Consider the following 144,179-nt stretch of genomic DNA (forward strand, 5'->3'; position numbering starts at 1 on the left):
GTGAGGTCAATTTAAAGGAATGCTGAAAGAGTACTTAGAGAGGTAGGAGTGTTGTTGTTGATATCATTATATATTCTGTCTTTAAAGTTGATACTACGCTAAAACATAATAATAGGTATGTACAATGTACATTAGACTGTCCCGTTTTTGGGTTAATTTATTTATCCCATTGCACAAAGATCTTTTCTGCTGGAGACAATAATAAAATGGAATTTTGTAAAGTTAAAAGCTTGTCAGGGGCTAGTTGTAATTCGGTGAAAAATTATTTGCAGCTTCTTTGTTTTATCAAACACTAGCGGTAGTAACTGGCATCGCCCGGAGTAATTAGGTTTCGGATAAAAGAAAAAAATGCCTATAATAATATAGATGATTACTCCCGAAGATTTTTTCAGTCTTACTTTTCATTTTTTCATGAGTAAAATTACAACGTAGCTACTTTATACTTATACAAATTCATATATATATTTATATTTAATTCAAATCTTAACGTATATTGAAAATGCACATTAATTATGATATACATAAGGGATCAGTAACAAAGAAAAACAGAAACAGTGCTATGTTAAATGATATCTTTTTTTTGTATTTATTATTTTGGTACTGCGTATTAAAAAAATGAAGAGAAACATCCAAATACATGTGCGTAATACGCGGTACCAAAAAAGAATCATATCATGAGACAAATTTGAGAAAAATTATGTAAATTTTGTTGTAAAATATATGTTTCATCTATAATACTTAATAAGCTAAAAATTATGTAACTCGATTCAAATCGATAATTTTACTGAAACAACAGTCAAATTTCTTATTTTTTTCGAAATTTTACCGATTTTCAAATCATAACACGTCCATGAAGGATCAGTTTTTTGGATGTATAATGGTTATTTTCTTGTTTAGAGGGGAAAATGTAAAATAAATAATATCTGGCAATACCAAATTCCCAACTTTTGTCATTTGGGTAGAAACAGAGAGAAAAAAACATTACTTTATTAATGTAAATAACAAGATAATGTTCCTCCTTTTTGTTCAACAGCTATCAATTCAACTTGGGTTAAATTTTGATTTGTTATATTTGAAAAAACAGGGTGGTACTACACTTTAAGCCCCTTAAATGATTGATGACAAGTTGTATATTATTTTGAACCCAAAAATCTGAATACTAAAATATAAAACAAACAAATTTTTACTCATAGCATAATATTTGAGGCGGTACAACATATATAAAAATGCCCAATTTTGACCCAAAAATGGTACAAGAGCCCTAAATCTTTACCAAACTCAATTTTTTTAATGAATCTAGCACATTTTGTTTAAAGGAGAGGGACAAAAAGATTTCCCTCCAAAACGGGACAGTCTAATTTACAAACATAACAGGTAAAATAACATAATATACAAAAAAAAAGAACACTTACCTACCTGATAAGTAAATTTTTCAAGTATAACATAAAAATTCTATATTATATGATGCTTTATAAGCTTAAACAAGTATTTGTTTAAAGTCCTGCTTGAATATGTATGTATGTAAAGGAAGACAACGGAAGAGTTTCATTCTTGAAGGAAATTTTCCTCGTGTATTTTTGTCATAATTATGTAGATGAATAGTTCATTAAAATGAATCATTATTGTAGGATCAGGGTCATTCCATATAAAATTGCCCCCCACCAAAGGCAATTTTTCACTCAACTACCACAGAATTTAATAAAATTTAGTCTACATTAAGGTTGTTCTTATTGTGTATTTCAAAAATCAATGTTTATTTTCTTTCTCATCCTCTTAATCGGTAAATTCATATGACGTGCTATATCCTCTAAAATGAAAGTAATAATAAGAGTTTGAGAAAAAAATAATAATATGTTGGTGTGAGTGATGAATACTTTAGTCTTTAGAGCGTTCACTAATAAAACAAACAAAATTCATTTTAACATATCAGAGTGTATATTTATTAATTTAAATAATAACATATACTGTAAATACATATTAATTATTATATATAGGGGGATCCAGATTAAATTGGAAAAATCTTGGAAGTCTTATAACGAACGAATTAGATCCGGTAAAACCATAAATTTTTCATTATTTGAAGGCTATATTTTATAAAATTCAATTATTTATCATGAGATCCACCTTTCTTGATAACCTCGGGCACACGGCTGCGGAAGCTTTGAAAGGCCGGGAGACCTTGTGCGGATTCAGCTTTGCCATTATACTGGTTCTGGTTTTTCATTATTAATTTACTTTCCCTTGATGGATGGAGTTACCCAGGGAACAAACTACACCTTCCAACAAGACTGTACACCAGCCCACAAGGCCAAACAACTTGCCCACAAAATGTCCTGAATTTAACCCATGCAATTTCTATCTCCTGGTGAGGGTCGAGCTTGAGGCCTGTGACAAGTAAAATTTACCCGTGGAGGCCCTGATGAAGTACAATGCCAAAGCTGGATCTACAAAAGGTCGCCCTGCCCTGTCAAAGTCTCCTGTGCCGTGTGACCGAGGTTATCAAGAGATCATTATAAATAATTGAAAAAAAATAATGTTTTACCCCAGGGTTAATAGAAATAAAAGGTTAGACCATCATGTAATCGTGCTTGCTAGAATTTTCAATCATATACAAACTGCTGGGTAAGATATGCAGATTTTGGCAAAAAACACTACCACTCATAGTCTATGACGTCACTGCAGCTATAATTTTCAATTTGATATATAGTACCGACTGCTGGGGAAGAAGAACGGATTTTGACCAAACACGCAACCACTCATCTACTATGACGTCAATATGAAAAGCGTGGTGGAAGTCAAACATAAGTCATACACGCGTTATGGTATAACGTTGTATTTCTATTAACCTAGGTTTCACCCCATCTAGTTAGTTCGTTATAAGTCATTGAATATTTTCCTAATTTATCAGGACAACCCTGTACATCAGAGAGAAATAACAAAAACAAAACAGAAACAATTCTTCATGTATATATGCACATTACACACGCCTGCAATATTTCATCATTACGACTACATTTCTATGTTTTATATGATATACAGCAGGGAGTATTATATACAGTGCACCCTGTATACACGTTCGCTGCTATATGTATACGCCTGCAATATTTCATTAATACGACCACATTGTGAATTCTTCGATTAAAATATGTATATGATATACATCATAGAGCACTATATAAAGTGCATTCCGTGGCTCGGTTTCAAACAGGCAGAAATACAAACATTGTTTTATAAATACATATATTCAATTTTGTAATTGGTATTTAAAAAAATTGAACATTGAAACTACGAAAACTACTGAAACAGAAAAGGATTTGTATAAAATATATTTATGCTCACAAAAAAAGTTGGTATTGTAATTTTATGTCATTCAAAAGAAAAAAAAATTAGAGATATCGAATGTTTGAATATAGAGCAAAATATTAAGAAGCGAGCTGTGAGGGCCGCTAGTAAATATTAATTAAAGTCAAGAGTAGTTTGCACAGATTTTGAGATTTGAGTGAGACAAAACATTCAACGTTTTCGTCTCGTAATCATCATGTAAATACATTGGCTGACGAATAAATTTTGTCTAGTCAAAACTGACAAAATTAACATTAGTGTATATACAATACTAAATATTTAAATCTTTTGAACCTGTTGTTCCATTTCAACAAACAAACCCATTCTTAAAATTAAAAATAAATAAATAAAGACCTAAAAATGAATTTCATTTGATCTAAATAAAGTTTATTTCACGAGATCAAAGTTTGTTTCCTTCAAAACGAGCTAATATAAAAATAAGCTCGGGAAAAAATATTTCAAACATTTATATTTTTCAGTTATATTTGGTTTGTTGAAATTTAATCACAGATACAGAAGATATAACTATTTTAAATTTAGTGTACAACACAATTGATTGAATGAACTCTTATATAAAAACTCTGCTTATAATGAGTGTGGAATTAGCCCAAAAACAATTAGAAATAAAAATCAATATATTCAGTGTGCGTCACCGAAATCCGAACAAATGTTTGTACAACAATATTTGTTCACATATTTCAAGAACAATAAGAGATAGAAACTTGAAATTCTATTTAATAAATCATCATGTAATTAAGTTCTAATTTGTTCAATATGATTACCATTAGCTGCCACAACAGCCCCTAAACGGATCCTAACGACAAAGAAAATCTTCTTGATGTAGTCCTCATCCATTTGGTCTCATGCTGTAATGATGGAACCCTTCGGTTCATTCACATCCCTGTGGGAGTTTATATAGGTACCTTCACATAGATGTAGGCCAAAAATCCCATAAATTGGAATCAAGCCAAACTTTGGACTTTAAGCCTTCAAGTTGACCCAGATACCTCAAATATGTTCCTAACTGCGTGCACAGGGGCAACTTAACTTGTTGACAATGTTCCTGGGTTTTATTTCCGCGGGGAGCAAAATCAGGATGTACTTTTTTCTTTTTTCTTGTTCCATGATTTAAATCAAAACAAAATATTAATAAAGTTACTTGCAAATTTCCTTCTTAAAATCATAATCATAGAGATTTCAACCATGTTAACTCTACTTTTTACTCTCCATTTTAAGCCTTTTATGTTTTTTCACATACGCACAATGTACAGTGTACAATGCACATACTACTAAATATTGTGTAAAGATATTTTGCCCAACAATAGGCTCTGTATTCAAACTTTTGACATGAGTTGATATAGCCAAGAATGTTAAATATAGCTTAAGACCTTTATTTGATTTATGAGACATTCTTTGAGCCTAAATATGTCTTTTTAAATAGAATTTACCATATTACTTTCTTCATTATAGAAGGGAATTTTTGTATACTGTAGAATGGCCTATTAATAATGGACCATCATCAATTATTTATTGTATTGATTGGGACATAATTCAAGTATATATATAAATGAGGTATTTATAATAATAAACCTTATTATTGAAATAAAACATAGGTAAATAAAATTATTTTATGGGAAAAAAAATCCCTTGTAGATCTATTTTCAACTAACTGACATTTAAAGTTTCCTAATATATGAGTACGTACAAACTCAACCTTATGAACTAATTGTTCGTTCCATCATGCTCTCCATTTACATACATCCATGAACTCAATATCTATTTTTGTTCATTCGGATATATGATACCAAAATTTATACAGAGGAGTTGGTGCATGCTGTGAAAATACATCCCTGGCTTATGCAGGTTCAAGGTTGAATGTATGGGAGTGAGCTAGTTCTTTCTACAACAGTTTTGAATTATTATCATTGCTCGCAATTACGTATGTAATATATTGATTTATTGAATGAACTCTTTTGTTTGAAAAATCATTCTTAAAATATGTGGTGGGTTAGGGCGAAAATAATTTCGAAAAAAGAACAAAAGAAAAGTCTTGGACTCGAGACTTGTAACTGCACTTGGATTTGAGTCCATACTTTGAAGACTTACAGCGTGACTTAATCCTATTTTCAAAGACATACCACTAAAAGGGTGGTTTTATTGAATTTCAGACCCTTTTTCAACAAATTTTCTCACAGTCGTTTCAATTGTTTCTAAAAGTTATGCACAAAGTACTCTTCAATTTTCAATCCACCCTATACAGTGGAAATTTTAATACTTGGAATATATATTACCCATAGGAAAATTATCTCACCATGATTTCAATTTTTTCATTGGATATTATTGGAGGGCTCGAACTTAAATTGATAAAAAAATTCAATAAATTTAAGTAGACTCAATAAAAATAATCCAAGACTCGAACTAGACTGTATATATATATCAAAGGACTTGACTTGAGCTTGTGTGCATAGACTTGAAACTTAACTAGCACCTCCAGTATATGGATTTGACATTCTACAATCTCTGCATCATACTTTTTTGAGTTCTACACCTTTCATTGAGAGATGAATATAAAATTTGGTGTTCATTTTATGCAAATATATGACCAAAAGTCCATATTAAGCTTGTAAAGCTCAAAGTAGCTTGTAAGTCATAAAAGTAGTACTAAGTAACTCAAGAAGTACTTAGTACTACTTGAAGTACTCATTCTTCAAATGTTTTAGAATTAAAATCTGTGTTTAGTGTTTGGTGACATGAAAGTTCGATAAGTGATTCTTCCATATCAAACAACAGAAGATTAGCTGTGGCACTAAAAGGGGGCTATCCATTTATAAAGAACTATCTCCTGGGAAATACTTTTTTTTTCAGAAGATACTCATAAAAAATATGTAAATTCATCATTATTTAAGTTTTGATGCTACTCAAAGTATGTCAATTTAAACTACATTCTTCTTTTTTGAAATCATCTAGCAACCACTCCACAGGGGTTGCAACCTTTACTTTAGGGACCACTGATATATTGATCTATGCCACCTGCACCAGAATACGTTTGTAAACTTCTTTTTTTAAGTTTTAGAGTTAAAATTTTTGGTCAGAGACTAAAATTGAAGTGCTAAGCATTTTTCGAATTTTTTTATTGTAATCTCAATAAAATCCCTTGGCCACTATGGTTCTGGTGTAATATATGTACTCATAACCCAATAAACAAATTTCGTTCCACTATAGACTCTGTATTCAAATTTTTGGGAAGAGTTGAGATACCCAAGAATGTACCCCTGGGACGAATATTTTATACATGGTGCAAAAGTTAAGATAGAATTTTTTTGTTGAAACAAGAGTCTAAATGTATTTCTAAAAAATAAATATAACTAGGTGTGTCAAAATATTTATAGAATAAGAAGAATTGAAAGGAGATCTGATATAAATTTTCTGAAAAAAATAATCCGAAATTCCCTTAACCCATTACAGACGAGAAGTTAATTAATTGAGCACTCCATATTAATATATATATATATGAATTTTTCAATCTACATACAACATTTATTAAATAATTTTTTTTTATCTGCCGTCTGGAGTACTTTACCTAATATTATATCAAGGAAATAGTAAAAATTATTACTCAAGGGTCTAGCTCAAATTAAGAGTTTTCTTCAATTCAAAATTATCGTTCCAGGAAAAGGCGAATTTCTTGTAAAGTATAAGGTCTACATATTAAATTTCAATTATAAAGGCTTTTGTGATCCTTGTTGTAGCTCAAGATCAATTTTATAATCATTTCCTACCATTTTTAGCATTATTATTTCATTTTGAAATTAAAGGGTTAAATAATTAACCTCTCGCCAGTAGAGTAAGCATAATGATTTATAAGAACATATTGTTTTCATAAGAAATATCTTACTCTTAACGACACTTCTAAAAATATATTCCATTTTCTTGGTGAAGAGGCTAGCTTAGAGTTCAAAACAAATATGTGAACTTGACATTTCCTGATAGTGTTTCTAAATATTGAAAGGTATAGGAGGAGTTGATATCTTGGATGCAATAAAGCTGTCTTTTGAAGAAGAATTAGATGAAGGAAAGGGTGGTGGCATAGCCTGTTGACTCATGAAAGTTAGAACAAATGTAAATCTACCATGTTTAAAATGTATCCATCATATTGACCCGGTCTCCATCTATTTTTGAGAGGAAAACTAACAAAAGCTTGAGAGGTGACGATGGCTTCCCTTTATTAGATATATCCTCAATTAAGACGTTGCAAAGGTCCATTGTGTAAGGGAAACACGAAATTTGGAGGTTCCAGATGTAATTTGGGCAAAGTCTACATTGCGTATATAATTGTTCTAAATAATAGCCATTATACTAGTATGTAATTATGATATTTTTTCTTAAAATTTTGTTCATTTAAATATATGTTGTTTATATAATTTTCAAATTTGAATCCTACATATTTGTAACAAATATGTAGGATTCAAATCATATATCTCTTAAAACATCAAAATGCTACTGATACTGGCGATAGGTTAATTAATTAACAAGGTCCTATGATGATCCTAAGGAACTGTTAATATTTTTTAATACATATAATTATCTTATAGGTGTCCTAGATAGATCAATTGTATCCCCGAATTATCCCAAATTGTCATATAATTATCGCTGTAATGAGTTAATTTAAAAATTAATAAACTAACTTTTATTAATATGTCACGTTGGGTGCTAAAATTTACAGAAGGTCCACCCTGTGAAAGTCCTACTATTCTTATGCTGGGTGAGATAAGAATAGAAACTTACCTCAATAAGTGAAGTTTCAATTATATACCAGAATCTATGCCTTTATAAGAAATTATTATAAGGAATTTGACCCACAGGTCCTACAGCAAACTTTGTCCATGGCACCAACCCTGCCTGACTTTGTAAGGGTCAAGTAAGTTAAAAGTGTTTGATCTTGTGATTCCTATATAATGATAGGTATTTAATATTCATTATTTAAATAAATGTTAGACTGTAACTAATTATCCTCAAAATTCATATTGTCGCCTGTGTAGTCCTAATAAATACAAAGATTCATGAATACAAATTATAATTTCTTGCATTTGGCATTAATAACAATTTGGGGATTAAGGATTAGGGAAGTATTAAATATCTACGTCGTAATTTTTACACAATATATAATAACTATATTTTAGTCTACAAAAAACAGGAAATATCTGGGTATTAATTTGTTCTAAGCTCCATAATTATTTGACAAAAAAGAACAACAGATTGAATTCTTTAAAAGTGCTATTAATTCTTCATACATTTTTTATAAAGAAAATTTGGTTTCTTCATAATCATCACCCCTGTTTGGTATTTGTAGGTACTTAGCAAGACAAAATAATTTACATTCACTTTCCAAACGATCAATTAGTTTAATAGAAGACCTCCCAAAAGCTACAAAGTCAAGACTTTAATTACTTTTTCCTCTTCTCCTTACAAAGAGCTATTAAAAAATCATATTAGAAGATTTTTTAGTAATTTATCTTTTTAACCATAATTGAATCTCAGAATTATATTAAATCGGTTCAGATTTTTTAAAGATTATTTATGTATTATGTATTTCGAGTGTCGCAAGGCATACATAAAAAAATTCTTCTAAATCGCACATACATATTGCATATTTGATCTCAGCTACACAAATATATTTTTTATTCTCTAGAACAAGGATAACAGATGTCAATTTGAGATTAAACTTTAACTACTTTAGCGACGTAGCTGAGTGGGCAACGCGTGGTAGAAATTATTTTCCTGTACTTAATGTGTGTATGTCCAGTTCACGGTTGCTCCTATTGAAAAAAAAAAAAAAATACATGACTAGTAATGAAATTGAGTGTATTTTTTAGCTTGCCCGTTTTTTGAAGTTGGCAAACCAAATAAGAAATTTTCTTTTTTTAAGCTGTTGTCATCATTATTTAAATCCTTAGGAGTGAACTTCCTTTTCTGCTACAATCAATTACATTGAAAACCAGGTAGAGGACTTGTGTGTGTTCATAAATGACGGAAACTAACCTTGAGGATTTGTTGCAGTGTCATTCTTGCCTATGTCCTTGTTTATTTCCTTTTTTCCTCCACCTTGTTACAGGTGGTTGTAGCTAATCTAATGAAATTTCATGACAACTAAGCTTCTCTCCTCCAAAAATGATTTTCGGTTTCTTTTTTTAATACGTCCAAAATGTTACCGATTAACGTCACTATACATGATGTACATTTGATGGATAATTCCTAGGTCAGATAGAGTAATTGTAATCCTTAAGCGAGTTGAAAATTGTCTAAATCCTTCTGAGTGTAAAAATAAAACAAAAGTATATGTTGGCAACTTTAATAGACGATATATCTGCTAACAGAGATTATTATAACTACAATAGTCTCCCATGCGATGGAATTTTTAAAATAAGAAGAAATATTTTATAAGAGCACTAATTTCTTGCAAGTTACCGCCATATGTATATATATATTTTTTAAATGTATGTATGCCAACGAAGATTTTGACAATTTTCACATCACCAGTAATACTATAATGTTTCCCTATATACTTAATCAGTGCAACTCTGACCAATTAAGGGAACATTAAAAAAACACTAACTTTGACTTACTTTTACTAAGTGTCATTTAATTACTTTACTTTTTAGTAAATGCATATATATACAGGGTAGGTATTTTAAATCCTGAACAAGTTTAGAGCCTAATATCTTGGCAACCCTGAGATTTATGTTTATAAAAATGTGTCCATTAGATATAACTGACAAAACTGTATAAGAATAAATACAAAATCCTTGAAATTTCCTCCGAATACAATCGTCGTGTGTCATTTATTGTGTGCCTCCGTGCTGTGTGGACGCCCCAGGGCATTATTGAGTTTACAAAGCTGTCCAAATTAACTGCTTACGATGTTCCCATTGTTTTCAAGGAGTCGATGGGTCAGAAACACCTGCAAGGAACACTCATTATTGTTTTGGGCTAATAACTGCTAATAAATTAATGTAATATTCGATTAAAAGGAATGGACATCTGGCCTCCTAGCTCATCGGATCTGAACCCCTTTAAATTTGGTGTGACTTGTAGAAAGAGTCCATAAAAGCCCACATAAAACTGTTGAGTCATTGGGGGCTTCCATTCTGGAGGCAGTGGTAAATATGGACTCAAAGTTCTTCATCGAGGCCTGTGTAAGGCTTAAGGTCAAGTTGGAGGTTGTGTTTGAAGCTGGAAGTGGTTGTTTTGAGTGCGTTACTTCTTTATGAACCCCTACGTGTAAGAGCAAAAAAAATATTTAATTGCTGAGTTAATTGTGGGAAATAATTTGTAATATACATTTTTCTTAAATTTTCCAGATTTAAAATCCTCACCTTGTAAATGTGTTGTATAAAAATTTGGTATGCTTTCTTGGAATTCTCTAAAACGTAATTGAACAGAACGTGAAGAAGTGTAACTGTTCATGTCTCCCCTACTGTATAATTGTATTAAAAACGATATTGAGTTTATTTTTTTCTACCTATTTGATAGTATCCAAAAAGACTTCCATTTTAGGAAAGGCTCAAATACAAGACAAGTAATATGAGTCTATTTTAATTGACATTGATGTTGTATCAATGGCGGAATTTCGGAATTAATTGTTCTTTGTTTGATTTTATTTCCAAAACACTTTTACATTGTATAATTATTACTTATTACTTACATGGGAGTAATTTCCACGGAATATAGGCCATTACAGACTTGTTCATCTTTTAAATGTGATGAGGGTAAATACTCCACAAAAGAGGTAATTATAAACTATTGTTGATTATAATTTACATCCATGCATTATACATAAATATAATACCAAAGTCAGAATAATATTTATGATTCAATATAACATGTCACTCTGCTGAAGTATGTATTGCCAAATAACAAAGATAATACTCGTATGTTTGATATACTCAGCACTTTTTCATGGCCATCATCTCTGTTTCGAAAAAAATAAAAATAAATTCTTTGTCACATCTAATACAATAATATAATTCAATAGAAAATAAATCCATTAAGAAAAAAATATATGTTTGAATCATATTTTATACTTGTGTTATTTATATATAATGTAAGTATTTCCTTGACATATTTTTTTTCTCCATTTTGTAGTGCTATGTATTTTTTACAAAAAAAGTGTCACATTGATAGATCAAAAATTGCACAACAAGAGCCCATTCTTTAGTACAAAAAGTTTATAAACTGACATACTAAATAAAGGAAAAACTTTGAGTATCAAGGATTTTGAACACCAAACATATTAATGGTGTGTACAAGTTGTAACTTGTACACTCTGATTGTACAAGTTACGTCTTATAGTGCCGGATTTAATAAAAATGAATCATTTTAATTGTCAATGCTCCTGTTTGTACAGGTTTATGGAGTAAAACGTGGATTGTTAATTAATGTGTGAGAAAAAAGCCAAAAGACAGTGTATTTCAGATCGCATAGATGCTGAAGTTGAAGTGGTGAGGGTTGTTGTGAAGTGCTCTAGAAGCCTAGTTTCCAAGGTGGCTAAGATGAAGAATGATGAAGAAGGCATCTCCGGAAAAGCAGGAAGTGGAGAGCACAATTTTAAGAAGGATCTTAATTTCCTGTCCAGCTTGGAGATGAAGATCAAGGAGGACCCCACCAACGACTTTTCCGAGGTACCTAGGACCAAAATTGCCGCAAAAACAAATTTTTCTTCCTCAGAAAAACAAAATGAATTAGATCATTTTATATATATATTAAAGTCACCAAAATTCTGAGCCATGCAAGTTAAATTTTTTGGACACAAATTTCAAAAATTAAATTTCTAATATTAAATTAGAAAAAAAATTCAAATAATAAATTTCAATTGTTAATTTTTAGGGGAAAAATTTCAAGAATTAAATTTTTTGAAAAAAAGTTCCGAAAATTAAATTTCAAATATCAAATTTTTTGAAAAAAAATATCAAAAATTAAATTTCGAATATTAAATTTTTTAGAAAAAAATTGAAAAATTCAAAACGATTCACTGAAAATAAAAAAAAATTCAAAAAATGTTCAAAAATTAATAGCTATTTATAACAAAATTTCAAAACTGAATGGCTATTCAATAAAAAATTTCAGAATTAAATTTTTTGCTCTGCTGTATAATTTGCCTGAATGACGTTTTCTTTAAAGAAAAAAATCTTTTTAGCCCTATATTCGTGTAAAATTATTTTGTGCTGACCAAAAAAAATTAAAGCAAAAAGAAAAAAATTTTAAATTTGGGTGTGAGTCGCAGCCCTCCACCTCCCCCACTGCAGACGCCTTTGATTTGAATTGCTTTAAGTTATCTTTTTATCTTATAATTTTTATCAAAATGTACCAAATAGTGATTTTGACTTTTGGTACAGAAGCCGGTACAAAAATATTGGTATCATGAGAACATAAAAAATAGTTTTCATGGACATTTTTCTAACCTATAAAAAGTATCTAAAAAGTTTTACTTTCTAAAATTGTGTTATTGAACAAAAATAGCCAAAAAAATTAGGAAAAATTTCATGATGTGTGTATAGCGCTTATCCTTTTCTTTACATTTTCAGAAAGGAGATATCAAAATTTTCTAATGCTATTCTCTCTTTTTGCTCTATATGATTTTAGAAGGAAAATTTATTAATATTTTTATAGCTTAAGATAATGTATATCGTAACTAATTTATACCAAAAAAAAAGAAATGCTGTATTTTAATCCTTATTGGCAAATAAAGAACTTGTGTCTCCTCTCAAACTTTGGACATGATGTGCTACCTAAAGATAACAATGTAGAAAAAAGAAATTTTGCAATTGTCTTTTTCATACCAAATGACAACTATTCCACACTACCCATAATCGAAATTCGAAAAACAATGTAATTCAAACCGCTCAATTATATAATGTGCTTATATGTACATTATACAACCTGTATAAAATAGAAACTTGTACATATACAAATAAACATGACCCTGTTAAACATTGTAGAATGACTGAGATATATTTAATTTTACTATTTTGACCATTTTCAAAAGCATTCAGGAAAATATTTTTAGACATTTTACTCTATATTTTGCAAAGAATTTAAATGTAGTAAGGACAAAAAAAAAAAAAATGACCACTCAAGCTCATTGATTAACATGAGAAAAAGTATAACTATATTTTAATTGTTTACAATTTTTAATGCAATTTTGCATTTAGTATATCCAGAGAAAATTGTACAGCTAAAACATTATCATTTAAGTAAAAAATAGATGACTTTGAGTAGTGTTGAGAATTGTAGCATTTCTGGTATCTAAAAAAAAAAAAAATTGAAAATCAACATGTTAGCCTAGACAATTTGAAGAATTTATTAGAGTAGAGGAGCTTAGCTATCCTGACGTTCACTAAATTAGAGCAGTTTTCTCCGTATCCAGCAAGAAAGTAAGCAGGAATTAAACCGTTTTAGATCCTCAATTCTACTCAAAGTCGAACAATGACTTATAACTCCTCAGCTTTAATCTCCGTAATTCATGAACACAGACAGTCGTGCCTACTCTTAATACGTAGATGTTCTCTCCTCAAGAATGAAAGAATAATAATGATAACAGCTTTGAAAAATAAAAAATAAACATAGTTTGATTGCCTACAAAAAAAACGCGCGCCCAAAAAAGTGCTTGGGTTTTACAACTCCAACTATGAGCTTTATCGTCAGTGTCTGATTTAGGGGGGGAGGCATTTGCCTGGCTCCGTGCAGGGTATAAACAAGTGCTTATCACAAATTAAATTAGTGTAAATAAAAACTGACTTTGACAAAGTTTGAGGACTCTCAAGCCATTTTTGGCATAATGAAGACAATTGTAGTTTGGAAAAAAGGGTATTTTAGAGTTAAAATCCGTATTTTGTAGGATTCTTGTACCAACGTTTCAAAATATGATGCTATGAGTAAAAAATTGTATTTTTCATATTGTTTTAGTATTAGGTTTATTAGTTAAAAATATTCCAACAAAAATTATTACAGCCCACACCAGTTTAGGTTTTTTTAGTACGAAACCCAAGACTACATAGCATTTATGACATCCCTCCTTTGTTAAACTGGAGCCACTGTTCATGAAGTGTCATCGTTTGAAATTGATATTCAATAACTTCAAAGTACAAGTTTTATATTTGCTAAATGCTTAGTATAGTAATTACTGTAAATTGATATTCATCCTGTAGACTACGTATAAAGTTAATTTTGGTGATAAGGATTTGATTACAAGGGGAATGAAGCCTTGTAGAATTTAAAAGATATGCTATTGTAGTTAACCGATATTTTGTCTTTTTTATTTGTTTAATAGAATGGGTAATCGATCCATCCAGATCAAAAGAGCAATATCAAATTTGAATCAAATTAAAGTTTCTGTTAGTTGGTTGACATTTTTATTATTATTATCAAAGATTTCAATAGTGTTGTGTCCACTGAAACAATTATCGACCCGGTTCAACTCGACTTGAGTCGATGATATTTTGACTCGACTCAAATAGTGAGTCGATTTTCAAATTCGAAAAAATCATCGTCAAGTTGATATTTTAATGTGACGGTTTGATTTTTATCTGTAAACCTCATATTTTTTTTAAATTTTGAGGTGCAATCCCTATGTCCCGTTTTCTGACCAATCCCCAATTCTAATGCTGTTTTTCTAATATCTGAGGACTTGACGTATAGCACAATTTTACCTTCTTTAAGGACCGACAAGAAGGATTGGACTGAACTGAATGGTACTAGACTGTACTTGACCGTGGCCCTCAGTCCTAAATAGGAACCGAAACAACCTTGCCCCTAGCCAGGTATGAGGTCATCGATGTCTGTACCACACTTTTTGTTTTCGAGATTTTTGTAACGCCATATATCCCCAACTGAATACAACATAAAAAAATATATGAAATGTTCTTAGCTACAGCATTACTATAACTTGTGCTTTTTTGAGTCACTTAACTCTTGTGATAATCAAACTACAGTTACTTTCCTCCTTAAAAAATAACAAAATGTTTTTTTTAAACTAATAAATAAATGTGTAGCATCTTCCACCCCAAGGTAAAATATAAACTTACCCCAATTTGAAGATTTGTGCATGTGCACATCAAAGATCTCTCCTATTTCAAAATCCTGATTTCACCATCACCTGCTTAATAAAAAATATTAACTCATTAGATATCAAGAAACAAAAGTGTACCAGCTTAATTAGACCATTTTTTCCTTTTTTATTTATCTACTTAAGTTTATTCTTTACTACTCAGTTCGACACAAGTCGACCCAACACTAAATGAAATTTAAACCGTTTGATATATTTGAAAATTTATGTATTTTAATTTTCTAATGCATTATGGGTTGTTGCATACCTTTGTTAATGTACATAGTAATTGTTAGATTGAAATAAGATATGTACATTAGACTGTCTCGCGTTCGGCTTTTATATTTCTCCCTCTGCACAAAGAGCTTTTCTGATGGGCAAGGTCAAAAATCTCACTTTGTCAAAGTTTGAGATCCCTCAAACCATTTTTGAATAGTACAAAGGATTTTAATTTGGAAAAATGATATTTTTGGGATAAAATTGACCATTTTTAGACCTTGTGTTCCAACGTGACAGGTATGATGATATGAGTAAAAAATGGTGTGTTTTTTTAAATATTTTTAGTATTATTTAAAAATATTGTGCACCCTGTATTTATGATTTAATTTTTATTGATATGTTTTTATCTACAATTATTACTTCAACTAGAGGATATAATATATTATCTATTTTAATAAAGCAAAGTTTATCATTATAAAGTAATGAATCTATGGACCAAATGAAGGTGTTTTTGATCTAAGATAAAGAATGTAGTGGAAGTAAATCTTGCACTTGTTTATCATGTAGCATCGAGCGTGTTTTCAGGCTGGACTGTATATAGTCCAGCCTGATGTAAATCATATTCATATTTTGGATCTAAGAAATAGCAATCTAGTCATATTAAAGAAATCTTGCTGAAGTTTTGTATATAGCATTGAGCATGTATACACAGCGTACTGTATACAGTGCTCCTTGGTGTATATTATATATATACATTTTTGATCTACGAGATAATAATGTTGTTCTATTAATAAAATATCGCAGGCGTGTTTAATGTAGCCTCGAGCGTTTATACAGGGAGAACGGTTTTCGTAGGTGAGCAAAGTACTCTTCAGTCATCACATGACATTAAAAAAAATTATCAAACTTTAGTTATTATTCCTTATTTCCTTAAAAAACTACACATCATATGAATTGATATAAGTATTGAGTAGTTACATGTGAGTTTGATCATGAACAACAGAGAGTAACGCAAAGTATTTCTTGGGGAATTATATTCTATATTTTTAAAGCAAAATTTGTCTGGTAGCCAACACCTCATTACTACGGAAAAGTCTGGTATTACCCCTAGTATTCAATAAAATAGGGAAATCGCAAATCATTGAGACCCTTTCAATTATTAAAAACGAAGAGTAATTTCTTTCTTAACCGATTACTAAAATAATTTAAGGAACACAATAGTTTACTCATATTTAACCCTTTGGTACAAGTGGTCTAAAAATGGCCGATGTTCACTCAAAATTATCCTTTTTCCAAACTAAAATTGCCTGTACCCCTCAAAAATGGTCTAAGAGCCCTCATACTTTAGCAAAGTAAGTATTTTGATTGTCCCCAACGAAAACGGTCTTTTTGGAGAGAGAGAAATATTAGCCCAAAAACGGGACAGTATAATGTACATGCATGAATAAAGTGTTTTCTATTTCAAAACGGTATGCCTATTGCCTACATTTGTAACTCCCACTTATTTGAAGTACGCTCCTTTAACCACTAACAAAACATAAAATTAGAAACTGTTTATATCTCAATTTTATGTTCTACATACTTTATCAGGAATGAGTAATCATAAGTATGCATTACTCATATCTTAAAGCCAACTCGGCTTTAAATCAATTCTTTTAAATTTACTAGTAATAGTGAGGTAGGCGGGGTTGCTACAATGTCATATGTATTTTTTATGCTTCAAAATAATACACAATAGACCCTTACATATTTTTATATATACCTAGGTATATAAGTAACTAAAGACAGCGCCCGTAAACCACCCAAAGAGAGAAATTTCACAATCTTAATAGAATTATAAACCATGGAAGGAATAAAAAAGAGATTTTACAGAAACTAAAATCTATGAAAGTATACAATAGGTATGTACTATCGATAAATATAATTGCGTCTCGTCAATATTAAAGAAAATAATCCAGTTTTCAGGTATAATTACATTGTGGGATGGTTTAATAATACCATATTTTGTGATGAGATTTTGGTTGAGAAAAACATAGTTTAGTGATGAGAAAAGAAAAAAACTGTTGATGTCTGACCTCTTTTTTTCTTTTTCGTCCATTCTTTAATAAATCATCCTTGTGTTAACATCTCCCTCTGAAACAAACCTTTTGTTGTGTGTTTGTGTGTAAATTGTTTTAAAAAAACATAATAAATTTAATATGAATATATTTTATTATAAGCATAACATTTTCCACGCTCGAATGCTATTTTAAACACATAGAAGGTTCTCCTAAAATAACACACATAAACGAGAGTGTCTGTAAGATTTTTTTTTTTTTTTTTTTTGGGTGGGAGTAAGAGAATAAATTACTGGCTTAATTTTTGGATCGAGCTTAAATTTTAACGAATGATCTTTTTTTTTTAAAGAAAAGTTGGAAATTTTTTTTTATCTGTTTTGCAATTTTTAAAACAATTCAATCATTTTTGGATGATAATGACAAAAGTACCATTATTTGGGGGACTCTAGACCCTCTATTCTACCCCCAGAGGACACCCCTTGATAAGAATAAGCTGAAGTTAACAAGGGTCTTAATTCCATAAGTTTCGCTACTGCCTTTCCCTCGTACTTAACAAAAATCCCATTGTGGTATCGGGATACTCATTAGAGATGTTAAATTATCAAAAAAACGATATCATCAATTTTCAAGATATATCGAACGTTAATCAAATAATTTTCGAATAAAAGTGGGCTCTTAAATTTTTCAAATGTTTTTTATTTATTTAAGAAACACAATAATCAAATGATGTTTTTTTTTTTTTTTACAAATTCCCTTTTTATTTGATTACTTTTTTCTCAATTTTTTTATATATTTTTTATTAGAATATTTAGAAGGAGCAGTATCTGAATAATGGTAGTTTGATTAATATATCAAGTATGTACTACTACATTTCAAATAGTACTATGCTAAATTGGTACTAGACTCTTTATTTGCAGAATGATTACGTCATGAAAAATTGGCAAGCGACGATGCAATCTGCTAAATTTATGAGCAAGTACCAGCTCTCAGCAAAACAAATTGTCATTTAACAAAAAAACAAGAATTGACACTTTAAAAAGATCAAATTTTTGAGCCATCCTCAAACCCATCCTAAACAAAAATCCAACTGTAAGTAGATAGGAATTACTTTTAACGAACCTTTTTTATACTTACTTTATTTTGAAAAAGTATTGGAAATATATATATCAATATTTGATTACCGGAACTGATTCAAAAATATCGGTATTGGGACAGCACTAATCCATTGATAACATGGAATTTTACTCTATAACAGAATAAAATATATATTAATTCATTCATTCCTAATTATGATAGTATTTATAGTCCTATAATGGGAATTATTTTTTTGACAATAAAAAATAAAATAAATAAATTGTGAATAAAAGTATGATTTTTGACTAATTAAAGAATAATATTATAAAACCCTTTCTTCATCCTTTAATATTTGTTCATGTAACGGTTATTAATTATAATCTTTATATTGAAACTTTAAAATGAAATAACTTACAATAGGTAAAAATTGTAGATAACAATTAAATAAATTTACCAGGCCGTTACTTTTATTGTATCTTGCAAACTTTTGAACAAAAAGAAACAGAAAATAGGTCTGAATCATAAAAAATACTTTGAATGATTAAGCACTTCTCAGTGAGTGTTTCAGTCAGCTGTCGGAGGTAGTATATATACAACAACACTTTATTAGTATGATCTATGCTATTGAGGGATGAGAAGACCATGGCTTTAAAAGGGAAATATCCAATATATTCGATTTATTTTACGACACATGTGTCATTAACAAAATACCATTTTTGTTAATGACAGCTGTTGTTTCCCAAAGACGGTGCAACAAAAATTATCTCATGAAGTATATGTATAATTCGACTACGTACCAAAATAATTTGGCAGTAATTAAAATTATTATTTAATAATTGTTGGGAATTATATATAGCTTAAAAAGGGATCATTCAAACTCAACCAACCAACGATTAAAACACTGATAAAAAATTATTCGTTTATAAATCAGCTCCCATAATCCCTGATCAGACAAAAAAGAATACGTGTAAACGCCAAATGCTTCGCCCATAAATCCATTACTCTGTTATTTTTTACATGACGTCGTAAAAGAGATTCTGGCTTAGGTTTGCTTTATTTCACACAGTTACTTTCATTCTATCTTGCAACCTTTCCTTCCAAAAAAAGAACAGAAAAAAATAGCCAAATCAGTTGGTAATTAGAATAAATGAAGCAAAAATGTCGAGAGTTGATAACAAAATACAGTGTTAACTTCTATGTTAGTGTGTTAGCGCTTTGTTAAAAGTCAAAAATTTGCATTTGCTGAGAGTAATTTTTTGGATCCATTAGAAACTTTTATCAACTATCCGAATTATAAATCCTTTAATTCTACAATTATTGTGTTTAGATGAAAAAAAAATCATTTCTGAATTTAAATTTTCAGTATAGTTTTTATAAGTTTGTTGCTATTTATGAAGTGGATTATTTAGTGTATGTAAAATTTTAAATTGGATCTGGTTAAAGAAAAAATATGTTTTCGAAATGCACCACTTTTTTTTAGCCTTGTTCCATAATTAAGTTAAAACAGACTACATTATTATAAAAATATTGCTCTATCTAAAAGTTAATTTTCCCCTAAAAATCAGTCCTAATATCAAAAAATATTCACAAAAAAAGTTGAAAATATGTCTGATTGATTGTTTTTTTTTTTTTTTTTTTTTTTTTGCAATAATCGATATAATGATACTGTTGTAAGCAATATGTATTTTTTGTGATTATAACTTTTTGATGCTTTAGAACAAGGGCTTGTTGCAACTACGGTCGGTTTTAGGGAGGTTTGCCCCAGGCTTCGCTCCAGACTGGGCTCCAAACTCGATATAACTTTGAAAGAAAAATTATATTATCTAAATATATTTGAATTTTTAAAAATAGAAAAAAAAGAACATCTTTATAAAAAAATTCATTTTCAAGATATTGTTTCTGAAAAAAAAACTTATTTGCTCGAAATTTTTTTTTTTTTTTCTAAAAGAATCATTTGAAAGGCCCAAGCATTTTATTTTAAATAAAAAAATGAGAAAATATTTCTTAAAAAAATCAAATGAAAAAAGGACCGGATGACGCATAAACAGACGCTGATTAAAATTAGTCCCGGTCTTCCCTTTTATAATATAAAATGCAAACTTATTTTCTTGTAATTTAGAAGTTGTTTTGATATATCATGTGAGCATCGGGAGGCATATTTTATAACTTTATGACTATACTATGTGGTGTCATTATCTAATTACATGTAAGTGTTTTATAAATGTATTTCAACGCGTTGTTATATGTACATCTACGAAGGCGATCCCAGAAGTAATCGATCTAACAAAGAAAACATTAAAAAAACGCGGGAATAAATATTTTTTTTTCTGTTCCATACCCTTTTGTTTAAATAAAAAAAATATTTCAAAATATATAAAAAGTAGGGAGGTGTACCGATACCAAATTTTTCAACTGATTACAGTTCCGATTTCGATACGATCTTTATGGACAATTCCGATTCCTGATTATATATAAAGGAATTTCATAAACAAATAACAAAATCGTTTAATTTTTTAATTCTTAACTTTTTATTTATTACGGATAGGAGAAAAAATAAATAACTTTTTTATAACAAGGTTATGGATTGTTTTCATTACTTCAAAAATTTAACAGATTACACCTTTGTATTTTTTTTTTTTTGACTAAAACATGACAAAAAGTACCGAAGTTGTAGCTAACAAGCTACATCACTATATATTGTCTTCTTTTTCTTTATTTTCTTTTTTAAACGTCTTAATTCTTTTTTTATATATAAAGTACTGTATATATAATAAAAATTACTATAAAGGGTCGTGTGGAATTGAATAAGAGAATATAAATAAATATATTCGCAAACTTACAACATTTTAGCATCTATTGGTTTATTTACTCGTCTACACCCGGTCTACAAAGTTAATAGCCTCTTCAGAAGGTTCTATGATATTGATAATCAGAACCTCTTAGAGTTCAAGTTTATGACACAGAGATCAAACAACATTTCCGTCTAAGGTGGTAGATTCATCATCACAAATACAAAATAAAAATAGAATTCAATTTTCTTAGGAGGAATCACTTTCTCATCTTTTATCTACTATTTGTGAGGATCGTTTTGAGAATTATTTTCTGTCTCGGAGTTGTCATTTCCCAGAACGAAATGAGAGAATTAAAACTGAAATCTGAAACCTAAATAAAATAAAAATATATATAAAAGGATAAATTGAGCTTTTGGCTACGAGATTTTTATTTTCAACTAAATTTCCTTTCAGCTCTGTACAATTTCAATCTCCTATTTTCATATTTACCATTGCGGTAAATAAATAATATAAACGTAACTGATAGGATCATTGATTGTAACCTCGAAAGTGAACTTTAAAATATGTTAATAACTCATAAAATAAGAAAGAACTATTTTTTTTAAAATGTCTTAATAAAGTAGGTATATGATAAATGGGCATAAAAAAACTAAAGATATGTATTCTCCGCAAGGTGGTGTGACAGTATGTAGTTTGTTGGCACAATATAAATAAATTTATAAAGGTATTCCTTTTTAATTTATTTTTCTTGCCTTCCAAATACAATTTTGAATTTGAATTTACAAATAAAAAAGAATATTATACTTCAGGGAGTGGTATTATTTTGCTGCAAGACGGTGCAACGCACTATCATTTTATAAGCAAACTAATATATGTAAAAACAAAAATTGACTATTTTTAGTCTCATTTACCGTCCCAAATATGATGCTCTAAGTTAAACATTGTACTTTTTAATTTTTTTTTTGGTAAATGTTTTAAAAAGTATGATTATCGAAGACTAAAAAATATATTTAGTACAATTTTTTACACATAGCCAAAGTTAGGAGAAATGCAAGGGTATACCGTAACGCTTTTCTGACTGATGATTGAGTTCCACAATGATTTTTAATAGTGACGTCAAAGAGGATAACTGTTACGAACCATAATTATCTATCGCCTTACTGTTACTGTTAGAGTACCACAGTTATACTCTACGACGTCAAAATTTGTCTGTCTTCCCCAAGCGTCGTTACAGTACATCAAATTGAAAATTATAGCAAGCCTGATTACATGATGGCATAACTTTGTATTTCTATGAATCTTGCTCACAGCATAATATTTGGGACGGTACTAAAAGCTAAAAATGCACGACATTGAACCCAAACATACCAATTTTCCATACTAAATATGGTTTTTACCTCCCAAAAAATGTCCTGATAGATCTCAAACTTTGCCGAATTCATTATTTGGATATTACTTGGGAGAAAAGGTCTTTGTGTAGGAGGAGAAAAATGTTGGCCCAAAAACAGAACGGTCTAATGTACTCACATTTATACATAAAATAAACAACCACAATCTAGCAAAGATAGTTGAAAATTGTTTGTGCAACAAGTAGCTTGGTTGGTCTTGTCGTGTCTAAAGAGTTTTTGACACTAATATAATAAAGAAGTTATATTGCCTTTTGCAACTTCGTATACCATAGTTATTACTCATGGTTGTAAATCCTATTCTATATATTAACTCTATAAACTAGGTAATGTAGGTGAATAATTAAAAATAGTTGCTGTTAATTCAAATTAGGAATTGGAATTTAAAATGGTTTTAATTGTCATTTAGGGTAACTCATAAACCACTTGACTATTTTTTTTTACTTAATTATAATATCCCCCCCCCCCTTGTTAACATATGTGGTATTTATTTTGGGATTTACCGATACTAAATTTTCCGCCGGTTCTGATTCGGAGACCATCTTTGTGGACAACAACGATTCTGATTTCTTATTATGTATAAATGAATTTCATAAACAAATAACAAAATTGTTTACTTCTTTTAATGTTTAACTTTTTATTAATTACGGATTGGAAAAAAATAGATAAATTTATCAATCATAATTAGTTGTTAATAAATTTAAGTTTAAAAAATTTAATTACTCTCCATACTCAGGAGTCAATAAATTTTTGGTTGACAGATACTGATCATTCAAACTTGACGCAGAAAATATGGGCTTGGCTTCAGTTCTGTTATAAATAATATTCAACAAGCATTCAAACAAGAAATATTTAGTAAAAAGTTATTTAATGGTTTCAGAGTAAACCGCTCAACCCAACTCCTACCTTTATGGACATTTTGAACGACTCATGATACAATTCAATGGGGGCACTAAAAATCAGGTTATTTATAAATTGTCACTTTCAAGTAAATTTCCTGTACAAACCTGCAAATTTGTATAATATTTCTATCTATTTACCTTCCCCCTTCTTTTTTTTTTTTGAGTTTGCTTGAACAACATTGCCAAGTTAAGCTATTTATTTGATTAGGAAGAGTAATTCTGTCTCCAAAAAGGAGCTCAAATAATTCATATTATCCATATAAATAGTTATGCATAGATATCGGTGGAATCATCCTTATAGAGCCGATTCCAATACTTTAAAAAAATGCCAATTCTTGCCGCTTCCGATGCATCGGAACATACATAATTATATTTCTTTAAAGTTTTGTCCCATATTCCCTGTGACGTCATTTATGTCACCTTGTTATGTTATTCACGTCTTTGGGTTTTTTAGAGTTGACCATCCTCCCTCTTCAATGAGGATATGCGTGTTTTTTAGGGCAGATCCCTCCCCTCCCCCTCTGAGTGAACAGTGGTTTGTGAATGCCCTCTTTGATCAAATAAAAATCTCAAAATTATCCGAATTTAAACTAAAATACCTTTCCTTTGCAAGGAGAAAAAAAGGTCATTCGATCGATTAGTTTGATATTATGTATTACTTATCTAAAATAGTTTTCTGATTATTAATAACATTTTCTTATTTTATTTGCCTAGGACATCAGACATCTGCAGAGAGTACTGTGATAATATTTTAATATTTCTAAAAAATAATAAAATTAAAAATAAAATTATGGGGGGGAGGATTTGATAATCGCGTTATTTTTAATTTAAAAACTTATTTTCTACATTAGTTATCTTTATCCATTTTTTAATGAATATACAATAGAAGGAATGACTATTCAGATACATTAGCTCTATTATTCATTTAAGAAATCTATTAGAATATGAATCCACGCGTTATGTTTATTTTACCGGGTGTTCCATCGAAATCTGAACACTTACTAATTAAATAATTAATGAAGTTTGATTGATATAAATTAATTCATATTCCGATATATTAAAGCATTAATAATTAGTTACAAAACATAACTAACTTATGGTCCATAACTTATGTACAATAAGAGAAAATTACACTTGAAAGTGATCTACGAATTTCCATTAGCGCACTCCAAACTCGAAAATACACCGTCACCAAGTCCAAAACATGGGAGAGGAAGAAGGATTCTATCAAAACCAGACTGTCCAGAAAGCTATCAAAAAAGTGGGTGGAAAGAGCCTTGTGAGGGTGGAGAGGCCACTTTTGACGCCAAAAATGAAAGAACCCCATCTCTTCCGTTGCAAGACCTTTTGAATGAGTCTTTTGAACTCTTCTTTGACACTTTTGGGCTCCCTACAGCCCTGATGCCAAACCTCTCAACTACAACTTTTGGTTGTATGTCGAGGGGAAGACCTGTAGTTATCCTGCATCCAAACATCGAGTCCCTCAAAGCCACTTTCAGCCAGTACTAGCACAGATTGACAGAAGACTAATCCGCTACCTGGAAGCCATCATTGCTGCTAAGGGCCGCTATATTAATAATTAAGGGAACTCGGACACACATCTATTTATAGTATTAATTTTTCTCAAATTCTATAGTTAATTAATATTTTGTATCTTGTTGAAGTTTAAAATTCAAAGTGTTTAGATTTTAATGTACCACTCCGTACCACTTAATATTTTTTTCAAAAAGAGAAAGAAAAAAGGTCAAAAATTGATTGGTAGTTAGTTGTAGAATTAATGTTCAATAATAAAAGTTGGGGACTGTTCACAGCTTAACAAAAATATATTTACGTCAATAACAATAATAACAAACAAATCAACAGTACACTAAGAAAAACAGTAAATATTTTGATGTTAGTTGGAAAAAGCTGTAGAATATGAAAAATATTATCAATAAATTGAATTCACTATTTCTAATAAGCAAAGTGATTGGATAAACATGGTATTAGATCGAATCAAAATATTTGTAATCTAGTTTTTGAGTTCTGCGTCAAGTCCAGTTCGCCTAAGAAGAGTATAAAAAAATTCACTTTTGGTAGAATTCGAGCATATGTGAGAATTTGATCATATGTACTGTGAGTTCTTCTTTTTAATACATTAACTCGTCTTTTAATATGAATGGATCCGCGCCCATAGTTTTTACTGTCCTTTTAAGTGATCCACCTAGAAAATTTGACTAAACATTACACGAATGTTTCGATTTTTGATTATAAATTGAGTTTAATTAAAGTTAAATTTAAAAGAATATATTTTATACGAGTTCGAATAATGTTGATAAAATAGTCGGCCTGTATAAAGAGGAGTTTTTTTTTTTTCGAGTTTGAGTAACTCATGTAAACAAATGCTATAGATTATAATTTTTGGAATACTTAAATACATATACAACTGCAATGTACGTATTGTCATAGAACATTAATGCTAATCGGGAGTATTTTGAGCATGTTGAAAAAAGAAACCGAAAATCAACAATGTAAACCATGACAACTATAAGAATTTTTTGGAGGAGAGTAGCTTAGCTGTCATGGCGCTTCATTAGATCAGCAACAAGCAGCTGTGACGAGGAGTGTGGGCATACAGAAATAAACAAGGACATAGGCAATAATGACTTTCCGTCTTTTATAAGCAAACACAAATGTTTCATCCCGTTTATTATACATCAATGACTAGCAGTTGTACCCGATATTTCCCGGAGTAATTAGACATCGGCTAAAAGACAAACTTTGCTATTATAATATAAAGGATAATCCTCAGTTTTACTCTCTGTTTTTCATGAACACACTCGCACGTAACTACTCAACACGTATATCAATTCATATTAACGTGTTCTGTCCTCAAGAATAAAAAAATAAGAATACAACTTTGGGGGAATATGATGGGATGACTGATGAGTACTTTATTCTCTAGAGCGCTCACTAATAAAAACAAAAAAAAAACAGTACTCCCAGTACAATAAATACAAAATGCATGTGATAGTTAGTTCATTTTTATATACCAGGAAAGGCGAATAAAAAAACACAGGTTGGACCATCATATAATCAGGCTTACTAGAATTTTCAATTTGATGTATCGTACCGACTGCTGGGCAAGACAGAGAGATTTTGACAAAACATGCAATAAATTATAGCCCATAACGTCACTATTGCTAAAAAAAATTCAATTTGATGTATCATACTGACTAAGGGGCAAGAATTTTGACAGATTTTGACAAAAAACACGCAATCACTCCTTCACTATGACGTCAATATAGTAAAAATGTGTGGTGTAAGTCAAACATCAGTAGTACACGCGTTATGGTATAACCTTCTATTTCTATTAACCTTGATACCAGCGAATATATTTTATTCGAATCTTGAGATATACAAAAAAATGGATACTCAAGAGAGCAATAACAAAAACAAACAGAAACAGTGCTACATAAATTACAGGAATTAAATAATAATAACAAGAGCTTAGGAAAAAAAGATTTACTCTTTAGTTTGTCTACTCCTTGAAAACTGCAATTTTCATCTCTAATCGGGAAACCATATAGCTGTACCAATAGTTGCCTTAAATACATTTCCACTGATTACTTTTTCCACCCTTCTAGAAAAGCTTAGATGAGTGAGGATAGAATGCATTTATATTTGGTTTATCAAATATAAATGTGTTTTTTAATCGTATGTACTTCATTTGCCGGATAAAAGCTTTTATTACTCAAAAATGATGTGTCTTATATTTTCCCTGTTATTCTTTTTATATTTTTTTTTTTTTTGTCCTTTAAAGGAAAAAAGACTACATACAGAAAGAAAGCTCTAGCCACACGGCTATTCCAAAAAAATAATAGGATATTATATATGTAGGAAGTAGTAGTACATAGTCTTGTGTGTGTAACATTGTATACCTGTTCTCCCCTCCTTTTGTCAGTTTTTTCCTGTTTAAAAAATACATACGACACCAAGAGAGATTTTCTCTCCTCTGGAAAGGTCATTTGCAACGACGGCAATGACTTTCTTTGAAGGGTTTTAAACAGCAAGAGGTTCTTCTCTTCACTCACCTCCCTCCCTTTTCCTTCTCTCTAGGCTGTCTTTCCTCTGTTTTCTTATAAGAACTTAATTATACTTTAGTAGCTCCTAAGAGAGAGTGAAGACAACTTATACCTTTCTATAAATATCTCTCTCTGAGTGCATTTTACTTACAAGTGATAACAATGTTCTGATTAAAATTAAAGGTTATGATTAATGAAAGGTAATAGTCATTAATATAATATATATTTTGTACAATAAAAATGAATTAAAAATCATCATACAGGATTAATTATAAAGTTCTTTTGTATAACTGTTGATAAACATTATTAAAAAAAAAGTATTCTTTTTCCCATCGAACCTGCAGTTGAGCGTAAATCCCAGCAAGGTTGTAAGCTATGAAGCAGCATGTTTTCACAGCGTTTTTCCAGCTACAACGTAGTGTTTTTGATTCATTAGTTATTTCTTATGAATACTATGTATTATTTTTTTAAGTTCGGCGTTTAATTGTTTGCACAAATGTGGAGTGTCAACATAAAAACAATCTCGAACAAAATTCAAGAAAAGGCAAAAATTCCATTTTTGTTTACTTGATATAAATGTACATAAAGCCCATTATTTAATATGGATATTCGAGTCAGTTATAGGCATTGTATTCAAATTTGTGAGATCCAACAGGATACCCAATAATTTTAACTAGAGTTTAGTACTTTTATTTTTTAGTACTTAAATTGATTTCCATTTAGCACCTCTTTTTGAATTATTTACCAAGGACAATCAATTTTGGCTACTTTAAGTGCAATTTCTTACATAGCCAAAGGGTTAATCAGAATCAATTGTTGAGTGAAAAGGACGATCATTTCTCGAAGAATACACATGTAAACCCATATTCTATTTTAAGAAGAATCATCATACTTGTTTGCTTTTGTGTTGACAGACTATATATTTAGTTAGTAGCCTTTTATCAGCGTTGTAACACTAAGAAGTAAATATTAAGCTCCGAATACTCAATCTAAAGTTGAGCATTACTCAAAATCGCAATGCAAATTCTTTAACATTTATATTAATAGTTACAATCCAATTTTGCTACTGGGGGCGTCCACAGGATTATATTTTTGGGGGCTTTTTAGGATTTTTTTTGAAATTTCAAATATTAAAATTTTTGAAAAAAAAAATTCAAATATACAATTTGATTTTTTTCCCCCCAAAAATACACAAATATTCACAAAAAATTTCAAAACCCGTGGCACTCTCAAAAGATTAATTCTTTAGAAAAAAATTTCAAAAAATTAAATTTTTTGGAACCAAATTTAAAATATTACATTTTTTAGAAATAAATTTATAAATCCCCTGTTATTTCTCAAAAAATAAATTTCTAATATAAAATTTAAAAAGATTAATTTCTAATATAAAATTTAAAATTTTAAAAAAATAAAATTAATTTTAATATAAAATTTAAAAACATTAATTTCTAATATAAAATTTAAAAAGATTAATTTCTAATATAAAATTTAAAAAATGAAATATTATATTTTTGGAGATTCACAAAAAAATTTTTTTCCAAAAAATTTATTAAATTTTTTGGAAAAAATTCAAATATTAAATTTTCTAGTAAGAAGCAAAAATTATTTCATTGGGGGTGCTTTTTTCATAACTTGGAAAAGTAAAAAATAAGAATAGGAATCCTAAATTAAACATTATTTTCTCGATGCCGATTACGATTCCAGAAAAAAAAAACCTCATTCTTCGATTCCGATTAATCGTTGTCCCATCACTAGTTTTTACATGTTATATTGATTTTCTTAAACTCTCTCTTAATTGATTAATTTCATATCCTTAATCATGTGGATGAATCACTTCATGCTATATATCAAGCAGCTGCTAGTATCGTCCCTTAATATAGTATTTAAATGGATGTTGTCCAGTTCATCTTATTCATCTTGTATCGTTTACTATACGGAAATGTCACTGAAATGAATGAAGCTGAAAAAAATGTTACCCAAAATAAATAAAAGCTCAAATGAATGTTGCTAAGATGATACTTGCTCAAATTAACTATGTCTAACTACAAGTCTAATTAAGGTGAAACAGTTAATGGATTCTGCGATGAACCCAACGTCTCAGAATGTTGTTTTTGTAACTTACTTTTAAAAATACATCAGACAAGATGTTAAATTTTGAAATCGATGCATCCCTAATTTTAAGCAACCCTTCATCATTATTTGATCTCTATATTTCATACTATTGTAGTTATAGTCAAAAAACATCCTTCAAGGTCAATTGCATTTATCTTTTTTACTAATGAGGAATGGATAAAAAATATCCATTAGTAATACACAATAACAATATCTTTTGAGAACTGATATCTAAAGGAATGTATTTCTTCATATCTTGTTGAAGAAATCTCCTTCCTTTCTTAAATATGCTTTTTACGTTTTGAAAAATAAATACATATGAATATATTTATTATTTTAAGATATAGGATGAGTAAGGAATCAGTTCTCTGGGGGTCGATAATTTGATATCTTACTATACATGCATGATTATTAGATTAACGTGACGAAAAAATATTCAAGGAGGAAAAATATCACTCTTCCTACAAAAATTCCCAACAAAATCATAAAAAATTGTATTATGATATAATTTGTTAATTGCAATTGCGTGTTAATTATAAGATCAATGATATACTTCTTTTTATAAATATTATATCTTTCTCTACTTTTTGCAAAAAAAATCATATTCCATAACTCTTATGAGGCTAAAAGAACAAAAATAGCCTTGCATGTTTTTCTCATAGAGAAAGAGAAAACAATGTAGGAGAAAAGGTGTGTACAAGGTTTAAGCCATTCACTGCATCTAACAAAAGATATCACGATGTTATCTTTATTGTATCTCTAAACCTTTTCTCACAAGAGAGAGGAGAGAGAAAAGGCCCAAAATCAGTTGGTTCCCACATATGAAGCATTGCTCAGCGCTTTGCAAGAGAAAATTCGAGATGAACGTTTATATAATAAATAAGAGACATGATACTAGAAAAATTGACAATAGAAATAAAGTGCATATCCTTCAATTCATTTTGTATCCTCAGCTTGCAAGACCATGATTACAAGAGTTTTGGGGGGAGGGGCTGCATCCCCTTGTCATTTAAAAAAAAAAAAAAAAATTGTTCTATCTCAAAAAAAAAAAAAAAAAAATCAATGGGAAAAAATAATCACCTAAGTGTCAACAAAAATCCTAGTAACGGCCCTGACTCCAAACCTTCACCTTCAAAAGGAGAAATGATTTTTTTTAAAACTGATGTTAGCTATTATACTCAGTGCTTTGTCGGTCCTTATTTATTTGGTTCAGACAAGTCACGTCATCAGACTTGTCCTATCGGTCCTTAGTACTGTAGGTCCTTGGAATGCTTCATAAAAATGTCCATGGCTTATGAAGCCAAATAATATTTATATACATTAAGAGCATTAAACATATCTCGAAAAAAAATAATCCTTTTTTCATTATAATGCAATATATAACGAGTATATTATTTTTTTTACTTATTGATATATGTATAACGGGGAGGAAAAAGAAGGAAAACCCCCTTCAATGGTGTCACGAGGGATCAATTTTACCTTCTTTAAGAACCAACAAATGGGACTGGATGGGACCGGACCAGACTGGACCGCGGTCCTAAATAAGGGCTGAAATAACACTAGTTATATATATATATATTCATATATAAAATAATTTTGATATGCTTAAGATATCTTTTGAAATGCGATTTTTTTAGCTGGAGTTGAGATTTATGTAAGGAAAAAAAGAATGCAAGGAGAAAGCGGGAGCGACATATAATGCTACTAAATTAAGACCCTTGTTATTATCAGTTAAGATTTCTGTGGTAAAAATTAAATTACTACTATAAAGAGGACAATCTTCTACATTTAAAATAGCATTAGTGCTTGGAAAATACTATGGTTGTATTTAAATTTATATATGTATATATTACTATGCATTTTTAAAACAATTTACACAAAAGATGGGCTAGAATGCCTACTTCAGAGGGAGAAGTCAACGCCACGATGATCTATTAAATAATTAACAAAAAAGAAGAAAACTGTTTTTCCTTTTCTAATTTTTAAATGTGTTTTTTTCATTACAAACATGTCATCTATATTTATACCCCATCATAACCCGTAAGATGTTTTAAATTAGAAAAATATCAACTGATCATTTTATCACCAAAATTATCGTCGTGTTGTGAGATAACAGAGCGTTCAATGAATGTTGTTAGATTGGTTATTTCAATATGAATACTTTGAACAGTCAAAGTAAAAAGTTTCCTGGATATATTGAACTGTTTAAATCTGAAATGTTCGAGACTCACATTGCTACAAATTAACATATTAATAGATACATTTATCAAAAATACATTGAATAAATATTGTAGTAAAGAGAAACCCAGACTAATTGAATCCTGACTAAACAGTGTATTACAATTACTTTTATTGTTTGGGTTGAATCGATCCTAGATCTGAATTCTGTATCACTTATTAAACTTGATTCTCTTTTTCCCAACAGAAAAATGAATTTTTCGATTTTGAATACTTTTTAGTAGTAGTTTTTGTTGATTTTGTCAAGTGGTTCCAAAACTATCGCCATATTGACCCCTTTCCTACAATTTTGTAACCCAAAGACTCTCCATCACAGCAGTAGAGCAGGAGCCATACATTGTCAAATCCAATCAAACTCCTCTCAAGGATTGATCCAACTAGATATTAGACATTTTACTAGCTGAATTCTTAGAACAAATATAATATTTGAGATCTACTGACATACAAATATGCTGAAACTGCACATAGCCACCCTATATGGATTTCTCCATAATTACTGTTGCTCTACGGACTTCGATTCGTAATGTTTCATTATTTGTTTCAAGATTGCCAAAAATAACAATTCACTCATCTTCATAGGAATAATATTATGCAATCTTTTAATATTATTTATTTAATTTACATACGCAAGTGATATAATGAATTCGTATATTAATTAAAGACTTTCAAACTTTGCATTCATTCTAATTAAACATTAGATGTCAGATCATATTATCTATTGCTTTAATTTGTTATAATTAAGTTTTATATTTTATCTTACTATGGTTAGGTCACATTTACCTGACGAACAGTGAAAATGTTCCTTAGAAATATATGAATAAATCTATTTATATCCATTAATTATGATAAAATGAAGAATGAAGTAATCCGGGGAAAATATTATGTTATTTTGTAACCATATGGAGGTAGATCCTCTCTATTGTATTTTATTTATGACTTATGAGATTGAGATGACAAACTGAAGTGGAAAAATGGTAATTAAATATGATTGTATACACGCTCTCCCCTTCCCATTTTTTCAACTATTCAATATCATGCCTAGAGTTGTAAAAAATATGATATTTTTTTATTGTTGGCTATATGTAGTGATTTTTTAATTTTTTTAAGCTGTTGTAATTATTCTTTAATTCTTGAAGAAAGAACATCTAAGTATATAGTAATCACTTTTTAGTGTGCTCATGAAAGATAGAGAGTAACCAGGGGCGTTTGCAGGGGAAAGGTGGAAATTTTTATTCTTAATAGAAAATGTAATCTTTGAATTTTTTTTTCCAAAAATTTAATATTTGCAATTTAATTAAATTTTTCGGGGAAAAAGCCATGAGTTTCTAAAAATTTTCATTTGAAATTTATTTTTAAAAAAATTCCGTTTTTTCTGAACAACTCTGGATTTATGAAATTTTTTTGGGAATAGCTATGGATTGACCGGGTGTTGTTGATTAATAAATTATATCTTTTGAAGTTAAAAATTCAAAGTGTTCAGATTTTAATGAAAAACTCGGTATTTATCTTTCAAGTACTCTCTGACTATAATTATTATACTATTTCTCCAGAATGTATAAAATGAATTACATACATAAGTATATAATAATTTTAAAATCCAGCATAGTATTTTATTTGATACCGTATTATAATGTATAATATTGTACAGTAATATTTTATTAAAAGCATAGTATTTGTATATTATAGCCAAAATTTCTTGATAGGAATAATAAGATGGCCAATATACTCGTATATATTTATATATACGACGAAGGAACACCCCTTCCTTTTGGAAACCAAATATATGTATAAGTTACTGCTTCGTTTATTTATCAATAATAATAAATTATGAAATAGCCATGACGTATGAAGTGAGATGAAGGAATCAAGAGTTTATAAAAAAATGCATAGGGTATGCTTGTGTTAGGGAAATAACGCTGTGTTGTGTTTATTTCCTTATTCTTATATCTGCTTGTAGAAAATATAATGAAACGTCATAACAGCTAAGCAGCTCTCCTCCCAAACATTATTCAAATTGTCAGGATGATCATGTTTATTTTATATTTCTTGTATTTTGAGCATACCGGCAGGTCATATTTTATACAACTCTTTGCATGACATACAATGCACATACTAAAGGACTTGAGATTCCTTTTACAATTGAAAAAGAAAGAAACTTTTATAGTACAGTTTGTATTTTACATCCTGTTTGGGACTTTCAGAGCCTTTTCTAAAAATTCATGTGGTGCATGTTAAAAATCTACTTAAAATATATGTAAGAATCAAAGTAAGGAAAGACAGAAAAATATATATACAGGGTAGTGCAGCAAAGCGTGGACTCGAGAGATGGATTTAGAAAAACGTCAATTATTTACTTTTTCAATAGTAGGCAAAAAAATAATGTAAAAAAACATGTGGACAAGGTTTTTGCAAAACTTTTTTTAATCAATATGACCACCTTCAATATCAACCACAGCCTTTACATGTCACTTGAAGGCCATGCAGGAGTTGATGAAAAACTCATCTGACAAGTTGCCCCATGCAGCCACTATGGAGGACTTCAGAGAGTCCAAATTTAGGTGTGAGATCCTGTTGGTTTCCCTCTCCAAATTGCCCTATATAGTAAAGTCCAATGGGATTCAAATCTGTTGAGGAAAGGGCTACATCTCTTTGGAGCAGAATCTAGCCATGTTTTTGGTGTAGATCTTTGATACTTGGAGGACGTGTGAGAGTCCAAACGTAGTTACCCTCCGGGTAGTTGGTCTTCAGCCATGGTAAGATGGTGTAACAGACCTTAGAGTAGACCTCCTGGCTGATTTTCTGTCCAGCCGTGAAAATGAACAGAAGTTATAGGCCAAAGCGCCGAGGACATTGTTTGGGATGGATATTTGGTGTGGTAAACCCCTTGGACCTCTTATTTAGTTTCCACAAGCCAGCAGTCGTTCCAGCGGTTGTGGAATTGATCAACTGTGAAAATCTTCTTATCCGAGAAAATGTTCACAATTGACCCATTTGCCTTAATCAATGTGAGGATTTACTTGCAACTCTTGAGTCTCCTGGCTTTCATGCCCCCTTTTTTAGAAGGTGGTCTGGAGTCCTTGCGAAAGAAACTAATTTCAAGTTGTTCTTTATAGTCCTTCTGATAGTCCTAGGAGCCACAGAGAAGTGGGAATTAAAGGAATCTTCCATTATATATTCTTCTCCAAAATTAACAAAAACTTTGTAACACTATAAATAAATATAAATTAACCCCTCCACTTCTAGAAATCCTGGAGAGGTATTTTACATTTTTTCTTTTCTTTTTTCATCTGGGCCAACTTAACGACATTAATTAACAGTTCACGTTTTGCTGCCTAACCTTTATATAGAAATATAAATTGTGAATTCATGTGTAAGTGTGTGTTTTTCCTTCAATCACAGCCGAACCAATGCCTGAATTTTGCTAAGATTTTTCATCTAGGTTATCCCAATGTAGGACTCCCCAAAAGGTTCTGGTAATTTTTTTTTTTTTGCCTTTGCGGCCATGACGACCTTTAAATAGCATTTTTTTAAGCACTTCATGTGTACACCCTAAAGGCTGGAATGTACTTCGGATATTATGAGGGTTCTTTGATACTCAGGGAAGCGATTGTGGAAGAATTTAACCTGACTCAGGGGCCACCAGCTGAAACCCCGGTGGAGGGGTATTCCAGCATATTATAAAGGGATTTTGGTTCATAGAAATGCAGCGGCGGGCAGTATAAACTCCCTTGAAGGTCAGTACTTCAACTGCACAACTTGGGCATCAGGGTATATTTTGTGGATATTATGAGGGTTCCCTAATGCTCAGAGAAGGTTTAGTGGATAAACTTAACTTGGCTTGGGCCCAGCAGTTGACCTGCATAACTCGTGGGCTAGGGTGTATTATTGAATATTAGAAGGGTTTCTTGGTGCCTAGAAATGTCGCAGTGGTAGAGTTTTAACTGTATTTTGGCCCAGTACTTCACCTGTACAACCTGAGTATTTGGGATATTATGAGGGTTCTTTGATGCTGAGAAAAACCGCTGCGAGACTGCGGGTTCAGCATCTGGCCCAGAATAAAATAACCACTTCCTCATTGCGTGAAACGAAAGTGCCTCTATAATGCCTATATATTAGTGTACTCATACTAAAAAAACCAGCTTGAAAATCATTATTATGATTTAACGGTCTTTTTTTTGTTTTATATTAAGCAGAAGAGGTCTTAATTAATTTTAATTTCTTAATGTCCCGGCCAATGCCGAGCAAATTTACTCTATTATAGTATTAAAACCAAATCCAAGTTTGATTTGTTAAAGAAAGGATCTCCCTTCCCCTTATGAGTGTTTTGAAATTTGATTGGTTAAATTTGAATTACCTCGTGTATTGCTGTGAATAATTCACAACAATAACTGAATAGACTAAGAACACTGAAGTAATAAATTCCATCATAATTGAAGGAGTCACCATTGTAGCAAAAGTTTATACTTTTGCTACATAACCAGGACAAATTTCTTATAAATCTTGATAAAACTCTATCCAATGGCTTTTTAAATTATAAAAAACTTAAACTTGAATTAAATATTACTTGATAAATACTCATATTTGAATTAAATCGAAGTAATGTGTATAAGAAAATACTTAAAAATGCCTAGAGTTTTACAGAGTTTTTTTTGGATCCAAACAATAGAGATGCATAAGTGTCGAGAGTCCTTTAAAGGAGTCATGCACAATGTTTTTACGGGAGTTTTTGGCATTTTTTATCCCTCTCCTTATAAAGTACTTACGTTACAGCTTATGTTGACAATTTCGAAACCCCTCCCCTTACCTGTGCACATACATTGGCCCTAATCAGATTTTGCTAATCAGTAATCACTTTATTTGATGATATGTCTCTACACGACTTTGATATTATACAAAGAATAGTAGAATGCGAAATACATTATATGAAGCCTAGTTTATGTTTCATTAAACATAGGTATAATATCCATATTCTTAAAATAATGATCAATAATTTCAAGCTATGAATAGATATCTGTCAGAAAATAATTGTTTAGTGTATATTGATATTTTTGGAAATAATTGATTTTGAAAGAATACTGCATCAAAAAGGGACATTATTGCACGGCATTATCCCACTAACATAAAACTTAGAATGTATTCCTTTTCAGCTGTGGATTTGTTTACTTCTCTTCCTCTTATTGGTGCTCTAAATTAGCTTTTGTTCCGCTGTGAATACTTCCTTATTTTGATTGTAAGTGAATAATAGTATAGATGTTCCCAAATCCGATTCAAATCTTGAATATTATGCTCGAGTGTAGTCAATTCTAAATTATCGTGCCGAGACTAAAGATAAGTCTCATACTTAGGATTCGTAGTCGAGCTGTCATGACTTTTTATTAAATTAGGAAGGAAAATAACAAAAATCCCACTCCCTATCCATTAAAGACATAAACAAGAAACACTCTGTTTTCGATCCTCAATTCTATCAAGGTGACTTATATATGAAGGTGTGTCAATCAGAAATTTTTTGGTATTGGTTATTTTGATGACATCACAGGATAGCCAATTTAGGAAAAAATTCGATGTTTTAGCTTAATTTTTTTATTTGGGATGTGGAATTGAATTGACTTTTCCTAAGCTGTTATCATTATTATTTAACTTCTGAGGAGTGTACTTCCTTTTATACTATATACAAAACCGGATTAAGTTTCAAAAATTAAATATCAATTAGTAAATTTTTTGAAATTTTTTTTCCAAAATCCCCAGCTATTTACAAAAAATCAAATTTTTTGGAAAAAAATTAAATATCAATTTGTAAATTTTTTGAAAAAAAATTTCCAAAATCCCCAACTGTTCACAAAAAATCAAATTTTGGAGAGAAAAAGAAAAAAAAATTAAAAATCCATACATATTCTCAAAAAATTAAATTTTTCAGAAAAAATTTCAAAAATCCATAGCTGTTCACAAAAAAAAAAAAATCTTATATTAAAAGAAAAAAAAAAATGTTCACAAAAAGAAAAAAAAATCTAATATTAAATTTTTAGGAACAAATTTGAAAAATTAAATGTTTAGGAAAAATTTCAAAAATTAAATTTCAATTAGTAAATTTTTTGAAAACAATTTCCAAAATCCACAGCTATTCACAAAAAATCAAATTTTTTGGAAAAAATTTCTAAAATCCACAGCAAAATCTGAAAAATTAATTAAATTTCCAATATCAACATTTCTAGTAAAAAGTAACCATTTCTTAATTTGTGGGTGATTAGTATCACTGCCTATAACTCCCCAAAATAATTATCATTGTTACTCTCTGTCATTCAAGAGTATACATATTTTATGCTTAGATGTTCTCCCCTCAAGAATAAAATGATAAAGATAATAGCTTAAGAAAAAAAAATATACACTGCTCAGATTGCTAACAAGAAAAAAATCGCAAGCTAAGAAATGGGACTTTTGTTTCGGATTAAATTCATCAACTTATCTCTAATCTACATATTTGCAAGCATAATGCCATAAATCATAACACATAACAAACAACAACAATAAGACACCCACCCACAAAACAAGTATTAACAGCTGTTGTTCCACAATTTATTTTAAAGACTACTAGTACTGTGTCGGCCCAATTTATTCAGTCCGGTCCAGTCGAGTCTTAGGACCGTCGTTCCTTGGGATATAGACTTCAGACTCGGCTAGTGTTACATTAGTCTTGGTCGAGTCTGAAGTCTTTTGAAGTCCGAGTCGGACAAAAATGCGACATAAGCAGCGCTTATGTCCTAGGTGCGAGTATGATCTGAATAATAAGTCGGGGGAAATATTTCAGTTTCCCCCGAATCAGTGGCAATATGAATGATTTATCTTTCATTTTTCACATTTTTTCAAATAAATTAATTTTTACATTAATTTTTATTTTTTTCCAACAAATTTTGTATTTTTTTTCAAAAAAATTCCGAAAAGCAAGCCGTCCACCCCCAAAAAATACATAATCCTGCAGATGCCCCTGATTACTCTTCATTCTTTATGAGCTCATGCACTTTAAATTCAGATGATCTGCATCCTTAAAAATGAAACAATAATGATAATAGCTTTTTGAAAATAAAACAAACCTCTTCAGATTGCAACTAAAATAATGTCATATTTTTTACAACTATATACTATCCATACTTCCAAATAATAGGCTGACTACCAACAGACATAATTTAAGTTCCTTTTTCTATTTCTTTTTGAAGGAAAGGTTGCGAGATACAGCAAATATAAAATCGTGATTATTTACTATTAAAACAAAATGTATCAACACCTAATACACAGAGTAATAATCCCATTATTTGATTTAATTTAATGAGGTGAGAAAATACTAATAAATAATAATACGATTTAAAATCTGAACACTTTCGTCCGTTAAAACTTATCAGTCAAGAATGATGTCATTTGGTTTCTTGTTTCTTTTATTTTATTTTTCACCCGGCTACATTATTATTATTATTACGACTCCATGGATTCTTACCCCTCCATCACTACTATTTATACAGACGGTTACTTTAGTGTAATAAATACACAAAGTACACACATACAAGGTTGTAAAAACAGCACAATAGCAACCGTCCGGCGTGTATTAAGGGAAAAAAGCGGGCTATGCGTGGTGTACCCCACGACTTCTTCAGTTTAATATTGTAAGTTGAGGTGATATCAAGTACGTCCTGTCCTGTGAGCCTATTTTGTTGTGTTTTTGTTCATTTTGAACATCGTGTTGTTGTTTATTAAATGTGATGTTGTTTGTTTCAGTGATTAATTCACCCTGGTATTAATGAGTGATTTCCCTTTATAATAAAGGTATGATTCTTATCTTTTTTCATTTATGGGTTAAAAAATACATGTAGTGAGTTAAGTACTAAGTCTTCTATGTTTTGTATATTATTATATACATAAATGGCGGTTAGTTTCAAAGATAGAGTATAAAGGAATAGCGTAGAATATTGGTCGTGTGTCATTCCTGGTATTTATAACAACGATGAAAAAACGAGGACTATTCTTATTATAAAAAAATTGAGCGCCATTTTCTATTTTTTTTTTTTTTTCTGAATGAACTCCTTTTGTTCGAACTCTGAGGGAATATATGCACAGGGTAGTCATGAATGAGAGTCCCATTTACTTTAATTTTACAAGTCTACGACGTTATTAAGTTAAGAGTATTGTGTGTACAGATTTCGTTACACAAGTTAGAAATATAACATCATCCAGCAAGATGGGTTCCTAGTCTCACTGCAAATGAAATGCAAAACCTTTGGCCTTCCTCTTCATCTGACCTTAATTTCCCTGACTATGCAATGTAGAGTATAGTGGAGGGGGAGGCCAACGCAGTTTCCAGGCTCAGCAAGGACTAGTGCGCACTAGCTGCAAGTCAGTGACAAGGATCTCTGTCAAGTTGCTTAAAACTAGGCAAGTACGTTGACTTAAATATTGGTTGGACAAAATTAAGCCTATAATATAGCATTATTTCCTATTTGAAATTCTAATACAAACCATAATCTGTGGTTTTGATGGAATTCTAATTCTGTATTGCTTTGTAATATTTACCAAGACACGTAAGTTTTTTGGGGGTCTTTTCACCTCCCCTTTATATTTGATTCCATTAACACCTCCAACGATCTAATATAATAAATTTCCACCCCTCGAAGTTCTATATACTTATGCAGTCTCGTTTCTGCACCCAAGGGGATGTTTTTTTTATATAGAAATAACTAACTACAAACGTATTTTTCTCTAGAGGATGTTGTGAAAACAACATCCATTGATGTATTAGACATACTTATAGCTACACAGGTCAAAGATTTTGCCCTCTATATTTATTGAAGATCGTGAAAAACAATATTTTTCTACGTAGACTAGAGAAATAATGTTGGAGAATGTATTTAGGATACCTGTAACGTCTGTTTTCAACCTCATTTATGTATAATACATCGCATATTAATAATATTTTATGATAGTAAATAGTCTTAGATTTGAGTTCAAATTTTCGAGTTCGGTCGTGTTCAAGTTTTTGAGGATTTCTATATATATCCTTTAAGTAATAAGAAATGAGCGTCTATAGGTTTTACTGTCGTTTGACTAATCATTACACGAATGTTTCGTTTTTTTATATTATTATTCGAGTTTCAGTAAAGTCCATTTTTCCATAAAAAATACTTTGAGCGAGTTTGACGGCTTTAGTAAATTGAGGTGTGTTTTTTTTTACCTCGAGTATTACTCGAATCCTTAACTGGTAAAAAGTAAACAATTTCATAATAATTAGCCATGAAACTTTTTCTTCTGTTATGTTATAAATTATAATACATTATTTGGTTTGGTTTGGATGACTCCCTAATATGTACATGTGTACATAACATTTTATCCGCATTAATTATGATTAATCAATATTCATATTTTGATGTTGGTAGCAACTTTATTACTATATTAACCTATGACATAACTAGTTCTATTTTGTTAATTTTACCAAAAATATTTTCTATAGTAAAAAATAAAACAACTAGTGATGTGGTTCTCGAGCTCAATATTGGTTTTGCGAAAAATAATTTGTTGGGTTTATCACTGTTTCGGTCTAAACACCTCAAAATATTCTAAGTCTCGATCCTTCAATATTTCGTTGTCAAGACCAAAACAACTTGATTCATATTAAATGTTGGGTCGAAAAAAGCTCAACTTTACTAAAGCTGATAATCACTCACACTCGTCCGAAATATTTTTTGGAAGAATATTTTACTTTCAAAACTCGAAACATCCAAGTAATGATGAGTCAAGTTTCCAGTTTTACTCAAAAGGACAGTAAAAACCTACAAACTCGGATCCTTCCTTATTTAAAGAAGAGTAAATATTTTTCAAATACCGAGAAACCACATGGCATATCGAGGGTTAGGAGCCAAGTTGTTGTAACTCAAGGAGTACAAATATTAGTAATATTTTCTTAATGCCATCCTAGAAATCTAATATTTATTGGTGATACTTATAAAACAGAGAAATTCAGACTGTTTAAATGAATTTCTCTGATCAATTTTACGGTAATTTTTTTTGGAAAAAACTATTATTCAGAATGAAAGAATGGAGTTTCCATGCATAATTTTGTAAACTAAATATTTTTAGTTACGACAATTTGGCTCTCACCCCACGATATGTAATATATAGAAATTCTCTTAAAATTGAACTCGACCAAACTAAAAATAGGTATATTTTTCTACCACGCACTCGACTCATTTAAGATTTCAAAGAAGTCTAAAATTTTGAACTCGACTCAAAAAACATTAAATTTTCTTTTTTATAGTAAAATATAAAATGAAAATTATTTTCTGTTGTTCTCGATTCATCAAAATCTGACGTTTCCGCTCCCCCAAGTCTTGAGCTTCAATGACGTAATCATGTCTACAACACAAGTAAAAGTTCAAACTAACTGCTCCTAAAATGAAATTATGAAAGCATTATTTCATTACAGTAATGCTTACAATTATCTACACTGCCAGTTGATTACTAGGTATGCGGTTATTAAATAAGACTTTCCGCTATTGGTCGCAAGGTGTCGTTAGTTATACATTATAAACCTGTCCAAAAATCTAAATGCTTATTTCGACATGTGGAAACAATATTTAATTCATTGTTTGTATAGTTTCATTTAAAAACGCACTTTTTTCGCTCGTAAAAATGTCTAATTGATTTTCTGTTACCAATTGAAGAAACACGCTCCTCAAACCCATCAAATGCTTGTGAAAGCTTATGGTGGACATGTTATAACCAGAGCACAGTGCTTCAGGTGGTTTGAAAAATTCCGAAGTGGTGATTTTGACGTGAGAAATGAAGATCTTGTGTTCTGGAAACAGTGTTGTGTCATATGGTAAGACCTTCTACAACCCGGTTCGAATCCTAGATGTTAATTGTTTATTAAGACTCTTTGTTTAGCTGTATTAAGTGAATTAGAGTTCTATTTATTTCTCTTCATAATAGTTCATGTATTTTTTGAATTTTATTATGAAATTCTACTTATAAATACTGCAATTTCATTCTTTAATTTCCTCATTCTATTAATATCATTAGCATTGACAATCATATAATAACAAAATCACGATTTTTTTTGTGTAGTTGAATGATTACACTGTTAAACACCAAATATGTCACATGATCGAAATAAGATAACTTTAAAAGAGCTTGATCCCATTTAAAAAAATATGATATTAGTTTGTCTCTTATCAGCCTCTGATTTTTCAAATCTCTTTTTTGATATTTTTCGCTAATTTTCATATCCAAAGCGCTGCTTGGTATTGAAGAGAATGATACACATTATGAATATATATCCACAGCATGGTGTTGAAGAATTTCAAAACTATTTTTCAATCGTCCTTATCATGATTAAAACTCTTAGTCACCTTAGTTTAAAGTTGAAAATTGATCTTTTTTCTTGAGAGGCTGATGGCTCCAAAAGTAGAAGAAATTAAGAAAGTCTAAAAGTAGTAGTTTGTCTGTCTTTATTTATTCGTTCTAGTCTTAGGATCGTCATGGCTTATTTATAATTAATTATTTTTGATAAATAAACGAAGTAATATATTATTCTATACATATGCTCCGTTTCCAAAAGAACAGGAATACTATTTCTTGTTGATCCCTCTTCGTTTATATAATATATATATTGGCCATTTAATTATTTATATGAAGAAATTTTGGCTATTTCTTCATACAAATAATATAATAACTAATCATAACCACTCTTTTAATCAAATATTATAATACAGTTTCTAATAAAATACTATGTACATTTTAATAATATTTAATTTATTTTAAAAATGGTGAAGAAATAATATGACAGTGATAGTCTGCGAGTATAGAATAAATAAATAGCGGTTGGTATGATTGCCTTTTTTGGCTAACTACCATATGATAGCGGGCCTTTTTTCTGTTTCTTTTTGGAGAAAAGGTTGCGTGATACAATAAAGATAACGACGTGCTAGAGGTACTAACACTGATTAAAAAATGAAGAAGTAAAGTTGAATGACGTCATAAAGGATGAGGCTTAACAAGTTTTTAGGACTGAACTGGACGGGACTGCAGTTTTCAGTACTAAAAAGCAATGACAAAACAATATCTATAGGTATCTCGTTCGATAGCTGAAAGTTTGAATTAAATCCATATTTGGAATGAGGGGATAAAAAAATTGTTATTTTTTTGGATAGTGATCCATGATCCAATTTTGACACTGTTTTGTTTCATATAATTAATTGGGCTTGCTATGGACTGTACATATGCCCTGAAAGGATCATTTAAGTATGTAAGTAAAACTGTATTACTCAATTGGTTACTATTAATTATCGTTTGAAACATAATTAATCCTTTTTTGAAATTCTAAATTTATTTCCTTTACAAAATGATTCCCTTCTTCCTTTTTAATTGTTTCCTCAACTTCCTTCGTGACTTCCTTTTTAAGAGGGGAGAAAATCATAATTATAAGGTTTGTTAATATGTACTACGTTGTAGGTAGGTTTATTCCTGTTTGAGAATTTTTTTTCTTTATTACATATTTCATTATTTATTTCAAGTCATTCACACATGAACATCCTATATGTAGAATTATGATTTTAGGCTTTGGAATGGGATATTAATTATAAATTTCTAATTTAATTCTCTTCCAAGAATATTTTTGATCCTCATTGAAAAATTCATGAAAAATAGGAAAACTTACTTCTTCTAGCTATAATGTTCTAAATAATTCATAATATGTATATGCAGAGTTGACAGTTTTGTAAGGAAAAAACAAAGTTTAGAAATTAGATAAGGAAAAACGGTTGCAGCGTGTCCTCTTTCTTTCGTTTTTGCTCATTGTTTAATAGGTTGCCCTTGTGTTCACTTCTCGCTTCGAAGTAAGCATTCTCACCTATTTTTTTTTGTGTTGTTTTAAAAATGCATAAATAAATCAATTTAAATAAAACTATAATATTTTCCTTGTATCAATGCTATTTTAAATGTACGATCTTCTCCACTTTATAGAATAAGTTCATTTTCTTCCCGCAAACATCAAAAGTTAGGCGACTGATAGCAATAAGGGTCTTCATTCATTAATACTGTATATTTCGTCCCGCCTTCTCGTCCCGATATTTTTTTTTTCACTACAAAAATTTCAGCTCTATGTAAGGGCGTTTCTAGCTTTCATCATTGGCTAATTATAAATATATACAAGTGTTGTCTGAAAAGTTTCCGACCTCAACGTGAAGATGGCAGCACTCGTGAATAAAAGCTAAAATATCTATAAGCATCTTTTAATAGTTACTCATCAAAGTTTAATGCATTTTGGACTTGCAGTTCTTATTTAACGGTCGTTTGAGTGAGTTGATGCGAGTGTTTTTGTGAAAATGGACAAACTCGAGTATCGCTCTGTATACGCAGTTTAGGTGCAATAAATCTGACTTTTGGGGCTGATTAATTACTGTGCATGAAACTTGGATACACTAATATGACCCCGGAACCAAATTAAGAGTCCAAACACTGGACTACATAGATTGTCTTCAAATGAAGAGGCAATCATCACCTTCGTAAACAATTATTTAGTAGAGAAAAAAACCGATTACTATTTGGAATGGTTAAAAAGATGGCAGCATCGTTGGAAGAAGTGTGACTGGAATTACAAGGAGACTATGTTGAAAAATTAAAAATAAAAAAAATTTGTTTTTTAATTGGGAAACTTTTCAGACCATCCTTCCTATATGATAAAAGAGGCTAGAGACGCCACTGGCACAAGGTTAAATAACTAACACAAAATGTACACTTTTTGTTGTTGTCAACTATTGATGATCTGCTTCTTTTCCCATAATCAGCATTTTGAACGTTGATTGGTTGAATTTGAATTTGCTCTTGTTAAGTTGTAATCAATTATTATCAATAGTTATTAAATATAAATTATATACTTGGGAAGAATCGGCTTACTACCATCTGAAAAATAACATTAATGACATCATGAGAGATCGATTTTACCTTCTTAAAGGACCTACAAGTGGGACCAAAAGGGTAGGTTTTAAATAAAGACCAACACACCACGAAGTATAGTCCAATTTTTGCAATCTACAATCTTCATTCTCTTCCTACTTGTCAGTATTTTGAGTGCCTACTCCCTACTAATTATGAATTAAATGAATTCAAAGGGATTTTAAAGTAATGAAATACCTTGTCCTACTTTTTATAATTTGCTCAATTATTATAAAGATATTATTCCACTATTCTTTCGTAAGGTTTTATCAGAGAAACGTTTTGGGAAAATTTATACATTTCATAATTAATCCTAAATGTTATTATATTACGTTAATATAAGTTATGCTGTCAATTATTACTAATGAGGATTCTATCGTTTCTTAGTATGGATATTGTTCTATCCCGTCTCGCCCCTGTTTTCAGTCCTAAATTTTTTATTTTAAATAACCTCTCCACGGCATCATTTTAAGTACATCTATCTCATTTTACCTATTGAATTAGTTACATGACCATTATTCATAATTTATACTTAATTGAAGTATTAATTATTATAAAACAACACAGATCCTTAATGATCGATATTGATTGAGGATAACGTAATTCAGCAAATATTCTTTTATATGAATATAATGTGAAATTGAACGTTGGTGAAAATAATTTGGTTGAAGACTATTATAATAGAGGATTGGCCAAAAAGCTGCATTTATAATTCGTGTTTGCTTATAGCTAAGGGCTCTGTTGATATATGTTACGTCATGAAGACTAAGTGTCAGATGATGTGAATGTGATTCTGCCATTTATCAATTTATATATATTTTAATTTATTTTTAATTTTTTTGTTTCAGGTTTCAGTTTTAATTCTTTCATTTCGTTCTCGGAAATGACAACTCCGAGATGGAAAAGAACTCTTTGAGCAATCCTTCACAAATAGTAGACCAAAGTTCCAAAAGTGATTCCTACGAAGAACAACTTCGAATTCTATTTTTATCTTGTATTTGTGATGAAGAATCTACCACCTTAGACGGAAATGCTATTCGATCTCTATGTCATAAACTTGAACTCTCAGAGTTTCAAATTGACAATATCATAGAGCGACTACCTTCTGAGCAGTCTATTAACTTCGATACTTTTCGTGATGTTTTAGTGTCTTATTTGGAAGAAATACAAAAGTGTACTCAGTTAAATGGTATGAATCAAGATAAATACAGCGAGGACATGGATAAAGAAGAAGCTTCGTTGAATGATGATAAAGAGTTGATTGATTCCAAGGTAGGGTTATTTGAATAATCATGTTGTTATCACTTATGCTTCTAAGATGTCCCTTCCCTCCCTTTGTTTACATTTTTAATGAAGAATAAAAGGATACAAAAGTAAGGCTGCGAGATCCAATAAATATTGCTTGGTCTCGAAGTACATCTTTTTGTCACGGCGTTATCATATCTTGCTTTTTGAAAAAGATAGACAAAGATCCTATGTACTTTCCTTTTCAACTGTTTTTAAATCTGTTGACTTTACTTGAATTAAAGCAGCTGATTCTACATATTATGAACACATTAAAGAAATTATACTATTACGTTTATCTAGATCAAATATTTAATTTATCTATGATAAATCCTCCCATAATAATTAAAAAGTGGCAACAAGAAGAATAGAGAATGTTAGCTACCATATATTTTTTTCCAAATTTTTCATTTACCTCTCATGTTGTTTGTCGAGGTTGCTATTGGATTAAATAACTCAACCTTAGCTAAATAAAAAACGATGTATGTATTTTGTTGTCAGCTGTCGAATTTTTGGTTTATTTTCCCTTATCAGTAGTGTTGGATCGCTTTTAATAAACTAAAAAGACTACGATCCTATCTGTCTTGTCCTTTTCGGCCTTTTGTCGAAGCTACAACAGTCGAAATTACGTTACTACTAATTACGTCATTTGAGTCGTTGAAGTGATATCATAATTCATTACCTCTTTCAAAGAGACAAGGTACCTGTAGCAGATGTTTGGACTAGCACGTTTTATCATACGTTCTAACTTCTAGTTGTAATTCATTATTTTCTTAGTTCTTAATCCTAGCTATGATTGAAGAAATTAAAAAGATCGAGCTAGGACTGTAGGACTGAAAGACCGATGTATTAGTACTTTGTACCTTTGAGTGGTGAAAAAGATTGGACTGATAAAAAAAAAGACTGGCGGAGGGGGGGGGGGCAGATAAGGCGATCACTCCTAGGGGACTGATCCAACATTACTTATTTGTGTTCTGAACGTTGATTGATTGGTTGAATTCGAATTTCTCTTGTTAGCCTGTAAAGAATTCTTCTCAACAATTATTGAATAATAATTCCATAGTTGGGAAGAATTGTATTTTGGTCAGAAATCATATATAAACCATTATAAATTTTGTTGGAACGAACTCATTCGGTCCTTCAAAAAAGATTGTTCTCATAGGTATAACTTTGCACTAGACCGAATTGATACATTAATTGTTGATGGTGCCATGTGTGTTTTACCAAATTGTTTAATAGGTACAATGACGTCATATGAAGTTTAAAGGGGGCTATAAGTACAACTAATATGATGGAATCGGAGAGAAAATTGATGCAAAGAATGTAACTTAATTTGTGGCCTGAGACCACAGTATTGATCGAAATATAGGTCCAAGTCAGTCTTTAAAAAGAAGAAAATTAACACGGACCCGAAAATAATCGCTCTCGGATCGATTCTCAACACTAGTAACTTCTAAATGAAATTTGGCATATTTTCTGTTTCTTTATGTATGAAAGGTTGCGAGATACCATACATGTAATGACGTATTATCCTTTTTATAACTTTTAAAAAATGAATCTCACTTAGGTATTACTCCGAATCCCCTTATATTTTCTTGTATTAATTAAGAGCATAAAAGTGCTATTATTGAATGATCTGATAATAATTTCATTGTCATTTCACGGAGGGAAGCAATTGTGTCCAAGGTCTGAGGAGATAGAATAACATGTTTTATCATAAGAATTAAAAGATTTGAGGAAGTCATATCTATATTGATATGCCATGATTAATTTTGCTAACTACATACTCATATATTACAGTACGTAGATTTTGCAATCTTTATTTATTTGCTATTCCTTATTCAATACACAGATACTAACTACTTCTCATAAAGAATTGCATTTATTCAATTCGTTTCAGGGATCAAAAAACCAGTTTCTGTTTTCACTTCTTTTTCCTTTATGAATATGTGATTCATCTCATTTCTATTCCAAAATTATCCAAATATACTTTAATTAAATGTCTATTTAGTTAATTTAATATCCTCATACTCTCAAAACATTTAATTAATGTAGCTAATAGTTATGTATGTTATTTTGCAATGACAATGTGTATTTTTAGTACATTTGTAACTTCAGGCTATATTTCGTTACATTCCCATATGAATATTAATTTTGCGTATTTTATTTCTATTTAAAATAATATATCATGCAATACTACTGATCTTCTTTATTCTATAACGAAAATTACTCTTGGATAATTTGACTACATCAAAAATGTCTTATTTAGGCTCACGGAGTTACGTCTATAACAAACAGATTTATACTATATTTTGCTCTTAGCTGTTGTGTTTTCTACTTATTATTAGTGTTGTAAATAATTCCATAGTTGAGAAGAATTGTCCAACTGATTTTGGGTCCTCGTTTCTGTTTCTTTTTTGAGGAAAGGTTGTGATATATAATAAATGTAAACACCTGTTTTTTATTAATGGCATAATTTCCAACTTAAATGGCTATATCTACCCGTGGATAAAATAAATGAATTATATTATATCCCAGATCTAGGCTTACACAAAAAATATATTGTGTCTCGTTGTCAACTCTCTAATTTTCTACTTATTTCCCACACTCAGTGTTCTGAACGTTGATTGGTTGAATTTGAATTAGCTTTTGTTAAGTTGTGACCAATTTCCAACAATCTACTATAATATAATATTATATTCATTATAATAATAGATTGCATCTCCCAAAATGCATTTATGATCATAGCCAAAGACACTCAAAATATATCTCTAATATATTGCACTTATGTTTAATTCTGATCAGACCAAATTCCTGAACAAATAGAAACAGGGAGAATTTAAGATATGATTATAAAAAAGGGAATTATGTTTACGAGTACATCTCAAGAAGGAGTGGATTAGCAAGTTAATCTTATTATGTATCTTCAATCTTCATTATGGTTGAAGAAGGAACATGGTAAGCTAGCAATGTCAAGGCCAAAAAAATTAATCACAAGGTCAAATATTTGAAAAAATTGCTTTATCTTTATCAAAATCAGCATTTTCATATTGTTATGAATGTTGGATTTTCAAGAGTCTAGAATGAATTAAACATCAAATGGACAGAAAAAAACAAAAAAAATTGTATACAAGGAGGTTTTACAATAGAAATTTACCTACTATATAATTATAGTTTATAGAATTTTAACACAAACAAGCTAAACATAAATAAAATCTTCTTAATGAGCCATCTTTTAGCGTTTTCTTGCTAGTGTATTAATAAAATAATTCAAAATAAAATTTATAATACGAGCACATCCTTGTTTAATTATAATAAGAATTGACTAACTAATTTTAGCCTTTTCCCCAGTTTCTTTTTAAATGAAAGGTTGCGAGATATATATAAATTTTACGTGTTACATAAGTAAAATATATCTCTAATATATTGCATAACAAACACAAACTTATTTGAGTCTATTGCACTTTTATGCATTTTATTCATTATCTGTAAACAGATATCTTCCTTGTATGTATTTATTTTAAGACAGATTTTTAAATGTAATTAAGGATGTCATAAAAAGTATTCTTTAGGAAGCACATGGTTGGTGCTGTATCTCTGTCAGACATCTTTTTATTTATTTTGTAGTATAATAAAAAAAAAGTAAATATTTTACTACCGTCATTATTTGACATATTTATTTATGTATTTTATCGAAAACTTGATATATGTTTTATGCATTTATGTGACATTTCTTTATATATCGTGTGTCAACATAAAAACAATTTTGATCAAAAATCAAGTTAAGAAGAAAATCCCAATTTACGTTTTACATACAGTCAATATTTCAGACATATTGGAGTCGATTATTTGCTTTGTATTCAAATTTATGTGATGATTTTAGATACCCAAGAGTTGAGTACCTTTATTTGATTTCAGAGGCCCAAATAGCCTTTTCCAAGTAGAATCTGTCAATTTCAAACTTCATTCTTTATTTATGTCTATCAATTTTGGCTACTTTAAATGGAATTTGTGGCTCATAGAGAGGGTTAATCATTAATTTTGTGTTATCGGACCACATATTTACTTTACATATTATTATGTTAAGGAAATACTTATTTAAGATAACAATCTTTTTTTTAGAAAGATTTGCTCTTGATATATAATATATTATTATATAGATGGAATTTTTCATCTTTATAATTTCTCTTTTAAACTCTCTTATTAATTATTATTTGTTCATCATAAAGCAACGGTACAAGGAGTGTAAAATTCAATTAATGAATAATATACTATATTTATAGCGCAGTGCACTCTTATTAAATTACAAGGGTTGTTTAGTCACAAAATTAAAATTCTTATGGAAGATTTATCTTGCTTTAACGTGATTTAATTAATGAAAACCTCTTTATACGCAGTAAACTTTTTTTTGTTATATAATCGCTATATGCAATTATAGATTACAGCTATATATGATATGACCTAGCATGTTTGCAAATTGTTGGTACAGCTTTATGATAATTTGTTAAAAAAATAGCCACCAGGTGTCTCTCCATTCTTTTGCTACTAAACAAAATACTTTCTACAGATAGTAGTTTTTTGCTCAGCATTGGAACAATAGCATATATAGGGTTGAAATCCAAAGTATTTTTTTGTTTTAGCAACCTGACAAGTGTTTTTTTATTTTCCAAAGCTGTTATCATTAGTGTTTAATTATTAAAGAGTGAACATCTAAGTATAGCGTCGGCTGAAAGACAAATTTAAGTCCCCTAGAAATCATCAGTGTTACTCTCCGTTTTTCATGAGCACACTCACACGTAACTACTCAATACTTATATCAGTTCATATATGTTCTTTCCTCAACAATGAAAGAATAGTTTGAGAGGAAAAAATATTATCGCGGGATGATTACTTTGGTACCTAGAGCGCTCACTAACAAATAAACAAACAAGTGTTCCCCGTATCCTACATACAAAATGCTTACGAGAGTTGATTACTTTTTTTCATACAAGGGCTTATATGTTTAGAAATCTTAACGTATACTGCGAATGTTTATGAATTATGATATACATCAGAGAGCAATAACAAAAAGAAACAGAAACATTTCGACTTGTATATATGCACAAGCCTGTAATATTTCATTAATACTACTACATTGTTATTATTTCTTATATGAAAAATATGTGTGACCAGGTAGAACTGTATACACCCCTGTAATAGTTTATTAACACGACTACATATTTATTTATTAGATCAAAACATATTTATAATACAGGCCAGGGAGTACTATATCCGTTACTGTTTTTTTTGACATTAATTCATACATATATACAGATAAACTTTGTGGGTATCCTGTATAAGTTTGCCCTTACGTCATACGTTCTCTTTCTATCTCGAAATTGGAGACAGCGACAGAGGATAATTGAAATTCAATTCTTGCACCCTTTTAATAATAAGGAAATAACTTCGGTACGTCAAGTGAAGGAACGCGAAGCAAAAAGAAGGATCTCGACTTTTTGGAGTTTTTCGGATAATTAGGACTTCGAAGGTTCACAAAATTAAATGGAAGTTCCCATTGTGTGGAAGGGCATACTTAAATAAATAAAAGAAGCATTCTAAAACAAATTAAGAAGAACATTAAGTTAAAGCAGTCCAAATTTCCAATTCGTTTAAATTTAATTCACAATACTTCCAAAAGAAAACGATTTGATCCAAAACTATCAAACAAGTCCAATTGGGAAATAATATTTCAGATATACTTCTTCTTGGATGAAAGTAATGGGTATCATTGTGCTAGTTATCCGAATAACTCCAAAAAGTCAAGATCCTTCTCCTCTCTATCCGTCAATATATCCTTCCCTTCACTTCGTGTTCCTTCGCTTGACGTACAGAAGTTATTTTCTTTTATTATTAAAAGGTTGCGATAATTGAATTTCAACTATCCTCAGCCGCTGTCTCCAATTTCGAGATAGAAAGAGAAAGTATGGCCAGCGAGCAAACTTAACCAAGATACCCAACTTTACTTCATTAATATGATATATTTGCTAAAAACACGGTATACTTTATATTATGGTGTGAATAATGATTGTTCGTTGGCTAGTTTTGATACTATATGTCAGTGATTCCCAACTGGGGCTCCACAGAGCACTAGGGGTCCGTAGTGCACCTTCTAGGGCTCCGTGAGGTCCTCAAGTAATGCTTGTGTGTGTGTGTGTGTTTTTAAATGTCATCAAAAATTCCCAAGAAATGTATTTTCTATAAAAACAGCTAATATACAAAATTAGCTGTTCCTTTTTTTTTTAAATACGCCTTGGGAATAGTGAGGAAAAGGTTAGGAATCATACTGTATGTAAATGTTACTCAAGTTGTGCGTCCTGGAGAATTGCCTCATGCACTGCTCACTTTTTGTTATGTTATTCGAAAGAAAAGAAGTTCCACCAATTGTGTTTGCTCCATGGTTTTATTACGCTAGGATAAAAAAAGGTTGGATAAATTATACTCCACATAGTAAAGGTTCACATCTATCGGACGTGTACACTGAACACGGCACGACGTGCATAGTAATTACCATTATATTTCTAAGAATTCAGCAAATTATAATACCCAAACCTCAACAATTCAAAATGAATTTATAAACCCATTAGTAACTGCCGTGCTTCCAAAATATAATTTATCATGATATTTTCACTTTTGTAAGAAATTAACATTTTTAATTACATAATCTCTTCAATTAGAAAAGGAGAATCGTGAAGGTATTTAAAATTATAATATGCAGTTCTTAATTTTTTTTAAATCTTTCAATATTTAACACCTCGTAAAATTAGGGGATCGATTGATGAGGGCAGTCTGCATATCTGATGGTAAGTAGAATTCTGTTTCCTTTATTTTTCCCTCCGGTTTTGGAATATGAGGTCAATCATTAACTGTTTAAAGTTGTAATCAAAATCAGGAGGTTTATGCAATAATTTGCCCTATTTAATTTATTTGCCTTTGACTAGTATTAATTTTACATTTCTCTATTTTGCATATGGCTAATGCTATGATGAAATTCGACCTTCGTCTAATGAAGAACCTCCCCCCTTGAAAAACAATAACAAACAACTTTGTAATATAGGATTACACATGTTATAGTACCCATAATTAGGTACATATGCATACACATGTACAATGTTCATTAACTTTTGACCCTACGCATGTATATTTAATTAAGGGAAATAATTTTTTTTTTGATATAATTACATTTTTAAACTAAAATATAGGTGGATTTACTTATAGGGGTATACATATGATAATTGAAATATTTAGGTAGTTTTAGATTAATCGATCAAAGTTGTAAATCCCAAGTATCTTTTAGAGTGCAAGTTTTTAGTTGTTTGAAACCTAAACAGTGCATTTACATTTTCTTTATACTTAAGGAAAGAACATATATAAGGATAAAGTGTAAAAACGGATGTGTGTGCTCATCAATGAGGAATTATAAGTGTAAGTCCTCCTTGGACTCCGAGTAGAATTGAGGATCGACATTGGAGTAATTCTTTTCTACATATGCCCTGCTAGATAATTAGTGGGATTTGTGTTTATTTCCTTGATATCATAGCAACTTGTAACGTCATCACAGCAAGCTGCTCTTTTCCCCCAAACATTCTTTCGATTGTATGGTTATTTTCCGGTTAATTTAATTGTACACATCGACAAGTCATATTTTATACAGCTCGATACATTATACTTCGACGTACACGACGTTACCTCTACTGCTGCAAAAATTTACACTGTATTTTGTTATCAACTGTCAATATTTCTTTTGGTACACAATTTTCTTTGATAAAATAAATGTAACGACATGCGCCAAAGATCCAATTTTTTTTAAATATAAAAGAAGAAAATCAGTTATTTTATCCAAAAATAATAGATTTTTATTACTTCAATTATTGATAACATTTTTGTGACCGCATGACAGCCGTTTTTTATAGTTATTTTACCCTCTATATATCATTTAATATGCCTACAGGATAGTCCAAACTAGAACCCCATCGATACATTGGTAAACTGATAAAATATGTCAACTTCATTGCGGTTGTAGAAGAATCGGTAATCGGACAAAGTTGTAGATTATTACCAATCTCGTAAATTAAATTACAGTTTAAAAAAAAAATGAGATAACAAGTTTCTATTACTATTTTTGAAGGTTCCTTCACCCTTAGTTAATCTTTTTGACCCTGACAATCAATGTTTGTAATTTGAGGTATTGTGACATCACTTTTATTTGAATGATTTTTTGAAAACTATTTGAGCATTTAAAGTCAAAAGCTAAAAAATTATATGAAATCGTATGTGTCATCAATGATATAAAACTGAATTCACAATTTCAAAATCGTTAGATGAATAATTTTTGGACGTAATTTCTCAAAAACTTGGCTTTAGTTTTGTTCCGATCCTTATCTATTTTGTCTGGTACAGTCTTTGGAACGATCCTTTTGGCCCTTACTAGCGGGTTTCAACTGTTTGACCTTGTAATAGTTCCTAATTATGTCGATGGGTTAGCCAAATACTTATATTAAGATAAAATGCAAATATCTTGTTAAAAATTTTCATGTTTTCAATATAATTTTATGAACATATTATATTTTGACTTTGTAATTTAATTTTTTATATTATACTAGGATGTACCCGTATTATAGATTTTATTTCAAATTATTTTATAAATACATACTAAGACAAGTTCGCTGATCCTCTTCCTAATTCCCTTATTTAATTCGTGTTTAATATATGTAAGTTCTCCGAATTTCGTTTTTGGATTTTTAATTTTTGTTTGTGCATTTTCAAATCTACAACACATACATTAAAAAAACTTTGAGACACAGGGAATCGATCTTATTTTATGAAAAATCAACTTATTAGAGAAAAAACAAACTTGCCCTCCAGAACCCAGGAATCTGGTCGAACCAGAATGAAACATAGTCTTAAGTACGTAGCTCAGAATTCGGAACAATTTTTATTTTATGTCTAAGGGCTGTACATGTCTCCTTTAGTGAACTAAATACCCTAGTTATACGTTTTTATTAGCGGACATTAACGTACTATAATATAATAGATAGGGGAAAAACACACTCAATGACGTCACAATTTACCTTCTTCAAGGACTATGAAGTGGTACTGTATGGGATGTGACTGGACCGCAGTCCTAAATAAGTACCGACATAATACATTGCTACGCTGATGAGGATATTTATACCGTTTTGGAAGGTCAATTTGAGATAAAAAAACAAAAACAACACTTATTAATAGATTGGGTATTAAAACTCTAATATTTAATCGGTATTGGCCTCTAAAAAATCCATATCGATCAGATTCCAATATATATATATATATATGTGTAGGTAGTGTTGTGTTGGTCCTTATTTAGGACCGCAGTTCAGTCCAGACCCACTTGTTGGTCCTTAAAGGAGGTAAAATCGATCCCTCTTTACGTCAAGGAGGTTGTTTTTCCTCCTTTTAATTATTCTGTTATATATTAGCATAAATCATATAGCCAAATAACAATATAATATGTTCGTATTTTATTGTATTATAATGAAAATATTATATTTTTTGCAAGATATGTGCAATAATCTTAATGCATGTTTCATATATCTTATTTGGCTCAATAAACCATTAATATTTTTATGAAAAATTACAAGGGCCAACAGTTAAGGACAAGTCCCAAAGACTGTCCAAAGAAAGTCCCTGAGGATCGATAGGATTGTTCCTAAGACTGGACTGGAACGAATAAATAAAGATCGACACAAATATACACTTAAGTAGCCATTTCAATGTTCAGAACACTGGAAAAGGAAAAAGCAGAAAAATAGACTACTTACAAAAAACGCAGTTTACATATTTATTTTTGTAAATTAATGCCGTCATATATATTGTGTACAGTTACGATTATTGTACAAGTTGTAACTTGTATACTCAGAGTGTACAAGTTACAATTTCTACGTCTCAATACCCTTGATTGAATTAACTAACTAATAATTGATCATTTCATTTTGATCTATTAAAATAAATGAGTTATTATCAATTTACGAGTAATATATCTGTGAGTATTTAAACTATATAATATTACCATCATGTAATTGTCGTCAAAAATGTTTAAAATAAAAATAAATATGGTTATCCAAAAAATACTGAATTTATTATATTATCGTTATCATTAGGACTCATACTTATTCCTTGAAAAAATTTCGTTGGGCATTTTGGTTGCAACTTGACTATAATATATATTTACTAGGGGTACAAGATTTAGTTCAACAACGATTTTTTTCACCGGGTTGCTCGTTGATCATTTTTTAATACAAATTTTGACGAATTTTTCGGCCCAAACCACGGTTTAAAACTGTTGACTGAAATGTACATCGTGGAACAACAGGAGCGTTCGCAATGGGTGGGGTGGAGGGGGTGTAGCCCTCCTCCAGTACCCAAATATCCGTAAAATTTAATTTTTCAAATTTTTGTTCCCAAAAAATTAATTTTTTGGGAATAGTTGTGGATTTTTGTGAATAGCTATGATTTTTTAAATAAAATCAATGGATTTTTGATTTTTTTCCCCTTAAAATTTAATTTTGTGTGAACAGCTATGGATTTCTGATTTTTTTCCAAAAAATTTAATACTTGAAATTTCACCTGTGAAAATTAATTTTTTGAATTTTTAAAGAAAATGATTAAATTTTCAAATTTTTTCCAAAAAAATTACCTAAAACATTTTCCCTAGTAATTTTTGTCTTTTTAAAAAAAAAAAGTCAATCTAACCTAGACTAGATTTTACTATGATACCATCTTGGACCGAATTAGTTCGGTCTTACAAAAATTATAATGGTGTTACACCGGCCCAGGATTTTAAAAAGAAGTTCATTTAATTGGTTAGATTGAGTTGCAACCAATTACGTATGAATACACAGTATAATATTGCAATTACTCCAACTGACCTTAGCAACTATCTTTGAAGTCAATATACATTAAGTATATTTCCTTCTCTGCAACGACCATGAATCGAACCTACGTACATTGATTTCAAAAAAAAAAAAAAAATTCTCTCGAGCGCACTGTTCACTGAGCTACGTTGCTCAAAATTTTATAATAAAACCAAACACTCTTATGTACCTACTTGTTAATAGAATTATCATGTGTTAATTATATCTTATTATACTGTCTGAATTTTACATTTTTGTTTGTATACATAAATTTATTCCTTATTAAATTCATAGAAAATTGAATTAAGTGCATCAAATGTAAATAAATTATCAAATTAATATTGTTAGTGTAACCACTTGTTTTATATTAAGGACTATAAATAAATACAAATTAAACTTTTTTTTTAATTCAGGCTATTAGTGTTGAAGATAGGGATACATAATATGTATAGATATACAGACAAATATAGTTAAAATACATATAATACGTCAACGTCCTTTTGGATACCAACTTTTTATTACATAAAATACTTCGCATAGAAAAAATACGAAGTAAAAAATCTCTAAATTTCTCTTCCCTTTTTTAGTGTCATAGGAATTCATGAGAATAAAGAATTTCTATGAGGATTTTTCTTTCTTATATATTTTCAAATCGTAAGGTGGTGCCAACATTTTTCTTCTGTATATTTCTTTTTAAATTCATTTCACATTGCTTTTCAATCAATACGGATGCACATTATGAGCGTCTCCCGAAAAAACGCTTTCTCTGAAAGATATGCTAAAAATCCTCGATGTTCTGTTGACAACAGGATCTAATCAAACATTCTTTACCTCAAAATGTGAAGTTTCTAAATATATTATTTACTAAAGTGTCCAAAAATTGTGGCTGTTTATATACTTCAGAAATAATAAATCTTTTATTTGGATTTGACTGTATATCAAAACCTTATGTTAAAAGATTCCAAAACCATTTTAAAATATATTTTTCCTGTTTAAAAGTCGAGTCGTCTTTGTTTAAATTTCAAAATGGATGCTTTTTTTTCTTCAGAGGCTCATAGCTTTTAGATTGTTTTGAATATTAAAAATAGCGAAAAATAAAACTTATGGCTTCCACTTTTATGAAGAATTAAAAGCTGATAGAAAAATAATCCCCTATTTGGAAATCAGGGTATCAAACTCTACTAAGCTCAGCATATGTGGCATTTTTGTTGTTAAATAGTGTTATCATGGAAAAGAACACCCCTATGATTTTTATTGTAAAGTCGTAGCTTTCCTTTTTCAACAACGTTTCCATTCATGATAATTAAGCAGCTTCTTCGAACAAAAAAAAATAATTCTATAAGTACATCAATTTATAATAATTTTTGTTATTTCTTGTTATTATCAGACAATGGAGTAACGTGTTTTGTTATTTTTTTAAAATCTTTTTGGATGTTAAACAATGACATGTAGCATGCAAAGACTTATTTGAGGTTTCAGTCCTCAATCATATTACATACAGTCATATCATTTATATATGCTCAATGTACATATATTTATAAGAAAATATTCTTATTTTTTTATGTTACTTGATATCTCGAAAATAACATACATAGTACAAGTAATATTTTTTAAAGTTTATTATAGACTTATATAATATTTAGTTTGACTTAACGTTTATTATAAATTCATATTTTAGCCAGAGTTATCGACAATATATTATGTGTGTAAAATTCTTTATTTCAAAGTTAAATCTTACGTTACTTTGTGATTGAAAAAAATATTACTATTATAAATATACTATTTTAAGAAAGTAAATAATACAACTATTAAAAGAGAGTTAATTCAAATAAAACATGATTAAAAGACCTTAAAATGGAATAATGAAAGTTTAATTTTTATATCCGGACATTATTATTACAAAAAAATTACAGCCAGTTAGTATCTTAATTTAATCTCTTTAGTTCATATTCAATCTTTTCTTGCTATTATAAGAGTACAGCTACTATTATTCAATTATTTCATGGTTAAGTCTCTTTGTCTTATATTGTTTCGTCTCTGATAAGGGATCATTGGACCCAGGTGCTATAAAGTGTGTAGAAAAATATCTGAGGTTATAAGGGATAGAGTGTCACGTTGTATTTTTTGGAAGTATCCTGGGGTTATAATAATTAGAATTCTTGATAACTTTTTTATATACATAGAATCATGTATTCATTTTGTATAAAGATAAAGAGGGATATTACGATAACGTTTTATTCTTTTATCAAAAAAAAAAAAAGAAATCGCCACAAGTAGGAAATTTGGAAACATCATAATTTATTTCAAAGTTTTCACAATTTTTCTATTTTCTTGAAAGGAAGGGGTATCTTTATATATTGAAAATTCAAATATAAAGAACCATTAAACTCCCATTCGTAGATCAATAGTTCGAAAAGTTACAAGACGACTCTTAAAATATGTGTAAACTAGTATTTATGTTTTCCAAAATATTTTTAAAAATCGGAAGATATTTTTCCAAATTAACGCAACCTCTTTAAATATTTCCAAAAAAAATTCTTCTTCTTCCTAATTGCATTGATACTTCCCTGCAAGTTATTTTTCTCCGTTGCTTTTAGCACATTGTCAGTTGCTAATTAATTATTCTTTCTTCTTAATTATTGAACTATATTGATTGGAAACTGTTAACAGCTTAACAATGGCTATTTTGAATTCAACCAATTAGCGTTCATAATGCTAAAAGTAGGAAAATAAATAGAAAAATCGACTGCTGAAAATTAAATACCGATTATATTTTTTACGTTAGTCACGTAACGCCCGCCGTGTTAACATGTATCCCTTGTTATAATAATTTTTTATTTCTTTATATCTTAAGGCAATGATGAAACCACATTTTTTTAACCCTTTATTTCTCAGAGTAAACAATTTTCTAGTTTCTCTTTTTTATTTGTTTATCGTGCGTGTGTTTTAAGTAATGAAGAGTACTCAGTGGTTCATCCTTCATATAATGTCGGACATTCGTTTCGTCTTCCAATTTTTAATCAATGTTTATTAAGGAAATATATGTAAAATATTTTCATTTTTAAAGTCCTTTGAATAAAATATACACCTATTCACCAAAAAGTAAAGTATGTATGCATAAGTTAAAGGCAGATAGAGCAAAAATGTAGCACAATATAAAAAAAAACATTTGTTGTAGTCGTTTTAGTTGGCTGTATATATATTTTTTTTTTGCTCAATTGTTGGAAAATAATTCCACTACATAGAATACAGATTACCTTTTTTATTGTAAAATGTTGCCTAGGAAAGCTCATTTCTACATCAGGACATCTAATTTTAAGAATTCAATTATTCGATATACTAAGGTTATTTTATCACTCTAGCTTCCTTATACTAACCCTCATTTTATTTTTACTTGCAGGAAACCACACTAATTGATCGGGATACTTCCTTTCGAAATTCAATATCTTCTCTTGATACAAATCGTTTAAGCAAAACGAATTACGATTCTAGTGAAGAAGAATATCTTCGATCGATTTGGGCAAAATTAGGAGTTGGGCAAGACGGATTTCTTGATCGAAATGAACTATCTATTGTTTGCCAATGTATCGGAATGGAAAAATTGCCTGATGAGGTAATTTATCAGTAATGAAAATGAAATAATTTAGCCAACAATTTTTTTTTTGTTTCAAATGTGTACTCCTAGATATTCTATTTTTATAGAACCTTTTCATTTACGCCACAAATTGCATCGTAATAGAAGGCGTTACAGGGCTCATAGATTATATTTTTATGAAACTTCATCAAATGGCTTTAAAAATAATACAAAATACTTACCGGGTGGTACATTGAAATTTGAACACTTACTAATTCAATAATTAATGAAGGTAGAGTGACTGTCCAATTAATTCATATTTCATTATATTCAAGTATAAGCAATTAGTTATAAAACAGAACAAACCTGAGTTCTCTAGCTTACATACAAGCCGAGAAAATTACACTTGAGCCAGTTGGACGAATTTACATCTAAGTACTTCTCGACCCTGGGCGTCTCCAAGACCATCGTTAATAAGTCCGATACGTATAAGAGGAAAATGGGCTCTATCAAAAAGACCTAACTGGACCTTTTGTGTGTATGTCGAGGAGAAGGCCTGCAGTGTCCGTCTTCCAAACACCAATGTCCTCAAAGCTACGTTCAGCCAACACTGGGACGCCATGACAGATGACTACATCTGCAGCAGGTGGCAGGCCTTCCACTGCGCCTCGAAGCCATCATTGCCGCTAAGGATGTCTATATTAATTATTAAGAGAGCTCAGACAAACATCTATTTATTGTAATAATTTTGTTGAAATTATATTTTCAATTAATAAATTATATCTTGTTGAAGTTAAAAATTCAAAGTGCTCAGATTTTAATGGACCACTCCGTAAAACATGTATTGAATACTTCTTGATGCCTAGGAATAACTGTGATATTTCAATTTTAATCAGTACTTAAAATGGCTATGAAATGTCTAGATTTGTGTAATTAATATTATTTGTGATTCAATTAGGGACGATAACAGTAGGATAATAAGAGTATATGATGATGTAATGACATATTTCTAAAAATATATATATCTGATATATAATCTAGACAAAAGGGATATAGATTTTTGATAGACCATTTGAATCCATTTATTTGTCTGCCGCCCCATTTTGTCCTCTAAATACACAGTACATACATTTTTCTTCGTTTTTATTCTAATAAAACTTACTTATTCAGGCCATCAAACATGGCCGAAATCAAGAGAGGGTTCTTAATAGACTCAAATTCAATTAATAATGTTTCTTCCTGGGACTTCCATGCTCCACTTTGCCAGTGAAGGGAGTGAATTTCTTGATTAACTTTTGGTTAATTTATTTTATCTTAAAAATTGGCCCTTCATTCGAGGATTTGGATCTGGAAAATAAGAGCCACCTTTTTAATAGTGACAAAAATAATTTGAGTTTTTTAAGATACCTTTCTAAAAAGAGCACCCGAAGAAAAAGTTTTAGAAACTCACCTTCTATATAAAGAAAAGAGATCCGAAGAGCTTGAAAGCTTCTTCTCACATGAAAACTCAAGTTTTATTTTAGATCTTGTGTATCTTGTTACATTATCTTTATATTTTTTATTTTTTAAGACATATAAAATATAATTTATTTATTTCAATAGGTTGTTGATCAACTATTCCTAAAATTGGATTTGGACAATGATGGTCGAGTGGCGTTTAATGACCTTCTGTCTATATTTCAAAGTTCCAAGGCATTTTGGAACTCTTCTCATTCCCCTTCACCAACTACTAGACAAATAACTTCAAATGAATCAACAACTCGTATTGGTGAAGCAAAATCATCGGTATGAGTCCACAGAATTTATGATTTTTGTCATTTTGTCATTAGTTATCATTTAGCAGTTTTCCTTTACTTATAATAGTTTTAATCAAGCCTTTTATAATGATATTAGTAATAATTATGTACGGAATGTCAAATAAATTACATAACTTATTATTATTATGCCAATAGCTCTCCTCCTAATTATAAAAGTGAATTATGTCATTTTGATATTTTTTGTCAGTATCTATATTGACTTAGGCCTTCAAACATGAAGTGCCTTAAAATATCTAAAAGTCGATTTAAAATTTTGGTTGGTCATTTTGATATTGTATATCAAGTGATTTAAAATATTAATATTGTTTTTTTATTTATTTCTAGACTCCAAGAATACGTCGATGTGCTTCACGTTCATCCCCCATTAATGAATCTCTTAAGAAACCTAAAGAAGTTCAATACTTTTCAGCTATTGGGAGTGAGACGGGGTAATTTAATTTGTCTTCTAAATAACTATGTGTTATTTTCTGATCAATTTACTCCTTGCAATTACTGTATTACATAGTTTATTTTATACTAATATTTGTGACTCGAGGTTGCGTTATAATAAAACAACGCAACGTTTTAGTATTCAATTTATCATATTGTGTTTTAAAATTTATTTTATTGATTTGTTCCAAAAAGGTGTGGTTAGTTGTAATTTTTGATATTTTTGAGTTTAAAGCAATATCCGAACATTACTCTTAATTGATAAATTACTGTTATCTATAATTATCAAAGCTAAATTGATCAATATAATTTTGGATGTAACTGTTATTAACAATTATTAGGTCTAGGCTTCTTTTCAAGTTACTCTCTTTTTTTAACCTTACAGAACATGTAGCTATGACGTACTTTTGGAGTATTGGGATACTATAGGCATAGTAAATGGCCAAGCTATTCTTAAGGATCTTGGCTTGCTCACAAGTTATTCATCTACTCCTGGATCCAACCACAGCTGTAATCGTATAGACTTATACTATTTATCTGCATTATTAGAAAGTGAGATGGAACAATTCAAGGACGCAATCACATTTTCTACTGCAAAAGCAGCAATCACAACTGTTCAACGAGAAGCAAGGTTCGTGAGATCTGGTCTTGATAATGTCCGCTTTGAGAGGGACAAATTAAGAGCAGATCTTAATGACGCTAATCATAGAGCTACTCTATTGGCTCAAGAAATTGATGATCAAAATGCACGACTAGAGACCAATAGCCGGCTTCAAATGGAGTAAGTGAATTAAAATAATTAGATAACAAAATATATATTATTTTCTTATTTCTATTTAAAAAAGTTGCGTGATTTTATTGATTCCTAAATTTCCGTTTGCGATAGAAATATAATTATAAATATATTTGATCATTTATATTGATAATGATATATTTCTTCTATTTAGACAATTAGAAAATCGTTACAGTGGAGAAATCAAAGAAATTCAAAATCTTCTTTCTAAAGAAAGAGAGCAAAATCAAAACCTCGTTCGGGAGTTTGAACTCAAAGATAAATGTCTTCATGAAAAGCTGTTGGAGCAAGAAGGCAAGCTTAAAGAGGAAATATCTTTGTTATTATCTGTAAGATTTTTTCCCTTTTAGTTTTATTCATAATAAGAGATTAACATGACCATAAATTATATATATTAAAGATGAGGATCATTATGTGAACCCAATTCTCACTTTTATCTAAAATAACTTTTCAATCAATTGTAACTTGTTAAATGTTTTACACGTGTTAATTTTCTTTCTAAAATAAAAATAAAAAATTGATAAAAGCAGTATATTCCTATAGCTAATATATATAATAATGATCTGCTCATTTTAAAATAAATACATAACTACATTTTTTAAATTGTTTCTGTTGATATTGAACACATTTGAATGAATGTTTTCCATTAATAATAACTCCGTCTCTTTCTACATTTTCTCACAATAGGAAAACGAGCGTCTAGAACGGGAAAACCTCGCATTGGGTGTCAAGTTAAATGAGAGTGATAACATAGCATCATCTCTGCAGAAAGAAATACAGTCTTTGACTGAATTGAAAGAGAGATTGTTGGAACTAGAGAATCAAGTTTCTAATTCCGAACAAATTAAGCTATTGTTGAGAGAAATTGAGGAATTAAAATCACTTAACAAGGATTTGAAGGATCAGAACGATGAACTTTATTCTCAACTAGAGACGAGTAAATTGGAAAGGTAATAAAAGGCATCTTCATCCTTCGACCCCAGTGTTGAATGTTTTTTGAGCTGTCCACTCTCAATGTATGTATGTATATGCCGAACCATTTCTGAAGCATAAATAAAATCTCTTTGTTGTATATGACGTAATATAACTGCTTCTTCTCTGTGAATGAATTAAACAAAGAAAACTTATTTCCCATTGAATAACTCCTTACGGAGTTGTGATGTACATACATACATATGTAATAGTAAAAGTTACATTTGAGAAAATAGGCCTCATGGATCATTATTAATGTAATCTGTGAAGTATGAGTAGATATTCTTGTATTAGGTACATATTCATAAACGTGACGTCAGTAGGGTTATTATTATATTACCTATGTCATGTATTATTAGCTATTGTAAGATTCATATATAATATAAAATTAAAAAGCGCGATTTCGATGCCTGCACGCGGACTACAATATATATATATATAATACTAACATTTTTAAGATTACATACTACTAGTTACTACTTCTACTACTTTTAAGCACAAAAAAAAACCTGCCTTGAAATGTATTTGTATGATTTGCCATTTGACAGTCTCTATCTGTCGGCGGCATTGTTCACTTGCCCACTCGCATTATTATTATTTAAATTTTATAATAATATTGCCTCTTCAGTGTGTTGAATAATTTCAGAGTAATACATCTTCCCAAAATAAAAGTGCCCCTTTTAGTGTGTCTAAAAGTTTTTCACATGTGATTAATTTGTTTTTTTTTCTTCTCGTTCTTCTCATTAGTTTTGAGCTTCGTGATTATTCATCAAGTTCCACATCTTCAACTGTATCCGAAAGCATTGGAGCAGAGAGTAAGTTTTTTTTCTTCTTCCATTTTTTACTTTTACAATCTATTTATAAAACCGGTCATTCACTATGTATTATTCTTAGTTATGTTATTAGTATAATATATAATAAAATTGATGTTAGGGCATTGACCATCATCCTTGATATTTTAAAATGAATATATATTTTTTATATATAATTGTGATTTCAAGGACTCTTTCTCTCAGTTGGAGATTATTATTTACTTATTCAATGAATAAAAGAAAAAGTTTAATTAGTATGTTTTTATTTGCAATTTTGAGTATTATTATCGTCATTGAAAAAATACATGTAACTATAATGGGCTTAGCCCCCACATTTTTTATTTTTTGCTACAACACTATTTATATTAGTTGAATGTGTATTTTCACACACGGAATTGAAACTCTTTTTTATATATGAAGAATCTTCAAAATAATATATATATGCATTGTTTTATTTTATTTTAGCAACGGATATAATATATATCATTTTTTATACATACCTTTCAAATAGTTCATTTATAAAAACGGTATTACTGAAATTTATTCCTCATCTTCTCAACTGTGATGAAACCTTGAAAATGGTCGTTCTCTATATTTTTTTGTGAGCTTGTGCATTAAGATTAATGTAAATATAAATATCTATTGATACACTGTATTGGAAGAGTGATTTTGTTACGTAATCAATGAGGTATTGGAAATACAGTATATATGTATATACCTAAATATATATAAACTATGTACGACATTTCGTGATAAACAAATCCAAATTGCAGTTTTTTATTGATTCATATTAGATAATTTTAGCCATGTAATATGACATTTATATTCTTTGGATATTGCGTCAAAATTACTTGTTTTCTATAAAATTCATATTCCATGTAGTTGTTTATAATACAATTACATTCTGTTAAAAGTCAAAATTATTCAAATTAACTTACATATGGCTTCACATTTTACAAAATTAACTAAGAATTTATTCACATAGTCTAATATTTCAATAAATATATATGTATATCATGGTAACTTATATGAATGATCAAATTTTATCTTTATAACAGACACATGCGTGGTTGAAGTAATTTGTATTCTACCTTTTTAGTTCTTGGTTGTCCTACAAATTTAAATCGTCATCGACGCCGCAAGGGATCCTCTTCTTTTGAATCCATTGAAGATCATTTTTTGATCAATCAAGATCAGGATTCTGGTGGCTCTTCAGATGAGGGATACATTGTTTCTTCATTAAAGAAAAGAGTTCGGGATTTAGAAAATAAATGCAAAAGACAAAGTCAGGTAAGAATTCACCTGTATACTAAGTTGGTTTAAATCTTTTTGGTGTAGTACTAGTACATAATTCTATCATCCCTCATCAATGTCCATTCCATATTTTAACTTTGATTGAATATCTTTTATGAATGTACAACATTATATACTTAATCTTGTTGGGCACATCTATTTTAAAACACATTTAACGAGAAAATAACGTTTGAAATCTTCCCAAAATATTGTTGCCATGTTGTATAGTTTTACTTTCGCTTAATGAAGTCATTATATAGCCGATTATAGACTTAATTAAAGCTCACATTATCTATCATTCATTAATAATAGCCTTAAAGATATTTGCCCCCACAATAAGATAGTTTCATTATATGTTGCAATAATTGTTTAATTATTTCATGTAGTAAATTATGTATTTCTCAATGTAAATAATGTGCTGTTGTTGAATTTGTTGTTAATGAATTCAATTTTTCATAATCTTAAAAAGATATTGATTGAATCACGTATGTACTATTTTATGTGCAAGTCCTCTTCTCAGTAAGATGAATACGTATTATGCAACGTACAATGCACAATTATCTTAATTGATATGACATCTTTAATCATTACATATTTGACTGGGGAATTCATGCATTCAGTATAACCCCTTCCCAAAATACCTTTATAATGAGCTTAATAATAATTTTAAGTGTTGATATTATAACGATGTATTCAATAGTTTTACTAATTACTATAGAATTTAACGAAATATTTATACATAGTTATTATATATAATTCCTTCTCAGAAAAAATTTATTTTTCTCACTGAAATTTTTACTACGCAACGTACATTTATTATGATAGGGCAAATTACTTATCCTAAGAAGACCATTTTTTTATTCCATCATAGTATCAGTTCTATCGGTCCTTAATTAGGACTGAAGACTGCCGTCCCTTCTAGTTCAGTCTTGTTCCGGTCCAGTTAAGTCCTGCATATCACTCCTAATACTTATAAAGTTTGGTCCTTTTTAGTTCAACTTTATTTCGTATTTTTTTAATCAGTTCTAATACTGACGGTCCGTAATATCGGCGGTCTTACTGTCTGGTTCTAAGATTGTACTGTACTAGACCGAATCAATAAAGATTGGCCACACTACATCATAATGATATGTAAATAGTTAATAAATATGCGGTAGGATAAATTGGGATGAAATTTGGTACATATATTTGTTACAATACATAAATTATAGGTATATTATACCTAAATAGAGTATTTTCATTGACGTTCTAGATTGCATAAGAAGTAAAAAGCCTTATTTGATATTTAGTTATTTAAAAAAAATGGACAAATCTATTGGAAACGATGACTTAATAAATAAGAGAAATTTAAACTATTATTTAGTTTCCAAATTGATGCCAAAGTAAAATAGGGATATTTGAATAAAATAAAATTAATAGGTGGTCTGAGATACGATAAAGAGAGAAATGTTGGCAGACTTAAAAAGTCTTTAAATTTATTTGTCCCATTATGACATCCAAATACACGCCAATAATTCACGACTTTCCTTAATTAAAAGGGATCAAAAATTTTTGTACATATATAATACGTTGTTTATGCCTCCAAGATGGTTGCCCTTTGTAATGATGACGTCACGTGAAAATATTCTATACCATATGATCAAGAACATAGATAGTATTTATATAAACCTCTGGGCTCGTGTTTCCCCCCCATGAAAATAGAAAATAAAAATTGTTACTTGAAAAGGCTAAAAATAATTTCTTGATTTTCAATTTTTTCCTCTTGCCTCATGGTAGGCGTTGTAGATTTTGTTTCCAACGCCTCCGTTTGATTTGATATATTTATTTCAAACAACACACACCTACAATTAATGATTCATAAATAATATAATCTATTGTATTATTTTATTCGCTTAAATAACATTTGATGAATGTGTATTGCCATTATAAACACTTATCAATAATAATTTGTTCAAATATAAGTAGGGTACCCACAAAACCTTAATACTAATGGGAGGAAGCATCTGGTATATTATGTTTTTATGAATAAATGTTGCCAACAAATTCCACTAATGTGCTTTGATTAATTATTGTGGATCTGTTTTGAGGATATTTTACAATACATACAATGATAAAATATTGTCAAGGGTTTTTTAATTCTAGTTCAACTCAGCTCAGTTACGGCAATAACTTACTAGCATGTATGTAAGTTATTACATAGGTCTATTATAAGCCTTAGTATGTAACTACATATATCGAAACACATGATACAACTTGGATTTTGTGGTTCCTTTGTTTTTATTATTTTAATTGCAGTTTCGATAAATTATTTCTAAATCGTCCTTTTTCTATTACTTGATTGTGAAATGATATTCAAGTACATTGATTATTATAGTTCCCTCACTATACGTAAATAGACATCATAGGTACATGGTCAAATAAAAATGGAAATTGATTAATTAATTTACTAGGTACATGTTATTTACGTGAGAAAATTGAAGCTTCTTGTTAAAGAGATAGGGATTTTCATTTTGATTCAAGGTAGGAATGAAGATAATCATTCTTTTCTAGCTCTTAAGTCATTATCGGGTATGGGCTGGTGTTGAGTATATGCCTGTATCTGTACTAATTCGATCTTTTTAAAAAGTTCCATTTGCACTTTCACATAGAAAAAATCAATCCTGACTAGTTTTGGATCTGTCCTTTTCTGTCTTTTTTTTTTATCGGTCCGATCTTTTCTATAATTAAACGATCCTAAGGACACATTAGTGGGTACTTCAGCCCTACGGTCCTAGGTATATTTTTATTTCATTCACTCCTAGCCGAGATTTAAGAACATAAAAACCAAGAAAAAAATTAATGATAGCCAGAACGTATAATACTTGAGTATTATACGTTCTGGATACACAGCTACTTTGAACTGGAAGTATCTTGTTTCTTTGAAAGAGGTTATGATAAAACTTCACAACTGAAATTATTTTGTTAGTCACTACGTCATTTCATTTGCTGTAGTTACCATAAACGACGGATAAGGACCGGTCCTAGGACTGACATTTTTTTTAAAGAACCGGAGTAATGGAATCCAGTCTTTTCATATATTTTTTCCACCGATCCAACACTGAACCGGACCGATCTTTTAATATGAAACTTCTCTTTTCTCAAGTAAATATCATGTATATAGGAAGGTGATTAATTAGTTTACATTTTTATTTGATGGCCTCATGTGTTTCGAAATAGCTAATATCAGTACAATAATCTTATGAATTTTAAAATGTTACATAAGTAGACATCCCGAACCAGCATTTGGTCACTGCAATCTATACGGCAGTGAACCTACACTTCCATTAACTACTGATCTTGATCAAAGAGAAAAAAAATGATTTTTTTAAAAAGAGCATTGAAAATAAATTATAATTATAAAAAAATAAGATTCGAAATTTCATTCAAATTTTCAAAAAAGCAAAGATTCCGCACACTTATATTTACCACTGGCGCTGTTCACGCTAAAATCTGCCCTGGCTTCAGTTATTATCCTTATTCCTACCCAGATTAGGATTTGAACTCCATGCAAACGTTTGCAGAGATAATAGATCCTGCAATAGATAAGGCCGGTCCTGTGTACAGCTTGTGTAATTGGGATGGTGATACAATCGATTAAATAAATGATTAAATTTCGTTCAATTGAAAAGTCTCAATACTACATATATGTACATAATATGCAACCGAGTCTTATTAAAAAACAGATTATCATTTCTACATAAATAGACACTATCAAATAAGAGTAAATTAAATATATGTCATAAGTATACTCGTATTGGTAGGTAATCCCCCCCCCCAATAATGATGATACAAAATCTTGGTTTTTAGGGTGTCATTTAAATTGTCACTTAGTATCACTTTTAAATAAAATAAACTGGTTATCTGTTATTATTATTATTGGTTTTGTATAACAATATTATTTATGGATTATTATTATTATAAATGCAAACTTCAGGGGAAACTTTCTAAATTTTAATCGTTTTCACTCTATTTTGTGTCTATGGTTTCGTGTTTACTTTTAACCCCCCCTCTCTCTCTCTCTCCTCCTCCTCCTTGTTGGCTTCTCATAAAATGTCTTATTTTGTTTTTCCATGAGAAAAAGCATGTTTTGTGTATAACTAATTTATAGTATATACATGTATATTGTAGGTATAATATATATATCTATAGCCTATACTCTACACATATTAGAGTTATTCGTTTTTCAACTTTTTTCGAATTTCGATTATAACTGTCAGGCTCGGCGCTCCGTTTTGAATGTGTTGGGAGAGGCAATAAATGTTAAATGATGTGGCCGTTTTTTAAGACCATCGGTCCTTCGGACTGTCAGCACTAGAATCCATTTAAAAAAAAGTTCATTGATGTCATCAAGGACCGAACTTTACAAGTTTTTAGGACTGATATGCAGGGCTGAATTGTACGGGACTCCAGTCTTCAGTCCTAAATAAGGAATGACACAAAACTAACTACTGTGTCATCTTTGGTTGCATATCTCCATCTAAGTTTGAAGAAAGGCAATTAACTAAATTAAATCAGTTTGCTTGACAATTTCTTAATCTATAAAAAGTATTAATAAAGTTTTTTTCTACAAATATGGAACAAAAAGAGAGAATAATCAAGAGATAAATGTACAATATTTTGATTTTTCCTTTTTTTTAAATGTTAAATGCAGGTCATTAAAATCTAACTAAGTTATCCTCTCTTTTTGATTTATAAGGTGACTTTAGAAGAAGGAAAAAAACATGACTAATATTATTGGTAGTTTAGAAAAATGTATATCAAAATGTTCATATGAAAAAACATCGAATACTGCATTATGTTTTTCTTACCCCATGACAACTTTTCTGCAAGTAGTCATAATTGAAATTCGAAACAAAGTGGACTAACCCCCCTAATACGCAAATATTCTATATGATTGTATGTAAATGCGTGTATTCGAGTCTTTTTTCATAAATAAACAGTAGTAAATTAGCTTGAAAAGTTATTATTATTATTATTTTTTTGAAATAGTCCATCTTTGAACTACTATGTAATTTTTTTTCAAATAATGGTGATACTCGTATGTAATCATAAGAATAAAAGAGGTTTCGCAATACAAATATGCATGCAATAATTAAGAAGTGCATTATTTTTTCAATTCAATGTTCGTTCATTACCTTGAGTGGTAGGCGCTACCATTCAATGTAGGTAGCTAGGGTTTGTGAAGTCATAGCTGCTGTACAATATATGTTATTATGAAAAAGGTGAAATAATACATGTATTATGTATATTTTTTCACCTTTATTATTATTATTATCTATTGTTGTTCAATCATAATATTTACCTATAGCACCATTGGAATAAATGTAGTCCTTCTTCACCAATATTGTTTTTGATTAAATGCCTCTATGCTTCGTCATACATACATATATTAAAGTTCTGTTGTACAAGTTGCAATTTCTATGGTTCACAACGTCTTGTTCCTCCGTTACCTATAAAACATCAGTCATTTTAATATCCATCTGTGAATTGATGTTATCATTTCATTTTGATCTAAATTCTGTCTGCAATAAAGCAAGCTAGAATGATTTCCTCCAAAAATGTGTTTGGATCTCATAATGAATTCAATTCCTAATTATCTTATATTTCTTTTATAAAATATTCTGTATATTCTGTAAAATATATCAGAATTACAAGGCAATCCCCAAATCTTTTAAATATTTATTTTATAGACAGATAAACTTATAGAACAACTTCGTTGTAATTTTAATAGAGGAGTTGTTTTTTGAAGAATATTTATTATATAGATCTTTAGGGTACTTTTTTTTAAATAAAGGGGTCTTATTTGTCATTGGGGACTAATTTTAAACTATAATGTTTCTTGATATTTTTTATTAAATGTAATTACCCTATTTCTGATAATGTTTTGTATACTATAATATACTAGCGGTAGTATCCGGAATAATTTGGTGTTGACGAACACACATTTTTCTTTAAGAATATAGAGTCTAACTCCCCAACAAATCTTGGTGTGTGTTACTCACCCTTTTTTTATTAACACGTCGTTTTCTGCTCAAGAATCAAATAATAATAACAGATTGAGATGAGTATGATTTTAATAGACAGGGGGGGGGGAAGTACTTTATCTTGTTTCTAAACCTCATCTAAAGTGACATTCATTTTTTAAAATTGTATATTAAGTACTTCCCACTTTTTTCTTTCTTTTATAATATGAGATTTCATTTATTTTATACCTGTATCTTGCCCTCCCTATTTTCTTTATATTGTATTGCTATATGAATCAGGGAGCACTATATATTGTACACCCGGGGATTATGCGTTTTCATACATTCATAAATTATTTTTACTCGCTAGATCGCCCCGAAGTTTAATCAATATCACTTTTTAGACTTTTTCACTACAATTAGCATTATTATTATTTTTTTGTTTAGTAGTGGAACATCCTTTTAGATTGAAGGAAGAAAGAATTGATGTCATTTTAAATATTCAGGAGTGCACGTTTGATAAATTAGAAGAAAAATTATATATTAAATGACACCTATAAAAAAATCTGAGTAATATCTCTTTCTCTTCTTCTTTTCCATCAGTCACGCCCCGGTCCTTTTCAATCATTGACCAAAAGATCGGTCCAGGCAACGCCACAGTCTTAGAATACCTTATTATAAACAATTATATGATAGATTCTTTTTGATAAACGACATATCGGGTCCACATAAAATTTCATAAATCAAAGCAAAAAAAACACTCTTGAGTAAATCGTCTAAAACTAAAAGTCGGAGTAATACAATGGTACTTTTAGGGGAAGGGCGACATGCCCCCCTAAGATTATCTGTTATCCAAAAATGTATCCCCACCCCCCTCCCAGTTTAAAAATTAAATTCTAACTGCGCCACTGAGGAAATATTAGGTTGTATGCATTTATAAAGTAACAAGTCGTTTGTTGATATTTATTTTATCGTTGACGCATTACAGTAATTTTAATATATCTAGTTAAAATTACTTGTTTACTATTTATAAATATACAAATATACGAGGTATGGAACTGTGGCATATAATTTAATTAAATTAAATGCCACATAACACTTATCAATGAGTCATTTTGATGAGAAAAGACATAAGTTACAAACTAATAAATATATATCGAATATTTAATGAAAATGCCATCATTGGATTGTATTTATGTCAATTATACCTTTATTAATTCTTCATCTTATCATTTGATTGCCATTTGTACTATCTGTTTGTACAAGTTACAACTTTTACACAACATATATGTACATACATACGCACACATATCTGTAGCTTCATTTTTATTGAAATAATTCCTGCAATCCTAATCATTAATTAATTATCAATGAACTGATATTTCGAAATTTGAATATCCCTTTTTGGCAGAGAATTTAGTCATTCAAATATCCTACATTATTTTGTCAAAGCAAGTCTTTAAATCTTGAATTAGTTCCTCAAACTCTATTTGAGTAACTGTCTGATGACGTAGTTACTCAGATGTTTGATAATAATAATGACTCATCAACATCTATGGTAACACTTTTTTTTTTTTTTTTTTACTTCTTCATTCTCAAATAACGAGTTTGAGATGTAAAAAGTTTGTCCTTCACAGTTCTTTCTAGGTATTACCAATGAAGTTGATCTTTAATCTTCCGGAAATTGCATTTTTTTAAAGTTGATTTTATGAATATCAATCATTCTTTGTACATTGATGTTTATTATTTGTGTATTATAATATTTAACCCATCGGTCTCAGTAACTTCGTTCTAGACCAATTTTATAAATGACGTCATTTATGTAAACAAATTGTGAACATCCGTATAATGATGTTATATGAATTTGGTTGTGTTTCCAACTCGTTAAACTGAGATGTGAATAAAATTCGTCCACGATCGCTCTTTAAAAAATGACTTTACAACTAGAGTTGTGTCGTCCTTATTAAAGATCGCAGTCCAGTGCAACATGTCGGCCCTAAAATCGATCCCTTGTGATGTCATAGGAGGGGGTTTATCTTACTAAAAAAAAATTTATACAACATAATAATTACAACTAAGTATAAATATAATATATTCGTATTTTATTTCATTATAATGAAGAAATGAATATTTTTTGCAAGATATGTGCAATGTTCTTAACGACCGGTCCTAAAACTAGACTGAACCGAATAAATAAAGACCAGTACAGCACTACTTTAGAGCGAGCCGGGCAACAAATTGATCTCGGATCGAGGGATTACACTAATTAATAAGTACATATTTACATATAATCTTTTGATATTAAGAAGGATTATATGAAATTCCATTTGATTTCTGTTAAAATAAGGAAAAATCAAAAGTATTTTGTCACAAGACAGTTATCAAAATGGATCTTTAAATACTTGAGTTTCATTTTGATCAATGATTACAGAGCACAGAAATAATAAAAAACAAAAACAAAAAAACAACAACATATTTTTGATTCTTTAAAAAAAATGTTATCATTAATCAAAAAAACTAAAATAATAGACTTACAATTTGAGAAAAAACGTTTGTTTTAACTATAAAGGTAGCATGTTTAAAAATTAGTAGAAAAATACAGTTGTCAAAAAAATACATATTGAATTAATTGAAATTATCAATTTTGTTATGAGATTTCTAACTCTCAAAATGTTAAATTATTAATGATTATATTTATATATATAATTGAAACATCAATTTGTTCTTGAAAAAAGATCTATTATTAAGAATGATTTATTACAGTAAGAGAATGTGATGTAAAGAGCACACATTTGGGACATGTAGTCTTTTGCTATGATTCATCGAGCCGGATTTGGGATGTTGCTCAGTCATAAGTTTCCCCCCTAACGTTATAAAAGAAATGAATATTGATCATTAATCTTCCTTGCCCTTGTAATTCTTAGAAATGGGCCAGCGTCTCTCTGATAAATAAACTTTAAAAAAATATATTGAAATAGGTTTCCATGTTTTGTTTCGTTACATTTTACATCTATGTTATATCTGTCTACATAATGGACATCCGGTTTTTAAAGGATATATTCGTAGTGTTAGCATCAGAATTTCATTTTGAAAACCGTATATTTGAATATGAAATCTTTTTTTTTTTTACCTTTTACATGCAGGGGCGTTCGGAGGGGTGGGTATGAGGAGCTGCCCCCCCCCCCAAAAAAAAACCAACAAAAACCTAAGGAATTTTTACTTTTTACTAGAAAATTGACTATAAATTTTCAAATTTTTTCCCAAAAAAAATTTCTTTTCTGTGAATAGATTTGGACTTCCGTAAATTTTTTCTAAAAAATTAAATGTCTCAAATTTCATTTTTCACTTTTTCTTATTGAATTTAATTTTTTGTCAATAGCTATGGATTTTTGAAATTTTTCACCAAAAAAATTAATATTTGAAATTTTTTTCCCAAAAAATTAATAATTTGTAAACAACTGTGGGTTTTTGAATTTTTTTCCATAAAATTTAATTTTTGCTGAATAGCACTAGATTTTTGAAATTTTTTGAGAATAGCTATGGAGTTTGGAATTTTTTTTCGAAAAAGTTTAATGTCTCAAATTTTTTTAAATTTCATTTTTTGTCAATAGCTGTGGATTTTTGAATTTTTTTTTCCAGAAAATTTAATTTTTGGTAAATAGCACTAGATTTTGATATTTTTTCCAAAAAATTTAATATTTTAAATTATTTTTTTGAAACTTTTTTCTAAAAAAACTAGAAAAATCAATCCAATGCTTCTCCCTATTAAAAAATATTCTCGTAATGTGTCTTAAATTTGGTTCATCAATTGATTTGAAAACTTCTTTATATATACTTAAGTATAAACCATGTTTGAAAGGATGACTACCTCATCAATTTTTGCCCATATTAAGTTGGTTACGATAATACTTTTAGGGTGTCATGAATTACTCTTTGGACGTTACCTCAATAACATAAATGTATATGGTATATTTTGTAGTCAGCTATAGATTATTATGTTTATTTGCCTCTTATCGTTGTTCTGAAAGTTGATTAGTTGAGTTCCAATTAAGTCTTGTTTAGCTGTGAACATTCACAACAATGATTAAATAATAATTCCACTGTTAGGAAAAATTGGCTAACTACAACAGATTTTGGCCCTTTTTTTATGCGTTTTTTTGAAAGAAAGGTTGAAAGATACAAGGAAGGTAACTAACTATCAAATATTCAAGAATTTACTCTTTTAATTGAATTCACAAGGTCTTATAAAAAGGAAAAAGTTTTCTCTTTGCTAAATAAATCTCCTCAAGCTAACATACGTATTTCGTCATTTTGGTGTATAGCTTTGCTGCTCTACAAGTCTCACGGGAATGAATGTTCTTATTTTGTTGACTTATTAACGAAATATTCCATAGCAATCCTTAAAAATTTTGGCGGACTTATATATTTCTATTCAATTAATTGAGCTTCTGTAAATTACTCATAATCTCCAAATTTAACCTTTAGCAGATTTTTATTAATAAGAATAAAAAAATATAACTGCTTTATGTATGTATATTCAACGTTTTTTCACATAGTAGTACAAACGCACGCATACATTAAATGTATGATAGACATTTGATGATGTCTCTTGTTTTAGAAAAATATATCTGGTAAATAAAAGTTGTTTGGCATAATATCTTGTCTTTTTCCCCTTCAAGGTTGTAAGGCTATTTATGACGAAGTATACATATAAATACATGTTTTTTACTATGGCCCAGTATATATTATTTAATTTTTCCACTATATGAGGATGTGAAAGGTCATAATTTTAATTACTATTTTAAGAGTATCGTAAATACCACCTGCAAGTATAGTTCAAAAATGAATTTGTGGACAGGGCAATATACATTTTATTCATATGTGAATGGGATTGATAACTTTCTAATATTTATGTAATACTTATTGATGAATTAATTATTATTAATTATAAAATTTAATTTTTTTTTTTTTACTTTTGCTTGGTTTAGAACTCAGAGAATCAATATACGTCAAAATTGGAAGAACTTATTAAGAACTATGAAAATGAATTATCTTGTCTCAAAAAGAGTAACTTGAAGGTAAGGATCGTGTTTAATAGATAATAAACCACTGTGTTCAATTGAATCCTTAAAAAGATCTGTTTTATTTTTATATTTATTCATCAAATATTTTGTACGCTTCATTTTACATTTTTTTGATTTGATTGAAATCAAAATGGAGCATAATTGAATTTTTGATTTATTGATATTACATTTGCATGTATCTACAGACTCATATTTGCATTATTTTCCTACCTTATGTTTTTATATAGCTAATGAATGATAAATCCAATTTAGAAGAAATTCAGCTTCGAACCAATTCTATCAATATCACACTGACTAAAGAAATGGAAAAAGTCGAGTCTGAAATGTCTAACGTTCAAAATCGTCTTCATGTCGCCATTGGTACTTTGGATGTTTGTAAAGGCAAACAGTCCAACGACGAAGAACGAATAAATATCCTTACGGCGAAATGTTCTAAATTAGAAGACAGGTACAAGAATATTATTTTCAACGGTAACAATCAATCAATTCACATTGTGTTCTTTGACTGTGTACTGTAGTTGTATAAAAATGAGTTATCATGCTCTATTTACTTAATGTTTTTTTTTTCATTTTGATTCCCAGACTGAGGGAATCATTATCACTTCCCCCTTCATCAATAAGTGGTCCTCCGTCCTCTTCTGCCTCGTCGGAAAATATTCAAATCATATCCATTCGTAATAACGTCCAATCCGATTCGGTAACAACGTCTCCGTCCCCTAGTATTCGTGGCTCAGCCTCGCCAAATGTCTCAAAGATCTTTTTGAATTCAGCTGATTCGAGATTGGAAGATGACTTCTCCTCTGCTAATTGCAGTCCAGTTTCGAAGCGTCCATTAAGACGTTCATCTGATATAATATGTTCCTCATCAAATTCTTCACCCTCATTTTTTCGTCAGATCCAAAATCACTTTAAGAATAACAGTGGAAATAGCAATTCAAGTCAAGTCAGTAGCAATAATAGTTCTACAAACAACACAATTAAGCGCTCGAGGTCCACTACTGAGAATGAACAGCGATCCAAAGTTCAGGTCTTTCAATTGGAACAACATTGTAAGAACCTTGAGGGAGAATTGGACCATGTCAAAGATGAAATTCTCAAAATATTATCTGCCAAGTCATCAGCAAATAAAGAAAATGAAAGTCTTAAACGCTATGCTCTTGCCTATGAATCATTGGCACGAGAAAATCAGACTTTAAAAAAGGAAGTTAACGAGCTTAAAAAAATAACTATGAACGGTCCATCCAGTCCTCTTCCGTCTCATCAAACAGTTCATGATCGATCCTCACCAGATGGCCAGGAGTATTATGACTCTCCCAATTCACCTACTGTTTCCTCTTCCGAGAATGATAATGGAACTAGACAAGGAGAACAACCACCTAACGACTTACTTAAATTTTTAGAGGTACAAAAAACAGAGCTAGAAACTGAGAAAAATGGGTTTCTCAATAAAATTTCTGAGTTGGAAGAGAGCTTAGAGCTCATGAAAAACGAGTTTGAGAATATGGAAGACTATTGGCAAGAGAAACTCGATAAGGAAAGGAGTTTCTATGAGAATCAACTCTCTCTTTCAGATTCCAATTTTAAAGAATTGGAAATTAAAATGAAAGAGTATGAAGAGTTGATGATGACAACAGATGGAATTGCCAATCATGACTCTGATAAATTATCCACCATAGCGGAGAGTGTTAGTTTGGAATGTCAGGTACATCACTGTTTCACTCTAGTTAATTAATTATCATTATTCCTCTTTTCATTTTGCACTTAACCCTATAATATAATGGCCACTAATAATAAGTTAATGTGTGTTTTGTTTTTTGTTTTTTTCAAAATCGGTCAAAATTGCAAATTTACGAATTATATTAAATCGATATTTTTTAGTTTTTGGTAATGAATTGAGAGCTGATGATTATACACAAAATGAAAGTTTTTCTCCATATAAGGCCTCTTTAGATTTGTAATTTTTCGACAAACTGTTTTATCAATTTTTCGATGACATAATACCTTTGCAAATATTCGTGTTTTTTTAAATCATTAATGATTCATTTATCATATATTCCCAATGATAAATTGTCAAACTGCTTGAATTGAGGATTGAAAAACTCAAATATCAAATATGATACGTACGGTGTTAAAGGGTGAACTTCATAGTTTTTTAGCATGACACCCTTAATTTATCTGCGTATATATTAATAGATAAAAGTAACATTTTCCATTCGTTTATACTAACTTAAGTATTTTTGTAGAACATAATTGTTTTGCATGCAAATCTGTATTTTTTCGCTACCCTTAGATGCTGATTTTTCTATTTGTATTCCAAAACTAAATTGGAAAAAGTATATTCCTATATTTTATTGCTAACTTATTCTCTTGAAATTTAGCTTATATTAGAGTGACTAACAGTTTTTCTTTCCCCTGGACATGTCCTCTTTTTACATCCTATCCAGAATGGCCGTGGACTTTATTATCAATTTATGATATTTCTGGGCTTTTGTGAGACAAACAGTCAAATATCGACTTATATATATATATAAAAAAGACCAAAAATCAAAAAGAAATTAGTAAAAATAACAAACACTTTTCAAAAAAGTAATTAAGCTTTATTAATAATTTAGTCTCAAATTTTCGATAAATAAACGCCCTCTAAAACTGACACATTCTCTTTTGGAATTAAAATATGGTCACTCTACATAATTTATATGTTTTTCCCCTGGTTCGAGTATTTATTTACAACGTGCAAAAAATTGTAACCACAGTACAAACACATTGTAATGTCTAATTAAATTGTGAATAAATGGATCATAAAAAGGGGAGTTGTGAATAAATAAATAAATCCCAAAGTATTAGCCCTTTCCCATCCACCATCCACATGGTACCGTAAGTTCGCTAAAAGGAAGGGGAAAATGCGTATTTAGATTTCTGAGACTTGTGGAGCTCTTAATGAACATTAATTACACAAGTCAACAAAAACTTTTTCCCTTCGATTGAGGTGTTACATTCCTGATCGGTACTTATTTAGTACCAAGGTCCAGTCCAGTCCAGTCCAGTCCAGTTTAGTCTCTTATCCGTCCTTAAACAAAATAAAATTGATCCTTTGACGTCATTTCCTTTTTTTTAAAATTATTACCATATATGACAAATAAATATATAAATATATATATATATATATAACAAAGTAAAAATATGATATGTTCGTATTATATAGCATTATAATACCAACATTATTATTTTTTGCAAGATATGTGCAGTGCTCTTAGTTCATATATAATCCGCTTTTGTCGTCAAATAATGAAATTATGTTGCCAATGTTTTAACGTATTTTTCATTATAAGATATAATTCATTATTGTGAAACAAAATGATTAAATAAAAATATTATTTGGATAAATAAACCATTGATACTTTTAGGGTAAATTCAAAGGACTGACTGTCCTAAGGACCAACACAACACTATTTCTGATTTTATTTTTTTTTACCCCGAAAAACATGAAAATGACCTTTATAACTCAAACTTTCTGGTTTTATGGCCAACAAAGTGCTTTTTTGAAAAATATTTTTTAATAAAATCTACATGATTTAATGTTATTATTGGGCTTCAAAAATCTAAATAGAAGAAAAAAGTATATAATGTAGATACTCGGTACATGTTTCCAGATTTAAAAAAATATTTTAATTAGTCATCTACCTTTTTCTGAATTGGAGTTAATGCCTTGTAAGTACAAGTTAGTTATTTTGTTATTTTTTTTTGACAATAATGAATTATTTCAATGATAAGAAAATTTAAATTTTGACTACATATAATTTTTTCACGACAAACGCTGCCATTTACACATAATATTACAAATTTTACAAAAAATATATATATATATACTCCCCCCCAGTAGCTCTCGAAACATATGGGCCTCCGATCCTCCATTTATAATAAGTGTAATAGTTCTATATATGTAATTGTAAGTTTCGACGAAGTCATCATAATAAAGTTTGACACCCCCCCTCCACCACGACCACTTACAAATACATTCCGGTGCCGCTACTCCCCCTAGTTATGGGCCTGCTCATGGGAAATAAATATAAATAATCTTACTAATCTAATAAAATAATAACCCCTTAAACAAAAAATTAATCTAAAAATATGTGTTCTTATCTACCTTCTGAACTATATTTCCTTTTAAATTCCTTGCCGAGTTAAAATATTTCTACTTTAGTAATTAATCGATTAAGTTACACTTTAACTATGCCATTGTGCAAAAAAAAACAAAAAAAAAAAAACATTAGAAATTATAATACCATGAAGTCAAGGTTGGTTTTTTGAAAGAATCACTAATTCGTAAAATGTAAAGTCAAAAATTTAATTCGTTGTTCCTTAGTCATTATTTTATTGCTAATTCCGACATTGAAAATATTTTCAGTCCATTCTTTTTAACGATAGTTGCCTTCATGTAGTTTATTTATATATTCTAGAAATATATATTTGTACAATTTCTACATAAGTGTCGAGTGTTGGGCTTAGGTCTTGATGTCACTTGATGAACTTTTGGGCTGATAGATCCAGAAAAAATCAATTAAGACCTAACTGGAAAAAGTAATGTCTCAGATCGAGTCTCAAAACTAATAAGTATATATAATTTAAAGTATGTCCAACATATGACCCTAATGTTTAAGTGTAACCCACGACTCATTCCCATTTCTAGTAGTACTTTTCAAAAATACTATTTAAAAAATAAAAAAAAACCAAGCTCTCTCTTCTAAAAAAAATAAAATAATTATAGATATATATACTGTGACGGTCTTTATTTAGGACCGCTGTTTAGTCCAGTCCCTCTTGTTAGTCCTTAAAGAAGGTAAAAACGATCCCTCGTGACGTCAATGAGGGTGTTTTTCATCTCTTTAATTATTCCGTTATATAATATAATAAATTATATAACTAACTCATAATATAATGTTCGTATTATATTGTATTATCATGGAAAATATAATATTTTTTGCAAGATATGTATCTTAATACATATTTCATATATCTGATTTGGCTTAATAAACCATCAATATTTTTATGAAAAATTCCAAGTACCGACAGTAATGAACTGTTCCCAATTACTGACAGTCCTAAGGAACGATAGCAGTTTGGCTTAGTAAAATTAGATTTGGCCTAAATTTCAAATATATATGTATTTAATAGTTTTGTTTTATAAAGCCTTTTTTCATTAAATTTAATTTAATAGATTCTGTAACTCATTAAAATATTTCAAGTGACAATGTGGCCCATTATATTAAAAGGTTTAATGCTTTAATGCGAATCATTTTTTTTTTTTTTGATGATTTTCCTATGCTTTGTAAAGTAACAATGAAACATTTGTGTACTCTAAATTATATTATATATATTGTATCAATTCATTCTATATATATTTTTCTTTTTGTTTGCTTATTTAGGTAACTGAGCTTGAAGAAGAATTGAGTGATATTCGCTCTCGTCTGAGGGAGATTGAAAGCCAAAAAAATCAAGAGATAACTGATCTAAGTCAAGCGTGGAAGGAAAAATTTCAAGCTGAGAACAAGAATTTTGTCAAAGAAAAGGAAATCTACGAAGAGAAGATTCGACAAATGGAAAAGACGCTTGAAGATGTCAGTTCAAATTTAACTAAAGGTGATTTTTTTAATATATATTTAACTCATATCTAGATAATCCTCAATTTATATTAATATTCTAGCAACATCTGAGCGGATAAATGAAAAAGAACGTTATGATAGAGATATTAATGTTCTCCAAGATTCATGCAGTCAAATGCAAGAGCAGATTCGTCGCTCTAAATCTGTTTCTCCGGTTCCTCCAGCATCTAAACTTCGACTATTAGATAATTCTTCTGATAAAAACTCTCGTCAAAGCAGCTCACGCAATTGCATTAATCAAAATTGTTGCCAGCATAATTCTTCTACTCCTTCTCCTCCAGCATGGCTTATTCAACCTCCAGCAACTGGAATTCCTCGATACTGCAATCATTCAGGAAGTATGAGCCTGGATGCGTCATTCAGATTTTCTGATCACACTAACTCATCACATAATAAATTAAATGGACCGCATCTCTCCGATGATGTTGTAGACTCTGTGGCTAGGGCATATCAGGTAATGTAGTTACACATTTCCCCCATTAATAAATACCTTACTAATAATGATTCATCATAATAATTAAAAAATATCTTGACGAACCCTTTCAGCAATTCCCTCTTCAGTTTAAAACCGATGCGAATATATTCTCAACTCGTATTTTCTAATTCTACTCCTTGTGTGGGGAACTCAAAAATGTAAACAAACAAATCATTTTGAATTCAAAAGTTTTACTTAAACTCAGTTTACAATATACTTACATACATACATAGGACATAAAAATGTTTTAAAAAAATATTCTAGACTTGATTCCTCGTCAAGAAGTGAAATAGTTCAATTAAAAACTCATAGTAAGGAAACAGAAAAATACATACATATTTAATTTTAACTTTTTTAACATGATTTTTTCAATGCACTTTATTTAGATAGACATCACTCAATTTTTATGCATGAGCATGTGTGCAGCTTTTTATTTTTGTTTATATACATTGCAGGAGTGTAGTAATGCTGAGTTACAACATCCATCAGTCGTTCACACGTCACGCGACGTGTTTTGAAAGGATAATTTATTTTTAAAAGCTCTTAATATTCTTAGCTTAAAACCCTCAACGAATCCTCCTTTTCAAAAGGAAGAGGTTCTGTCAGTTAAAATGTCTCTTGTTTATGGGACAGAAAATGCCACAAAAAGATGAATTTGTAAGCATGTAAGTAGCTGTCGTGCTTCCAAAAATGGATTTATCTTGGCATGTTCACTCTTATAGATAATAAACGTTTTAAATCGGATAAATTTTTCATTTTGAAAAGGAAAATTGTTGAGATTTGTAGATAATAATATGTATAAATAAATTCTACATCAAGCATACGTGTACACTTAAACGACTTGTATAATTTTAGAGCGAACCAATCAACAATTTATTTCGAAGAACTTTGCATATTATAATCTCCAAGCCTCAACAATTATCATTTTTAAAAGGAATAGCATTTATATTCAGAGGCGTGCGCAGGAGACATTTTTTTTTTTTTAGGGGGGCTTGGTTTCAAAAAATCGATTGCTCTTAAGAAAAAATTAAATTTTGTGGAAAAAAAAATTCAAAAATTTATTTTTAAATAACAAATTTTTTTGAAAAAAGCTCAAAAATCCATAGCTAATCACAGAAAATTAATTTTTTTACACTGCCTGCATATTTTTTCCCCGATAGACGAAATTAAGGAAAGATAATTCCTTTACTTTTTTTTAGGGGGTGGGGGGGCTTTAGCCCTGGGATGCCTCTGATATTGTTTCTTGGTTTGTACGAAAGATTTACAAACAAAATTTTGAAGCAGGACAATTAGTAACGTGTTTACAAATTTATTTCTTTTCCCTCCACACAAGAAACATTGTAAATAAAAGAACCTCTTTATTTTTAAGAGGAAAATGGTCGAGGTTTGAAAGATATTATATACCAAGTCCTCATAAATAAGAATTTTATTCGCAAACTCGTTGTTTACGTGTGCACACATACCATAGATGTGGAAACTCACGTATGGGAATAAATTGTCCATAGGTCTGTTCTAAAGTTATAGATGTGGATGTGGAAACTCACCTACAGGATTTTGAAACGAGTACATTCCATGGTGCCACAATATACATAAATCTTTTGAAGGGATATTTTGGGGTAAATAAAATCAGGAAGGGGGCATGCCCCTATTCACAACTATGCCCATATATACATAGTAAATACTTTTGTTTAATACATTATGTTTTTTTATGATAGTAAAACTTTCAACGCCTATGCGTACATGTAAATGGTAAAGGCTTAGCTCATCATGTGTCAATAATTATAAAACTGTTAATTCAAATATGGTGCTACATAATATATAACATCAAGGGTACGCATATGATCCTCCTCTACCCATCAGAGTATAGTGTGCCTTCAGTTGCAAAATGTTGAGAACCCCTCTCTTAAACAACATCAAAATCGACATTGCTTATTTAAAATATAAAATTGCTCTCTGGGTAATAATTTTCACTGCTTTTCTTCAACTACATTTATAATATACTATTACGTAATAGGCTTCATTATTAAGCCTATTTCAAAGTGCAATAGAAGCTGTATTATAGATACTTTGTTTTTTGTTTAAAAAAAATCTTCATTGATTTATGTTTTATGTTTTTTTTTTAATTCCAAGAACCATTCTATCGTATGTTTATTTTGCCCACATATTGAGATGCGTTACACTTGTGTTTTGTAGAGTTATAATATAGAAATAACATACAGATAATTTTGTTGATTACACCCAGGGTAATAACTCATACTCTTTGTTACAAAAGACAGGCATAATATGTACGTATTATGTATACATACATGTACATAAATACAATTTGCTTATAAAATGAATTCGTGTTGGGTGTTGCCTTGTGTTTTCATTAAGTAAATCACGCGTTATTGAACTCCTTAGACGTACTGAGAATGATAGCTAACAAAATATGTGGTAGTCTAAAAATAATATTCGTCTAATGTCGTGTTCCCTTCATATATAATTAATAAATTATTATATATCTACTTATTTGCTACAAGGTTTTTCCTACTTTGAAACACTTCAAATGCTTATTATTATCACTAAAGGGTGTGAAAAGTGTCAAAATGCCAGCAAGCCTAAATTTAAAAAAAAAAACTATGTGTTTTTAACCTGCAAGATATTAGTGCTTTTATCAATTATTCCTTCATATTTTGGAAATATAAACGTATTAGCATGCAAGGATAATTATTATAGGCTTCAGTGATCTCTGTTAGCAAATAAGTCGTTTCTCGTTAAGTTACCATATTTTGTACGTCACTATCTCAACCGTGGTTTTTTATGCTCACCAGGATTTCGACACTTTTCACATATCTAATTACACTATGCAACAGCAATTTCCCTTGCTGACTAAAAACCATATTTATTATTGTAATTTAAGCCATAAAACACAAAAATGGCAATTAAAATTTTCAAGCCTCAAGTCTTAAAAGTATTTTTTTAAATCAAATTTTATTCGTATAATTTCGATTCAGAGCTGTATTTTGAAATAAAATAACTATCCATAAAAAATTAAGGTAATAACAATTGATAAAATACATTACTGCATTTGTTATTACCGTTAACTTTCATCCATATGTTTATTTCATTTCGAAATATAACTCTGAATCGAAATTAGGCTGCAAAAAAGTAGCTTAAAAAAGGCTTTAAAGGCCAAATTACTCCAATTGAAAATTTTAAATATCATAATCCTGTTCTATGGCTTAAATAACACAAATAATTGTGAATTTTAGCTGGGGGCGTTCCAAGACCTGAATTTTGTTGCTTAGGGTTATCATCACTCTTTTCCTTCTTCTATGCTAAATTAACTTGACTCCTATTTACTTTATACTGCTGTCACTAATCCAATGTTATATTCTATTAACTGCAACTTACAGACAATGGTACGGGACATATCAAATGAAAAAAATTCAATTTCAAAAGAGTTAGAGAATCTCAAAGTTCGGGCTTCAAATAAGAAGGATCCAGTCGCAGCCTCAGTTGCTAGGATTTGGAAATCACGTATACAACATCAGGAGCAAAGGTGTCAACAGCTTAGGTCCTCATTGCTTCAACAGCAAGCGCAGTATAAAAAGATTTTAAAAGGTATGTGTAATAAACGTAGTCTATTGTATTGATTAATTCTTGAGATTAACTTTCTTCTAAAATTTCAGCTACACAAGATCAACATCAAGAAGCTATTAAAAATCTAGAAAATCTTATGACAGCCAATGAAAACGTATTAAAGACCCATGCTATCAAATATGGAGAGCAAATTGCTAGACTGACTCAAAGTGAACTTCTAGTCAAGAGCCTTGTTGCAGAAAATGATTCTCTAGTCAGTGCATTTCAAAGTCTCTCAAAAAATCATTTGATGAACTCGAATAATTCCTTCATAAACTCTAATAATAAATTTAATTTAATCAAATCCTTCTCTGTGGCCATAACTTCTTCATCTTCTAATCAACATACTGAGGAATAATAATTTTATTTCAACTTTATTACATACATTGCTGAATTTAATGGTCATAACCTTGTTTTTATTAATGTTATAATTCATGGACCAAAAAAAAAAAAAGATTTATGAATATGTTTCTTTATATACGGTTATAATACTAGTGATAAATGTTAGTTTTTTAACACTTTGTAATCTATATTATTATTATTATTTGTGTCCCAGCGCGCCGCGCGCTCTCAGCTCTCTCATAGTTCAATAAAATAATTTTATCCTACCATGAATTTATTTTTGTATTTATTAAAAAAAAACAAAAAACTATTTGTATGGATTTAATTCGATTTTACTTCCTGTTGGTTACTCATTTTTGCATAAGTTAAAGTAGTCTTCCATTATTAAATCAAAGATCACGTTATCAATTTTGTACAAATTTAGTTAGTTACAGAAAAACATTTTCTCGGAAAATGTCCTTTTTTGAACTACTACAGGTGACGTCACTATCATTTTTCCTCGTGATGTATGAAATTTTTCAGTTCCTTGCAGAGTTCCCCATGTCAAATAACTCAATTAACAGGGTGTGTTTATGAAAATTGTGGATATATTTAATGAGTAATCTCAGTTGTCCTTAGGGTACCAAAAAGCATTTTCCTAGCCAAATACATTTGTACCTAAATTCATCCTTGATTGTTGTTTTGTGCCTTGGTTTTATTTTTCGTAAAAGGGTTAACTATCTCTTAGAGGAACAATAAAAAAGGGCATAAACTATTTTTAGTTTACGTTGGGACTCTAAGCCTGCAACTGCAACTATTCATGATTAATTAATTTATTAACTTGAACTACCTTCTTTGACTCTTCCCTGAGAAAATACAAATCTATACTTTTATACGAGAAAAGCGATCCATTTACATCACGAATATATTTTTTGTTAAATTTATTTGCTAAAACAATAAGATCATTCGTATACTATTAAGTATGATGATGTACAATTCAAAAATGTACTAGGCAAGTACTTCTTACACCCTCTTTCCTTTTAAAATGAACAAAATCAATTCTTCAAGACTATGGAATTACTAATAAACTACAAGTAATACCCAGCATTGCCCGATGCTATTAAGTGTCGGCTAAGAGACAAATTTTACTTTAAGAATATGTAAGATAATCCTCAATTTTTAATGAGAGCACTAAAACGAAACTAATCAATGATTCGTAAATGTGGTCCCCTCAATAATGAAAGATTAGTAAGAGTTTGAGAAAAAAAATATATGTATATGTACTCAAGAGTACATTAGTCTTTAGAGTATTCACTAACAAAAACAAACAAAAAAAAATTTAAATATACCAGCGTTGATATTTCATTCAAATCTTAACATAACTGTAAATCTTTATTCATTATGACATACAATAAGAGTAATAATAAAAGCAGACCGAAACAATACTCTTTGTATACATACTCACGCTTTAATATTTCATTAATACGATTACATTATTATAGATAAAAGAGGTCTTGGCCAGATTACTAGAAATACAAGATTATGCCAAAACGCTTTTCTAACTGATGTTTGACTTCCACCACGTTTTTTTAATAGTGATGTCATAGAGTATAACTGTTAACAAGAGTAGCTATTTAAGCTTTCCTTGAATGTTACTGTTAGAGTACCACTGTTATACTCTATGGCATCAAAATATGTCTGTCATACGTAGCATTTGGCACGGTACATCAAATTGAAAATTCTAGCTAGCCCGATTACATGATGGTCTAACCTAGTATTTTTATTAACCTTGGTTATATGATATACATCACGGAGCACTATATACAGTGCACCCGGTGACTTTTTTTTCATACAGACATGTAGACTTTGCTTTATTAATATAGATAATTTTTGTTGGAAACTATTTACATTTTAACAAGAAGAACAATTTGAAGTTCAAGCAAACAAAGATCAGAATACTGATAAGGGGGAAAAATTGACTGCTGATAACATGGATCATAGTAAATTACAATGTTAGTGAGGTAACTTATATCCAATAGAGCAAGGACGTTGTTTATTTAATATTATTTTGTTGACATAGCCACAAATAGTAGCTCCGTCTTGTGGCTAAGAGAGTGAAATAAAATACAAAACAAAAAAATATTGTTTTTATTTATTTATCGCTTGTTTACCTATTTGTTTATTATCAAAGCTATTAATGGTGGCGCCATCTTACTGATATATATTTTTTTAGTTTGCTCACACTCCATTAGTTTAATATACTTTCAGTAATTTTTTTACTGCAAAATAGTTGGGAAGTGTAAAAGGAACCTCTGCCAGATTAAAGAGACATATATTATTGGCTTTTCAAATGGGCTGCTGATTGTTCAAATAAAAAAATATATATACTTATAAATCTTCCAAAAGTAAACCATAGATGTAAAGAGCTTACAAGAAATATGAACTTAAATATTTATTTAAATCCCATTGAAGTGATCATCAATGCAATTATCAATTCAAAAATAAATCTCAAATCTGGTTTGCATGTAAAAAAATGTTTCCGTGTTATTTACTCCCTTATAAAAATACAAAAGGATAATCGTTGGCCAGATGGTCACATAAAGGAATGTGAAAAATATGTCTAATACATACAACTCTTTTTTGGATATAATATGAAAGATTAGTGTAAGTAACAATCATACTTCTATTCATCAGTGGCATGTGGAAGGGGGAGCATTGTACACTGCACTGAATATTTTAAGGGTTGCCAAATTTAGTTTAGTATTAACCCATCAAAAAAGATAAATAAATACTAAATTATTTTTTTCTTAAAAAAACAAGATCCAAAAACTTTTATTCCAATTTGAAATGTTTTTTTTTTTTAAATAATTGTAGTCTAAACTAGGGTTTCTAATTTCTCGCGAAATTGTCTTTGATTTGGACACTGGAAACAAATCTTTAAGTTACGAGATTTTATCTAAATATCGGTATACCCTAAAAAATAATAAATAGTATGAAATTTAAGTGTTTGTCTTTATGTTTTAATAAGAATTAGTAAATTTTAAGCTAAAAATAAAGAAGACTAACTTTTATGATCCGTAGGGATGGTAAAATTGACACCCGCTCCCTTTAAACGTCAGGTCAGCTCGAATCTTTGAATTAGCTCTCTATTTGTTGAAGTAGTAGACATTTATTACAAATAAAAGCTGAAAATGAACTTGTACTAATTATTTACAAATTAAATGCTTTGTTCATTTACTTTTAAGGGAATAATTAATAAGGTATACTCATACACAAGTGGCCTCAGAATAGAGGACCATGAGACCACTGACACCCCTACTTTTGCGAGAGAAAAAAACCCATTAAAAATGCTAAGTATATGTGACGTCATTTTTATAAAATTGTTCTCCCTCCTCGTTCTGGTGCGACTATCACACCCAAAAATGGTTTATATAGGATGTGCTGTGTTGGTCTTTTTTTAGAACTGAAATCCCGTCCTGTATATCAGTCATGAAACTTACTTTGTTTTGTCCTTGATGACGTCCTTTAATACTATTTCTTCTTTTTAATCAGTTATAGGTCTGACAGTCCAAAATCACGATCCCAAAGAATGATAGAGCCGGTCCTAAGACTGTAATGGACCGAATAAATAAGAACACTACATAAAGTTATACCTTGAAGACTATGAATTCAGATATCGAACAATATAATTGTCTCAAATATAATATATATTCGATATATTGTTCTATAATATATAAGTCTATTAAATATTTTTCCTGTTATTGACTTATTTCTTACATTTTTCCGCAGGCTTAAATAACACACCTCTCAGGAAAATATGGATATTGCACCTTAGAATTATCATAATTTAAGACAGTTTATTGATATTACGGATAAAAATGGACATGTATTTAATGATGAAAGTCACTTTTGACTTTTTAGCTTCATAAGTTCCTTAATATACATATACCATCCAAATATTTAAACCGAGACTAATGCGTGGGAATAGATAAACAATTACATAATAGTTTTGATAGGATACTATTTCAGACAGTTTACATAAGTACATATTTTTACAAACACTTATCTAAAATAAATCTAATAAATAAAATAGTGCTTTTTTAATTAAAATAATGATCGAAAATTGCATTTTATAATATTTTGGTATTAGGGTACTTTTATTAAGGTTGGAATTTGGTCTATAAAATTGAGACCAATATAAGTTTAGTTGGATCAAACTAATTCGGTTAATTAAAGAAGTTTGATCTATATCTTTCTCAGAGAAAAGTTATGTCTTGTTCAGTCGCATTTAAAATGCGTTCTAGATCTATAATATTGATAAACTATTAATGACATCATGTGTGTTTCCAAATTTTGAGCAATGGTATAATCTCGTCATATAAAGTTACAAAATGTTCCGTTGTGTACAACTTTTATAAATAGGATAGAGGAGAAAATCGATTAATAGAGTGAGACAAAAAAAAAAAAAAAAAAACCGAAGACGATTGAATTTCGCTTTCAAATCCATCTCAAATCCAGTTTTTACATTCATTTCTATATACCAGAGATGGATGTACTTGGAACTCTCCATTTTCTGACTTAGACAAAGGACCTTAACTTGACTTGGAGTCGAATACAACTCGACTCTATATATGTTATGTACATTATTTAATAACAAGAATACAGCCATACTTTGAACAGTTCAAATTATCTGTTCGATAGATATTTGAAATTGGACAATTTGTGACACTAGTAACCAATATTTTGATTATTTTCGTATGAATAAATGGTTGGTTTTATTACTAAAAGGGCCTAGAAAAATAGATTTTCATCAAAGTATCTCCATTACAAAATTTCAGAATCCCAATAAAACCATTTCACCCCCCCCCCTCATGCTTAGTAGTAATTATAAAATTCGCACAAAGCAGTATAATAAAAAATAATATAAAATCTTCGATTTGGATTGAAGGTGATGAATGACGTAATACGTATAGTCGATTATAAAAAATGTAGGTGTCTGAGCGTTTGTGATATTTTACAGACACCTGTAGAGTATCCAATATGTGATGATTCGATTAATGATTTATTAAGTACTATTGTTTTCAAGTCTGGTATTTTTTATTAGAGTACAAATTGGAAAACATTGTTCCTTTTCTGATCTAAACTAATGCAAACTAAAAAAACAACGTTAATAGGTCATGACGCTCCCTATGTAAGTTTCAAAACCTATATTTTCTATTAAATAATATGATAACTCATGATGCTGTGTTATTTTGCTGAAAGATGGAGCCACTCTGAGGCGCTTTCTTTACACACTTGTATAATTAAACAAAGTTAATGCTACTTTGATTTAACTTCAGGGGCGTACACAGGGGGTGGGCTTAAGGGGCTGTAGCCTTCCTCCCTCCCCCATAAAAAAAAAAAAAAAATCTAGGAACCTTTTCTAGAATTTTTGTTGGTCAGGATGAAAATAAATTAGGAGTAAAAATTTAATTTCTTGAAGTTAGAGCTCAGGATTTTTAATTTTTTTTTGCAAAAAATTAAAAATGTAAAATTTAATTTTTGAAATTTATTTTCAAAAATTCAATATTTAAAATTTATTTTCAAAAGTTCAATAATTAAAATTTTGTTCAAAAAATTTAATATTTGAAATTTAAAAAAAAAAAATTAATTTTCTGTGAATAGCTATGGATTTTTGAAATCTTTTTCGAAAAAATTTTATATTGGAATTTTTTTTTCAAAAAGGTTAATATTTGATTTTTTTTTTAAATTAAATTTTTTTGTGAACAATTGTGGATTTTTGAAATATTTTTTATTGTATTTAACTACATTTAAGACATTGATTAAATTATGATACTTATGAATACTATGAATTTGTAAAATATTTTGTGTTCAAAAATAATATCATAATTTTGTCCACTAGTTTCCAAAAACAAATATTCAAAATTATGACATACCAAATTTTTGGATTAATTTGGCTCTAAGGCGCCTTATTATAACTGCCTAGGCAACTACTTTTCTTTGACTATTTAAACAAATAATATTTTAGATGTTCATTGTACATAGTTTGGAATCATTTTTATTTATAATCTTAATCATTTAATCCAAAAAACATCACATAAATATATTTATATAAATGCCCATATATGTATATCTAGCGAAATATGTTGTTTATTTTATAGCAGCATGTGTCATAGGTAGTATGAAGTTCGAGTTTTACTCGCACTAAAAAAAAACAACTTCCATTTGACTTAAGTCGACAATTTTTAAACAATTACTTGAGCTCTCCCGAAATATTATTTAAAAAACTGGACTAAACTCGAAATCGAACTATCAAAACTCGAATTATTATAGTATAGATTAATCTCATCTCAAGCTTTTTCTACATTTTTATTGAGTAATCTTAACATTTATATTTAAAAGTCCGTTTTTGGGGTTATCAAACCAGTCGAATAGATCAGTCTAAAATTTAGAAAGTAGACGTATAAACTACTTAAGCATAGTCCAATCATATATTTTTTGGGCCTCCGAGGTAGGAAAAAGGTTGGGCAACAAGAACATTATAGGGCAGATACAGCCAATTTATTGAGGAAAGTTCTCTCTGTTTATAGTGACGTTATTGGGTGGATTTGTTTGAGTAAATGTAATACAAAAAAATAAAAATGTAGTAATTTTGTTTTTTCCATTGATTTCTTATTTAGTAACGCTATATTTACGTTTCTCAATTATTCTCTATCCTTATATTCCTGTATTTGGGGTCCCAAACACGTCATCCATTATCGTAGCAAATTTTCAGTGAAAACCAGGGGATTTTTGATTTTTTTTTTATCAAAAAATTAATTTTTAAATTTTTTTTGTAAATATTATTTTTTTGGAAAATTAATTTTAAATATCCATCACTATTCTCAAAAAATTCAAAAATCTACAGCTGTTCACAAAAATTTTTTTAGATTTCTTTTTCAAAAATCCATAGCTATTTTAAAATAATTAATTTTTTTGAACTTTTTTTTCAAAAATCTACAGCTCCTTCTAAAAAAATCAATATTGATTAAAAAAATAAAAACAAACTTCACAACTGTTCATAATAAATTTAATTTTTTGGAAAAAAGTTTCAAAAACTTAATTTCTAATATATTAAATTTTTGGAAAAAAAATTGAGAAATTATATATTTTTGTGATTTTTTTTTTTAAATTAACTTATATTTCATTTTTTTAAATTTTTTATTCATAATCAAAAAAATTTATTGCTCATATTTTTTCTGACTCTAATATAGAAATGAGGTAGAAATTTTCGTTATATTTATTGGAATAAAGTTATTTTTTTTATTAAAAAGAATATAAAAAATACTTTTTTAAAAAGGTTAAGGCCACTTTTGGCATTTTTTTCATAAATTGTGTCCATACTTCATTTGATGTTGACTTATTCAATTTCTATAGTAAAAAAAGTCCCATTTTTCTGACTAAATATGAAACAATTTTTTCTGTAGAATGGACGATTCCATTTTTCCAGACACTACATAAAAGTAATCCAAATTTTTTGATTGAGATATTATTTTTCTTTTAATCAAATAATCAATGTGGGGTAACCCTTCCGCTACGGCAACAGCCCTAGTTTTTCGACTGTCTTGTTAAAGGTTGCGAAACTAACTTAGTTGTTGAACTTACATTTTATCAAGTCAATGATAATTGTTTTCTTTCAAACTGAAAAGTTATAACTTGTATCCAACACTATTCATGGAATACTTTATTAAAATGTGTAATTTATCAATTCTTTTTTATCAAAAACTGAAATACTATGAGAAATTTTTTATTAATGTTTCTCCGCATACTTATGCAATGATATAATTTAGATTTTTATGAATCATGGAATTATATTAGTAACATATGTATGTATGAGTGTATTTTATCGCCGACATCTTGCTAACATAGCTAACATTAGATGGCATTAACTCATGAGTGAGGGATGTTTCCTTTGTTCAGTTAATCTTTATATAAATTTAAGTTCTCAAAAGTTATTCTTATAGATAAAATATTATTTGTTTTCAAGGAGTGACTTGCATTTATATTCATCTGAACGAAGCCTATAATAATTTAACAATTTGTTTGACATACAGTTTTTATATGATTTGTCTTAACATAGGTATATGTAGTAGGTTAACACAAAAACAATCTTGAACAAAAAACAAGAAGAGAAAAATTGCCCAATTTTTTATTTTTATACCTATACCAATAATCACAATATTTCATATAAATTTTTACGTTAATTATAGGCTATGTATTCCTATTTCTGACATACATTAAGAGAGTTAATTATATTTTAGAGCCTACATTTGATTTATGAGATTTAATTGGGCCCCGATATTGTATTTGTAGGCAGAAGAGGTAAGGTGACCGCCAATCGCCTTGCTCGTAAACTTGACAGCAGCCAAACTGCTATGCACCACTTGGTGAAGCAAACTTTTACCATAATGCCTACAAGATAACTCTTCGTCAGAGTTTGAACCCTTTGGATCGAGTAAAGTGTGTGTCCCAGTGCAAAATCTCAAATCTTTTCAAAATACAAGACTCTTGGCCTTCCCACAGCCCCAACTGTTCCCTCTGGACTTTGGTATTTTTGGGAACCTCAAGGGGAAGCTTTCGGGAGAGTCTGATACGCATCAAAAGACCAACTGAAGACCGTCATTATCACTGCTTGAGCCAACCTAAAGCCGAGCTATGTAAAGAACTGTTGTGCAAAGTTTCGAAACAGGCTGAAACTGTTTATTAAGGGAAAAGGCGGCTATATTGATGGAGAATGTTAATAAGGTTTTACTTGATTATATTTATGAATTAAATTTCCAAATGTTATGATATTTTTTAAAATATAGCAATTTTTTAATTTGCGAAAAATGTTGCATTTTAGACAAAGTTTTTAAATAAATCTATTTAAAATTTATTCGATAATGTTTATTTTTGACTTATTTTATCAAAATCTAACGGACCAAACTTTAAGTCTTTACTAAACGACTTTACTGGGCTTTCAAAAAATTTAAAAAAGTTATGAACTGTTCAGACAGAAGGAAGTGAGATAATTTCAAAAATGTAATCCATTACTGTTACTGGTTTATTGATAATTTTAGTTGTCTTTCTCCAAAATTAATTTTTAGTTTATTGAGTAACCGCTATATGGCCCTCAAAGGATCAAACAAATTTAAATTAGGAAGTTAAGGTCGACATAGATGATTTTAAGTAGATAATATCATCTAAAAACGTAAAGATTTCTATAGTTTAGTGCAATGATTATACCGGTCGGCTCGTACATTTTGTTTTATTTTGCCTCATTTATTTTCGCCTTTGGTAATTTCGCCACTTAAAGATTTTGTTGCATAACATATTAGCAACTTTATTCTGTTTTTATATTATAGGTTTATATTAAACATCCATTTCTTTATATCGATGTAGTTTATTACATTTCTTGAAGCATCTACTGAGATCATGACTGTGAATAAGGTGGCAACTCAATTAGTCCTTTCGAAATAGACTCATGATGCCGGATCTGTGATTCCTTTGTCCTTATAACCACTTTGTCTTATTAAGATATAGTTGAAACACAACAGTAAAAACTATAGGTAAATTTCGAAACAATGATATAAAAACGTGGTTGTATTTTACCAGACGTGAAAATTTATTTGGCAATACATGTCATTGTACAAAGCATTGGTATCTTCTATCCTGAAAAGAGGACTACAGCTCCCATAAATAAGAAAATGAATGGTGAAAAACGAAAGTTTTAGCATTTAGCATCAATGCTTAAGATTTTTTGGTATTTGTAGGATAAGAATATTGATTAATATTTCATTGAGTATATATGCGTTTCGCGATTTTTTTATATCATAAAATATTATTTAAAATAACTGAGTCAAAATGATCTGTAAGATCATCTTTGTACTAAAGTCATTTATTTTGCGAAAAATAAATGATACAAAATTATACTTTTTTACTGCCCTAATGTTGAGGATTATTTAGGAAAATTAAAGAAATTTCATGTCTGTAAAATATCAATAAGAGGTTTTTTTGTAAGTTAAAATTAAAACAGGTGATTTAACGAAGGTTAATAACATTTATCATATATGTTTAAATTAAGGAACTATGGTCAATAAAACGTCTCTGACTGATGAATAATGCTTAAAATTTACTCAATCTTAATTATATTATTTCCAAAACATATTGTCATTTTATAATACGTTTTAAATTTAAAAAAATGAATAAATTTTATTTTTAATATTCAGATCAAAATTAAAATCCTTTATTAAAATTGCAAATCTTTAGAGAATTAGAAAATAAAATATATGTAGAAATAATTTTGAAGATAAAATATTATTAAAAACTTAAACTTATATTATTTTGTTGTTCAGATTGAGTGATGCAAAAAAATTAACTTGCAATTTTTGTCAAGTCGAAAAATTAAATACTTATTGCAACAAAAAAATTAACGACTAAAGTCCAGTAGAAAAATTTAGCATCACGTTATTGAATGTGTAGTAATTCACAGACCATAGTTCAAATCATAAAGAAAAATATATTTTGGAGATAACATTTTCTCATGTAAAGGAGAATGAATCAACAGTTTTCACTTCGTTTTGTTTGGTTAGTCACGACAACTATCCAAACTCATATCATGTAAGTACATATTATATCCTTAATGATGAATGTCTGTTCATTCACGGAAGGTTCTATTATAATACTCAAAACAAAAAAGAATGACTATTTAGTCATTAGTGTTAATGAAAAAGGCCACTCCTATTAAAAAGTTGTTAAGTGAAGCATAACCACAAATTTTTTATTTAATTATCATTGCTTAAGTTTTAATTGGACAAAATAATGATATTTTTAGATATCCGATAGTGTAACTTTTTTATATCAACCATATACAGAGACTACTAAACATCTTTTCATATACATAAAGGGTCGTGGGAGGGGCTAGGTTTTGAAGAATTAAAAACTTTTAATTATTTTTTATTGACAGAATGTAATTCAAATTTTTGGATAACCTTTGGACAACTACTAAATATTAAAATTTTTAAAATATAATTTCCATTTTTAATAACAACGTCTGCCTTTTACACAAAATATTACGAATTTAATTACGACATAGTTTTAGTAATCATAGACCTTTATACATATCATATGAAGGCTTGTGGAATTGAATTTTGATTTCCCGATACAACAGCAAATTGAGTTACTTCACACAAATATTAGTTTAAAAGTAACGAAAATGAACGATTCCACAAGGTTATTGAATGTAATAAGGACTCATCTGATACCGATTATCTCAAGGTTAAAATATAAATAGCTGATTTTTTTTATCCTTTTAGAAAAATATGATTTTATAAAAGCCCAAACTTCTCTAGTTCTAATTCAAAATGAGAGAATTAGCCAAGATGTTGATAAATCATATTCGATAATTTTCTTATTTGATTTTTTTAGTCGTGAATTCAGTTTTGTTTTATCAAGCATCAGTGTGACCAAAATTATTTATGAAAGCTTTTTTTATTTTACAACAATAAATGACTATTAAAAGTGATGTCACATAATTAGTGTTGGATCGCTCTAAAAAGACTGTTGTAGTCCCATCAGTCCGGTTTTAATACATTTTGTCAGTCCTAGGAACGATTCTTATAAGTTTTATTATAATTCATAACTTCTTTCAAAAAGACAAAATACCTGAAATATTAAGTAAAAGGTGTGTGGCTAAAATATAGTTCAGTGTCCAACAAAATCAGACTTTTTTCAAAGCACTAGAACAGGATATGCTGAACTTAGTAGAGTTTGATCCCCATATTCCAAAATTGGCCTTATTTTTTCTCTGTTTCACCGTCTTCAGAAAAAACTATATAGTTTTTGTTTATTTTGGCTATGAGGTTCAAAGCTTTTCTGAGCGCTTAGTATTGAAGATAAAGATAAATTATGTAAATATATTTGAAACCTAATGTTAAAAAATTATAAAACCATTTTAAAATGTTTGTATCATACTTATAACTCGAGTTATCATTATTTAAAGTTGAAAATAGGTGTTTTTTATTCAGACGCTCATAGCTTCAATACGAATATATTCAAAAAGTTAAAAAGTATCTCATTTGATAGTTAAAAGTCTGGGCTTTCATCTAAAAAGAACTTCCCCAAAAACGCTCTATATCTCAATTGAGATAGGGTCATGATATTATTTCAAAGAATAAACTGTTTTTTTAATGAATCTCATCAGAAAAGGCCATATATTTATATGCGATAGGTTAAAGGAAAAGATAAAAAAAAGGAGGCGGTAGATCTTAGAAAGTGTGAAATGAAATTCCTCTTGAGAGTAGAATTCCGAATTCGGGATTGGTCCTCATTAATGGAGAAGAGTGCATGTGGGGGAAGGAATCATTGACAACGAAATTCCGGCGAAATTGCCTCAGGCCACTAGGATTTGATTTTGTCAGGATTTGCTCCGAGAGCTCATTTTAATGTCCATCTTTTATAATCCTTCATTCACTACGGGTCTGTATTGAGTCATCAAGTATCCAGGGAGCTTGAAATAAACACACATGAAATCAAGTCATAATGTCTAGATGAGGGATACTCATAGTCCAGATTAAGAAAATTCATTATTCTTTGGAATCTTCATTATTTGACCTGCTTAAAAGACTTTATTTATCTTAATAAGTAGAGTATTATATATTGATGAATCAATTAATAAATTCATGCCAAGGACAAAAGTGGTAATGGTGGAATCTTTTATACCATTGAGTGAAAAATCTGTTTAGTAAATGTTGTAGACTTCTATAAATTGTAATTTGTATACTTTGAAGAAAACTAAGATATATTTTCTAATTTTTTATTACATTAAGTTTCATGTTTTAATCCAGATTAAAGCAACTCTTTGATTCCTGCAAAAATATTACTCTGATCCATTTGTTCTTTTACAAAGAGTAAACAAAATTTTATTTTTCAGAAACCTGCATAATGAAATAAGTCATTTTCTTATTTTTTAGAGTGAATATTGATTTATTCAGTTCAAAATTGTAAATATTACATTATAGAAAAGTCAATTTCTAATTGGTTTTAAAGTATACATAATTAAATAATATAGTTTTGCCTACTCAGATTGTTTTTATTTATTTTTTAATTAATTTCATTAACAGTGTTATTGTTGAACCTAATGTATTTTATGAATTTTGCCCATTGTATATAAGAAATTGGATATTCGTGTTTGGTGAATGTTCGTATCAACACGGTTCTGCAAGTCAGTATTCTCTAACATGAATTTGATGAAAAATAAATGCATTAATAAGCTCGCTTTCGATCTCTTAGATCAGATAATGAGGATTGACACAACCAGTCTGGATGTGAACTTTAAATAGACAGCTCAGAAGTCACGAGCATTTACAGTAGTTAGAGTTATAATTTGTAAAAATATTCAAATGCCAATGACTTATCAAGCTTACATAATTTACTTTACAATTAAATTAAAGCCAATTAGTATGAGCCGCAAGATGATCTCTTAATCTAATTTTGTCAAGCATCATAAGACTTTTGAGAGCACTGACATGAAACTTACTGTCTATCACAAATTTGTCCCTCTTTTCCCTAGTTATCTTAGCAACATGTTATTACATTGTTAATTATACATTCGTATTTTTGTGTTGAAGATAAAAAATATCAATTTCAATGGAAGGAATAATATATTTTTATTTAATATCTGATCTTTTTAGTGCCTAATTGCTTAAAAAAGAATAATAGTTGTACAAAATTAAACATTTATTCTTAAAAAAATTTGATGGAGTTGAATCAAGATTTATTGGAAGTTTGTTTATTTTATATAATAAAAATATCAACTTTGAATCTCCAAAATCCTTCAATTATTATGCAATTTATGACTCCAGTGAAACGACTATAAGTTGATATTCGATCAAAGTGGATCCTCCAACTTTATAATCTTTGTAAATAAGAGCTGTTGTTATCACATATCAATGGTTCCTTCTCCCATGATTCCTCCACATTGATCAGGTAAAGAATAGTTAGTTTAAATTTCAGAAGCATCCATCAACACCGATCCAAGATTACACCCAGAAAATAGATTTATCAATTTACATTGACTCTGAAATTCACTAGTTTTAGATATACATACAATTTATTCTTACCGGACCGTGCAGAATTATTTACCGATTTTTGTTCAGAACATATCGCAGACAATAATGACATTTCGAATGACTTGAGAACAATTTATTAATACATTTTTAGAATAATGAAATAGTCTGTTATTAAATTTAATCTATGTAGCCACCATTTGACTCAATGACACTGGTCAGGCGACGTCTGAAGCTGCCACAGACTTGCTGGATGTAATCGGTGTCCATGGAGGCCCAGGCCTTGTTGACAGCAGACTTTAAGGCATTTATTTTCTTGTGTCGTTTTTTGCAGTTCTTGGTCTCCACGTGCGCCTAGATAGAGAAGTCTAGTGGGTTCAGATCTGGGCTCTGAGGGGGCCAGTAGTCCTTGGGCCAAAAGTTCATGTTGTCCTTGAGCCACTCCTGAGCTTTCTTGGAAGCGTGGACGGGTGATCCATCTTGTTGAAAAACCCAAGGAGAGTTGCCGACTATGGATTTGATCCACGGAAGGACCTTGGACGCCAGAATCTTCACATATTCCTCCGCTGTTAATCTGTAGCCAGTGGGGAGCCATACCGGCTTCATGGCCTTCCCGTTGGAGGCCACAAGACCCAACATCATCACCGAAGCAGGGTGCTTTGTTGTTGCCACATAGCGGTGCTTATCTTGCACATCTCCAAAGCTCACAACACAATTTTGCCTGTTGAAAACAGGATCGACCGTAAAAGTTTTCTCATCTGAAAAAATGATGATGCGTTCAGATGAGCTCTTGATATAATTCAAGATTTTCTTGGCACGCTCAAGTCTGACTTCTCGCTGACGTTCAGTTAGCAGAGGGCGTTCAGTACGTCTCAGGGACTTTCCTCCATCCCTTTTTGATACCCTTGAAACAGTTGATCTCGACGTTCCCATCTTTCTGGCCATGTCGGCAGTTGACCTGTTGGGAGTCCTCTTGAACACTGCCTTTACTTGACTTGTTGAGACAGTGGGCTTCCTACCAGCCCCAGGGGAATGCTTGAGATCACCCCCAGCCTCCAAGCGCTTGGAAACGTTGTAAATTGTCTTCAACGAGGCCCCAACCTGTTCCTTAATGTTGTTATGAGGCACTCCCGCTCGGAAGAGGGCAGCAATTTCGATCCTCTTTGTTTCCTGATTGGACATGGTATCACGTGTGGAAGTTGTTACGCTCTCACAGGAAGGATTTTTGTTTATTTTAACAGTAAAAATACGAAACAATCAGATTGGTTGCCACAAAACCTCTTAAATAGTATATTTACATCATCGGTAAATAATTTTGCATGGCCCGGTATTTGAAGCTCCCTGGATACCTGATGACTTGTTGCAGACCCGTAGTGAGTGAAGGATTCCAAAATACGGACATTCCAGGGAGCCTTTCGAGCAAATCTTCACTAAATCAAATCCTAGTGACCAGGTGCAATTCAGCGTGGATTTTGTTGCCAGGGATTCCTTCCCCCACATGCTCTCTCCTCCATTGAACTCAGATCCCGAATTATATTCAAAAATAGTTGTTAGAAGGAGAGATTTTTTTCGAAAATTAAAAAGCTTCGCCCAACAAATTTTACAATACGATTGTTGAATTTAAAATAAATTATTATTGTGGAAAAAATTATGTCAACTTTTCTTCAGATATTGGATAAAAACGGTTTATGTTAGTAAAAAAAATATTTGCTTAATTTATAAATCAAACTGTTGTATAAATCCCAGAGAACAGTAGCATCATTTGACGGATTTTATTCATTTGGAATTTTCGGGGAAAACTACTGATGTGTATAACTCGTGCAGTATCGGTACTTATTTAGGATTGAAGACTTCAGTCCGATATATATATATATATATTTTAAATCATTTATAGTACTGACAGTCCTAAGGTCTAATAGGACCCGTACTAAGAATGGAGTGCACCCGATAAGTAAGAACCGACACAGCATAACGATTAGCTTCAAAAAAGATTCAAACAAATATATTAGTATTTGGGTTTATGCCTTGGGATCTCGTTTTACTGGGGCTTCTCTATGGTTTTAGGGATTTCAGGAAATTCCCCCGAAATATTTTGTTTCCAAAGAAATCCCTTACTAAATTAAAATTTAGTATTCTAGCAATGGGTGACTTTTGAGACAAAAAATGATAAAAATGAAAAATTATTAAGAAAATGACGATATTTAAGTAAAATATCAGTTTTTATGTTTCAAATTTAAAAATCAACGAATCTTCATACAAATTTCTACAAACTTTACTTTCTCTACTAATCCAATATTTCATTGGAAGTTCATTTCCTGAAAAAAACGAAATTACAATTAACACAGATTAATTTTTTTCCACAAAACTATCTTGATTTTGAATAAATTTAGAAAACATAGTTATTTTTTGAGACGCCAATCACTTTTTGATTTTAACTCAACCCCCTATCTACTCGTTTTGAGCTGCAAAAAACGGTTTTTGTGTTTTGGGTAAAGAGATAAGCCTTCAGAAAAAAAAAAAAAAAAAATCGGTACCCCTGTCCTTAGCTACCTATGATCAAAAGAGGCAACCAAGCAAAATTAAAAACTCCTGGGTTCAACGGTGTAGCACGCATAAATGCATACACACACAAACTATATTTTATAGATATCAAATAATTTATTTGGTTATTATAATTATAATATTTATATATGCATACATAATTGATATTTAGCCCACTGGTCGGTTTATGTACTTCACAATGATACAACTCCAAGCTTCACGAAAAATTAACTATTCCATCACGTACTTTTTAAGCTTTTTAGTGCAGATCGGATGAGGAACTACGGATTTCAAAAATTTGTTTCACCACATCCCACTCAAAGAATATTTCCCAGGAAATGAGGAAGCACCCTTTGGTATACTTTTTTGAATTTACACGTGTCTATGTCAAACCAGCTAATGATAATATAAGCAAAAAGTGTTGCAATGTTAACGAGTCAACATAAAGCACACTGGGATAAAAAAGAAGAAATTGAGAAATAATGATTTTTTTCCAAGCTATTTTCCTTATTTGGGGATATATGGTTATTATAGGTAAGGCTTTGAGCTTTTTCATGATGATCCTCATTGCTATTGAATTTTGGTCACAAATAATAAAACATTAAAAACCGCAGTTTCCACCCAACGAATAACAAAAAGTTGTAAACATATTTTAAAGAGGCAGGGGTGTCCGCAGGTATATATATATTTTTTTGGCAGGGGGAGGGGGCTTAGCTGTTTGATTTTTTTCTAAAAAATTAGAATTTTTTTGAGTAAAATTTGAAAAATAAAATTGCAAATATTTAATTTTTTGGAAAAAAAACTTCAAATAATCAAAGCTCTTCACAAAAAGTTCAATTTTTCGGAAAAGAATTTCAAAAATGTAAAGTTATTCTCCAAAAAATTCAAAAGTTCATTTAAAAATTAATTAAATTTCAAATATTACATTTAAAAAAAAATCAATTATTACATTTTGTAGTAAAAAACAAAAATCCTTAATTTGGAGGGGGCTGCTACCCAGCCCACCCCCTACGGACACCCCTGAAAAAAAACTTAATCGTTTACTTTAGCTGACTGATTTCCTCCAAAACAATGACAATCTGCTTTTATGTTGATATGTTGCATCTATTCCCGGTCTTCTCAACTTTTTTGTTTCATGTAATAGGAAGTAATAGTCAGATACTGAACCTATACATTTTGAAATAGTTTGGCATTCCTTCAGTCCAACTGCATTGTTTTTTAATTTATGCATACATGGGATATATACATTGTATCTATTCATTGGATGCGTAGGAATTAAAGAAATATCTTCAAAATTATAGATAAATAATATGATTTGCAATTAATTAATGTATATTTATACAAAAATATAATTAATCATGAATTTGTATATTATTTGTTAATTAGAATGTGCTTAAGCATATGGAATGGATGTTTGAATACAAAATATCGACTCTAAAATTTAACATTTCAGTGTTTTTATTTATCAAGAAAGAATACTTAATGCGAAGGTGTTAATAGTCTATAACATAGTCAAGGTGTCGTATTTAACACTATGCATTTTTAAAGTCAATTTTCCTTCCTTCCAATTTGAAGTATATTTTCATAATAATATATTTTTTCTACAAATTTTTTTAACTTTTTTTTGATCATTTTTTTATGTATATGATGGAAATTAACACCTTTAGTATTTAGAGTAGACTAATGTATATATAATAAAGTTCTTTATAGATAAAACATGTAAATATAAACAGATCCTACAATACTCCCCAGAATTTGCTTCGAGGTTACATTAAATGAAATTCTTATTGTGAGAATGGAAGTATACAAAATAAAAATGGTAAAAACATGAGGATTTGGAATTGATATGATTACAAATGCAAACATACAAAATTTAAATGGTAAAAATGCAATCGTTTGAAATTAAAATGATAAAATTAATGATCTGTATTTAAACTAAGACGTGCAGGGACTAAACTGGATTAATTTATATGCATGTTTTTTTAGTGTTTGATGAAATATTTTTATAATTCCATATGACTCAGCATAATAAAAAGTAGTGAACAAGGTTTTTTGCACCATTTCGTTTCCATAGTGTCCCCTTGAGCTGAGCGCCTCTCTTAAGTGAATTGACTGGGGTACACCAATGAAAGAAGTTAACAACATTAGTATTCAGACTAGACTGATGTATATATTATAAAGTTCTTCATAGATAAAACTTGTAAATATACACGGGTTCTACATATCCCACATATAGAAATAGCCATTGTTATTTATATTAGGATTATGATTGGCTTGAGTTACTGCCTTAGAAATAAATCGCATCTCAAATTTTTATTGTTTGGTTTCATTTTCGATACCTTCGTCATTTAAACTATACAAAAATACGGCAAATATAGTGTATATACCATGATTGCTAAATATATTCCTAATCAATTCATTCTTTGCAAAATGCATTCCTTGACTATGGGCGTCATGGCTATTTCTGTGAAGAGGTGCGCATAAATTTGTAGTTTTCAATTTTTTTTTTTAAATACAGCGTAAATTTCTATGTTTTTTGTTAACGTTTTCTGCCTCTTGTATAATTTTGGAGTGAGAGTCATCACATACATTAGAGCCATAGACTATAGCCCATAATCACCTAATCGTCTATAAGGGGCCTTTGAGTACTAATATTTATATAAGTACCAATTATTTTCAGGGTAAATTGTGGAAATAGTTGATTTAGAATTGAGCTGTCCCAAATCTTATACTATTTGAAATTCAAATGTTGACCATATGCCAGGAATACTCTATACATGGAAGGGTTAGGGTTTTTTTTTCATCTTTTTTTTGATCAGTTGAAGGCTATTTTTCCCTTTTTCTATAAGTAGAATAGCTATGAAATGAAAAAGATAATTTATTTAAAACAGTCGTACAACGATTATTTTAAGAAATAAAAATAACTTTTTTAATTAATTAATTATAATTTAAATACATAGAATAGATAGGTAAATAAAAAGAAATCTTTAATTCTTTATGACATTCAATACACCATTATTTTTTTTTCAATTCTATATTTTCTTTCGTTACTGTTTTACTCTAAATAAATAGCCCCTTTTTGGTCAAAAAAAAAAAAACGGGACGAGTACGTGTTCCATCTCTAGAGTATTCCTTGTTATTATTATTATTAGAAAAGTGAATATCTACCCTAGTTATATTTTAACTATAAATAAATAAAGGGAGAATGCAAATTTACATATTTGCAATCTGCAGATGTGGATACGAATATTTATAAAAAATATGGACAATTTGCAAATGCGAGAATTTGATATATTACTACTGTATATTCATAGATTAATCTCGTCTCCATACAAATTTAAAATAATTTTCAAAACATAGATAGAAAAATGTTAAATCTATCAAGTACTACTTTGTATTTTTTGTTTTGTCTAATTATAATATTTGAAGTATTCTTCTAAAAACATTTTAATAAAAAGGATTAATTTTATATGTAAGAAAACATAAGGAAGATTTAATACAAAAAAATTATTTTTAAATCCAAACAAATCAAAACAAGTAATTCACTAGCGTGGCAGGTGTATATCCCTAAATAAAAACTTGGATTATGATAATACTAATATAATATTAATGTGGAGACCGATTTTTTTTTTTTCGTTTAGCTCTGAAGTGATTTTTTCTAATCTTTATATTGGACCAATTTATCAGTAACTCATCAATAATCAATCTTATGACAAGCTATTTTCCTGCTTGTTGATATCCCGTTTTAAATCTTAAAGATGGTCTGAATCAGAGGTCAAAGCCAATCCCTACAACAATCTTTGGAAAATGATGTCATCATAGATATCATCATCAATCCATTTGACTAATGTTTTTAAGAAAAATAAATAATTTAATTAGTCCTAAATTAAGAATAATAAACATGTATTCTCGTTTAATAAAACCAATTCAATTATTAAATTTTTGTACATTAATACAATATAGTCAAAATGATAGAGGGCCTTGAAAATGTGTGGCTTTTATTAGGACTGATAACAGGGGCATGACCAATTTTAAATCCTATATTAAGGACTCATATTGCACCATATATATTTTGTTCCTGTACACACTTTAGATTGCTGATCCACTGAATTTTATTGTGGTGACTATGGTGATCCACAAAAATCCAAAGGTTGCTGACTACTGATATAAACTGTACCTATTATCAACTCTCTATCTCCAACTGCAGGGACTATTAACCTTTTTAGCTGGAATAACCTTGAAAATATTATATACATTCAAAATGTATTTTGTTATATCTATACAAATAAAATATGTATTTTTAAAACATTTTTGTCCCAATTTTATCTCAAAGCTATAATTAATTATCGGACTTATAGGTTTTTAACCTCTGCATTATCTCAAAAAGATCCTATTAACACCAAAATAACTACATATTCAAATATTAGTGTTTTGCATGTTCTGGATATTTCTTATTTATCCTTGAATATGACTCATAATGGTATCTCAGTAACTCTAGAAATTACATTGAATTTTTGTCAATTTTTTTAATTAATTATCCCATTCTTGCAACTTTTTTGAGCCCATCTGAACATGAGTCTACTCTGCTCGAATTACATTTGCCTAGGTTGTGATTACTTGTGCTAACAGTTCGCATTAAAAAAGTAACCATCTAGGCAGTTATAGTTAGGTGCCTTAAAGCCGACTACATCAAATAATATTTTTTGTATTAGTTGAGAATGAGTGTTATGAGTAATAATATAAAAAATATTCAGCATTTTTCTAACTCATAACATAAATGACTCATGAAGAGCAGTCATGTAAGAGTTTTCAAAATTCATGGTTAACTCTTTCTGACAAATGGTGTTCTAACCGTGGAATTACTGGTACACGGGAACTGCCAGATTTTAAGTAATGATACACTTTGCTACTATTGTAGAGAGAAAAAAGGAACAACATTTCACCTGTTTGTGAATGTAAATCACAATGGTCAATATATGATACGCTGGCAGTAAAATCAGGGATAGTTTTTGCAAGGTCATTGGAAAGGGAGGATTTTTTTCTCTTTGCATCATGAAGTTAACTAAAGCAGCATGCTGTGCTCGTAAAACTACAGTATTGTCTCTATACAATCTTTACGTAGGGACTTTTTTCTATCTCTTTTTGAAGAAAAGGTTGCTATATACAATTAAGGGAATATCGAGTGGTATTTACAAAAATATTGGCTTTACAGCTTTTTTTATGGCGTGCATTCATTTGAGTAACATTAATTTCAGCGAGTTTTATCTTAGCAAAATTCATCTGATCAAGTATTTATTTGGGCGAGCTTTTTTTCAGCGTCGTTTGTTCAACGACATATTCAAAAAGATCAGTCCAAACTCCCATTAAGTCTTCTCTACAAAGGAACAAAATAATTATAGTTTTGAACTAAGTAAAAATGGCAAATAAATCAAAGGTTTAATTTCATAACGTTGTACATCATTTTTTAAAGATTCTACTCCACTTATCTATAAATTAAGTATTTAATGCTATTGCACTCAATAAGTTTTGTAAATTGATTACCCAAAGGAGTTTAAAGAGTTGAAACAAAATCCGATAAGAGCATTAGTTGATCATGCTAGATTTCTTTCATTTGATTTTAAACACTTCTGTGGTGAGTGATCACGTTTAATAATAACATTTTTATCATGTATCGTTAACAATATAAAAATGTCGCTGAAATGACGACGCTGAAGAAAAGCTCTCTCAAAGAAATAATTGTTCAAATGAACGGTCACACGTTTTTATATTGACAAAGTATGGCATAATTAAAACGAGGTCAAATTCTTTCGTATAAAATGTAACGGAATGTTTTTTTTAAAGTTTTTGAAACAACATTAATTTTTTTGTTATGGATATAATTTAACAAATAGTGACGTCCATCTCATACATAAATTTTCAAATTTTATAGGACATGTAAAATAATTCTGAAGTGATAAAAGCTCATAACTTTTTGCACTACTTTCAATTATACTATGAACTTATTAAAATATTGATTAAATAATAACATAAACTTATATTCATGATTGAAAATAAATGTAGCACAAAGAAATACGTATAAGATACGTTATTCAATTCTTAAAAATGTTTTTTTAAGAAGCTATTTATTTTTTGTTAAAACTCAAATAGTTGAGTCAAGTTGAAAAATATGAATAATTTTATTTTGATCTATTAATTTACTTGGCTTATATTTACGAGTAATATAACTGTGCCTATTGAAACTTTATAATGAATCACATTAGTTATGATCATCAAACAAATTGTTTGCTCAAAATCAGTTAGCCAATTCTTCTCAACTATGGGATTACTAGCAAATGATTACCTGGCGTTACTTGGGCCAAGGAGGGAGCTGAAAATCACATTGACAATAGTCAAAATAATTTAAAAAACTTGAAAAGTTATTGAAAAATACTTCTTTATTCTACATTTAATAATAATTGTAATATGACTGTTTTGTTGTTGTTCAGAAAGATCGTCATAATTTTAATTCTACTACTATGATAATAACGATGAAGCAGGAAATGGACTATACTTTATACTACTTCATTTAATTATAACATATACTAATCACAATATATCAATACAGTTAAGTTAGGTAATTCACAAAGTTTCATCACTGTAACCTCCCGAAATACTTTTATTATATTGACTCTTGTAACCTTTTATCTATTATTATGAATAAATAAAAAATTGTGTTATAAACTTCTAATAACATACCAACCTAAATGGATCAAAAAAGTTGTCTACATGAGAAATCCATTTTTTATTCCTGTCAAAAAATTGCACAATCGAAATTAGCAAAGAAACTTGAAAAACACTTTTTTGCACTAATTTTGCTAATAAAAATAGTCAATATCATTTATTGTCATTGTAAAGAGAAAGAAAAACCTAATAATATTTTTTTGTACTTGTAAAACAAATAAGTTATGGAAAATAATGTTTCCAAAAAATAAACTGCGATAACTGGTGCATTTTTGCAAACATTACAAAAATTATTTGATAAAATTTCTGGAAATTAGAAATACTTTATATTAATTATAAATTGTAAAATTTTAAGTACAAAATGTATCTTTTTGTAGTATTTCTTCTTAAAAATTAAAAATTTATTTGATGAAAAAAAAGAGACAAAAAAAGAAAAAAATCGGAAAAAAATTGTTCAGAAAATGACACTTATGAACATCAACTTTTATTTGTCAAATATATATGCAAACGAATCTTCAGATAAATTTCTACAAACTTTATTTTTATTTGGAATTTCATTTTTTTTGCACCTGAAGAAAACAACAACCGAAATTGCAATTTTCACAGATTTATTTCTTTCCCAATAACTTTTTTTGATTTTGAATAAATTTAGAAAATGTAGTAGTTATTCGTATTGTTGTTTTTTGAAACTCCAATCACTTTTTGATTTAAAACTCAACCCCCTTATCTAGTCTCCTTGAGCTGCAAAAAACGGTTTTTGGGTTTTGGGTATAGCATAAGCCCCCTTATATGATCTCTCCAAAAATCGACACCCCTGTTTTAGCCTATCTAAGCTCAAAAGAGGGACCCATGCAAATTTCAGCCTCCTAGGTTCAATAGTGTGGGAACATATAAAGGATATCTACACAGACACCCATAATCTCTCTTTTATATATACGCAGATGTTACGGGCAATGTGCAAAATGCCTAGGCAATCTATAGAATTCCCAATAGAAAGGTCATGTTATGTTCATTTACATTGTCTTGTGGGTAATTTGATTATTTTACAAATCATTGCTATGCAATTTGATAATTAAGGATTTGATTATGGTATAATTTCCTTACAAGCAATTTGATAATCTTGTGCAGGGATTCCCCCTTTATTTATATTTGGTCTAAAATTGAAATAAATTTATTTATAATAGTTTTGTTTTATGTAGCCATTTTTCAAGGAATTTAACTTAATAGGTTATGCGTCCATTCAAATATTTAAAGTGGCAATGTGGCTCATTATATTTAAAGGTTAGACTTCCCTGATCTAGTGCATTTTCATTGAAATTTATATTGTATTCAGACAATCTAAGGAATTGTCACAAGATACTCCATTTTATTTAGCAAAATATATCTCGGCCAACAGGTTGTGCAGGTGAAAAGCTGGTCCCTAAGGGGGATCAAAACCTATCTCCACCAATATTCTGAGTATTAAGGAACCTTTCTAGCATTTTATTATACACCCTGGCCCACGGGTTACGATAGTGAACCACTTGTCTACAAAGGGGATCAAAATCTATCCAATTCTTGAATCTGCAGTTCTTTAGCACACACCATGGCCGGGGTATATTTAAGGATATCAAAAGATATCCTTTATGCTCAGGAAAGCGGAGGTAGTGGAAAAGGATCCACCTTTTGGATAAGTGGTTCACTTGCACAGCCTGTGGGCTGGGGTGTATCATAGGATATTAAGAGGGGTCCTTGATACTCAGGATTGCAGTTGCGATAGGTTTTGATCCCACTTGTGTAATCTATGGGTGGGGTGTATGATAGGATATCAAAAGGGATCCTTGATGCTCAAAGAAGCGATGACGGGGGGTAATGATCCACCTTTTGGACGAGTGCTTCACTTGAACAACCTGTGGGCTGGGGCGTATAATAGGATATTAAAAGGGATCTTTGATACTCAGGATAGCGGTGGTGATAGATTTTGATCCCCTCTGGACAAGTGGTTCATTACCGTAACCTGTTGCCTGGGGTGTATTATAAAATATTAGGAGGGGTCCTTTATACTCATGATAGTGATGGGGGAAGGGTGTGATTACCCCTTAGGGACCAGCTGCTCACCTGGAAAACCTGTTGTCCAAGGTATATTTTGCAAAATAGAATTGAGTCTCTCGTGACAATTTCTTATCATACAATACCTTGATTATGTGCATATAATATAAATTTCAATGAAAATAAACTGGAGTATCAAATTGTTTGCAAAGCTATTGTATCATAATAAAATCCTTAATGATGAAATTACTTAGCAATGAATTGTTTAATAATCATATTAACAACAATATTTTCACCTGACAATGTAAACGTAGTTAAAATGACAATTGATAACTCTATTGGAAATTTTGTAGATTGCCTTCTCTGTTGGCCATTTTCCACATTGCCCGTAATATTTATACAGATTATTCATTAAGTATCGGGAATTGTCCACAACTTAAAAATACCTGTTTATAATTCAACATTTAGAACACTGATTAGGAGAAAAAGAGCAGAAATTTCGTCAGTTGACAACAAAATACAATCTATATTTTTGTGCTAACAAGGTAACAACTAGTTAAATAGTCAAAAATTACACTTTTAATTTATTGAACATTATGAATTACAAGAACTCTAGAATTTTATCTCTTTTTTTTCATTACAACTTGTACAATTAGCTAATACAAGTAACAACTTGGCCAAAATTGCAAACCTGTCCATAACATAATAAATCCATATAAAAATATCAAATGAGCTGTTATTTATTATTTCTTTTTATTAATATATCAAGATATCAAATAAAAAACTCAGCAATTGTTCCTAACTCCTTTCAAACTGGTTCTCTCTTACATAATGTAGCATCAAAATAAAAACAATCTTGGAAAAAAATCCATAAAACTAGAAAAATAAAATTAATTTTCTTACTTAATATATACGTATTTACTGCCCAATATTTTATGGGCGTGTTTAGAAAAATTCTAAAGTTTTTATTCAAATTTTATGTTGGGTTAAAATTTTAGCTATAACTTAGACCTATATTTCACTTATATTAGCCGGATATGTCCAAGTAGACTTTGTGTTTAAATTGGTGGGAGGAGTTAAGTTACCCAATAATCTTGTTAGCTATTGTTTAGAATCTTCATTAAATTTAAGAGCAACCAATATGGCCCAATTCATATAAAAAATATCTATTTCTTATTCATTTATTGTGACAATCAATTTTTGGCTACTAGGAATGCAATTTTAGCTACTAAAAGCTTAAAAAGAATAATTTATTTCTATAAATTAATAGTTTAATAGTAAATAGTTTGTCGAAAAATACAAATGTAATCTACACTCAATCTTGAGAATCTAGTAATCTAGCTTGCTTTTGTGTTGTGGGCAACATATGTTTGGCAGTCTATTAAAGTGTTCAAGTTTGTATTGTAGTTTATATTTAAGAATATAATAATGAGGGTTCTATAAAGGATGAACAAAAGCTGTTTTTTGCTCGATAATTCCATGTAATTATTTATGATGGTGGGATAGATCATCAAAATACAAAATTGATACATAAGTACACTTAGTTACAAATTCTTCATATAAAAAATAAATACAACACATAAGGTAGGCGTTGTATGTGCAATTCAATGCAAAAAGACGACAGATATGTTTTTTGCGAAAAAAACAAAATAAAAAACATACAAATCAAGTTTTCTTTCTGTTTACAATTTTGTATACAAATATACATATTTAGGAACCAAAATGGAAACGATTGCTTCATATCATTACGTGTATGTACCTACGATATCAGCACAGGTGTACCTTATTACTCAAGCTGCAATTATGCTAACAAATAATGAAGTCTCCTTTCATTATAAAAGTATTTTTTCATTATTGAACCTTCTGTAGGAACTGACAATATACACACTGATATTTATAAAAATGATTCTTCTTTGAATATACATTTTTGGTGAAATATTCAATTGGATGATATGCAACTCTTTATTTATCTTAAAAAGACCTTGTTTAAGATTTATTCGTATATTTAGCAATTTCCAATTGAGGTTTAGTTAATTTAATAACCTGTTTTGCTGACAAGTCGTCTTTTTGTTCTTCCTTTTGATTCTTTTTTTCTTTAAATGTGAAGACTACAACTAAAGAAAATATATATGAATAAGGATGTAAATCCGGTGTTTTTTTTTAGCTGGCCCGTTAATTTGTAATTGGTAATTTAAAGTAATTTTCTTTTTCTTAGCAGTTGTAATTATTATTTAATTCCTGAGTAGTGACCATCCTTTTCTAAATAGATTCAATTATATTCCAAACCTGATTGAACATTCGTGTGTGCTCATAAAAAATGGAACGTAACCCTCAAGATTTGTTGCGGAGTAATAATTGTAAGTCCTTGTGTGACTCAGAGTAGAATTGGGGATCGATATCAGAGTAATTATAGTAAATGTCCTTGTTTATATCCTTTTCTCCTTCCTCTTTTGTCACAGCTGATTATAGCTGATCTCATGAACTGTCATGAACATTATTCCTTCTCTCCTCCAAAACATTCTTTCAAGCTCTCAGGGTTACCATGTTGTTTTTTGGTTTCTTTTTTTAACATGCCCATTCTACATTGGATTTTCATCATTATGTAAAAAAGCTATAAGTGTAACGCGTCAGCTGAACGAAAGGAGCAAGCAAAAGAAAAGAAGAAGAAATTATATACATAAAAATTAGATATATTCATGTATATTTTTTATTACTACAATCAGAAGTTCACCTGAATTTCAGCTGTTTAAAACATAACATAATAAAACTGTCAATTCATTTCTCTTCTAGCTCTCTATATATGTTCTTCGACTGAAACGTACAAAATTAAACTCAAAAATGTAATATCGTAGCTATTACTTTATATAATACATAAAACCTCTTCAAAATTGATGGGTACTAATTTGATTCCTAAAATTCAGATAAAGTATCGAATATTTCATAAAAATTATTTAAAAAGTATTAATTTGATTTTTTTACTATAATAATAAGAAATTATATTTTGTTAAAACCCAAAACTCATGTTGGTCAGATTATTTCAATATAATTTAAATGTTGTTATATTCGTTTAACTTTTAATCATATGATAAAATTTGTTTTATTTTTGGGATTTATTTTTTACCAATTTCACTAACTGCGTCATAAAAAGGACGCTCAGGTGGAGGCTTAAGAAATCTTAAAAATGCAGAAGGATGTATCAGTCCCGTTCAAGCACAGCGTTGTCTCTCTAACACGCAAATTCATATTGTGATTTGTTGTCAAATGGCGATATTTCTGTTTCTTTCTCCTAATGTTCTGAACGCTGATTGATTGAATTAGTCAAAATAATCAATTTCCATCAATTATGGAATAATAATTATATAATTAAGAATAATTCATTCCTAGATTCCAACTTATCTTGGATCGTTTTTTTCTTTTTGATGGATATATTACGATGAATAATAATGGTAACAAATCTTAAGCATGCGTCTGAATTGAACACTTAAAACGACTCATGAAGAAATCTTCTCTAAATAACGTCATCATAAATTTGACCCTTGACGTCAACATAAATCTCCAAAACCCCATTTTGGGGATTATTTACATCTAACGCTTATAATATTTAATTTAATCAATCATTAATTAAGAATAGTGGTAGACTATTATCTTGCATAAGATTCCATTGATCCTAAGGATGTCGTGTACAGGGCTTTTTAGAAAATGGAACGTTTTTATGGTCTGATAGAAGTAATGGGACTGATTATAGATATCATATTAAGGATTAATGTTTTGCCTGTCAGCTGTTGCAAAAATAATCCTTGATTAGAGGAATAAAAACATTTAACGAAATAAAAATATAAATATTAACTTATATTTATTCTAAGAGATTAAGTCAAAAAATCTAGTAAATGTAATAGAAAGGATATTTGAATAAACAAAACAACATTTATCTATATACTTATTTGTAAAATTGGTATAATGGTATTTTCTATGTCATGCCAATTATAGTTTATTTGCTTTAAGGAAAAAAAGTAATAGATTTATGTGGGTGAAGCCACCAACACGCTCATCATACGTCCATATCTATTACTTACAATGAAGTTTATATATTTGTTTTATTTTTAGTCAAACAATTTAAAAATGATATAATATAACAATGACAAAAGAATAGCACTCAAAATACGTTGATTATTAATATTACTCCTTCTTATTTATTGAAATAAGATATTTCTGCTTAAATGTATATATATTTTTGCAAATACAACAAGCACATATGACAATGGGTTTAAATGGAATTCAGTATCTTTGGTTTATTGCCTTTTTTTTTATGAAAATAAATTTTTTATTTTTAATCCAACTGTTCACATCGTCTTTCATTTTTTTATTTTAGTTTGGTTACATTTTTTTTATTTAACAACTATTTGGCTATTATTGACATAATTTAAAAAAAAAATTAATTAATACTGTTTGAATTCAAGTCATTCCATTACTTTATCAACCACTACCAGAAGGACTCGCCCCTTGTTCGGAGTTGTTAGGCGTCAATGAACATACAAATAGACAGACAAACTTTGCTTTCATAATATAGACTGTTATCCAATACTGAGTTATTAGCCGTCGTCGAACCGATAAAATTTGTTTAAATAATAAAGAAGTTAACTACACAAGAAATCTTCAGTTTTACTTACCTTTTTTGTATGAGCACACTCCCGCATAATTACTCAATTTCATCATATGGTAGTCGGGCACTGACATCCCATATCCATTACAAAGAATTACAATAGCTAAAATATAAAAAAATACAAGAGAAGGCTATAAAAAAAAAAGAGAAACAAGTTGTAAAAATGTCCAGCAGATTGACAGTGAATCCAGGCATGATAAAGTTAAACCCCCAGAAATTGCTTCACTTCACTGGGGCTCAAAATTTATGGGTACTTTGACAAATAAGAATGTTAATGTAGAGCAGCTGACTCTAAAGATCGGTGATGTGAACGAAATTAAGCTCCTTGGGGTTCCATCTTACAAAACAGGCAAAAAAATGATAACTTATAAAAGTATAGAAGTTTTGAAAGTATGAAAAAGTGACAAATCAATTGTATCGATGGTGTTTGACACAACTGCCTCTTACAAATAATAATAGTTAATGTCTTATTTATTGTGCAGGAAAGTATAAACAGGAAATATATTTTATAGTTTATGGACATAAACATATACATGTGGGATTTGATACACTCTAATGTATATACTTAATTTGTACGTCTACTGGAAAATTAATCGATGTTACATTGAATGGTCAAATGCTATATGTTGCTCGTCAAAAAACAATTAAGTTAAAATGATTTTTCTTAAAATTGAGTGTGGATTACATATGTACTCTTCAACGCAGTATACTCCATTTCTAACAACAAATTATTCTTATTAACCCTGTCAAAAATAAAATTTACCTAAAAGTAGTCAAAAATGATGGGCTGAATAAAAAAAAATGAAATTGTTACATTTTATTTGAAAGGTTATGTCGGAGCCAATATAAGTTTTGTAAATTAAATAAAGGTTTGAAACTATAACTAACATTCTGAAGTATTCTAACTTATTCCACAAATTTAACAAAGCCTATAATTGACTCAAATATGTCTATCAAGTATTTAGTTAAATGTATATTATGATCTAAAAAAACCGTGATTTTAATCTTTTCCTGTTTTGTGTTAAAGATTGTTTGTATGCTGACACACCACATATATAAATATAATTTATCCTTTTTAAACACCTTGAGATTAAATATAAAAGCATATCTGCTTTTGAATACAACCCCAACAACATATTTATATAGACATTTACAGGGTAAATATGAATATATTTATGATGTCATTTTATGTATTAAAAATGAGATTAAATTAGGTCACAACTTTTTTTTACTTACGCCTCTACATTTTTTCAAATATGAATGAAAAGATAACTTTCTGTCTATATGAATCATTGTACTTAATATATTGTAATTAGGAATGGGAATATTGTCAAAATTGGGGGTGAGCGTCAAAGCCACTCATTTAAGTATTTCATTAAAAATAGGATAACCATGAGAGACGACAAATATACTAGTGATGGAACGTTTAATCTTTTTTTTTGCTTTTTACTAGAAAATTTCATATTTGAGATTTTTCATCAATAAATTTTATATAATTTATCAAACTTTTTTCTCAAAAATTTAATTTTCTCTGAATAACTATCTTAATTTGAAATTTATTTCAAAAATTTGATATTTGAATTTGAATTCAAAAACTTTTTGAAAAAAATGTCAAATAAACAATCTGATATATATATATTTTTTTCAAAATCCACAACTATTCACAAAAATTAAATTATTTAGATTTTTTTGTTTCCAAAATTCCCAGCTGTTCTCACACAAATAAATAGTTAAATACTAATAATAAATAATAATTGGAATCGCAAATTAAATATTACTTTCCCGATTCCAGGAAAAACACCGGATTTTTAGATTCCAATTAATCGTCCCATGACTAATAAATGCATTTATTTAATAATAATTTATTTATTGAATTAGTTTGAAATTGTTATAATGAGCTATTCCTTAAAGTATTTTCCCTAATTGCTTAGCTCTATCAAAGCTATACAGCACAGTATTAAAATGTACTTGTTAGCTTCAGGAAATTTCCTTGGCTAGAAAAGAATCTATTTCTCTAAGATATGTCATATTTGAAATATCACAGATGACATCACTATATAATTTTTCCTCGTAAAGTATTCAACTTTTTCTTCCCTTTGTATAACTTCCCTTGTGAATTCAATGAAAAGGTAAAATCATTAAATTGGTAAAAAAAACTACGAAAATTTAAGTAGCTTCAAGCAGTGAAGGAAAAACTATCTAACAAAATATTTAGCTGTGAAAAGAAGGAAATGCACACAAGTCCCATTCCGCATCAAGTAAGGACATAGGGAGGAATTACTCTGTTTTTGATTCTAAATAACAGTTTTATAAAATACCAACAACAACAAAAACTCGGCCGCTATAAAATGCTTAGGATTTACAACCCCATACATACAAATCGATAAGGTAATAAAAACGAAAAAATTTTTAGGGTGCGAGTTTTTTGTTTTAGATAACCTGAATAGCTTTGATTTAATTTATTAAGCTGTTATAATTTTATTCTAATCTTGAAGAGAGAAAGGGTAATTATAAAGTGTAACCCCAAGTGTGTGTGCTCGATTGTGATGTAAATAGGATGTATATTTTAGCTCCTCCGTTTTTTTGGAATTGTTAAAGAGAAGAATGAATTTTATCTAACTCAGCTGTTGTCATTATTATGTAACGTCGAGTAATGAACTTCATTTCCGTCTACATTCAATTATATTCCAAACCTGATTGAAAATTCGTTTGTGGTCATAAAAGGCGGTGAGTCACAATGAGGACAATGGCCTTGGTGCTATGGGGATGTCTGTTGGTATGTCAACAGACATCCCCATAGCACCAAGGCCAGCCTGATGGACTCCATCAAGGAGGTATTCGGCAACATGGACAATGAGATGGTCAGAAGAGCCTGCGGTCATTGTTCCAACTGATTGTAGTTTATCTAATGAAACGTCATGACAGCTAAGCTGCTCTCCCCCAAAACATTCTTCAAATGGCCTGGGTTACCATGTTGATTTTCGGTTTATTTTTTTTGTAACATGCCCCAAATACACACAATTTTCATCACTACTCATGAATGATAGAGAGTAACACTGAAGATTTGTTGCAAAGTTATAAGTGTAAGTTCTTGTTGGACTTGGAGTCGAATTGAGAATCGACATCAGAGTAATTCTTGCAGATATAGTTACTAGATACAGAGTGGGGTTTCTTTTTATTTTCTTTATATCACAGCTGATCGTAGATAATTAAATGAAACGCTATGACTGCTAATCTCCTCTCTTCTAAAGATTATTCAAATTTGTCAGGGTTATCACGTTATTTGTCAAAATAAAATGCTTACAATTTATAAACCTATATTACATACATAATATCTAGGCATGTAGTTATTCTCAATCTTCTTGAATCTCAGTTACCGTATTAATTGTTTATAAGTAGTATAATTAATTTTTTTGACCTAATTACATCATAATTTCAAAAGTTTGTCGTTCAATGCATTTTTTTATTATACAAGAAGGTGATCGAAGATATTCTAGATAATGTGATTGCCAAATACAACCACTCTCCATACATAAATTTATATGCACCTACAATTCCCTACACAACAATTTACAATGCAAAAACAAAAACTAATAAACATTTTCAAAATTCACTTTGATGATAAATTTACGTGATAATTATTGTTCAGTAAATATGAAATATTATAACTACATAGTTAGTTTTTTGTTCGAAACATTTAATGTGTATATAAATATAAAAAGACAAATTTTTGAAAATTATTACTTACATAATGAAATCTATCGATTTAAAATATAATAAATATTATTTAATCATAATACAGTTGAAGTAAGTAAGTAAGTAAGTAAGTAAAATAAATAGAATTATTTTTCATACCAAGTTAATGACTCAAAATTAGAAAATGTTAAAAGCCATTTTCACTTCTCCATATTTTTATTTTGTGCCATTTGTATGGTAAACTTTTGCAACAAAAGCTAGTAATTCAACAATTTCCTACAGTTTTTATTCATTATGTCCCCTCCATTCTGAATGATGATTTCAACATGGGGACGAACAGAAGCATAGATGGCCTTGAAGTAGTCCGAGGAGAAGTTCTTCCACTTCTCCGTGATCAAGCCCTTCAGAGCAGTCTTCTTCGTCTTGCCCACTAAGCCACTCCAAGCAGCAAAGTCCAGGGTGATCACGTCGGGTAAGGATAAAGGTAAGAAATCTGGCAGCCAGAAGGCAGCCATGTTCTCCCGGCAGAAATGCTGCAACTTCTTGGACGTATGTGCCGAGGCGCCGTCTTGGGTAAACACATAGTTGTCTCTCGGGAACAAACCTATTCTACAAATATGACAAGACATGGTACCTGAATACCTTGAAGTAGATGTCTGTGTTAAATTGCTCGTTGGCCTTGTAGAAGTAGGGAGATATCTTGCTGCCGTCAGACATCACGACGTCATGGATCATGACTTGAGCTCGATGTTTGGTGCTGAAGGTTCCCTTAACCTGAGCTCTTGATTCAGCCAAGAAGCGATCATTTCTCCTGTACACAACAACGTCCACTTGTCCACATGTACACGGAGGAGATTGCACACCAAGAAAATGATAAATATACCGATCAATAATTCATAGAAAAGTTGAAGTAATTTTAGGCTTTGTATTCAAATTTTTGGGATACGTTAACATACTCTGGAACAGTAGTTCTGAGTCTTTTCATACAATGTGACCCATTTTAGAACATGCAATAGAAAAAAAAAAAAAATAGAATTTATGTTTTCCCAGAGACAACACTATGTTGACTTTTGTGAAATGTGTACTCTTAATCCCAGTTCGTTTTAAAATTAATCCTTGTATGAATGTTTTAAGGGTAGTGGGAGTACTAGGCATTGCTTGGAATTAAGCAGTTTATTAAGCACACACTCAAAAGTCTTCCTCAGACCAATATACATACGACAAAATTGTCTGTATTAATAGAGATTAATTTCTAAATACATGAGGGAGGGGCCGCTATTAAACATAAATTCGAATGTTCAAATATAATTTTCACTCTACTAGTCATAAATTCGTTTGGTGTATCCCTTGGAATTTAAGCATAAACATGCAGGATTTCAGTATTAGGTTATTAACTCTGTAACTATCATAATCTTTTTTCTTTAAATAGTAGTTACATCTTGAAATGAATTCATTGAATAAAATTCGTATTCGACAAATAATAATAGTAATAAATAAATCATTAAAACTGAAAAATAATTTTTTTTTTACCATATGTAAGAAGGATAAAAAATATCGGTATTTACAGTCTATGCAGCAAAAATATAAAATATTCTGGTGTCAACAGCACGACTTCAATCAAAGGTCACATGGAAAACATTCCTCAAGTTGCTTTAAATTATTTTATCATTAATAATACTTTACAACTATCAGTAATATATTATTATGTCCACAAAAAAAAAGTTGTCTTGACCGCGAAAATAATTACTTGATCGAAAGGCAGCTATGACTCCGATCACGGATAAAAAAAATTATCCATTGTCTCAATAATTCTTTAAAAAATAGGATCTTTTGAGCGACGAGTTTTTTGCTAGCACAAAGTGTTAAGAGTGAGTAACGAGTATTCAAGCGAGTAACGAGTATAACATGTAATTCCTCAAGTTTTTTTATATTAGAAACTCGAAAATATTAATGCAGCAAAATTCAGCTCGAGGCTCATCCCTACAAAAACTATTGTTATTTCCTGTTAGTAAATACAAGATACACAATAGTTGGAACAAATTTAACCTTGATCAGTCAAACAAAAAGATACTAATCTAATTAGTACTATTTTCCTTTTTGAAGTCTTTTTAAATATGTTAAGCTTAGTTTATTATCAATAGCCTGCCCGAATCAAGTGTCCAGAAATATAATGTATATATTTTTTGTTAAATTAATAGTTACAATTGGAAAGGGGGAATGAACATTGTTTGGTTTATTAGTAGGTAAACAAAGAAATATAGAGCAGTGCTGTCTTGCGCCAAAATAATACAACTCCTTGAATGATGATAATATTATTTAATACAAAACAATATATATATATATATGTTAGTCACATAAACGGCGCTATGAAATGTCTTCTCAAATTGCTCCATGTTTTCAAACATCGAGCTACATAATGTCACAACATCTTGTAGATAATATTATTTTTAGTTTTCTCTAAAGCTTTTCACCAAAGCTAGTAGCGAAAGGAGGACTCATATGATCAATAGCTGATAAATGTATTGGTGCACATAAACTCTACTTTTATCTTCACTAGATGTACCGTTTAGTTATTATTTGGAGATATAATTAGGAGTTAAAATGTTATCATATATATATATTACTTTTTAGAAGATTCTCATTCGAAGTCCGGAAGACGGACTTAGCTAACCAAGAGAAGATTTTTATAATATGGAGTTTTGTTAACTCAATCATTTATTTATTCCATTCAAAGAATATGCTGTCTATTTTGCGTTATTTTTTCATATATAGTTAATATAAAAATATATATTTTATATTAAACTATGGAGTCCAAGTCAAGTTTCCACCTCTGACAATAATTGACCATTGTATCTTAAATTGTACATTTATTATTATAATAACAATCAATAAATCATAAATGTATAATTGAAAACTCCGGCCTCTTCTCTTTGGTGGGAAATTCAAAAAAGGAAAAATCAAAGAAACAAATAATTTATTCTTTCCCCACAGCAATTTTAGAGTGTGTGCTAGGCGTGCTTCATCAATCACTCTCTTTAATACATTCCAGCCTACGTCAGTATTAAGAAAAAATACAGAATGACGACATATGAAAAGTGACGTCATGCAAAAAGTGTTAAGACGCTGCACCATAGTATTTATCTCCTCAGGCTAACCTTCGCGTTTCGCTACTTGATTTAAAGCCTTAGTTGGTTATATTAGTTGGTTCCTATTGAAGGAATAGACAATACTTTTTTTTACTACTAATTATTTTTTAGTTTTATTTCAACTTATCTCATTGGATCAAATAATTGCCCATGATGTTCCAATTTATATTACAGTTAAAATACCATTAACTATAGAATGAATGAGGTGTTGGACGTTGTAAATTGTTTTTAGCTTTTGAATAAAATTAAAGAGAATAATATATGAATATCATTTCTCATGGGTGTGTATATAATTTTTTCCGTTTTGGAGGAGCTATTTCTGAATATATATTTTTTTAATTGACCGCAATGGATACATAAGTTCAAAAAAAAAAAAAAAAAAAAAAAAAATGGTGGTGGGAGCTACAGCCCCTCCAGCCTCCTAAACGTCACATATCCTACAATTTTAATAACACATATATCTAGTTCGTCTAATTATACAAAAAAAAAAAAATATTTCAGAAAAGTTTTCATAGATTTGAAAAATATTTAGAGGTGGACCAATGTCCCAAAAGTTTTTAAAATTTACATTATGAAAGGAAAAACTGAGTACTTGCTTAAATACTGTCCATATACTTCAATTTTTTTTGTTTAAGTAATAAATTGAAATAAATAAATTTCCAATAAAAAATATTTCTTAATTATTTCGAAAAAAATTATATTTATATATCCAAAATAACGTCAATTGAAGTTGATTTATATTTAGCTATGAACCTTATTTTAATTCTTTAGGATATTGCAACTATTGGACTATAAATATCAAAATTATCAACTAAGGATAAATCACATTAAATTCGGCAAAAAAGATAAAAATTTTAATAACCTTGGCCTAATTGACCTTTGTTTGACCTTTTTAATTTAATTTTATAAAGTAAACATCTTTGTTGTTTAAAATGTTTTCCAAAATTTTAAATTGAAAAACACCAACAAGAAAATACTTCTCAAAAATCATTAGTATGTTTTTAAAACTTACATTAAGTAATTACAAAATATTTATATCGATCATATTATAATAGTCAAAAATATAATAGTTGGAACTGAATCAATCTTGTGTTTAAAATATGAATAAACTGAGTACTTGTTAATTTATTTGATGTATCTTTTAAAAAAATGATAAATTGTTTAGTACCATCTTTGAATAAGAGGACTTACATTTTTTATTGCTGGTTTTATGTTATAAAATTAAATTAAAATGGTCTCTTTCTCTGAAAATGTCATAAATACGTCAATAAGGCCGTGGTTATTTTTTTTTTTTCCTGAATTTAATGTGAATTAAGCTTACTTTAAAGTTTGATATTTATCAGTCAAATAGTTGGTTGGGATATGCTTAGGAAATGAAAGAGGCGTGAGGAGCTAAATTTCAATTAATTTCAAATGACGTTATTTTAAAAAATGAAATAACGTTTGTTTGATATGATTATATAGTATATTTTATTATAAAGCTGAATTTATTATTTTTACAAAAAAGCTTCAATTTGGAGTATATGGACAGTATTAAAGCAAATAATTAGTTGTTTCTTTTAATATAAATTTTCAAAATGGTACAAACTCTTCTCAATTGCTTTTGTGAAAAGTTAGAAATCATTAAGTTATCTACGCCATTTACTTTTACAAAAAAATATATATATATATATATATTCTCGCCCTAATCAAGATATACCACAAACAGAATATCACATTTACCAAGGAAAAATTCCTTACACTGCAGATGGTCTGAATTGAGTCTCAATTCTTTGATCAAAAGTACAAGCTCTTGAATATTTGTATCGAGTCCTCCGATTTCTGTTGAGCTCATTTCAAGTCTTTAATTATAATATTTGGGCTCCATACTATCAAGTATGTCCTTGGGTTCAGGATAAACTAACCTTTGAGTGCAAATAGTAGAGTTGTGGGTCTTAATTATGGATTCCAAGTCAAGAGTTTTTGATCGAAGCCCCCTTTAGTAAAACTTTCTTAATGAAAATTTATTTTGGAAAATTGTCTGAGTACGCTGCGTTCCCCGGGTTGTAGATTTTGGAATGATAAGAAGAGAAGAATTTAATGTATAGATTTGGAACCATTTTTGTCTTTTGTTATAAATTCTAAATGTATTATCATAAATATATATTTAATTGGCATTTGTCATTAATTATAAGTATAATAATAGAGGACAGTTAATTGACAAATATGTTGAGGTATTGTAAAATTAACACCCCTTTTTGTGCTATTTCCATCACACCCATCATTGATTCATTATTATATGCATTCACAAATGCATATATTATCGTCTTTGTAGGTAGCTCTCAAATGTAGACATTCAATTTATTATTAGGATTAAATAGGGTTGTATCGGTCTATAATATGGGATTTAAAATTGATCCCATCCCGTCTCATCCATCTTATAGGGCCTTGCAAAACCTTCCAAATTTTATAGCGCACTAATATTACAGTAAAGTATCTCAGTTTATCATCAGAATTAATTTAGTAAAACTGAAAGGATCTTTAAAACACGTGAATATTTTGCCATTATTCTTAATTTAGGCCTAATTGAAGTTTCAAATAGACTTATTAAAATTATAGAGGATTGATTTATGATGACATCACTGGTAGGCATGGGTTGATAACAAAATATTTTCCAATCTGTTATTTTATAAATGATTAGATGTACCCGGATCCCTGAAAACGTAAATCTTTGGTCAAAAATTTGTTGGTTAATGCTTTACTTGTTCAAAAAGGCTGTCACGTGAGTTATAAAGTACGGATTCATCAATGCGATCCTTGTTTAGTAATGTAACAAAAAGAGAGCCAATTTATAGAAGACAAACTTGACAAGCATTGGTAATGGACCGATATTATCTTGGATTTTTGACATAATATCCTGACCTAGGAAGAAAACTCAGTGTATCACTCTTTTGAAAATAGTACAGAAGTCATAATAGTGCATTCATTCACATTAATGTGAGAACTCTGTGTATTAAGCATTATCTGGCTACAAAAATTACCCAACCATTTATTCGAAATTTCTAATTGATACGATGCAAATATAGGATATTTTGCCGGATATATCCGTTTTTCGATTTCGATCCAATATATCAGCCCATGTATATAAAATAAGTACCGAAAACTTGTAGTAGCATTTAATTAAGATTTTAAGCCCGTTATTTTTAATTACGGATTTTTATTACGTAAGCAAACGATAGCTGACACACACGCACACAAGAAAAGCTTTGTTTTTACCCCAATTCTCAAAGACTAAAAATTTAGGAATTACAATGAAAAAGACAACGAGTGTGCTATCCCGTCCTCTCTGGTGTCATTGCCGAGAAGGCTGTAGAGACTGTTGGTATCTATATCCGGACTGCTTACAACCCTATATATGTATCAAAACTTCTGTATAATAATATGGGTGACTTCTGGTCGGTCTTCAAATAGCTGTCCTCCAGTCCTGACCTAAACCCTTTGTACTTTACAGTTTAAGACGTCTTAAAGAAGAATGTTTGCCACACAATTTGAATTCGCTCCAAAGTAACATAATAACAGTGGGGTACGCCCCCGGCACGGCTTTCATCGCCAAGAGCTTCATATCTGTTCGCCGGCGTGTAGAGACTGTTATTGCTTGTAAAGGAGGACATTTTTAATCAAAAATATAGCTAAATGTAGTATTTAAACATATAACAATTTAGTTTTGAATTGTTTTTTCTTGATTTCCTAAAAATCCCTTTTTCGTAATTTTGTCATGGTGTTGCACGACAAAATTATGTCATTTTACCCTCATTTTTCTATGGGACGGTTTTTGCGTCTGATTTGGATGTGTTTTTAAAATTTAGAAAAAGAACGGACCAGACACTAAATTTTTTTGGGAACGATCCATCCCTAATATTTAAGCACATTCTATTCCTTTAATCAGTTTTGATGATGTTTATTTAAAAGATGTGAGGGTGCAAGAAGTATGTCAAAGTTCAAATATTAATGATTACATAAAAGAATTAGTAGCAGTATTATTATTTTTTTTTGCACTAACAAAACAGAATAATAATCAAATCTATGTATATATTTTTGACTACCTGGGAAATACATTGTTATGCAGATATTAAGTTACATTGAAGTTAATATCCCTTGTTAAAATTGTTATAAAATCTAAAGCATATTTCATTCCTTACTGTACAAGACATGTGTGGAAAATATTATTATTCTTGAATTTGGATTTTACATCTTATATAAATATTTATACATTAATGTCAATCATTATAGCAATGCTCTTGTTATTAAGGATGTTTGAAAGGAAGTTAAAATTTGATCAATCTAGTTCGAATCTTTGTTTTTACTGGGGATTTTGGGAATGGTATGAAAACGAATTTCTATATAAATTTCTTTCATTTAATTCAGTCGAAAATGAATTTGTATCAGTTTAAAATCCCCAAATATGTGCTAATAACTCATACAACCCTAGTAATCGTTGATAACTAGTTATAATACAGAGGAATTGCTTCCAAACAATATTTAATTAATAACAATTAATGAGTAAGATTAAGCTTTAAATATCCCTTTTCTTTAATTAAAAATCCTTTCCTAAAAACATAAATAAATGCATTTTGTGATCAATGATAAATGATGGTAATTATTAGATCATAAATCTTCATAAACAATACAAATATTTATTTTCATACCAATTAATGCTGCTTTGTAGGTTACAATAATCAATTTTTATATAATTTTTTTGATTTATCTATATTAATAAAGCAAAATTGTCTGTAGGTCTCTCTGTATGTAATCCGTACGTTTAGCGTGTAGCATTGAGCGTGCCGTCATATTAAGAAAGAAAATGATATATATTGTATATATAGTATAGAGCTGTATGAAATTGAAGTTGAGGACTTATTTTTAATTTCTTTCTAAACCTTTATCTTTAATCTTTATTATTTCATTCCTGCGAGGAGAACATCTAAGTATTGAATAATGACGTGTGAATGTGTTCCTGAGTGACACTGAAAATTTCTTAGAGTATATTAATTGAACAAAGTTTGTCTCTTCTTCAACGCCTAATAACTGTAATAATACTTTACAAATCTAGGACTCATTATTTATTAAACATTTTTTGAAAATACACAAAGATAAAATATGGGTTGTGAAGTCCTGGGCTGAACAAAGAAAAACAGCTTTGTTTTGTTCAAAATTGGCTTTTTTTAAATTATAATTTTTTTTTATTCACTTGGGGGTGTGGAGTTCCATAACACTTTTCAAAGCATTGCTTAGCTTGAGCGTTATTTTTCCACCTCAACTTGCACTCTAAAATTACTACACGAAATTATTTTTGATCTATTGTTTTGGAAATAATTGAAGTAGCGTGACACTTAGCACAATAACTCATAGACTAAAACAGATTGTCATCAAATTTTAATAGCTGTCTTGTGAAGATTAGTACAAATTCAATGAGGGCCCAAGCAAGAGGTATATAGATTTCACACCAAACTGTCCAGAGATCTATCAAAAAAGTGGTTGGGAAGAGCCTTGTGAAGGTAGAGACGATCCTTTTGACACCAAAAATGAAAGAAACCCATCTCTTCCGTTGCAAGACTTTTTTGTATGAGTCTTTTGAACTCTTTTTGGACACTTTGGGCCTCCCTACAGCCCTGATGCCAAACCTCTCAACTACACATTTTTGGGTCCCTGTTTAGGGAAATGCTTGCAGGGTCCGCCATCCAAACACCGATCCATCAAAGCCACTGTCAGTCAGCACTGAGACGACATGACAGAAGACTACTTCTGCAGCTGGTGTCAGGCCTTCCGCCGCCGCCTAGAAGCCATCATTACCGCTAAGGGTGGATACATTAATGATTAAGAAAGGTCAGATACACATTATTCTATAGTTTTAATTTATTTGAAATTATATTGTAATAAATTATATCTTGTTGAAGTTTAGAATTAAAAGTGTTCAGATTTTAATGGACCACTCGGTAATTATAGAATTAAATTAAAAGCGAAACAAGAAAGCCTTTTCCACTTTCTTTTTATATTATAGAATTTAGGAAAATGAAAGTAGTATAAAGTTGTACCTAGGAATAGAAAAAAATGACTAATTTTAGTCGAGCAAAGCTTTAAAATATTTAAGTATATATTTATATTTATTTAGATCGTTAGGAAGTTAATCTTTATCCATGTGACCATGATTTTAATATTTAAACACATACGTACTAACTCCAGACATATCATAAGAGATTATATTAAGACAAATTATATTGGAAGGAATGCAAAAACATTCTTTGAGCCCTTTAAGTTAATTAATAACTATAAAATTTTATCGGTAATTCATTTTGAGTGAGATTACCCAATTAATTTACATAGTATCGTGTCCTTGAGTCCTAATTTGATCCTTTTTAGATTTAAAATCAAAGCAAGTCATGATTTAATTCTAAAAAAAAATTGACGAATTTAATTAAAATGTTTAAATCGTTATTAAATCGAAAGGGATTTCATAGATTGGTTCATTAGCACCCCACGAGCATGATATTGTTTAAATTCAAAAATACCCAAAACAGCCATCATATGAAGAAGGTAAACCATAACGAAGGAAGGTTTTAGGCAAATGTAACGAAGGATTTAAGAAATAATACCGTTTAACACTGCATTGACTGCTTGCAAAATTATACTCTTTGGTAAATACATTTTATAAATTTGGTATTTATAACAGGCATAAATAATTAAAAAACTTACAATCAAGTGAAAAGATTATGTTAATGATGATAGGAAAAATTGAATCTGCTAGTTACAATATTGGGGAAGATAGTGAGCCAAATATTGAAAGTTTAATATCTCAGTTCCAGCTTTTATCTAGATAGTATGTTTTGGCACTGCGTCAACGAAATTATATTAAGTTCAATTTTATAATTTGATCGGTAAGATGCATTTAAATGGAGAGGGGAAAAATTGTTAGTAAATTGATTTGTCTTTTAAATTGAATTTATTTTTACGAAAATTATTTTTCTTTCGTGTAATGACGGTAAGAAGTACTTTTATCCATCTTACTCCAAATAAAAAGTTTTTTTTTTTTGAAAAATATGCCTTTTTCTTCATTTTGAAAAAGGTTTTTCCAAAAATACTATGATCTTATGCTGAATAAAGGTATATTTTTTCGAAAAGATTATATTTTTTACAAAAAAACAAAAAAAAAAAAACACATTTTGGGACTATCTCCTCCGAACATTTCGAAAAGTACCATTTTTAGAAAGAACATATAAATGGGTGATGACGAACGAGTTAAGCTTTTTGAACACATTAATCTCAGCTATTAAGAGTCCCAAGAAGATTAGGGACCAGACTATCAAGATGGTTGAGTTTGTAATTGTAGTAGCTTCAATAAAAAAGATGGATAAACGACTATCAATGGTATGTGGAGAGGCTGAATAGTGGCAAGTATGTGGATATCCTTGGAGTTAAGATATTTCCACGGATTTAATACAGCTTGGATATAGTAATCAGACAACAACATTTACCATTTCATCAATGACAATGCTCTTTAAATCTGTTTTTGGCCACACTGCAGTTCAGATCTGTCTTCTCTCGACTTTACTGTCTTTGGGTGTCTCAAATGAATATTGTCGAAATTGAGGATCGAAATCAGAGTAATTCCAGCCAATATGTCCTTGCTCTATACGGGGTAGGGTTTGTCTCTATTTCCTTCTTCTAGTAAAATGTCATGAACAGCAAAGCTGCTGTCGTCACAAACAATCTTTTTTTTAAAGCCATATAGGCATACCTTTATTTACAATTATGACAAACAAAAACAAACAAACATTCCAACTGAATATAACACACTCCTTACACATAACTGATATGAAATAATAAGAAAAACGACAATAAAAACCACAGTTTTTTCTTGTTTTTTCTTCCACACTTGTACCCAAAAGTCCAAATTAACGACCATTGTCGGGAAAAATATCGTGTTTTTTCTGTATTACACCTTCCAAATGCGTTGGTATGGGTTTCTTGTTACATCTGCAAGAATTATTATAACTTGGACTTTATTGATGATAGCCTCCACCTTAAAAGCCCTGGGGAGATTCGGATTTGTAGCCACTACCCAATGGGTTTGTGACATTGAGACTTGTAGTTTTTCTTTTAATTTTACATGACACATTCTTACCAAAGGATTCACCCTATTACACTCGTTGAAAATATGTGCAGAAAATGCTTCAAATGTAACACTATTTAATAAAAATATGAGGTAATACTCAAATTGAACTCAGAAGTAAATTGAAGAGCATATCAAATTAACCATAAAACTATTTACCAACAGTATTGATGAATAAAAGACATAAAGTATAACACTAGAACGATGATGGATCACTTTTAATAGCATTTTGACTTTGCCGTAAAACATTAAATAATTTTCGAAACTTTACTCTTTAAAAAATGTATTTTATTATTAATGTTAACACTACGACTAGACGAAGTTTTGAAACCCAAATCTTTTTCATTATTCCCTAAAACAGATCATGCTACTTTGGCAGATATTAGAACCATTTTTGCACCGTTTGTTATTGTTATGTACACCGACATCTTGGAACTAATTATTTTTATGTTTTCCAGAAGGTACATACTTGTACTGTAACGGTAGAAGGTCAAAACGTCGACCGACAAAATATCGAATGGACAAAACGTCGAATAGATAAAACGTCGAATGGAAAAAATGTCGACCGATAGCACTTCGACGCGTTTGAAATTTAAATAGATATGGAGGCCCGTAACTACGGGAAAGTGTCGAGAATACACCTTCCTGACTTACATTTTATTGTCAAGTTTGAAATTTTTTGTTTAAAAGACAGCATTGGTTAATAAGATTATGGTTGTCATTAATTTTTAGAAATAATTCATTGTTATCACATTTTTTTATTGCGGTAGTTAAATGTACAACATGTTCTCATTTGAAAACATATATATTTAATAAAAAAAATTCATTCCAAATCGAAACTCCCTCAAAAATGGAGGAGATACTTAAAAGTTTTGTCAACACCCTCTAAAAAAAATCCTAGCAGTAACCCTATATAATTGTTTGATAAAATTATATCAATACAGTTATTGAAATTCAGTTTATTCAATTGTTGTTAGGTCTGGTATAATATATGTACTCTGGGCTTAGGTATGTGAATGATTTATGATAATTTTTATAATAGAATTACCTATATACAATATACATATTGTATAAAGTTGAATAATTTGACTATAATAAAAACACCAGAGTATACTTACTTATAAGTATAATTCTCATAATAACAACACCCTCTATTCAAGAGGGCGTCTTTACCTCAGTAGATACAACTTAAAAGGAACCTTACTACACATCAACTAGGTATTATATATAGATGTGTTGAAACAAATGTGGCAAATGTTAATAAATATACAATTATGAAAGCGGATTATTATCAAATCTTGGCGTGGGGCTCAATACGGAACAACAACTTAAATAATAAGCAAGCCTCATTTTCAAAATTATTTTATGATCATCATAATGCATCAATTATCTTAGTTGATCATTGAGGAAGTGTATCCCTCAATAGACACCTTTGATAAAAATATATAGATCATTTTACTTTTTACAATTACAAAATTGAGTCTGAATTACAGATGGATTCCTCCACAAATTATTATAATAAATTTATATCTATAAGTCCTTCTGATATACCCTTTGGAAGCGGCTCAAATTGCAATTAAAATTAAAAAAAATTCATTGTCACAATTAAATAATTTTAAACTGATAGATATTATTTGAAAGACCAAATCGGAGCAAAATTAAGTCTCTTAGATTAAATTCAGATTTTAAGCTATTGTTAACACTCTTGGGTATCTCATTTCATCCTAGAAATTTGAATACAAAGTCTTTAATTGACGAAATATGTCTAGGAAATATTGGGCTTTATGCTTATAAGATGTAAAAAATAAATTGGACGTTTCTCCATTTCTTAATCTTTGTTTAAGCTTGTTTTTATGTTAACTCGCCATATATTACCAGGTGGTCCATTGAAATCTGAACACTAACTAATTCAATAATTAACGAAGGTTGATTAATTGAAATTAAATCATATTTCGATATATTAAAGAATAATTAATTCGTTACAAAAACGATCTAGCTTACGTACAAGTCCAGAACATGACATTGAATGTGATCGACGAATTTCCATTCGCAAACTCCAAGCAGTTGGACGTCTCCAGGACAACTGGCCAATCCATCAGAAGAGCTCTGTCAAACAGGCCAAACTGGATCCGGAGGAGTTAAGAAAACACCCTAGGACAATTCCTTCAAGTCCATTAGGGCCCATGCAAGAGATCTCTGGGTTTCACACCAGACAGTCCAGAAAGCTACCAAAAAAAGTGGATGAAAATAGCCTAGTGAGGGTAGGGAGACCAATATTGACACCTGCAATGAAAGTAACTCATTTCCTCCGTGGCAAGACTCTTTTGAGTTCTTTTGAACTGACTGTCATAAAAAACCGAGGCCCTCAAAGACACTGAAAGCCAGCACTGGGACTTCATAATAGAGGACTACATCTGTAGACTTCTGCCGCCGCGTGGAAGCCATCATTGCCACTAAGGGCATGTACAATAATGATTAAGAGAGCTCAGACACATATCCATTTATAGTATGCATTTTGTTGAAATTATATTTGTAATTAATAAATTAAATATTGTTGAAGTTTTAAATTCAATTGTTCAGATTTTAATAGAATACTCGGTATTCATACCCAAAAGGAATTGAATGAAAACATTCTTCAAACACACAATGTCAAAGAGTTATTTCAATGAGTTAAAAATAATTTATATTTCCAAATTAAAAAAAAAAAAAAAAAAAAGGATTGTTCAAGACTAATTAATAAAATCAAAATATTTATAATTGATGTTACCTTAGTCAATATGGTAACTTATATTTAAATATTGTAAACAAATGGTGTAGACAGAGTAATTATAATTTTTACTTATAGAACTTGAAATGACTTTCAAATAACTGAATCAAAATAGATTATCATGCATGAGATAGCAAATTCTTTCATGTAATTTTAAATTGTATCTATACAAATGTGTTATTAAACCATATCTATGTCTAAATACACATTTGGCAATATATATTAATTTATAAATCTATGTATTCTATACCTTGTTCCTGTTCATAATAATGGATATGATTTGACAAGTACGCTTGAAAGAGTCAGTTCTGACGAATACCACAACACAGTTGGACTGGGAATGGGGACATGTTTAGAAATGTAAGTTCTAAGCACTTTAAGTATGTTTAATTGTAAAATCAAAAAAAAAAAAGTTGTTATGCATCCATCCTATTAAATTAACCGGAACTGAGATAAAATAGAGACCACCATCTTGCTCCTGTTGAATGCCAACGCGTACACCGTTACAAATTTGGCCTCAATAGAGGCCTGTAAAAATAGTTTGTCGATTTTTTTCCCCCAATACAGATAAGAGTTTCTAAGAGAAGGACATTCTCGTTGGCATTAAGTTATCTAATAAAATGGAGTATACTTGGTTTAAATTGGAGGATTGTAACACGTCTTATAAATCATTGAAATTAAGCGAATAATACAAAACTACTTCTCAAAGTAACCACTCTTGATCTCTACCATGGCCTCGATTCTAGCCCTGAAGGCCATACCAGTTTTTTCAAGTATTCCTACAACATGTCCGTCCAATTCCAAAACAGCAGCTTTCAGGGATTCCATATTCACATTGGCTTTTTCTTGATGGTCCCCCAGATCACATAGCCAAAAGGGTTGTAGTCTATTGAGAACGGAGGCAACATTAACCAGGGCCAGAAACTCGCCAAGTTGACCTCACCCCACTTTTGAGTTTTTCACTTCCAGACTTTTCAAAAGTCTCTTGTTGTCATCATTTAGCTTTCAATCTTGGTAATGAGACCCTTGGCCCAAGAGACGATCGGAAGATCTCGTGGTAACCCATTTCTGTGTCATGAAGCGCTGATATTGGATTTATTTTGCCCTCCATCTCAGTTGTTCTTGGTTTGATGAATAAATTTGTTTCTATTTATTACTCTAACAGTTTCTAATATCAAAAAAAATATCAGTAAAATATTTAATAAGTCAATGAAATATTCACAATTTCCTGAGAGACGCAGAATAACCTCCAAACAAATCATCATTTTTTTAAGGCCCTTGAATCTGAAGTTACTTTATATGTAATTAGATGATATACCCTTAAGAATGAAAGAATATGATGTCAGCTTTTGAAAAATATAAAAACCCAATTTAAATTGTCAACTAGAAAAACATTTACACGGGAGTAAATGTTTTGAATTAACAATTTTAAATTTTTGGTAACTGCTATTAAACATTTTATTAAAAAGTATAGAACAATTTTCTAAAAAACAAAAAATAAATTTATAAAAATTCAGGAATCATCATTTTCAAAAAAAAAAAAAAAAAAAAAAAAACGGGAGGAGACAGAGGTGGTAAATGTTATTTATCCTAATGCAGCAAAAAAGCATAGATGTAGCCTGATAATGTATCTATCTATCTACATATAATCTATATCGAAGTTATTTTTCAAATAATTATCATATTATGTTTGAAATATGCATATTTAAACATACATATTTTTTACTAAAAAATAATTCTTTATGTCTCATGATTTAGAGTACAGTCGATTTTCTTTTTTACATACTTGGTTCTAACAAAATTGGCTATCAAACGAGATATATTAAGATCTCATGTGTTTTAGATGAGAGGTGGGGAAAAGTCCTTAAACTGCATGCCCAAGACGAGTCTTAAAACTTTGTTCACAAGTTCAAATTATTAATTATGATATTCCTCACCCCTATGTATTATGAATAAGTTATAAGGCTCTAAAGAAAAGAATCGTTTTTCATCTTTTTTCAGCCTAAAAAAGGAAATATATCGAGCTCAGAACAAGATGCAGAGTCAATAAAAACACTTTTTAATCATATAAAACCCTTTACATAAGTTAACAAATACTACTTTTAATTTGGAGATTGTTTTAAGGGATAAATGACTCTAAAGGATAATTGTGCAAAATTACTATAATCCCAGATATTTCAGAATTCAAATGACATAGAGATCAATTGTGATCAGTTTTGTATTTTACACTAAAAGATAAATTCATTTGTACAAACGCTGTGTTATTATCAAAATATTTCTTATTTAATATTTTGTGTGTTCTACTTCTTTAATAATAGTGATAAATGTGGGTTTTATCCGGTGGGCATTCCAAGAACTGAATTTTGTAAAAACAGTAAAATTGATATTACAGGCAGGTGGGAACGGGGGAGGGGGATGGTACATACCCGTTGACCAAAATTTAGTTGTCAAATTTGTCAAAAGCACCCTTTTTTTGTCCCGATTTTGAAATCAACAATAATATTTTTGAAAATTTTTTTTTATTAATTTGTAAAATTTATTAATTGTAAAAATATCATCATCAAATTTTGCTTTTTGAACAAACCATAGTCCCTTATTCTTCATTTCTATTATGTAGGTTCATGTAGAGTAAACTGCACCTATCAATGAATAATAACTCATTCGCCTGTTTCATTTGCTAATGCACTTCATAACCAGCCATTAAGCTGTCAATTGAATAATGTTATTTAGTTACTTTTTTTTCAATTACAATGCATCTTGTTGTTACTCGTAGTTTGATATAGTCTGTTTCTATTTCGTTTACATATTTGTAATGAACATTTTTTTCCAAAAGATATTAGGAATGCTAAAAGTTACTTAGTAAAATATTAAACATTGAAGAAAAAATGATAATATTTTCCATTAATTGGCAACAGGAATGTTGAATTAAACAGAATAAGGTTTGAAAACTATAAAAGTTTATTACATAAATACTTTTGCGTACATTTTTCCTATATTCATTATGTAAACAATGAGTCATTGGCGTAGTTGCAATATTTTTTTCCCTTGCGTACTAAGTCTCTTAAATTACAAATGTTCTTATTGATTTTATTAGTATGAGTATAAATTTGAATAAAGTAATGATTATTTATGTGTTTGTTTAATTTTAATCGTGATTATTGAATCCAACTCTATATAAAAATTTTTTGTGCTTGTGTGTCACGTATTGAAGAATCACGATACTTCGATCTTCTTTATATAAATTTATGTGTCTTTAATAGTGAATATTTCTACTTATCTCAAATCTAAATGATTGGTTTAAAAGATATTCTAAATCAGCACAAGCAAACATTTCGCTGGCATTATTGATGGATTTCGAGTATATAGATGAACTGAAAATTTAGAACCTTCAGATTTTCGTCCGAAATCCTGCTTTTTTGAAGAAAATATACAAAAAAAAAAGAAAAAGAATCTCCACCAATCAATGAATGCAATCCCTAACAGGGTGTAATCAATGAAAATACACGGTATCACAGATATGCATGTCGCAAGGGACAGCTTTTAACCCCGTCAAACAAGGATAAAAGGGTAACCCGAACCAAGGATTTGATCAAGCTAGAACAGAAGCCTCCCATAAAAGGTCTTGTTTGGTTCTTCTCAGATGAGAAAATTTTGTGTCAAGCCCAAAAGTATAACTCTAGGAACAATAGATGGTGAGCAAAAAGTACCATAAGTCTTGCTCCCGCCTTCTCCTTGCACTCCATCAAAATCCGTTCCCTACTAATGACTGGAGAAAGGGGGAATTAACTTCCTTTTAAACTAATAAAACTACTCAATACACATATTCATAGATCTGTAATGAATACGTAATTCATTTATTTGTTTAATGTATAGAAAATAAAACTTTACAGTAAAGGAAATTATTCATCAAATCTTGATTATATATTTTTTTTCTTATATGCATGTAAAAACATATACCAAAAAGCTACCTGTCTTCATCAAAAATAGAGGTACTATTCATGAAAAAATATTTTTTATGTAGGACAATAGTATTTCAAAGAAAGACAATGATTTTAAGCAATAAAATAATTTAATCAATTTTCTCGTGATGTTTAATAATAAATCAAAAATGTGTATAGGTTTTGATATTTGGTTTCTTAGATAGTAATAAGAGCTGCAATTATGTGGACTTTAAGTATTTTTCGGGGTTTTTACTTATCTGAAATAATTAGAGTTGTATTGACAGTTAATAAGAGACATAAAATCGGTCTCACGTGAAGGTCCATATTTAAAATGCTCGTAATTTTAAAGCGCCCTCTACAATAAATCATTTTCACTCATATTATAAATAATAAAGTCTCTCAGTTTACTATTGTAATTAATTTACTAAAACTTTAATTATCTTTAAAACACGTGAATATTTTGTAATTATACTTCATTTAGAACTTAATTGAAGTATTTGTTATTCGTATAAATAGTGGACCCTATAAGGTCGAGATTGATTAATGATCCCAATAGAGGATAATTACATTTATGATGACTTCATTTACCAATACAGTTTTGATCATTCTTTTCTTTCAGATTCAGATTGGACGTAAATTTTTTTGGGACAACAACACATTTAACAATAATTAAATTAAGATCGTATATAAGTACAATAAATTTCAATCTATAGATATTTTTTTACAATATATGAATACGTTATTTTTTATTTGTCAATGACGTCAGATTTGGAGGTTGCTCGAAATATCGTTCTTGCTTTTTTTCTTCCTCTTTTACACAAGGAAAACCAGATTTGACTCAAATTTGATATATGATACTCCTATTTCTCTATAAACAGAATATTTATGATCTTATTTGCTTTTTTTACTATATCAGGTGTTGCAAGAAATTGTTTGATGAAAAATAATAAATTAAACCATGCTGTATAATGTCCAGCACTTCACCTGTACAACCTAAAAGCCGCTGTGTATTTGGGGACATTCGATGGATTTATTGATGGCCAGGGAAGCGGCAACGGAGAAATTCAACTTGACTCGGGCCCATGTGTTCACTTGCACAATCCGTGGGATGTGGTGCACTTTAGCAAATTTTCCCTGTTGCCGAGAAACGCAGCGAGACTAAAGTTTAAACTATACTTTGGCCTTGTACTTCACCTTCACAACCTGAGAGTCAGGGTATTTTAGGATATTAGGAGGGTTCCTTGAATCTCATGGAAGCAAAAGCGAGACTACGAGTTCGGAGTCTGACCCAGAATAAGCATTGCGTGAAGGAAGAGTACCAATATATTAGTATACTCATAAAACCAAAATGAGAATAATTCTTTCTTTCTTAAATTTACGGTCTTCATTTTTTGTTATATATTTAGCAGAAGAGTTTTCAATTAATTATATATTTTTTTCTATACAACTACCATTTATTTAGGTACCTCTTTTAAATTAATATAAAACAGTCATAATAAATTAAAAATTATAAAGTACGAATAGAACTATTCTAATTACATTAAAAGTGGAAATTTTTGAATGTCCCAGACAACGACGGGCAAACCTACTCTAGTGTTAATGATATTAAGGATAATTAATCTTAAATATGATCACTGTAGGCAACTATAACGGTTTCAGGTGGAGGCAGAATTTCAGGTGCTTTTGATGTTGGCCTCTGATATGGTAACCCATTGCTCATTGACAAATTCCTTTAAGGTCTCAACATTTGGAGGTCGAATTCTGCAGGCCAGGGACTCAACTTCCCACCAGATAAAATAGTCCAGGGGATTTAGATCCAGTGATTGGGGAGGCCAAGAGTTATGGCCCCAGAATTCAAGATTGAATCCCAACTATTCCTGGAAAATTTAGGCCGGGTTTACTGAGGCTCATCCTGTTGAAAGACAAATCCAGACCCATTTGAGATCTCTCGGGCCTAAGAGAGCCATAATAGGTCCCAGTAACTGGTTTTAGGGGATTTGGGGGGGGGCAATGTTGCAATTTGTTGCCTTTGTTGTTTTTGCGGTATGATAATAACCTCCAATTTTTATATTTTAACATAAACAAAAAAAAAAAGACTCCCGGCTCTATCTAAAAGAGGATATAAATCTAATTGTAGCAACATACGCTGAGTCATTAAGTTTGAAAAATATTAGTAAAACTAATCTAACAAAGTTAATCAAAATGGGAAATTTCTTTATCTTGAAGACTTGAAGTCACGGATACAATATTTCATTTCTCTTTCGAACTACTTTCAATGATACCCGGAAGCATCCGAGGCAGCTTGGGGATTTTTTACACAGCAGATATAACTTTTATTTAGAAAATAAATGCCCAAAAAAAGAAAAATCCAAATAACCTATTTTTTAGAAGAAAAATCTTTAAATTGAATGCCCCCCTCTGTAGACATCTCAGATACCACATACTTAATTTGAGTTTTATATCGATTTATAATGAAAAAAAAAAAAATGGTTCAATGACCCAAATCATTACTTGAAAAGAAGATGTATTTTATATGCCAACAATCTACTTGCATTTTCGAAATACATATGTACATCACCACGTCAAAAAGGCCTTTCAAATATTATTCATATTACAAATATGTACGAAAAAGAATGAAGACAGCTCTTTATACATTACAATATATCTAAATTAGTTAAACTCGTAACTTAAAGTGCATATATTACTTTCTCATGAAAAACAGATTTATGTAAACTATTTATTACCAAATAATAAAGACGACAGGTAAATAATTGTATTACAGCAAGGGGTATAATACATATTTCAATTCTACCTATTTACTTAATTTTATTGCCCCCACTTTTGCACTTTCCTCTATATCTAGCCACCTTAGTTGGGCCCAAAATTAAGATAAAACGAGGATGATAGAAAGAAAGAATTCAACTAGCACTTTAATTTATGAATATGAAGTGCAAAGGTGCTGCAACTCATAATCTATTTAGGAAATAATCAGGGCGTATCATTATTGTATGTGCCTAAATAGGGTAAAGTAACATATCATCTGTTCTTCGTATTCTTCTATTAATACCTATGTGGGTTTATCCGTGCTATCATTAGAAAGATTTGAATTGA

General features: G+C 29.8%; 1 protein-coding gene and 1 long non-coding RNA gene across 10 annotated transcripts; one reads left to right on the forward strand and one right to left on the reverse strand.

Annotated features, from left to right (window-relative positions):
- Positions 1–27,786: 27,786 nt before the first annotated feature.
- On the forward strand, positions 27,787–89,633 carry LOC121132614 (uncharacterized). 9 transcript variants are annotated; one of them, XR_005869384.2, is made up of 19 exons: positions 39,944–40,115; positions 47,123–47,546; positions 61,887–62,099; positions 63,663–63,845; positions 64,202–64,305; positions 64,692–65,087; positions 65,254–65,428; positions 65,787–66,049; positions 66,819–66,886; positions 67,983–68,173; positions 79,167–79,256; positions 79,490–79,710; positions 79,845–80,964; positions 84,686–84,899; positions 84,964–85,376; positions 85,469–85,555; positions 85,631–85,708; positions 88,793–89,000; positions 89,069–89,633. XR_005869384.2 is itself a non-coding variant. In XM_071894157.1 (17 exons), the coding sequence occupies exons 2-17, from the start codon at positions 47,172–47,174 to the stop codon at positions 89,374–89,376; spliced, it is 4,542 nt and encodes a 1,513-aa protein (XP_071750258.1). In that variant the 5' UTR covers positions 27,787–28,156; positions 47,123–47,171; the 3' UTR covers positions 89,377–89,633. The 9 variants fall into 9 exon arrangements, 5 of the variants coding, with proteins under 5 accessions (XP_071750258.1, XP_040583975.1, XP_040583977.1 ...); XR_011784413.1 differs by lacking the exon at positions 39,944–40,115 and adding an exon at positions 27,787–28,156 and having other exon boundaries at positions 85,469–85,708; XR_011784412.1 differs by having other exon boundaries at positions 85,469–85,708.
- On the reverse strand, positions 62,982–63,666 carry LOC139907688 (uncharacterized). The gene is made up of 2 exons (XR_011784415.1): positions 63,511–63,666; positions 62,982–63,407 (listed from the first exon to the last, which is right to left on the reverse strand). It is a non-coding gene; the product is annotated as an uncharacterized lncRNA (long non-coding RNA).
- Positions 89,634–144,179: the final 54,546 nt, after the last annotated feature.

The sequence above is a fragment of the Lepeophtheirus salmonis genome, chromosome 2, assembly GCF_016086655.4.
Source record: "Lepeophtheirus salmonis chromosome 2, UVic_Lsal_1.4, whole genome shotgun sequence".
NCBI lineage: Eukaryota > Metazoa > Arthropoda > Copepoda > Siphonostomatoida > Caligidae > Lepeophtheirus > Lepeophtheirus salmonis.

Excerpts from the sequence above, each read along its gene's own strand:
- LOC121132614 (XM_071894157.1), top strand. The coding sequence starts at position 47,172 with ATGGAAAAGAACTCTTTGAGCAATCCTTCACAAATAGTAGACCAAAGT. Across the intron at positions 62,100-63,662 it reads TGGAAAAATTGCCTGATGAG|GTTGTTGATCAACTATTCCT; the intron begins GTAATTTATCAG and ends TTATTTCAATAG. Across the intron at positions 65,429-65,786 it reads AAATATCTTTGTTATTATCT|GAAAACGAGCGTCTAGAACG; the intron begins GTAAGATTTTTT and ends TTCTCACAATAG.